We start from the raw sequence: 120,131 nt of genomic DNA, 5'->3' as shown, positions 1-120,131 counted from the left end.
TTGACATGCAAATTTGTTCTTTTTCTTCCAGGTTCAAACACGGGGCATGAATTTAGGCTTGCACTGTTAGTTAGTTGTTACGGTTTGCAGCTTCAATGTTGTTGAAGAAAAAAAAAATCAAAAGTGGGTGGGGGCTTGGTTGGCATTAGAAAGGTCTCAGCTATTCATTGTGCAGAGATAGAAAATCCATCGGCTTCATTCCTTATAAGCAGAAATTCTGTGTTCAAAACAGGATTAAAAACCTTGCATGTTTAAGGGCTTTAATGCTGACAGACGCGAATGAATGTCTGCTTTAAATAGCAAAATCTGTGCCCATCTGGAAATTTTTAAGTTTGGTAATGTTTTTACACATTCATTCAATAGGGTGCTTATTTTTTAGGCTGTAAAAAGGTCTAATTTTGGGAAACATTCATATACATAGTGAATTGTAAATTGCTGATGCTGCTACTCATTGCAATCTGAAGATTTTTATTTATTTTTGGCAGATCCAATGTTTTAAGAGGGTTAAAAAAAAAACAACCTCCCAGCATTTTAAATTGTTTTTTTTTTCCCTAAAAAAATAAATCTCGATCAATGATTTTATTTTGTGCTGCTTTTCAGTCTGCTGGAATCTTTGATGTGGAAGTTATTTCCAAAATTATTTAAAAAAACAAATTTGATTATAGTATATAAATCACTATTTAATAAATTTATATAAACCAATAATTTTCCTTTCTTGAGTGAAATATTCTTATCTCATAAATTATAATAAATATTTAAAGCGTGCCTCACAGTTCACTGTCTTGTTGCTACGTTTATTGAGCTATAATAATGTTAAATCTGATGGTCATTCTTTTCAAGAGACTTCAGGGATTTCCCCAATTATGGAAAAATACAAGGAAGATTTTTTTTTCACTTTGCCCCGTTTTTAGATCTTTGCAACATTTAGTCTTCACTTAAGTTCTTGTTGAGGATTGAAGGAGGGCTGGACCAGTGATAACTTCAACGGGAAAAAAGGACTGAAGTAACACCTTTTTCAACTAATAAACAAGAGCCTTTTAGTAAAAGTGATTTCCCCTATATGCTTTGCAGTGAAAGTTAGAAGGCTCTGTTGGAAATTATAGCTTGGATTTGATCCAGGGGTGAAATGCTCCTGGTTCGGACCGGCTCGGATATTTCTTTCTGGATTTTCAAAATCGAAATTTCAAAATTCTTTCCAGATTTTGATCCCTCTAATCTTCCTAGGACAACTCATGATGTTCAAGGTAGTTTGATGCAAGAACCTTAATACATATAGTCCTCAATTTATAACTGTAGTTGAGCCCAAAATTAGTTGTAAATTATGGTTGTTAATCTGACTATGCCTGATTTTATTATCTTTTTTTGTGGTAGTCATTAAGTGAACCCATTGCAAAAGAGGACATTTGTCTGGAACGTACTTTAAGCATCAGCTCCAGGATGGTGAATGGAATCAAAATATTTGAGGGAGAAAATGAACTTAAGATTACCAGTAGATTTATATCTATTTAATATCTAGGAGTACACTGAGTGGACACTTAACTTTTGGTCTCTATTAGTTAAGGATTCATCGCTCCTGAATTGTTCTTTGTTAACAACTGGTGAAATTGAAACTTCTTAAATATATTTAAATTATCTTTAATGTATACAAATATTGGAATAATTAAAACTGCAATGAATAATTTAGGTTGCTGATAAATCTGGCTGTTTAATAATATCAGTGGAATTATTAATGGGTTTATAGTAAGAAATTAGTAAAACAGATTATCAAGGCACATTGGGGAAAAATGTATTAACTGCTTATTTTGTTGTAGGGAATAGAACAATCAATATATTTTATGTAAAAAGGGATTTCAAAGGGACCACAAATAGGCAAACTGCAGTACCACTACCAAAGAATAATTACAAGTAGTCCTCGATTTACGACTGCAATTGAGCCCCAAATTTCCACTGCTAAGCAACAGTGAGTTTACGCCCCATTTTGTGACCTTTCTTGCCACAGTTGTTAAGTGAATCTGGCTTCCCCACTGACTTTGCTTGTCAGAAGTTTGCAAAAGGTGATCCCGTAACCCCGGGATCCTGCAACCATCGTAAATATACATGGCAGTTGCCAAGCGTCCAAATTTTAATCATGTGACCATGGGGATGCTACAGTGATCATCCGTGTGAAGAACAATCATAAGTCACTTTTTCCCCATGCTGTTGTAACTTTGAATGGTCACTAAATGAATGGTTTTAAATCGAGAACTACCTTTATCAGTGATGGCGAACCTTTTTGGCACCGAGTACCGAAAAGGTCGTGTGGAAATGTTGCGTGTGCAGCTGTGCGCCCATCTGCACCACAGTCTGGAAAACCGAACTTTCGAGTTCTAGCGTGCTTACGCGCCTGATGATCAGCCAGCCGGCACGCATGCACAGGCCGGTTTTCAGCACTGCCGCATGGACGAAGGGATTGCGCTCCGGAAAAATTGAATTTCCGGGTTCTAGCACACATGTGCACCCGACAATCAGCTTTTCAATGGTTTTCAGCGCACAGCTGATCGTCACATGCACACCAGAAACCCGGAAGACAAACAGGCAAGGCCGCGCGTGCCAGGCAACATGACTTCACGTGCCACTTTGGGCATCTGTGCTATAAGTTCACCATCACATATACAAACCTGCCATGATCTAGTGCAGTATTTTTGATGCTACAACAAAAACCAGGGCAATGAAGTTGTTACTCAAGCTCTTAGGATAAAAATCCTGCCGCCCAATACATATGACTAACTGACAAAGTGATCAGTTGTGTACGTTGCTAAGCTGGTAGAGAAGTTGGATGCTTGTTCTCTTTGGATTTTCCATAAGGGTCAGGATAGCTAAGGTTAAGCCGGTCTCTTTCTGTAGCTTTGACGCAGGGGCACCATTGAAAAGCAATCCTGAAGCCAGATCGGAACCTGCCAGGGGCAGAAATATTAATAAAATGCATGTCATCTAACCCAGAGACGAGAGAGTGAAGCCAACAATTATTTTTTTCCTAATTTCTATCACACTTTTTTTTTTTATGTGGTGGAAAATACTTTTTAAAGTATTTTCCACCACAGTTTTATGATTTACTATCTCTCTACTTGACTCTGGCCTGAGCTCTAACCAAATAGGGGTGTCTACACAGGTGGGCTCAGAAAAATCAAGATGGCCGGCCTGGCCATTAAGTCCCATGTCCTTATAAGGTGGTGTATTATGTCCATAAAGAAGGGTTGGCTATTAAGCACATGCTTGGACCACTATTTTGATTTTTTTTTACTGCTATCCTTCCTCTGTGTGTCAGAGATTTTAGATATATCAATGGTGTTTGGGTTCACCTATGAAAAGCAGTAACCTACCTCCACGCACAACAGGCTTAGCACCCTGTGAATCCAGCTGCTGTGGCTATTACACCATGGATTCATGAGTTATTTTTATGTAGGAATTAGCTCACCACCTTTTGTTTATCAAACTGTGGCTTAGTATGTCTGAGCTAACCTGTATCTCAAATTACCCTTGAGCATTTGCCACTTTCTAAAATGTAAAGCTGATGTTTATATATTTTAAAAAAAATAATGTTAAGGAAAAAAAGTTATTCGGTGCGAGTGACAGCACCAGGTTACATTACAGTAATTTGAAGTGAACATTTATCTGTATGTCGTTTTATACTGTGCTGTCCTTGGGTGATAGATCTTTCTACCCACTGAAGCTGTAGTCCCTTAAGATACACAATACTCACCTGTGATTAAGACAGCAATAAATAATTGGGCTGTACATTGCAGAACTCATGGCCAGCAAGAACACAGCCAGATAAACTTGTTGGATGTACTTCCGCCTGTTGACTTCCTTCCAGATGCTTCCCAGGATGAAGTAGAAATGATAAGGGAACCAGCAAACGGCAAATGTTATCACAACTGTGACCATTGCCCTGACAAACTAGGACAAAAGCAACAACAACATAGGGTTGTTTTATGACTGTTTCACTCTTTCTTTCCCACTGTATAATCTAACTACCACAAGGAATTGGTACAAAATATTCTGCATGAGAAATTTTCTGAGCTTGGAACAGTGGCCATGCCATTCCAGAAGTTGAGACAAAATGAGTGTTTTGTTCTTAACCTTTCAAGTATTTGGACATCCCGCAATTGACTTGTTTTTTTTAAATCTTCATCCAAGCCATGGATACTTGGAAAAATGCATCTGCCAAAAAACCCACCAAGATTTCATTCCTGCCTTATTCACTGAGGTGTAAGTTGGAAAATTAAGAGCATGGTAGTGAACAGGTAAGAGAGAAATGCTTCATTCTTGCTTTCATTGTCTGTTTGGGGATGTGAATTATTTTTTTTAAATGTCAGTCATTCTTTGCCTACATTTTTATAGGCAAGTAGCAGTTAACATGGATTTCCGTCAGTTTTGGAGGAAGAAAAGATCCACTTGGTGGTATTACCTTAACCTTTGCTACTGGTTCGCAAATGTGTGCATGCGCAGAGTGTCAAAAACGGGACGTGATGACGTCTGGGCGGATGGGCGGAGCCTCCCGCCGCTGCTACCAGTTCGCCCGAACGAGTTAGAACTGGCAGAATACCACCACTGGATCCACTGTTTCCTATGCAGAATTCTTGAAACTTTCATGGGATACTCTTGGTAGCATCCTCAGGGAATGGACAAGTGAGAAGGTTCACCGTGCTGCAAGAGCTGAGGTGGCACAGTGGTTAGAGTGCAGTACTACAGGCTACTTCTGCTGATCACCGGCTGCCAGCAGTTTGACAGTTCAGGTCTCACTGGCTCAAGGTTGACTCAGCCTTCCATCCTTCCGAGGTGGGTAAAATGAGGACCCAGATTGTTGGGAGCAATAGGCTGACTTTGTAAACCGCTTAGAGAAGACTATGAAGCACTGTGAAGCGGTATATAAGTCTAAGTGCTACTGCTATCATGGTGTTGTGATCAAGCACCCGCTCTTTTCTACATGTGTTGCAATATTGCAGGCGCACCTCGAAGAATTGGAACCTGACCCGGAAGGACACAATTCACATTCTCATGGAGAGACAAACAGTCTGTGGGTGCCACTGGAGACTCAAATCCTTCCAACAAAACATTTCAAGTGGAGCTGTTTCGTTCCAATCTCAGAACAAAGCAGCTATTCATATTTGATAGAGTAGTCAGCCTTTGACCAGTTTTTATGATTGTTTATTGACCTTGGCATGCCTTCGCTACAAACCAATGGCTGGCTAATAGAAATGGGTTCTCTATATGGTTCTATAATTAATATAGTTGACCTTCACCTTTGGAAAGATAAATCTATGGCCTCAGTTCCTCAAGGGATTGAACCTGATGTTATTTGCAATGTTATGAATGAGTGGCTTTCAGACACAGATTATAGACAGAGGATTACAATGAGGATGTGATTGTCCTTTGGTGCAACCTTCATGTGAAGCTCTTACTAATATAATACTGTGGTTGTTGGGAGTGTTTTGCTCTTTTTCTTGTTTTCTTCTATTTTTTAATTGGTTGTTTGTTTACTGTTTATTTTGCAATGGCAAAATAAAACTAATTCTAAAATCTAGGCTACAAAAATCCAGATCATGACTGCATTGCTGAAAAAGAGGAACTAAGAATTCTGGTTTTTTTTCTTGCCACGTTTAGTAGTTACACCAAACTTTCAGATGTTTGTGGTCCAGACACGAGAGGCCAAGTGGTCACTTCACAATTCTCAAGAAAACAAATTTATGTATGCACCTTAATTTTCTCACCTTGGAGTTCATCAAGCATGACAGGTTGAGGTTCTTTTTATCTTCATAGTTAACATTAACCTGAATATTCAATTTTAATTTCTGAGTAGGCTCTTCTGAATCTTTTTATGTTTAGCTAAGCAAAGTAGTTTTGTCTGCGTATCTCAAATTGTTAGTCTGGGGCAGTGGTGGGATTCAAATAATTTAAAAACCAGTTCTCTGCCCTAATGACTGGCTGGGTGGGTGTGGCCATGGCCAGGGGGTGTGACAGGCAGCACTCAGCCTCCTGCACCCCCCTGGGAGCAAAAACGGACCGCGGGGGGGGGGGGGGGAAACGTGTCGCCCACCCATGCCCTGTTTTGGGCCTATTGGGCCTCCCTGCAGCCTCCTGGGAGCAAAAATGGGCCCCGGGGGGGCCTGTGCCACCCCCCCCACGTGCCCCATTTCGGGCCTAGAAGGCCTTCCTGAAGTCTCCTGGGAGCGAAAATGGGCTGCAGGGGGGCATGCTGCACCCCCGGCCCCATTTTGGGTCTAGTAGGCCTCCCTGAAGCCTCCTGGGAGCAAAAACAGTCGGGGGGGGGGAACGTGTCGCCTACCCATGCCCTGTTTTGGGCCTATTAGACCTCCCTGCAGCCTCCTGGGAGCAAAAGTGGGCCGCGGGGGAGCCTGCGCCACCCCCCCCCACGTGCCCCATTTTGGGCCTAGAAGGCATTCCAGAAGCCTCCTGGGAGCGAAAATGGGCTGCAGGGGGGCATGCTGCACCCCCCCGGCCCCATTTTGGGTCCCTGAAGCCTCCTGGGAGCAAAAACGGGCCGTGGGGGGATGCTGCAGCCCCCTCCGTGTCCTGTTTTGGGCCTAGTAGGCCTCCCTGCATTTACCTGGGAGACAAAACGGGGTGCATGGGGACTCCTGGAAGGGGCAGGGAGGGGAGGGGCGGGGTCAGTCAGCAATTTTACTACTGGTTTGCCCGAACTGGTCTGAACTGGCTGAATCCCACCACTGTTCTGGGGTATAAACTCTCTGGGCCCCAAGGCAAACCTCTGATCTGGCTGGCAAAACTCCAGGCTAATTGATGCAGCAATAAGTTAAGAGTTTTATGTATTTCTTGGCGGTCACCTAAAGCTTATCTAGATTTTAACACTCCATGTAATGTCAAGGTCTGTCTTTTCTTTCTTTACTTGTTCCTTCCCAACTGGAAGGAAAGAAGGAGAGAAGGTGGTGCAGAGAATGGCAACATAATGAGGTCAATCTTAAGCTAAGAGGCACGTGGAAACAGATGCTAGGATGATGTACCAATGTTAGTGTCTATGACCAGGTGTTCTGCTCTTCCAGCTTGACCTGAGATGTTTATATATAAGATTCTGAAAATCATAAACTGGTTGTAGAAGGAAGATCAACTTGACAAAGACATCTTGTCAGAGAAGATAACTGCCAGCTGGTTCTTTGCTGATCTTCACTGCTGTCACTCAGCAAAGCTGAACATTTCTCCTTTCATAGCGCATCCAAGGAAACATATTATTTTACAGCTGCTTTAGACCAGACTAGCACTTGGTAAGTGTAAGAATTTACTTAGGGGGTCTCATCTTTGTTATGTGAGAGGGGATCATTCAGAATGCCATGCTTGAGGGCTTCCAAAATGAAGAACGGTTGCAGGAACTGGGTATGTCTAGTTTAATGAAAAGAAGGACTAGAGGAGAAATGATAGCATTCTTCCAATATCTCAGGGGCTGCCCCAAAGAAGAGGGAATCAAGCTATTCTCCAAAGCACCTGAGGGTAGAACAAGAAGCAATGGGTGGAAACTAATCAAGGAGAGAAGCAATTTAGAACTAAGGAGAAATTTCTTGACAGTTAGAACAATTAATCAGTGGAACAACTTGCCTCCAGGAGTTGTGAATTCTTCAACACTGGAAGTTTTTAAGAAGATGTCAGATAACCATTTGTCTGAAGTGGTGTAGGGTTTCCTGCCTAACCAGGGGGTTGGGCTAGAAGACCTCCAAGGTCCCTTCCAACTCTGTTATTCTATTCTAAAATCCTGAAGTTCATGTTGATTATTGTTGCCTTGGATTTAGCAGACCAGCAAGATTGTAACGGATGATCCAAAACAACAGATGAATTAGCTGGTCTCAAATAAACATGCTGACGCTGTCTTAATCCCCAGATTGTGCCTCAACTCAGTTCCAGACTAACAATCTTATGTAGGCACATAAAAGCAGGGAGCCTTTTCTGAAAGCTTACTCACTGTGCTGTATAACCTTTCCTCAAAGACTGAGCTCTAGGCAAAGCTGGTTCTTCCTGTCTGAAGTTCAAGATAACATGCCTAATACTGATTGGCTGGTCCCTCGTAATAACATGAAATTTCCTCCCAGAGATCCTCTTCCTTGGAGCAGCAGTTCATGAGGCTGCTACATGCTGCCAAAATGATTGGAGTTATTGCAAATGGTACATTTTATATGAAATCATTTTGTCAATGGGTGTTGATGCCATGAATACTGGAATTAATATTACTTGATAATGCAACTATAAGCTGTTTATAAAAACTTTGATGTTGTGTTTACTTTAGCCCTGTAAGATTATCCCAGTTCATGCTGTGGCATGTCAGCTACGCAAGAATTCATTCGTTTCCTTTTTAAGGACTCAAAGTGCAAGGTTGGGACTCTCAAGCTGACAAGAAGTGACATCCCCAAATTCTTGCCGCAAACTTTACAAAGTTGCTTTACAACTTACTGAAGACATGATTCATTTATAATCTTCTGGGAATAAATGCGCAATTGTGAGACTTGCAGGGATGTGGTGGCTCAGTGGCTAAGACGCTGAGCTTGTCGATCGAAAGGTCGGCAGTTCAGAGGCTCGAATCCCTAGTGCCGCGTAACAGGGTGAGCTCCCGTTACTTGTCCCAGCTTCTGCCAACCTAGCAGTTCGAAAGCACGTAAAAAATGCAAGTAGAAAAATAGGGACCACCTTTGGTGGGAAGGTAACAGCGTTCCGTGCTCCTTTGGCGTTTACTCATGCCGGCCACATGACCACAGAGACGTCTTCGGACAGCGCTGGCTCTTCGGCTTAGAAACGGAGATGAGCACCGCCCCCTAGAGTTGGGAACGACTAGCACATATGTGTGAGGGGAACCTTTGCCTTTAACTTTATGAGACTTGCAATGGATTTATATTACAATTCCACTTTAAGGTACTTTTTTTGGGGGGGGCGAACAAATTACTAACCTTTTTCTTGGCCACGATCTTATGTTGATAGTACACCATGTTAGTATGATCTCCAGGAACATCATTATGCCACAGAGTTATTCCAATTGCACTGTATGTGAAAAACATCACAGTGAGAGGCAGTACATAAACCAAGAGAATGACAGCTATGTGATACCTAAACAAGAAAAAGAAAGAAGAAGGAAAAGGAGAAAGGCCAAGTATGAATGATCAGGGATAAATATTTTCCTTCCTCTAGTAAGAAAATTCTCTATGATACTGACGGCAGACTACATCTACATGATGAAAGCGATGATGGTGCAATCAAAACTCTGCCTGACTCTTAGGTGTGTCTCATTGTAAATGTCCATTAAGTATGGTAGTAATGAAATTCATTTTTTTTTACTGATTCTGTGGCCATGGCTTGGTGGGCGTGGTGTGGCTTGGTGGGTGTGGCAGGGGAAGAATACTGCAAAATCTCCATTCCCACCCCACTCCAGGGGAAGGATACTGCAAAATCCCCATTCCCTCCCCACTTCTGGGGAAGGATACTGCAAAATCCCCATTCTCTCCTGACTGCTGGGGGAAGGATAATGCAAAATCTTCATTCCCACCCCACTCCAGGGGAAGGATACTGCAAAATCCCCATTCCCTCCCCACTCCTGGGGGAAGGATACTGCAAAATCTCCATTCCCACCCCACTCTGGGGCCAGCCAGAGGTGGTATTTACCGGTTCTCCGAACTACTCAAAATTTCCGCTACTGGTTCTCCAGAACCTGTCAGAACCTGCTGGATTTCACCCCTGCACCATCCCCTTTTTAACCTTCATCGCATAATGATAAACACTGACAAAGGGCAGGGCTTTATATTAAACAGAAGAGTGTTACCATCTTGACTTTTTTTGACCAGCTCTGTGGATGCCCCTGTTCCAAACGGAAACTAGTCAAGCTTTCCTATCAATAATGTATGGGACAATCTTCGATCAAGAGCTCTTCAGAAAAGGAAGCAAAGTGAAAATAGCCTTTGGACACCATCTTGATTCTTCCTTGTGCAAGAAACAGAGAGCAAGATCTGGCACGGAAAGTGATGCTCTGATTACAACATCGGAGAGCGCATGATCACCTTCCTTTAGGGCAGGGGTCAGCAACCTTAAACACTCAAAGAGCCACAAAGGTCCTAACTGGAAGCCCCCCATTCAATTCTGGAGCTGGCCGGAAGTTCAGTTCCCCCACCATAGAGTCTCCTCCTAGTGCGGGGTCCTTTTTCCTCTACCTGTCCTAACTGAAAGCTCTATCAATTGTGGAACTGACCAGCGACAGGGAGCCTTGATGATGTTGGGTGAAGAAGACAAAGGCAGAGATGCTGAGAGTGCCTGAGTTTTATACCCTCTCTGGGCTTTTGAATTTGAGCTTGTATTCTGATTGGTTGTCAGACTCCCATGGGGCCATGCAGGGGCAACTCTGTAGGCTGTCCTGAGTCCCAAGCTTGGTTGAGCCTTGCTGGGTGATGCAATCTCCCCAGGTGCCATGTGGTGAGATCTGTTACTAGATGGGTAGAGGGCTAATCCTATCATGTCCTGAGAGCCATGTCTTAATCCCATCATCCTGGAGCTGAAGCGGGGGTGGGGCAGGGAGCTGCAGGAAGGGTGCTTTGTCTTTAAAAACATCTTTCTCCTTTTCTCATCCAGGGAAACATAATATTCTGCCTTTTTATTATTTCCTAAAATATTTCATTCTTCTAGAAGAGGGGTGGGTGCTAACTTCCTTCATCATGATAGCATTATGTGGGGCATAAGGTAACAAAGAGCAAAGGAAATGGTCAGAACAAGACTTGTTCATAGTAATTGTTGTTTTTCTTCCTTCCGAAAGGAGAGGGAATTGGAAAGTATTTTAAGACTGCACCGTAAAAGAGCTTTTGTTTCTTGTAGCACTGGAGAATACTTTCGGTCTCCTATTTTTTCTTTTCTTTTCATGCATTCTTATCTCTTCCTGTATCTGCCTTAGTTTTGCTCTCTTGGCTCCAGAATCACCAAGATGTAGAAAGTTGTAATGCATCAACCAGCTTTTAGAATGCTTCCACATTTTTAAACCGATAAAATAAGTATTCAGACAAAGCTCGTTTTTGTAACTCACATGCCAGGAATTTCATGCAGCAGTTAACTCACTTCTGTAATACCAGGTGGTATCTTTCTTAATGTGGTTTATGCACTTCACATTCCCATTTCAGCCATATTATAATATTGCAGCCAGTTGACCACTGTTATTAGCTAGTGAATCAGAGGTGGTATTCAGCAGTTCTGACCAGTGGTGGGTTGCTACCGGTTCGCCCTGGTTCGGGCAAACCGGTAGCAGCGGTGGTGGGAGGCTCCATCCGCCCGCCTGGACGTCATCAAATATGCTCTGTGCATGTGCAGAATGGCTCATGCGCAAGCAAACCAGTAGCAAAAGTAAGTGAAACCCACCACTGGTTCTGACCAGTTCTGCAGAACCGGTAGCGGAAATGTTGAGTAGTTCGGAGAACTGGTAAATACCATCTCTGACTGGCCCCGCCCCCATCTGTTCTCTGCCTCCCGAGTCCCAGCTGATCGGGAGGAAATGGGGATGTTGCAGTAACCTTCTCCTGGAGTGGGGTGATAATGGAGATTTTACAGTATCCTTCCCCTGCCATGCCCACCAAGCCACACCCACCAAGCCACGCCCTGCCCACCAAGCTACGCCCACAGAACCAGTAGTAAAAAAATTTGAATCCCACCACTGTAGTGAATTATTTGGGGCTCATTTGGGACACTGTGCATATGTGTTTTGAAAATGACCAAATTTCAGGGCCACAACTGTTGCCTTGTTTTTTTTTTTATCCTGTCCATAAAGACCTATGCCAAAACTCTATAAATTTTCACTGCACATAACTTCAAATGATATGGGTATGACACTGGTAGCAAGTCTTGCTCTCAGCTGTTACATATCCCATGTTTACATAGAAGAAGGATTTTCTTATAGCTGCTGTGAGCATGTGAGCACCAGCAATATTGAAGACAACAAATGTGAGAAGTTCTCAGTAGCAAATGGCAAAATCTATTTGACTTTCTCAGAGCTTCAAAGCTGGTTAAATCTGATGAGAATTTGGATGGAGTTTCAACGTTAGCTACACACTTGGGTTCAATTCTTGATAATTATTGTGCTTGGTCATCATTTTTTAAAATATATTGGGTAGTTTTTTAAAAATGTGTAATGTTGGTTTGTTTGGAGGAAGGGTAGTTTTTGTTTTTGCCTTGCATCATCTAATCGCTTTATTTGAGTTGGGTGGCTCCTATCCAGGAGCCTGGATAGCTCTGCAGACAAGGCACTGTAATTTAACACCAGCTGTCTGCAATTAAAGTAAGATCGAATCCCGCCAGGCTCAAGGTTGACTCAGCCTTCCATCCTTTCTAAGGTAGGTAAATTGAGGACCCGGTTTGTGGGGGCAATAAGCTGACTTTGTATAAAATATACAAAAGTATGAAGGCTATTGCTTAACGCACTGTAAGCCGCCCTGAGTCTCTGGAGAAGGGCGGCATATAAATCAAAATAAAAAAATAAAAATAAAAAAAAAATAAACCTATTCCCCTCTCTCCAAAAATCTCTATGGGCAAATACTTGTCTTGACTTATAAAATTCATCACTTTTTCAAGGAGATTCCAGTAATTATTTTATGTTATCCATCCATTTTTCTTCTCCTTCTTCCACTTTCCCCAATGTTGCCAAGCATAATTATTTTCTTGCAGCTATATATAGGTGACTTTTCAAAAACATCAGGCATACTGTTATACAAAATTTCTTTTCCCCCTTTGTCTTAAAGTGGGGTTCAGAATTTCTAAAGCAGGGGTGTCCAATTGATGTCAACAAAGTCTTAAAGTTGACAAAGTTGGACAACTCTGTTCTAAAGTCTGGTTAGATAAAATTTGAGGCTTTGACTAAATTCCAAGTGCTTCACTTTTTTGGGGGGGGGGGATTCAGGGATGTGTTCCTGGGGGTTCGGCGGGGTTCGGCCGATCCTCTAGCCAAGGATTGCTGGGGTTTGGCGAACCCCCAAATGCCACCCCTGGCTGGCCACGCCCACCCCGCCCCTCCCAGGAGTCTCCACGCAGCCCATTCATCATTCCAGGTAAGTGCAGGGGCTGCGCGGAAGGTCTCGGAGGGCAAAAAAACGGGCCTACCAGAGGTTCTGGAAGTCCAGAAACGGGCCTGTTTCCGGCCTCCGGAGGGCCTCCAGAGGGCCCCGGATTCTGGGGGAAGCAGTTTTCGCCCTCCCGGAGGCTCAAGGAAAGACTCCAGAGCCTGGGGAGGGTGAAAAATGCCCCCCCTGTCGTGGTACAGATTAGGCCACACCTACCATGGCCACGCCCACCCAGTAACGGGGCAGTGAACCCGTTGCTAAAGGATCCGAAGCCCACCCCTGGGGGGATTCCTGATCCTGGAATGTCACAACCCAATGAAGATAAAAACAACTTTTTTTGTCTCTTGAGAAGAATCTGCGGTATTTTTTCATCTCATGATCTATCATCCTTCTTTGTAAGTACAAACATGGTACAGTAGACCTTTAAAAAGGCAACGGGCTTTTTACCTGACCGTTCTGAAAACAGATGTAAGGCAGAGCTATCAATCATTTGGCATTTCGTTAATCCATTTGCTTGGATTAAATTTGTCAAAATACTACATATTTCACACTTCGGTCTATGTGGGAGACTTACGTGAGCTGCTGCCTTTGGCTGTGATTGTGTGGCCAGCTCACAGCACATTTGGCCAATCCGTGATCGGTGATGACTTGCGCATAAAAGAACTGTGGAAAAGCTAGTGCACAAGCCACCAGCCAGATTATTCCTATAATCCCTTTTGTGTTCGCTGCAGAAAGTTTTTGCTTGAAAGGATAAACGATTGCCATATACCTGAAAGAAAGAAACAGGGAAGAATCAGAAGGAATGGATTTTTCCATTGAACAACTACGCTGCGAAGGTTACAGTTGAGACAAAGTCATTGTTTCTACATTAATTCGTAGAAAATGTCAACCTAGCTTCATGTAAATCCGACAGGTTTTCTACTGTTAATCCCTCCTGATTTATCTTAAAAGCAATATGGGCCTTCCCAAACACCTTCCCTAGGCAACAAAGGGATTGTCAATCCTGAAGCTGACCTGACTGAGGCCATTTTGAGGCTTCAGTGTTGCCACACTGGAGCTGGGGGATAGGGAGGGTGGAATAGAGATAGCTGGGGTTTTGTAGCCAAAACAAAATATTTTCTCCTGGGAACCAAGGACATTTTCACAGGTGGCCAGAAAGAGTAGGAATGAAGTTACCAGGCAACTGGGCGGCACCTTGATTGGACCATGTGACTGATTGTTTGGGGAAGGGAAAAAACTTTTAATTAGGTGAAAACTACGGGAACGTTCAGAGTCGGTTTTCACCAGCCTGTGCCAATATATATCTAATAAAACTATTCTTTGTGGAATCTACCAGCCTTGGAGTTCTGTTTGCTATGGGTGTATTACTTGGAACATTGACAGGGATCTCAAAAGTGGGGGGAAAAGGAAGAATGAAGATGACAGAAAAAGAGTGGGAAATCGCCTGCCCAATCAGCAGCTGTTTCAACCCTGCTCACCGTGAGCTTCTTTAAAATGCTTGAAAAAAAGATTGCCATTCCTCTGGTCCCAAAAAAATTGAAAGGGGCCTTTAGTGCATGCAATTAAACCTTTAAGGATCTCTGCCCCACAATTATTTCAAAATATATATCCAGGAATATGCACAATTTGTAAAATGTAAAAAAATGAAACGAAATAAAAATACTGCAAGATGCAAAGCCATGATTTTCCACCTCAGGTTCTGAGGGCCATAATGTATTTTCTCTTTAGTGCTCTATATGCCAATATGTTTCCTTGATTATCTCAACTCGCCTTGTAAAACAAGAAAGTACAGTCCATCTCTTCTGCCCATCTCCCTAGCATATTGCTAACAACTGTAGGAAGAAATAGCCATCTGGTTCAGTTCCAAGCCGGGAGAAAGACACTGGAAACATGGAGACTGATTGGAAAGATGGTTTAATGGTGAACCATCAAGCACATGATTCTGGGCAGCTGACCACATGGAGTTTATTTTATTTATTTATTTATTTATTTTATTTTATTTTATTTTATTTTATTTTATTTTATTTTATTTTATTTTATTTTATTTTATTATTTTATTTTATTTTATTTTATTTTATTTTATTTTATTATTTTATTTTATTTTATTTTATTTTATTTTATTTTATTTTATTTTATTTTATTATTTTATTTTATTTTATTTTATTTTATTTTATTTTATTTTATTTTATTTTATTTTATTTTATTTTATTTTATTTTATTTTATTTATTTATTTATTTATTTATTTATTTATTTATTTATTTATTCATTCATTCATTCATTCATTCATTCATTCATTCATTCATTCATTCTTATTTCTATATCGCCCTTCTCCCGCAGGACTCAGGGTGGTGCACAGCCAAAATAAAACATCATATACAAAATTTAAAAAACAATTTAAAAACAATTAAATAATTTTGGCCCAAATAATTTAAAACAACCCAAATTAAAACCGAATCAATTAAAACTGAAAGGACGGGATCAAGTCAGCCCGGCTAGATGGAATAAGTGTGTTTTTAGGGCCCGACGAAAAGTCTGGAGGTCTGATATCGTGCGTATCTCAGGGGGTAGGTCGTTCCAGAGGGCTGGTGCCACCACAGAGAAGGCTCTCCCCCTGGGAGTCGCCAGCCGGCACTGTCTGGCCGATGGCACCCTGAAAAGGCCCTCTCTGTGCGAGCGAACCGGCTGGTGGGAGGCTATTGGCGGCAGAAGGCAGTCTCGCAAATACCCCGGCCCTAAGCCATGGAGCGCTTTAAAGGTGATCACCAACACCTTGAAGCGCACCCGGAAGACCACAGGAAGCCAGTGCAGCTCGCGCAGGAGAGGTGTCATGTGGGAGCGCCCCGTCGCTCTCATAATCCCCCGCACGGCCGCATTCTGGACCAACTGCAGCCTCCGGGTGCACCCCAAGGGGAGCCCCATGGAGAGAGCATTGCAGTAGTCCAGGTGGGAAGTGACGAGTGCTTGAGTGACCGTGCGTAGGGAGTCCCAATCCAGAAAGGGACGCAACTGGCATATCAGGCGAACCTGATAGAAAGCCCCCCTGGCCACGGCCGTCATATGCTCTTCTAAAGACAGCCGTGCATCCAGGAGGACGCCTAAGTTGCGAGCCCTCTCCGTGGGGGCCAATGATTCGCCCCCAATAGCCAGTGATGGCACCAGCTGGCTATATTGGGACGCCGGAAGCCACAGCCACTCGGTCTTGGAAGGGTTGAGTCGGAGCCTGTTTCTCCCCATCCAGGCCCGCACCGCCTCCAGGCACTGGGACATCACTTCAAGGGCATCATTGGGGTGGCCTGGGGTGGAGATGTACAGTTGAGAGTGGATGACTTTTATACCGTCTCTTGGGCTTTGCACTTGAACTTCCTGTTCCTGTGCAAGAACATGTATTCTATTAGCTGTTGTCAGATTCCCATGGGGCCCTGTAGGGGTCATGTTTGTCTGAGCTAAGATTGGTTGAAGTTTGGACTGATGAAATGAAGGGACTTGTTGTACCATGTGGTGAGCTCTGCTGCTATATGGGTTAATCCAGGGGTGGGTTCTACTTACTTTTACTACCGGTTCGCAACAGGGTGCGCAGAAGCATTTTGATAACATCGGGGTCGGTGGACGGAGCCTCCCGGCGGTTTTACTACCGGTTCTATAGAACCGATGCGAACCGGGGGCAACCCGCCACTGGGTTAATCCTATTATATTCTGGAGGGTCATGTCTTAATCCCATCACGCTGGAGCTGCAGGTCTTTTGTCTTGGAGATAGGCTGGCCCAGTCTTTCTTAATGGGCACCAATATCTGGTGGGGGCAGGGAGCTGCTTTCCATTTTTAAAACATGTTTCTTCTTTTATCATCCAGGGAAATACAATATTCTGTCTTTTGAATATGTCTCAAAATATTTCATTGTTCTAGGAGAGGGGTGGGTGCTAACTTCCTACACAACAATCTTGGATTGTGCAGATATAAATCTCAATGCAAGGTCTTCTGTAATTCTTCCCCACCCTGTTCTTTAAAATGACACATTAGTTTACCCAAGCTCTAATCTCTGTGAGATAGAAGAGAAAAATTAAAGGACAATTTTTACAGGATCACTTTTCCTTCCATTTTTCTAACAGAAATAGGCAACGATGTCATACTTTGACTCTGTTTTGTGTATGTAGTTCTGGAAATGTTATGAGTGACTCTGCTTTTTCCCATAAGAACTGTCCAATCTTATCCCTTGCAGCTGAAAGCTGCATGTTGAAAAGCTTTGTATCCCACACCTGTTTTTAACTGTCATATTGGACAACTAATTTATACTTTGCTTGGTGGGCAATGAACTGCTGTGTACATCTGTGTTATGATTTTAGTGTAGCCATGAGAACATTTCATTTTTGGCAACACTTGGTCTTCCCAATTCATTTTTCTGCATCTGTATAGCTAATCTAGAATCCCTTGAGAAATAAAATTTAGGCTGTTTATCTGCCCTGGGCAATTCATGTACATAGAAAGTATCTGAAGAATATACTGACTTGCCTTTTTGATCAATTTTAAAGACTTTTTACACTTTCATTTAGCCAAATCAAATACTATACAAATTATATGCTCCTACTTAGTATTTCCTTTCCTTTCCTTTCCTTTCCTTTCCTTTCCTTTCCTTTCCTTTCCTTTCCTTTCCTTTCCTTTCTCCCTTCCCTTCCCTTCCCTTCCGTTCCCTTCCCATCCCATCATTTTATCTTTGTGAAAAGATCTCTAGGTTTCATACAGTAGTGCATAAAAGAATGTTTAAGGATGACAAGTATTTTTCCTGGCAATGTTTTTCAGCCCCAAAAAAATACGTGAAAAGCAAAAAACTTAATAGGTGAACTTGGCCCTGATCTTACTACAGGTAGTCCTAAATTTACAACAGTTCATTTAATGAACATTTGAAAAAAGTAACTTATAACCATTTTTCACACTTATGACCGCTGTAGCATCCCCATGGTCACATGATCAAAAATCAGATGCTTGGCAACTGACTCATAATTATGATGGTGTTGTGACCTAGGCTTACTGAGTCATTACAATACACAATTAGTCCCAAACAAATCTATTTTATTGTAACAGCTGAGAATGACATTCATTCCCAGCTGAGTCCCAATTAGTTGCAAAACAAGACCTGAAGAAGTCCTTCGGGATAATCACCAATCTTTATCTTCTCACCCTGCCAAAGGCCTTACTTGGCAAAGCCCCATGGAGTTCAGAAACAAACAAGAGATGCCGACTGGAAACAGAGTTAGCAACATTGCTTTCCTGCAAAAGGCCCAAGTGCCTTTGTTTCTCTTTTAAGCCTTATGGGAGGGGCCAATCATCTCCTGGCCTTACTCCCAAGTTGTCCCTTTTGCTTTCGCTGCTCTTACCTTCTAGCAGCTCTGTGCATGCACGCACTAGAAACAGGCTCCTCCTGTTCCTCTGCCTCACTGCTGTCCGACTCTGGGGGCTCTGGAGTCTGCGCATCACTCCCAGCTGGCCCTGGCCCCATCTATGCCTCTGATGCAGAGTCCTCGTCCAGGCCTTCCCCAGACTCCAGGACTGGCCCATGTCCCTCCCCAGCTTCCTCACTGTCCAACTCCACTGCCAGCTCCGCAGGCTGCTGGCGGACCACAACAGACGGTTGCCATGTCCTGGGGTCATGCGATTCGCTTTTGTGACCTTTTGACAAGCGAAGCCAATGGGGAAGCCAGATTCACTTAACAACCATGTTACTAACTTAACAACTGCAGTGATTCATGTAATAACTGTGGCAAGAAAGATTTTAAAATGGGGCACAAAATTCACTTAACTAATGTCTCACTTAGCAATAAAATTTTTTGGACTGAATTGTGATCGTCAGCCAAGGATTACCTGTATCGACTTGCCACATGCAGAAAACAAATGGCTGCATTTAATTGTAATGAAATCTGACTCAAGTTTATAAACTTATACAAGGAGGATTAACTTAGTTTACCTCTTTTTGTGAAAAAGGTTGCAACAGCTGTTTGAAAAGCCAAAAATCCACAGTGGTGGCTTCTCTGGCCTTCAAAAGTGCCAGGAACTTCCCCACTCAAAAGAGGTTCTTTGGCCTCTTAACTGCAAATTCCTCTCTGACCTACTTGGGAGCACAGCACCTTTTACACACAGTAGCAGTGTGTGTTTCAAGGTAAAGTGATCAATATCAGCAAAGGCCAGTGAAAAAATACTTAAAAGTGACTCATAGGAATACGAAAAGTCGAGGAATTAACAGCACCTCAGAGGGAGACAAGACAAACAGTTAAGAAGGCTATAACAGCGGGAAAGTAAAAACTTAGGTGAGAAAAGGAAATGGGGGAATTAGTGCGTTTGATATCTGTAAATATTAACTGTTTAAATGCTCCTAATAAACGTAGTAGGATTTTGAATAAATTAAGAAAGGCTAAGTATGATATTGTCTGTATGCAGGAGACTCATATAAAAAAAGATCAAAACCATTTGTTAGAATGCCGGGCGTTGGGTAAAACTTATACTTCATTAGCAGGTCAAAAAAAAAGAGGGATAGTGGTATATGTACAACATTATTTGAAATCCCAACAGGTTTTTGCTGACCAGGAAGGCCGGGTTCTCATGCTCGAAATAGAAATTGCCCAGTGGAAGTCTTTATTGGTTTGTATTTATGCCCCTAATGACAAACAGAGGACTTTTTATCAAAACTTATATGTTAAATTGGGGGAACTGGAATATGAACATGTCTGTCTAGTGGGGGATTTCAATGCTGTAATGGATAGAATGCAGGATTATGTCCCGGGAAACATACAAGGAAGGTTAAAGGATATTAAGAGAACATTACCAAAAATATGTAATGATTTAAGGGAGGAATTTGGATTACAGGATATATGGAGGTTGAGACATCCCAATAAAAATCAATATACTTATTTCTCTCCCAGACACTACTCGTGGACCCGAATAGATATGATATGGATGTCTCTTGAGTTGAGGGGGCTGGTCTCGGAAGTGGAAATAGGGCCCAATCAGTGGGCGGATCATAACCCGCTAATGGTAACTTGGAAGATCCCACATTGTAGGAAGAGTAGATGGAGAATGAATATAGGTATCCTGAAAGATGAAGAATTCATGAGTAAATTTAAGAAGGAGTTATATCTTTTTTCCAGGAAAATAAGAAAGAGGATACTTCAATATACAATACATGGGATACGGTTAAGGCAGTGATGAGGGGATGGTTAATCAAATATATGATTGACAAACGTAGGGCGGGTAAGAAACACCGAGACAACCTCTTGAATAAATTACAACGGGTGGAAGAAAGGATGCAAAATGGATTAACCCAGACAACATTGATAGAGGAAAGGGAGTACTGGCAACACCAGATTAAATTATTAGATCAAGAGGAATTAGCAAATAAACTAAAGTGGACTAAACAAATTTTTTTTGAAAGGGCGAATAAAACAGGAAAATGGTTGGCTTACCGGCTTAGAAAGGAGCAGGAACAACGGAGAATAGAAGGGCTGAAAGATGTAATTGGGAATTTCCATTGTACTAAGGAAGGCAAGAGAATGGTAGCTCAGGATTTTTTCACACAGCTTTATCAGAAAGGAGAGGAAAATATCTGTGAAATTCGGAAATATTTGGAAAAGACAGACTTGCCTAAAGTCTCGGAAACAATGAAGGAAATTCTTAATGCGGAATTTACAATGGAGGAAGTAGAAACAGTTATGAAAGCACAGGCAAATGGCAAAACCCCGGGTAGAGATGGCCTTCCAGTTGAATTATACAAAATAGTGTTTGACATGATAGGGAGACACATGACGGATTTATTCAATGCGGTTATGAAACAGGCTCAGGTTCCAGTATCTTGGACTGAGGCTTATATTTCTATTATCCCAAAAGAAGGAACTGATCTATCTCTTATTAAGAACTATAGACCAATATCATTACTAAACTCCGATTATAAGATATTTGCGGGGGTTCTTGCAGCTAGGCTTAGCTGCTTCCTTAACCAATTCATTCACTCAGACCAAAACGGCTTCCTTCCTAATAGATATCTACGAGATAATCTTAGAATTATCATGAATACACTAGAATTTTTCGAAAATCACCCGGATAAACAATTAGCTTTAATTTTTGTTGACGCCCAAAAGGCGTTTGACAGAATCAGTTGGGAATTTATGATTTCTCAATTGGAATAAATGGAGTTTGGTGGGAATTTTATTCGGGCAATTCGAGCTATCTACCGGGAGCAGACTGCAAGAGTTCTCATAGATGGAGAGGAGACGGAGAGAATTCAAATTCGTAGAGGTACAAGACAGGGATGTCCCCTTTTCCCATTGCTATTTGTATTAACTTTAGAGCCCCTGCTTAGAGAAGTGAGAGGAAACACGGAAGTAAGAGGAATGAAGATTAGGCAGGAGGAAGTTAAAGTCCAGGTTTATGCAGACGATCTTGTATTTATCTTGGATCAACCACTGGACTCGGGCCTGAAATTATTATGCTTGATTAGAGAGTATGGGAAGGTAGCGGGGTTAAAGATGAATGAAGAAAAAACTAAAATCCTAGTGAAAAATATGACTCAGATGCAAAGGCAACAGCTGGAGCAGTTAATGGGCTTAAGAATAACAAATAAAATTAAGTATCTGGGTATATGGTTGACCCCCAGATGTTCCTCCATAAAGGAGGATAATTATCTTCCTCTTTACAGCCAGATGCTCAGAGACTTAGAAAGATGGAAAAATCTCCAGCTATCAATTTTGGGAAGGGTGGCAACCATTAAGATGTGCGTGTTACCCAAATGGTTATTTCTATTCCAAACAGCCCCGGTAAGGTTGAATAAAGAGTTTTTTACAAATTTGGATAGGAGTATATCTAAATTTATCTGGCAGGGAAAGAGGCCGCGGATTAGACTTAAAATGTTACAAGAACCCAAAAATAGAGGAAGATTTGGACTCCCAAATTGGGAGCTCTATCACCAAGCAGCGAACTTGATTTGGGTGAAAGAATGGATGGTCCTACAAAAGAGACGACTTTTGACATTTGAGGGAGCCGGTCTTCAACATGGCTGGCACTATTTTCTATGGCCGGGAGCATCCGGCCGTCCTAGACACTTTGATGATCACTATTTACGTAGGACGCTTGGGTACACTTGGGAAAAGGTTAGAAGAAGAGTATATTCAAAAGTTCCATGTTGGATTTCGGCGCAGGAAGCTCAGGTTTACCCGACATTGTATAAAGGGGAGAAAACCTTGACGTATGAAGGTTTCTTGGATGTTCAGGGTAATCCGAAGTCACGAGAATTATTAACTCTTCAAGGATATAAGATAGACTGGTGGTCTTATTCTCAAGTGCACTCCAGGTATAAAAAAGATTTACATAGTGAAGGAATCTACCGTAAAAGACAAGAATTGGATAAGATCTTATTAGAAGGAGGGAAAGGGATATTATCTAAATGTTATGCATATTTATTGTCTCTGCAGATAGGACAGGATGTAGTGAAGGATTGTATGATAGCATGGGGGCGAAATTTTGGATATCCCCTTGACTTCCAGCAATGGGAACAGATTTGGTTGAAAAATATGAAATTAACCATGGCCTCCTCATATAAAGAAAACATATATAAAATGGTCTACCGGTGGCATCTCCCCCCGGCGAGATTAGCTAAAATGTTTCCCGGGACATCTGCCTGCTGTTGGAAGTGCGGTTACAGCAATGGAACTTATTTTCACCAATGGCGGACCAGCCCGCAGGCGGTTAAATATTGGAAAAAAATACGGCAATGGATTTTGGAAATTACACAGATTAATTTGGAATTAAGACCTGAGACTTTCCTATTGGGGGCAAAACCTTTGAATGTTAAATCAGATATATGGTTCTTGTTAACTCATATTATCACTGCAGCAAGATTAGCGTATGCGCAGGAGTGGAAAAATCAATACTTACCGATAGATTTGAAAATAATATATAAAATCAATAAGTGTGCGGAATCAGATAGATTAACTAGATTGATCAATGGTAAAAAAGATTCAGAATTTTATAACAGTTGGAAAGTATGGTACGATTGGGTCCAGAAAAGGTGGGATAGAATAGATATATGATGATGTATATATATATGGTGGCAAATATGTATGTATAAAGGAATGATTTTATACTTATGGACAATGTAATCATATTATACCATGGTGGCAGGATTGTATATTTTATTTGTGTATTAGTGTATAGAATATATTAATAAAAATTATTAAAAAAAAAAAAAAAGTGCCAGGAACTTCCCCACTCAAAAGAGGTTCTTTGGCCTCTTAACTGCAAATTCCTCTCTGACCTACTTGGGAGCACAGCACCTTTTACACACAGTAGCAGTGTGTGTTTCAAGGTAAAGTGATCAATATCAGCAAAGGCCAGTGAAAAAATACTTAAAAGTGACTCATAGATAGCATTATATTCTTATACTAAAATTACTGGGAAAGGCTCAAACACAGAGATGGTATTCAACCGGTTCGGGCGAACTGATAGTGGTGACTGTGGGTGGGCCTGGACGTAATGCCGTCCTATTTAGTCATGCTTTTGCCGCTGGGCACATGAACGGAAGGTGTGCGCACGAGCAAGGCACATGTATAGAAGGCCGGGTGCATGTACAGAAGGCGCGCACGAGCGAAGCAAGCGCATGCATGGGAGGGTGAACTGGTGGCAAGAATATGTGAAACTCACCACTGCTCAAACAGTATAAGAGTTAGAAGTGTGGCAAAGCAGAGGACATCTCTAGATCACTGGTGGGTTTCAAAAAATTTTACTACCAGTTCTGTGGATGTGACTTGGTGGGCATGGCATGGCTTGGTGGCTATGGCAGGGGAAGGATATTGTAAAATCTCCATTCCCACTCCACTCCAGGGGATACTGTAAAATCTCCATTCCCTCCCCACTCCAGGGAAGGTTACTGCAAAATTCCCATTGCCTCCTGATCAGCTGGGACCTGGGAGGCAGAGAATAGATGGAGGCACGGCCAGTCAGAATTTTTACTACCGTTTCTCTGAACTACTCAAAATTTCCGCTACCGGTTCTCCAGAACTGGTCAGAACCTGCTGAAACCCACCTCTGCTCTAGATATACAGTGAGTCATTGTTTAATGTCCATTCATTCAGCAACCGTTTGAAGTTGTAACAGTGCTGAAAAAATGGACATATGACCGGTCCACAAACTTAGGACCTTTACATGCTCCTGAAGTCATGTTCAAACTCAAATTCAGACTTGTCTGCATTTACAACTAGCTGCTTGTCTCTGCCCATCCCCCCACTACCCTGGGGCTTTGCACTGTGGCACAAGCACTATTGCAATCTTGTTTTTAGATCTTTTAAATTGACAACCAGTGCAGCTCATAGAGTACGGGAGTCAAATGAGCATGCTGGAGCATAGCAATAATTGCTTGCACTGCTGCTTTATAGAGCCATTGAAGCTTCTAAGTGGTCTTCAAGCTTCATTCAATGTTGAATGTGTTACAATAGTTGAACCATGAAGGGAACAGGGCATGAATGACTGTCTGAAGGGCCTCTGGGTTCTGGAAAGGTTGCAACCAGGAAAGGCAAAAAAATCCTGAGACATCCCAGAAAGAAGGGGTCTTGGGCTCACCATCTCCCAGTTTGCAAAATATTGACAAGGTCCTTCCAAAATCCAGGGGTTTCTGCATGCTTCTAACTTGAAGAAGTGAAGAGTGGTCTATTGGAAGTCCAATCACTTCCAATTTCCCTGGCTCTCAGGTTTTCCACAGCTTTATAACTTTTAACATATCTAGAGGGTTAATTCAGTGAAGTGGGAAACAAAATATTACTTCATCGTCAAGAAGGATAAACTTACTTCTATCCCCCACTCCTTGTTGAAGATTAACTGAAGTTTACACACCTTTCTCCTCCCATTAGTTTGCTCTGATTATAAATGCCATTGTAGCAGACAAATAATTGGAATGAGTTGACAGGGGTTGTAAATCACTAGCATTTACTTATATTTTGTGAACTTTCTTTGCAAATAGCAAGTTGCCTATGCATGAACGCATTTGCAGCTCAGCAGTGTAGCAGAAGGAAATACCTGTGAAAGGTAAGAAGTTGATTGGTGGGTTTTTTTGAACCACTCAAAATTTAAGTTGGCTTTCATCATCTTGCTGGTTCAAACAAAGCAAGATGCAGTCCAGGGTGGTAATAAGTGGAGCAGAGAGATCATACCCCCAAATTTTCTCTTTTTAATCTATTACAGACAGAGCTGAATAATGTAGGGTATCTGTGCAGGAAAGTGTACTTTTACTTACAACTTCTCTTCCCTTCCGGGCCCAGCAGTTCCCTATCTACCCAGCTCACCACAGCTGGTGAGAACATTTCCCATGATCCTGGGGAACCACCTTTGTTCAGCATTGAAATGTTAATGATTTATTTATTAATCACAATTATATACTGCCCATCTCTTTGTATAAGAAACTTGGAGTGACTTGAGGGTAGTCCAGCCCCATTACTACAAGTTAAGCCTACATAATTTTCAGTGGTGGTATTCAGCTGGTTGTATCCGGTTCGGGAGAACTGCTAGCGGCCACTGCAGGCAGCTCTGCTCACCCGCCCAGATGTCATCATGTCCTGTTTTTTGACACTTTGTGCATGCACGGAAGGTCCTGCGCATGCACGGAGGTGGTGCGTGCGCTCCCATTTGCGGACCGGTAGCGAAGGTAAGTGAACACCATCCCTGATGATTTTCTGTCAACTTAAGGACATTAAAAAAAAAAAACAAACTGAGGAAGATATCTCAGTTTCTTTTCTTTTTTTTATTGAAAAAGTTTTAATAGAAGAAAAAACACAATTTTGTGCTTGTGTAAATTTCACATTTCTAATCCAAATCTTTTCCCAAGTCTCCATCATTACTGGCTCTTGAAAATTTTGTGCCTATTTAATCATGCAGTCTTTAACCAGTTCCGTCTCAGAATCTATTTCCAATAAAGCATTATACAACCTTTTGATATGCATTTGTTTTTGATCTCTAATTTGTTTCACCAAATTTTCCTCATTTTGCACAAAACCAGTTTTTTGGTCTTCCTTCCATCTAGCTTGAAGCTGACCATACTGAAACCATGTGTAAATTATACCTTCTTCTCTCAATGTATCTAAAGATTTCAAATATAATACACCCCTTTCCATAACAAGAAGCTCTTTATAGGTAATCACCTCCTGTTTTTGTTCTATACTTATATTTTCTATTGCATGTCTAGGATTTGCCCATACAGGTATCTTATAATTTAACTTATATTGATATTTTTTCCAAACCCTCAACAAAGCATTTCTAAGTATATGGGCCTTAAATACTTTATCCACTTTCTTATCATATAACAAATAAGCATGCCTTCCATATAGTAAATCATAACCTTCTAGATTCAACATTATTCCCTCAGTTAAATTAAACCAATCACTAATTTGTGATAAGATAAGAATAAAGATGAAAATTATACAAGATACACGTGAAAGGGGTGGTCTTAAAATGCCTAATTTAAGATTATATTATGAAGCAGCGGATATCTCAGTTTCTTATAGAGACCAGAGGCCAGTAGGTTCTGACGGGTTCTGGAGAACCGGTAGTGGAAATTTTGAGCAGTTCGTAGAACTGGCAGCGGAAATTTTGAGTAGTTCAGAGAACCGGCAAATACCACCTCTGGCTGGCCCCAGAGTGGGGTGGGAATGGAGATTTTGCAATATCCTTCCCCCAGGAGTGGGGAGGGAATGGGGATTTTGCAGTATCCTTCCCCTGGAGTGGGTGGGAATGGGGATTTTGCAGTATCCTTCCCTTGGAGTGGGGTAGGAATGGAGATTTTGCAGTATCCTTCCACTGCCACGTCCACCAAGCCATGCCCAAAGAACCCATAGTAAAAAAATGTGGATTTCACCACTGCCTGAGGTAATCCACTAATTTCCTTAGAGCTGACCCATTAAGGCAGAGTTTTGATGTGTGTTTTGTTTTCCACACAAGCAGGAGCATCTTTGGGGAGGATCAAAAAAGTCAGGACGGTGGCTTCCAATTCCTCAGCCCTTTTCATGGTTGTAAGGCATACAGAAAAGGAGCAGGGCTTTGATGTCATAGTCTTGGCTGCCATTTTGATTTCTTGACTGCCCCATTCCCTGTGGACACTCCTGCACATAAGCATATAGCTTATTTTGGTCAGAATATACACAGGAGTGGTGGGTTGCCCCCAGTTCGGACCGGTTTGCAAGAACTGGTAGTAAAACCAGCGGGAAGCTCTGCCCACCGACATGGATGTCACCATACGTGATCTGCGCATGCTTCCGATGCGAACCGATAGTAAAGATAAGTAGAACCCACCTCTGGTACACCGTCTCTATAAAAGCAAGATAGTAGCCAAGGACAAAGCTGGAGAAATATCAAGAGTCTTACATGGTCTTAAAGTGCAAAAAAAGTACTTAAAGTTTGTAGAGTACAAACAAAGACGGAATAAACCTATTGAAAAAGGCTAATAAAGATATCCTTCTGGAAATGTGAAACAACATTTGACTAATGTTTAGTGGAATACCAGAAAAGAGTGAATTGTTACCAGCAGTTGTGAGATAGCTCATAATTCTCTTGATGTCCTAATCAGAACGAATCTGAACAAATTATGTAAAACTGGCAAGCATGTTTTTGTAAGATGGTCACAGAAAGTAGATCTTATACAACAGAATAGCACAAAATATACATAGCAGTAGATAAGGAATGTCTACTTACAATTTAGGATTAGATTAAGTTAGTTTTATGCATGTCTACAAGAAGTAAGTATTTTTCAGTTCCATGGGATTTATGACCAGGTAAATGTGCACCATAATCTAGAACTATAACATGAACTCTTTACTACTGTATCTGCACTCAAAACATCTGAATATGCAAGCTTTTACATATTCTTAATAATATTCGTATTCTTCCATATTCATGTAGTTAGTTTTTCATATTCTAAAAACAACTATTTTCTACAATTACATATCGATATTTATTACAGCTGAACACCCACCGGCAGATTTATAGGTGTTGTTTTTATTAATTCCAATGGTAAACTTTTCACCATCGTTTTTCTTACCTCTCCGCAGAGACAGCAGTCATGGAATAAATGCTGACAAACATTGCAGTAACGGGAACAAAATTATGAAAACGGCAGAATCCCTCGCCAAAATACCAGACGTTATGACAGGCATAAATAAAATTAAAAACTGTGTTTAGGGCACTCATAAGCAGATCGGAAAGAGCCAAGTTCACAATGAAATAGTTGGTGACTGTTCTCATTCGCCGATGGGACAGGATAATCCAAATGACGGTGGCATTGCCCACGATCGATGCTGTGACTATCATTAAGTAGGCAATGGCCCAAAGTGCTATTTGCCATCCAGGCTGGTAAAATGTAGTCAGCTCAGTCAAATTAACATCATTCTCAAAAATCTGATCCTTGGAAGTATTGTTTATGCTTGAGAAGGAAACCATTCTCAGTTCTTTCTTCTGCTCAAAAAAACCAAAATCAAGAAATTGGCTGCAATTGACTCGATTTGAGGATCTCAGTCTTAATCAATAGAATAATGAGTTCATCATAATTTTGTAGACTGAATTTAGAAGCAGTTGATTCATCGCATTCCGGTTTTCAGTTGATGCAAATAAACGAGATGAGATTGCTGCTCTTTTACATTCATTTGCTGCTCTTTTACATTCATATTACCACAATTTGTGACAAAAATAATTTTCTTAAAAATGTTGGTGTAATGTGTATGCATGTGAAAGAGAGAGACAGCGAGAGGAGAGAGAGAGAGAGAGAGAGATTAAAGAAGATACTGATAATGCAGCATGGAGTTGATAGACTTTAGTTTGCTCTCCCTTTGCAATTCAGACCATTACGGAAGCAGCCAAATGGGGATGGGAAATCTACACTAGCATTTCAAAAGGAGGTGGAGAGACAAGAGTATACAAAATTATGCACCAAATCAGATTTCAGAAAACCGGTTCCTTGTTGCTCTCCAAAGTTGTTGCATTAATCTATGTTGACTCTACCTTCCGCTTAAAGTGAGAAGTCTCCCAGATTTTACCCTACAAGGATCAAGACTTTAATTCCTTGGGTAATTTGACTTTTTGACTTCAGTGGGAGTTTCAATAAGCAGAATGTGGCCTGTAGAACACGAGAAATATTGCCAGAAGAGCTTGAGAACAGCCCAAAGCCAAGATACAGAAGACAGGAAAGTGATTTAGAAGTCCGAGGAAAACCCATATTTCAAAAAAAACTGCCTACTAACTTTCAAAACATTTCTAGGCAATCCCAGAAAATGTAACCAGGATGTCATGCAGGATATGTTATCTTAGATTCCTAGAATATATTTTCTGCCACCTCTGTACCAGTGGCAGGTTTCAATTTTTTTTACTACTGGTTTTGTAGGCGTGGCTTGGTGGGTGTGGGATGGCTTGGTGGGCGTGGCTTGGTAGGCGTGGCAGGGGAAGGATACTGTAAAATCTCCAGTCCGTCCCCCCTCCAGGGGAAGGTTACTGCAAAATCCCCGTTCCCTCCCGATCAGCTGGGACTCGGGAGGCAGAGAATAGATGGGGGCGGGGCCAGTCAGAGGTGGTATTTAATGGTTCTCCAAACTAATCAAAATTTCCGCTACCGGTTCTCCAGAACTGGTCAGAACCTGCTGAAACCCATCTCTGCTCTGTACTCAAAGGGCTCTTCAGTGTTATTCCAAAACCAAGAAGCAGCTAAGGAAAAACATGTGGTCTCTCTCCACAATATGTATGGATAATATTTATTTATTTATTTATTTATTTATTTATTTATTACATGTATTTATATGCCGCCATTCTCCCGAAGGACTCAGGGCGGCGAACACAAGTTAAGAAACATGTACAATAAAATCCCATTTTAAACCAAATAACTAATTAATAATAAATAATAAAACCTGGAATCAGAGTCAGCCTATTTGCTTGAACAGCCAAATCTTCAGGTCCCGACGGAAGGAGCGGAGATCAGGAGCCGTCCGGAGCTCGGTAAGTAATTCATTCCAGAGGGTGGGAGCACCCACAGAGAACGCCCTACCCCTGGGCACAACAAGATGACATTGGCTTGCCATCGGAACCCTGAGGAGAGCGGCCCTATGTGAGCGAACAGGACGGTGAGAGGCAGGCAGGAGAAGGTCCTGCAATTATCCCCTTGTGTGGGAATTTGTGACAATATGCTTCTGTCAAATAATCTTATATATTGCATTAAAGTTCAAGCAGGTCTGTTGATAATTACATTCACACATTAAGTGTGGTTGGTTTAAAACTTGGTTAGCTTTTTTGTGGTTTAGCATTCTATATGATTATCAAGTTATTTTGTGGTCCAATGTACTGTGCGAATCCAGAAAAACTGGTTAATTCAATATCCATGTTCTGTAAGCATAAGCAAAGTTTGCATTGCATAGTGATTGTAAAAAAAGCTCTCAACATAGAAACACCACTCCCATTATACTAGCAGATTAATACAACTAAAACAAACAAAAACAAACTGATTACGGTAACTTCTACCAAGATTAAAGGAGGAAGTTGCCTTAGCTTAGGATATAGCATGTTACCTATGATGCTGCATTTAATTTTTCCCTTTATGCTGCTATTATCCCAAATGTTTAGTGTTACAGGCTGGGTTTGATTCATATGAATGAATAGTATTGTTCCATCAATTTCACAGGGAATAAATCTGACAAGGTCTCAATTCAGTCCAGTGAGACGCATAACTCCAATTACTTACAAAGAATACAAGTCTTGTATATATTGTAGAAATGATATAACCTTTTGTCTTGTAAATTACTGTCTGAGGAAAACAAGCTAAAACTACACCCTGTATCCCAAGGTTTCCCAGCTTCAATTTCCTTGAGACCTTGGCCAGTTTTCAAACTCATTTGAACAAGATTTTAGGTTTTAGATTTAGATTTAGATGGTTTTAGAATCAATTCATGTAAACCAATCCATAAACAAATTCGAGAACGCACTTACTTAAATTTGAATCTTTAAAATTTCTGATGAAAATACTTTTAGCAACTTTTGAGATTTCAACTAAAATGAATTTATATTTATATCTTACTTCCTGGATTTAATGGATTCTTAATGATTATTTTAAACAGCTGAACAGTATTTCCAATGGTAATTGCATGCTTTGATGGAAAGTTTCAAAACTCAGCTGTTAGGTTTTATTGCTGGGCTTAAGCACTAAGGGGAGGTCTTCCTTAGGTTTAGCAGAAAGATTCTGCTCTGCTACTAAAGAAAGAAAATACATTTAAAGGTCACATGTAGGAAGTCCAGAAGAATTTCAAGCAAGTTTTTTTATTTTTGCACAATGGAATTATTTATAAATCTTTAGCACAATTTATCAAGTAATACTAAAGTTTTAAGATACAGAGATGACCTGTGAATATAATTAAAAGAAGTGTGTTAGTAAACACAGGGGTTTTGTTAAAAGCTAAGTATAAGATTCAATGAGATGGACCATGTATAAAACCTGAAAGCTACTCAAATATGTTAATATTAGACACTGACACATTTCACAGCTCCTGTAATGCTGGTTATTTATTCTCAATCCCTTCATTCATTAGCTTGCTTGTTGGCAACGGGGCAAGAACAAATTCTGCAGTTGTTGGCCATATCAATGAGCTATTCTCCCTCAAGAAAATAGCTTTTTTGTGTAAGGCCTGAAGTGACACATTTCTCTCTTTTAGCTAGGTTAATATCAATCATGCTAGCTAAATGACATCATAACATTTCACTTTTTTCCTTTGAATTCAGCATGGGGATATAATGAGAATGAGAATGAGAATAATAATAATAATAATAATAATAATAATAATAATAATAATAATGATGATGATGATGATGATGATGATGATGATGATGATGATTTTTGCCCTATAGAAAATTTTATTATGAGAAAAAGATTCTAACTGCAGGTTCTTTAGGCACCAACAATATATTCCACAGTGCTGGTGTAGATAATGCTACAATGCAATAAACCTTTAATGTTGTGAAAACATTTTTCATCCTATCTGCTCTTAAAAAGTTCCCTGCCATAAATCTCAAAAGAAACAGGCCCAAGCCAAGAGCTCCAAATCATTGCCAAACATAATAAAAGTGACCTCCACAGCAACATCCAGATCTTAAAGCACATTTACAGGTAAGTGGAGGTAAGAGCGTGTATTAAGGATTACCTTAATTAATTAATTAATCCATGCATATATTTCTCCACCTTATTGCATCTGCAAATAAGTTGCTTGGCAGCTCTGTTTTGGATATCTTGGTCCATTCTGGGAAAGGAGGGGTCAGGGAATCCCTTGCAAGATCGTTATGAGGCTTATGCTAGACACACTGATGGACAGAGTTGCTGAGATTTGCTTGGAGATGGGACTTCAACAGTGGTGGGTCGCTACTGGTTCACCCCGGATCAGGCGAACCAGTAGTGGCAGTGGCGGGAGGCTCCGCCCACCCACGCATCATGTGCACGTGCCCACAAGCAAACCAGTAGCAATGGATTTTGAAACCCGCCCCTGGACTTCAACTGTGCTGGTCTTCTCAAGATGATTGGGATCCAGTCTTATCCAGTTACCTGGGCAGAGTTTGATCTGCTTCATCCTGAGGAAGTGAATAGGATCCTTAGGAGGTTGAATTCCACCCCTTATTAGATCCCTGTTCTTTCTGGTTTGTCTTGGCTGGATTCAAGTGAAGATGAGGTCTCTTTCCAGGAGGTGGTGGCTCTGCCCCAGTGGTGGAATTCAAATTTTTTTACTACCGGTTCTGTGGGCGTGGCTTGGTGGGCGTGGCAGGGGAAGGATACTGCAAAATCTCCGTTCCCACCCTACTCCAGGGGAAGGATACTGCAAAATCCCCATTCCCTCCCCATTCCTGGGGGAAGGATATTGCAAAATCTCCATTCCCAACCCCACTCTGGGGCCAACCAGAGGTAATATTTGCCGGTTCTCCGAACTACTCAACATTTCCGCTACCGGTTCTTCAGAACCTGTCAGAACCTGCTGAATTTCACCCCTGCTCTGCCCACCTTCAAGGAGGTAGTGGTATTGCCCTCTCCGCAGAGGTCATCACTAGACCCATCTGTACTTGGCAACTTTCGTCCACTCTCCAAATTTCTCTTTTAGCTTGTAACTCCAAAAAAAGACGCGGATTATCTGGTTCTGTGGCAGAGAAGGTACAGGTGGAGTTTAGCCCCGAGACAGTATTGACTGCACATTCTGATGATCTCTGGTGGGCTCAGGATGGGGCTGATACATCTTTCCTAGATATCTCGTGTCTTTCAGTACAATCCATCCTGGTGTCCTTCTGAACTAGTTGAGAGGGTTGGGAGTGGGAGGCACTGTTCTTCAGTGGTTCTGCTCTTCCTTCTGGAGTCAGTCAGTATTGATACTGGGGAGAGATCCAGTCCTAGGTCCCTGCTTTGTGGGTGCTCTGGAGCTCAACTCTCTCCCCTCTCCTATTAAACATCTACATGAAGCTGCTGGGTGAGCACATCTGCGGGCATGGAGTTAATTATCATCAGGATGCTTTTTAATTTATTTCTTCACTTTCTATAGCTGTCCATCTCAGCCGAGTGACTCTGGGTGTCTTACAATTCTAAAACTATAAAACAGTTAAAACACTAAAAACATTAAAACATGTTACACTTCTTGGCCAGATCATCCAAGTAATGCTGCTGAGATGCTTCCACGGTGCCTTGTGGCTATGCAGGGTTGGGAGAAGAACAAATTGGGCTGAATTCTGACATCCGGGGTGGGTTCCACTTACCTTTATTACTGGTTTGCAACAGAAGCTTCTGCGCATGTGCAGATCGTCTGTGATGATGTCGGGGTGGGTGGGTGGAGCCTCCCATTACTACCTGTTCGCAAGAACCGGACCTAACCGAGAGCAACTCGCCACTGTCTGACATGATTGAATGGTTGTGGGTTTAGCAGCCACCATAACTAGTAATTGTCCATTGGTAACCCTGAATTTGACTCAGTGTGCAATCTGGGCTTTCTCTTGGACTCTCAGCCTATTTTCAAGGAGCAGGTGACAGCCATGGCCATGAGAGCATCCTGCGTGCAAGGTATGCTCATTCATGGATTCGGAGGCACTGCTTATGGTCACTTACATCTTACTCACCTCCTGATTGCACTACTACACACATTCTATATGAGTCTGCCCTTGAAGAGCATTCAGAAGCTTTAACTGGTCCAGAAAGCAGCAGCATATGTAGTTTTGGATGTACTCCAGTGTAACACACTGCTACACAAACTGCACTGACTCCTAGTAGGTTTCTGGGTGTTATTCAAGGTACTGGTTATCATCTTAAAACTGTACATGGCATGGGACCCAGTTACTGGAAGAATCATGCATCCCCAGTGGCATTTGCCTGTTTCCCCAAAGTTGGTTCCCCCATATTTGGCCCCAGGTATCATCTCTAAAAATATCATCTGGCAGGTCCCCTGAAGTGTACCTTCTCTATTATGGTGCCTACCTCCTGGAACAGCTTCCCCCTTCAAATGTGGACAACCCTTTCTCAACTGACCTTTTGCAAAGTTGTGAAGATCTGGACCTTCCCAGGCATTGGGGTTGGGAAATTTACAGATTAATACAGATTAACAGAGTTGGAAGGGACCTTGTAGGTCATCTAGTCCAACCCCCTGCCCAAGCAGGAGACCCTACACCATTTCTGACAGATGGCAGCCCAGTCTCTTCTTGAAAGCCTCCAGTGATGAAGCTCCCACAACTTTAATCTAGAGTCTCAACATCTTTTTTATAGTGTGGTGACCAAAACTGGATGCAGTATTCTAGGTGTGGTCTTACTAAGGCTTTATAAAGTGGTATTAGCACCTCAGTTAATCTTGATTGAATCCCTCTCTTAATGCAAATTAGGATTGCATTGGCTTTTTTGGCTGCTACTGCACACAGTTGGCTCATATTTAATTGGTTGTCAACTAAGACTCCAAATTTATTTTTATTTATTTATTTTTATTTATTAGATTTGTGTGCTGCCCATCACATTTTGAGGCAACTCTGGGTGGCTTACAAATTGGTAATCATTAAAATGATAAAACAAAAACTAATAACAAGAATAATAATTTACAATTAAAAATGGAGAGGATGGAGAAGTTTACAATTTACTTTTATTTACAATTAAAAGATGGGGAAAAGTTACCATGGGAAACCTGAAATGAGTGGCTGAGTCTAGTGGTTAGGTATTTTTCTTGAGCCTTGGTCCAGTTTTAGTTGCTTTGTCTGAAATACTGTTTTGGATTTGTTTGCCGCCCAGTTTCTTGGATAGAGGGGCCATATAAATTGGATGAATGAATGAATGAATGAATAAATGCTTGAATAATGGGCGTCCATGTTGGTGACATTCTTGTGACAAAATTTTCACAATGCAACAAGCGGTTCCTTTAGGTGCTAGAGGAAATAATTATGACTTTGAATTATAAAGAAGAGGGAAAACAGATGTAACTTCAAAGTTGGTGTGGAAATAGTCTAATCAGTTTCCTTCAACTACCACAAACGAGAAATTCAAATTCATTTTACCACATTTAAAAGTGTTCCTGTCTGCATCAACCCTGCTCTACTGTGAAATTTCTGTTCTATTATGTGGATGAGGTATTTTAGCTTAGGCCCAGCCAAGCGTTTAATTTTTTAAAACCATCCTATTTAGATTTTTTTCAAAGATGTTTTGTGATTAAAAAAAAAATTGAAGGAAAGCCAGTTTAATTACTTGGAAAGGAAGGAGTGGAGATGTAAATTAAACAAATATCTGGGAAGATGTAGACTCTATAGACCAGAAGACTTCATGCTTTGAGGCTATAAATATATGTGTATAAAAGAGTTTCATGTGTAACTTCCCCATTGAAATGTACAGGTGGAAGCAATAAAAAAGAAACACTTTTTCTGTGTAAACCTTCAAAGTGATATTCATGTTCTGCCACCTTTATTATCTTTACTTTTCATTTTCTTAATGTGGTTCTGCAAAATGAGATTTCTTGTACCCATGCTGTCTGATCGTACTCATGGTAACCGAACTGGTGTCTATGGAAATTCTCAGTCATCCCGGTCATGGTTGTCCCAAAGATGCTTTTTCAAGAAGCAACTGGACTTCCTTGTTTCTCTTCTCATCCAAGAAGCTTCTTTAGCTCTGAAGAGATGAGAAGCGAAAAGTCTTCAAAGAAAAAACAGAAAGTCCAGTTGTCTCTTGAAAAATGACCTTTGGGGCAGGGGTGGGCTTCAAAAATTTTAGCAAGGGGTTCTCTGCCTGGTTGCTGGGTGGGTGTGGCCATGGTGGGCGTGGCCTAGTCAGCCTCCTGCACCATGGTGGTGGGGGGCATTTTTGCCTCCTAGGTCTCCAGAGGCTTTTTACGAGCCTCCAGGAGGGTGAAAACGGCCTCCCCAGGTTCCGGAGGCCCTCTGGAAGCCGGAAACAGGCCTGTTTCCAGCCTTTCCGAACTTCTGGTAGGCCCATTTTTCCCTGAGCCTCCACGTGTGCCCTGTACTTACCTGCATCCAAAATGGGCTGCGGGAGTCTCCTGGGAGGGGTGGGGCGGGGTGGGCGGGGCCAGCCAGGAATGGGATTTGGAGGTTCTCCGAACTGCACAGAACCTTAGCTAGAGGTTCTCCCAAACCCCTGCAAACCCCCAGCAGCCCACCCCTGCTTTGGGGTCCCTTCTAACTCTGTTATTCTTGATATACTAACATTAATTTCTTTGAACTTTTAAGACAGTGTGCTCTTCTACGTGTACCTAAGAGCTCACTCTTAAAAGGTTAGCAGAAGCAAGTGAAGTGACTTTCACTCCATACAGGTGTAGAATCTTGTAGATCTCTTTCCGCCAAGTTTAGTAGAAATAAATGGGTAGCATTTAATGGGAAGATTAGATGACTGACCCAGAAGGACCAAGTCTTCAAAGAAAAACAAGGAAGTCCAGTTGCCTCTTGAAAAAGCACCTTTGGAATAACCAAACTGGTCTTCCCGAGCAGCCATCCTGAACACTGTCACCCAGTTGTGGATCTCAAATAGAGGAGTGGGGGACTTGGAGCAGTTGTGCCCTGGAAAGCTTGGATTAGTGATCACTAAGCTCACTTCCAGAAACTCTGATTCTACAATATGTTGTTGTTAGCTGAGAAGTTGTGTCTGACCCATTGCGACCCCATGGAAAATGTTCCTCCAGGCCTTCCTGTCCTCTACCATCCTCCGGAGTCCATTTAAACTCACGCCGACTGCTTCAGTGACTCCATCCAGCCACTTTATTCCCTGCCATCCCATTCTTCTTTTGCCCTCAATCATTCCCAATGTTGGAAGAAATGTCCTTCTGGGTTCAGTTCCAAGTGGGGAGAAAGACACTGGAAACATGGTAGCTGCTTGGAAAGATGGTTTTAATGGTGGACAGGATCACATGCCTTGAAGATCTTGGGTGAAGAAAAAAAAAGGGCAGAGATGCTGAGAGTGCCTGAGTTTTATACCATCTCTGGGCTTTTGAATTTGAGCTTGTGTTCTGATTGGTTATCAGACGCACATGGAGCCATGCAGGGGTAACTTTGTAGGTTGTGTTTTTGAGTCCCAAGCTTGGTTGAGCCTTGCTGGGTTATGATGTAATGAAAGGGCGTTGGGCAATTCCGATCATGGCTCTGCCTGAAGTAGGTAGATCTTTGTCAGTGGTGGGTTTCAAAAATTACTACCGGTTCTATGGGTGTGGCTTGGTGGGCATGGCATGGCTTGGTGGGCTTGGTGGTTTGGTGGACCTGGCAGGGGAAAGATACTGTAAAATCTCCATTCTCTCCCCACTCCAGGGGAAGGTTACTGCAAAATCTCCATTTCCTCCCAATCAGCTGGGACTTGGGAGGCAGAGAATAGATGGGGGTCAGTCAGCATTTTTACTACTGGTTCTCCGAACTACTCAAAATTTCCGCTACTGGTTCTCTAGAAGTGGTCAGAAGCTGCTGAAACCCACCTCTGATCTTTGTTATGTAGAATAGACTGGCCCAGGCCTTAATGCCCCATTGACAAAGGTGGGAGGGGTGGGGCTGAGTTTCTGCCTCCCTTTTAGGGTAACTATTCTGCCCTTTTAATATCTCCTAAAATATCTCATTTTTCTAGGAGAGGGGTGGCTGCTGACTTCCTACACCAGCATTAGGCTCTTCTCCAGTGACTCCTTCCTTCTCATTAAGTGGCCAATCTACAATATAATGTATTGTATATTGGAGGTGGTGGTGACTCTTTGAGAGCTGTATGCAACGAGATTAGATTAGATTAGATTAGATTAGAGTAGAGTAGAGTAGAGTAGAATAATAGAATAGAATAGAATAGAATAGAATGCATTCAAAGCGACAATAAAGTGATTCTCAAATTCTAAGGATTCCAAACACATTTTTCTAGGAGAGGGGTGGCTGCTGACTTCCTACACCAGCATTAGGCTCTTCTCCAATGACTCCTTCCTTCTCATTAAGTGGCCAATCTACAATATAAGGTAGTGTATATTGGAGGTGGTGGTGACCCTTTGAGAGCTGTATGCAACGAGATTAGATTAGATTAGATTAGATTAGATTAGATTAGATTAGATTAGATTAGATTAGATTAGATTAGATTAGATTAGATTAGATTAGATTAGGGTAGGGTAGGGTAGAGTAGAGTAGAGTAGAGTAGTAAATAGAATAGAATAGAATAGAATAGAATAGAATAGAATAGAATAGAATAGAATAGAATAGAATAGAATAGAATAGAATAGAATTCTTTATTGGCCAAGTGTGATTGGACACACAAGGAATTTGTCTTTGCTGCATACGCTCTCAGTGTACATAAAAAGACAAGATAAATTCGTTAAGAATCATTAAGTTACAATACTTAATAATAGTCCTAGGGTGCAAATAAGCAATCAAATCATACTAGGAAACAATTCCTTTTAACGCATGCCGATAAGTCTGCATTCAAAGCCACAATAAAGTGATTCTCAAATTCTAAGGATTCCAAAGGGCGCTTTGGAAATAGGGATTCACTCGGGACCCAACCAAGCCTAGCCCAGACTTCCCAGTCCCGGCCTTCATCTGAAGCGCTTCCTTTCCGACACGACACGAGACCTGCGGACCTCCGACACTCAGGCCGTCGTTTCCAGCCGCCGCAGCCCAGCTTTCCAGCCCGAGCAGGGCGCGCCCATCCCTCCTCCCGAGAGCTGCTCTGCCGCGCTCGGCCACGCAGGCCCGGCTGGCGCAGGCGAGCCGCCGCCGCCGCCAGCGTCGCCGCCTCTGGGCTGGCTGGCAGGGAGAGCCGCAGGTGGCGGCGGGCGGGCGGCGATGGCGGCGCGGGGAGACTCGGAGCAGGTTCGCTACTGCGCGCGCTTCCCTTACCTCTGCCTCAAGTTCACGCTCGTCATTTACTCCACCGTCTTTTGGGTGAGTTGCGAGAAACGGCGGCTGCCATAGACGCCCCCGGGGAGTTGGGAGCCGGGACCGGCTGGGGAAGGGCGGAAAGCGGACGGAGCCGGAACGGGGGGGGGCATTCGCCTCGCTGCCCCCGAACTGCGCGAGGGATGCTCGGGGAGTGGTGGGGGGAAAAGGCGCCGCTTCCCAAAACCCGGGAGGGCCACACCAAACACACACACACACAGGTGGTTGTTTCGGAGAGGCGGAGACTTTTCCTGAGGGAAACGCCGCGCCTGGCGCGGGTGAAACTAGGCTGGAAGGCTGCGGGAGTTTGTGCCGGCGGAGGAGTCGGTCGGCCGGTCGGAGTTTCCGCGCACTTTGGAGAGCTGGTGCGCGGAGGGGAGGCCGAGCGTGGCTCGGTCTCCGTTGGAAATCCGCGGTCTGAGGCGGCCTCGCCCGGTCGTGGGGGGTGGGGGGTTGAAAGCGCAACAACGTCGTCCCTGCAAATAGAGGAGACGGCCGGCCGTTCAGTTGTGAGGCGCAAAGCGAGTGTGCGGCTCGGCTCGTTTGGGGCACTTCACGAGGAGACTTTTATTTATTTATTTATTATTTATTTATTTTATTAATTAAATTTATATACCGCCCTATTCCTAAGGGACTCAGGGCGGTGAACAGCGAACGATAAAAATACATGTAATACAAACGTTAATAATAAAAAAGCCAATTAAAATATACTAAACATTCTGGTCCTAGATAATTCAAGACATCCCAGTTTAAAATAAAATCAAAAAGCAATATAAAGGGAAACTTTAACGGCATGCTGGCCCTTGTCAGGAGCCCCGTTATTTGTTTTTTTCCCCCCCAAAGGGAATTAATTCCTTTTGGTTTCTTATACTGCTTTGCTTTCGAATTTCTATTTAATTTACTCTCCGTCGTGTGTTCTAAGTACTTTTTAGTTTCATCTTTAGACACACACACACACACACACACACACACCCGCCGCCCCGGTTGTATTTGCATTGTGTTGGTTAATGAAGATGGATTCTGAGTTGAATTTCTCAGCGAAATGTTTCTAAGCAGCACCAAAATGTTGCTGCATTCACTGTCATTTAATTGACTTAAATACTGTAGTTGAAAATAACTACAGTATTTAAGTCAATTAAATGACAGCGCGGCAACGTTTTGGTGCTGATTAGAAACATTTCCCTGAGAAATTCAACTCAGAATCCATCAAATTTAAATCCATCAAATACAGGAACAAGTTATCAATCAGATTTTACTCTCAGGGAGAAACGAGGAGCATAAATGTCCTACTTGGGGCTAAAGGACAACTCATTTTTTTTTTTTAAAAATGTGTTTATTTAAAAAGACCTACAGCCTTTATGTTTTGTATAATAAAATCTTGAGGCGGTATGTCTTTCAGATGGCTAATTTAAAAAGAGGGATTATTGTTTTAAAAAATTAAGTAAATCAAATTAGGCATACTTTTAAAATAATGTTAAAAGAATAAAAGAATAAATTATTAATTTGTAGTGTATATTATGATAAATAATAAAAATATAGTATCTATATCTAATTCTATCTATCTATCTATCTATCTATCTATCTATCTATCTATCTATCTATCTATCTGTATATTCTCTAGCATGCTTCAAGCTAGCATGCTTCAAGATAGGTGGACTTCAACTCCCAGAATCCCCCAGCCCGCATGATTTAAGATGGGTGGGCTTCAACTCCCAGAATCCCCCAGCCCGCATGATTTAAGATGGGTGGGCTTCAACTCCCAGAATCCCCCAGCCCGCATGATTTAAGATGGGTGGGCTTCAACTCCCAGAATCCCCCAGCCTGCATGATTTAAGATGGGTGGGCTTCAACTCCCAGAATCCCCCAGCCTGCATGATTTAAGATGGGTGGGCTTCAACTCCCAGAATCCCCCAGCCCGCATGATTTAAGATGGGTGGGCTTCAACTCCCAGAATCCCCCAGCCTGCATGATTTAAGATGGGTGGGCTTCAACTCCCAGAATCAGCCAGCCAGCAGGCTTTAAAAGGGGTGAACAACTCATATACACATATGTATGTATGTATGTATGTATGTATGTATGTATGTATAAATAAATAAATAAATAAAATATGTCTTTTGGGGAATGTATCTTGAGAAGCAGGTCATAGCAGTGGGCAACAAGGGTCTTTGCTCAATGCCAGTTGCTCCCATTCCTGGATGGAGAGTTTCTGCTTGCTGTCACTCATTAGTAATCCATCATTTGGATAACTGAATTGTGTTCTACATGAAGCTGCCCTTGAAAAGCCTCTGGAAGCTTCAGTTGGTACAGAATGCAGCAAGTGGATGCATCTTTGTCCATCTGTGTAGGACCAGTGCTTAGTGATCTTAGTAAGCTTCCGGGTACAATTCAAAGTGCTGGTTGTCATCTATAAAACTCTACATGGAATAAGACTAGGTCATTTGTGGGACCCGCTCTCTTCAGTGGCATCTGCCTGTCCCACACGGATGGGCAAGTTTGGGGTAACTTCCCTGGAGCAAGGTCATCTGGCAGGACCCAGGAGGTCAGCTTTTTCCTTTACTCCACCCAGTTTCTGAAATGATCTCCCCCCACTTCCCTGATATATGGTTTGCCCTGATCCCATTGGCCTTTAGAAAGGGGAAAAACTATAGTTCTCTCCCAGGAATTGGGGCAAGTTCATTGGGGTTCCCACCTGGAGGGATGTAACAGAAATTTGATATCTGGTTGCTTATTATTATTATTAGTTTTCTTTTGTTTTCTTTCCCAGAGTCACAATCTTTCAAGTTGGGCAACTACATCAATTTCAAAGATATATAAATTGGGAGACAAATGTAAAATGTGGAACAATTAGTCATGTAGATCCTTTGATGTTTACACTACATCATAAAATATATTATTACTTTGTTTGGATTTAGTACTCTTTTTTTCCCCTCTCCTATTTTATTTTCCTTGAGCTGAATATAGATAAATTTTGGTGGGAACGATTCGTGGGCTAGTACTGATTTAAAACGCTTTGCGCATTGCTGATGTCATTGAAACAAACAAGTAAACAAATAGTTATGAATATTCATGAATAAAATCTATTGTTGATAAGACGTGTTATTGTGATTGTAGAAACTCCAGGCTCTTGTGTGATGAGGAATACCGTTCAAATATCATTACTTTCACATTCTTTTTCCTCTGTGTAATGCCATACTTTCCAATATAGTTGCAATTTACAGCTGTTTAGAGGCTTTTTGCATGTTGCACAATTGTAATGAAATTATTGTGAATTGTTGATTAATTAACCATCAAATACAGATAATATTAGCTGTCATGAGTAGATATTATTAAAACATAGCTGACAGTGGATTGATTGTTTTTGGCTCTCTCTATATATATCGTTGTGATTTATGAAGTAGTTAATGAAACTAAGCTACGTCTGCTTCTTATGTTGATCAGTCAACACTGACTCCTGAGGATTACAGAGATTAGTCCATGCATTTTTTTTGACATTTTCAGAAGCAATTCTTGCACATTCTTCCTAGGGCTGAAAGAGTGACTGACCCAGATGAAGGATTAGAACTCACAGTTTTCCCAGCTTGTAAAACTGCAATTTAACACCCCTTTTCTTTTTAGAGCAGTTTTTTCTCAAATGCTTTGCTCTCAGGATGCTTTCCCGTTTTTAAAAATTACGGAGGACTCCAAAAGAGCTTTTATTTGGATAAGTTATGTTTATTGATATTTACTATATTAAAATTAAAAATGGAGCTTTCATAGAAATTTACTGACTCATGAAAAATTACAATATTTTTCATGAAAAAAAATATTTTTAATAAATAAAAAATAATGTGGAGTTACATTGTTATAAATTTTTGCCAAATCTTCAATAACTGGCAAATAATTTTGACTTCATGGACCCCTCAGAGGATTTTGAAAGATTCCTAGGTCTCCTCTGACAACTCTTTAAGAAACACTGATTTAGAGTAAGATCCTAATGCTTGTTTGTAAAAAGTAAACCTATTAATTTTTTTAAAGCCAGGTCTGATGTTGTGTCCATCTCCTGTTTAGTAAACTAATATTAAACTAAATTTTCTGATGAATCAGGGAAATGTTCTTTCTGTAGTCAATCAAGTTTGTGGTAGGAAAAATATTTGTTTATGAATATATCCTCCATTTGAAAATTTAAATATCAGAATTATAAAGCTGGGACTATTGTATATGAACTCATTCCATATTCACATCAATACAGAATTTTAAAAGGCGCTTTAATTGAAAGAAAAACTCCTGACCATATGAAACATAAACATTTTAAATGTATTTTTAAGAAATACACTTCACTATACCTTTTCAAACACTATTCTTGATACTAGCGAAAGTATATTAATTGACAAAGGAAGTGCCTTGAAGGGCTATAAATAGGATTTTATACTGTACTCTAACAATGTTTAGTTGCTTTATGCCTCTTCACAGAATCATGATTTTTTTAAATGATAAAGAATGTTCATTTTCAGGGAGATTACTTATTTTTATACCTAAACAATCATAATAGTTTATTAAACTTGTAGGCTGCCCAATTCTTAACGACAACTGGGTAGAATACAAGAAACATACAAGAAATACATTACTTTTGTTCTTCAAAAAAATAATAATAAGTTGAATAGCTAAAGTAGTCTTAAAAAGGCATGTTGGTTGTGGAAATTCTGGAATTCTAGAATAAATTAATTAGAAAACATTTCAATACCATTGGGAATTGTTATTCATGGTTTACCTAATGAAAATACATCTACTGTTCTGTATTCAACATATGAGCAGCATGAAAAATTATTTGAAGTTTATATATGACTGTACTTTCCTCTCCAAATAAGGAAGTTAAAAGCCTTCATCTCTTCCCTTTACAATACCAGTTTGAATCAGATCCCTTTCTCTATTGAAAACAAAAACAAAATTTATAGCAAGTCCTGAAAGCAGCATATGTGATTAACTCTGAATTAATGTGGAAACATGCCTGATAACACCGTGGCATTATTTCTTGATATCTTGAATTGTTTTAGAGTCTTTAATCTCTTTGAAAGTGAGACATAGACATAAATTCTTCCATCTTTTCTTGAAATATTTTCCTTTAAGTTTTGTTTTCTGTGCTATTAAAGGAAATTTCTTTGCTCTGCATATGTTTTTTATTTATTCATTTAACTTCACAACCTTTATAACCAAGCCACCCAGTTTATAAGAATCTATACAGCAAGTTAAAATGATAAATGCAGCAATGCAATAAATGAAAATGATAAAAACCACAAGAACAACACATCAATAGTAAATCAGCTGTATTATACACTCTGCTTCTCAAAATGAAACTCTTTAAACATATATCGTAAAGATTTTATGCTTTCCATTCCATGCTGTCTTCTTGTTCATTGAGCATTTATAGAAACCTGATTTTTTCATTATTCTATGATTCTCAGTTCCAATAAAGGAGAATATTTGTAGCTCAGGGTTGAAATGAGGGGTTCTAAGTGGTCTCTGAGCTTGGTTGTTTTCTTGAAGATGTTTCATTACCCAAACTAGGTAACATCATCAGTGCTATTAAAGAGTTAGGTTTGCTCACAATTTACATTTCAGTGGCTTGCCCTGTCAGTGTTTGGTGGGTATGGTCTTGGTAGTTCTTTGGTTGGGCTGTTTACTGTTAGGTTCTTTGGCAGGTCCATGATTGGGTTATTGTTTACTTCTTGTTTGTTGGTCTGATGTTAATCTTCATAATAAGATAGAAAGATGTGGACTAGACAGTATTGATGACAAACTGCACTAAAAGTGTAGTCCTCAGTGAAACTACATCTATAGGGACGGAAATATGCGGTGAGGTACCCCAAGGTACTGTCCTAGTCCCAATACTCTTCAACCTCTTCATAAATGATTTAGATGAGGGGACAGAAGGGGAACTCACCAAATTTGCAGGTGACATCAAGCTGGTGGGAATAGCCAACACCTCAGAAGATAGGGTCAAGATCCAGAAGAATCTCAACAGAATAGAACACTGGACCCTATCTAACAAAATGAAATTCAAGGTGAGAAAAAATTAGGTTTTATACTTAGAAAAACCAAATACACGGGTACAGAATAGGTGGTCCCTGACTCAATAGCAGTAACTGGGAGAGGGATCTAGGAGTCCTAGTGGACAACCACTTAAATATGAGCCAGCAGTGTTGCAGCCGCCAAAAAAGCCAATGCAGTCCTATGTTGCATTAACAGAGTGATAGAATCAAGATCATGTGAAGTGTTAGTATCACCTTGGTAAGACCACGATTAGAATATTGTGTCCATTTTTTGGTTACCATGATATAATAAAGATGTTGAGACTCTAGAAAAAGTGCAGAGAAGAGCAACAAAGATGATTACGGGGCTGGAGGCTCAAACATATGAAGAATGGTTGAGAGAATTGGGTATGTCTAGTGAAAAGAAGAACTAAGGGTGATGTGATAGCAGTGTTCCAATATTTAATAAGCCACAAGGATGAGGGGATTAATCTATTCTCCAAAGAACCTGAAGGCAGGAAAAGAAGCACTGGATGGAAACTAATCAAGGAGAGAACCAATTTAGAATTAAGGAGAAATTTCCTGACAATAGGAACAATTAACTAGTGGAACAGCTTGCCTCCAGACATTGTGGGTACTCCATTGCTGGAAATTTTTAAGAAGAGATTGGACATTCATTTGTCTGAAATGGTATAGAGTCTCCTCCTTGAACAGGAGGTTGGACTAGAAGCCCTCCAAAATCCCTTACAATTCTGTTATTCCGTTATTATATTATGTTAATATAATCTGGGTGTTGATTGCTGGTGAGGAAATGTTAAGATGTTTTTGTTCCCTTTTTGGCTTTTTTTTTTTTTTAATTTGATTAAAAATTTAATTTCATTTCTCCGGAAACTCAGGGCGGTTTACAATGCGTTAAGCAATAGCCTTCATACTTTTGTATATTTTATACAAAGTCATCTTATTGCCCCCACAAACTGGGTCCTCATTTCACCTACCTTAGAAAGGATGGAAGGCTGAGTCAACCTTGAGCCTTGGAGAGATTCGAACCAGCAGAAATTGCAGGCAGCTGTGTTAATAACAGGGTGCGTAGACCACTGTACTATCAAGGCTCTTATTTATTGTCTCTTTTGCACAGTATATAGACATTGTTTATGTCTATGTGTCTATTGTTGGCCAAATTGTCAGAGTGCCTGGCTTCTGTTTTTGGACTTTGCTTGGTCTAGAATGGTCAGTTTCCCAGTTGAAACTGTGGTTAAATCTGTACATATGTTTTGAAATTAAGCGGTTTTCATCATATCTTCTGACTACTAGTTGGTATTTATGGATGTGTTATACTAGTCCTCTGTCTGTTTGTCTTATGTAGTGGCTGTTGCAATCTTTACACTGTATGTTGTAGAGGACTCCTGTTTTTACTTCTGGGGCTGCTGGGTCTTACGGTTTACTTAGGATGTTTTGGAGGCTTTTAGTTGGTTCGTGTGCTACACTGATTTTAATAGTCTGTTGGTGGTTTCTGATATGTTTTTGATGTATTACAGTGTTAACCTTTTAACTGCTTTTGTTGGTTGTACTATATTGGATTGATTGATCAGGCACTTTTTGATGAAATTACTTGGGTATCCATTTTGTTAATAGATGTTGTATAGATGATCTGTTTCCTTTTTCTGCTGTTCGGGGTTGCTGCAATATGTTTGTGCTCATCTGAATAGAGTTATCAGTTTTTTGTTAGTTTATTGTACTAATTTTCTTTTGGTTGTGAGTGTATTTATGGACTTAGATGAAGATTTTTTTTAGACAAGGGTTTATGCTCACAGTACAAATACGCTTAAGACCCTTGCAAAAAGCTTACATGCTTTCTTGAAACTCACATTTCATTTTTTCTCTTGAGTAAACATGTATTGGCTTACTTTCTTCCTTACTATATCACATTTCTAACTGGGCAAAGAGTAGTTGGATGAGTGCTTCTTGTATTTAAACTACTTAAGAACATGTTAAGTTACCTGTGTAGTGTTTGTAAGAGGAAGAGGGATAAGACTATTGCATTTTGTTTGTTTAAGAGCCCTCCATTGGTTTCGCTGGTTATTAATGAAATAAACGTTACTGGTTAAACTGGTTCAACCTTCCAGTGACATTTCCAGATTTTACAGACCCATGTAGTACCTTACTGCCTAGGATTGTGTCAGAGTACGTATTTCCAGTATGCAGTTTTAGGCTCAATTGTTTGAAAAACTTAATGTTCTGCCCCAGCTACAGACCCCTAAGAATGCAGCACACACAAAGTCCGTACAAACCTTAGTTTACTAATTAAGGACTACTAATGAGCTTTCTTAGTAGTTGTTCGAACACAAGTACAGTTTAAATCAGTCTTTTCTGAACAAGGGCTGTTAATTTAACTTCATTAACAGCCGACAAGTATCCAAAGAATAATAACTCAATTCTGAGGCACAGTATTTCAGATAACCGTAATCTTACTGTGGTTGGCAGAATGCCCAGAAGCAATTTGCAGGAAAACTGACGAGAGAAACAAGAGCCGAACCAAACGTTTCTGGAATCATGACGCGAAGGAATATGAACGAAGTTGTTTCCTGCAAATTGCATCAGTCGTCGTCCTTCCTTAAATAGGCTAGGGGAGTGGCCAATTAGCCCCAAGCCTTACTCTCGAGGAGACCTCCTCTTGAGGAGCCACTCCTGCCTTTTAACAGCTCTGCACGCTTGTGCATCAAGAAGAGGCTCCTCCTCTTCTTCCTCTTCACTTACGGGAGCCCTAGCTGAATCCCTGCCTCTGGCACCACATCTTCTCCAGCCTCCTCATTGTCTGACTTGAGCGCCAGCTGCACAGGCTGCTGGCGCAGCACCACACCAGCCTCCTCGTTGTCGGAATCAGCTACTAACTACACAGGCCGCTGATGGGCCACAACACTTAAATATTTTCTTTTCTCTCGCACACTTGCACGTGTCTTTTCAATAATCTCATGCATCTTTTGATACAGAATGCAGCAAATGTAACCTCTTTTCCCATCTTTCAGGTCAACAGCAATAACATGGAATTTCCTCTTTGGATTTCCACATTCCTCTTGAATTCTGTTCAATTGTAGAATTCATTGTTGAATTTGAGTTGGGAATCCAATGACTTCAACTTTGAAAAAACCAGTCTGCTCAATAGTTCTGTGATCCAGCTGCCAGTGATTGCTTTGTGATCTAGTCACATTCCTTACAATTTAAATTTTCCTCAGATCCTTTATAATTCACTATTAGATGACCCGTGACCCGCAGAGTTGGCAAATTAATTTAGGAATCATAGTTAATAAGGTAGTGCAGAATGGGTCTAATTTTTAAATCATGAGATATAGTATAGATCAGATGAAATCTCTCTAAGCATTTTTGATCAAAAATAAACGGAAAGAAGTTTACAGTTTTGAGAAAACTATATAGTACACAATATATAAAAATGTGTATCTAATGTATATTACATTTCATTCCTGCATTCCAGTAATCTCTCAACAATAGAGATTCCTCTTCAGTAGGATATCAAATAACAATTAATTAACCATAGGCGGAAGAGTTGCTTTATGCTCTTTCAAGAAACATTACATGCCAACATATTTCCTTTCTTTGGATCTATTCCCACTTATTTTCAGTTGGGTAAGTCTGCTAAGCTTTTCTCCTCCTTACATATGTCAAAATAACATGGAGTCTAGAGTCTACCTAGCACAGCATGGTTCTTCTAGATCGAAACTAAGATAGATTGATACCTGTTTGCATAAGTATATACTAGGGAGCATGAGGTCATAACATGAGTCAGATCCCTTTCAGCTGAGGTGCAACTGTAATGCCCTTCACTGATCAGCCGACTCACTTGGCATGGGTGTCCCAGCTCCGTCTTGCTTAAGTAAGAAGGTGTGTCGAAAACAAGGAAAACTATTTTCAGGTAGTTAAGTGTCCATGCAAAAGTTATGTTGCCACTGTGTAGCCCAGGTGGTCATTAAAGTGGATGCCAGACTACAGGTAGTCCTTGACTTACAACCACCACTGAGTCCAAAATTTCTCTTGCTGTGCAAGGCTGTTGTTAAGTAAGTTTTGCCCCATTTTATGACCTTTCTTGCCAGAGTTGTTAAATGAATCACTGCAGTTGTTAAGTCAGTAACAGGGGTATTAAGTGAATCTGACTTCCCCATTGACTTCGCTTGTCAAAAAGTTGCAATGATGATCACAGGACACAGCAATGATCATAAATACATGCCAGTTGCCAAGCATCCAAATGTTAATCATGGGGATGCTGCACAAGTGTGAAAAATGGTCATAAGTCACTTTTTCAGTGCCACTGTAACTTTGAATGGTCATTAAACCAATGGTTGTAAGTTGAGGACTGCCTGTATCACCAATATCCAAGCCTGGAAACAGGAAATCTGGACTGGGTAAAAAAGGCCACAATGGAGATGATAGGGAATACTTGTTATCATAAACAAGCTCCAAAATGCTTGTTTGAGGTTTGTGTCATGCACAAAGAATCAAGACCACATGTTAAGTTCTAGTTAAGAAGATTTATTGCTCATGTTTATATGCACGAATCTATTCAACTAACAGCCAGCACTAAATTGACACTAGATGAGAGTCAATGGAATTCAAGGGATTTGGATCACTTGTGACAACACAAGGACTCCAGACTGATTCCTCTCTTGATTCCCCCTTCAGGCTCTGCCTCTTCTCTTACGATTTGTTTTTCAAAGCAGAGAATGGAGGGATTTGTTTCTTTTGGCAGAAATCTGCGGGAAATTGATGAGTGCTCCTTATTCCTAGCTGGCCAGGAATGGGGAGATCTGACTGACATTTAGTTCCTTTTGAGTGTTGCAGGCTTGCAAAAAAATAAAAGTACATTAACCTATTCCAATTGCATTCTTTGGATTAGTGATGCTTATCAAATGTCCTGTACTTAGTTGAAATGCACAGAATTTGTAATTTGTAAGCATATGGCATTTCCCCCCCCCCCTTTTTTTTCCTGTTGCAGTTGCTAGGGGCGTTTGTCTTAGCGGTGGGCATTTATGCAGAAGTTGAAAGACAGAAATATAAAACTCTTGAAAGTGCCTTCTTAGCTCCAGCGATCATCCTGATTCTCTTGGGCATCGTGATGTTCCTTGTGTCCTTCCTTGGAGTATTGGCTTCTCTGAGGGACAATATATCCCTTCTTCAAGCTGTAAGTACTTTTATTTAAGTAGAAGTCTATTTTCCTTAACCCTTCCAAAACTCTTTCATTTTCCTGTCTGTAAACAGTTTTAAGAAAACTTGTCTAATAACTTCCTTCAGAAATAGCAGAAAGAAATTTCAATAGGTCATTGTTGGCTCACGTCAGTCTGTCAATAAAGCAGTTTATATGACTCCTGATAGGAATCTGGGGGGAAAAATGCTTTTAAAAAAGAGTTAAGTGGAAGTACAAAAGTAAGAAAATTCATTTAAGAAAATTCAGGCCTTTAAAGGCCTTTATTCTTAATTAATATTTAACCCATATTTAATCAGCCTCTCTCCTGCGTGTCCTGCTTCTTTTCCGCCTGTCTTTTAATTCATATTGCTGTATTTTCATTGTTTATTTTATTGTTTCATTGTTTTGCTATTGTTATGTGTACATTTTTTTTATAATTTTATGTTTTTGCTGTTGTAAGCTGCTCAGAGTAGCCCCACAGCGAGATGAGTGGCAAATAAATTTAATAAATAGATAAATATGCTTGCATAATGTAATGTTAAAAAACAAGTCAAGACCATTCAAAACACTGTATAGTCTAGACTCTAGATATACATCTTTCTTAGAAATTAAGCAAATCTGAGCAAGTCTTTTATTCTTTCATGCTAGAATGTTGTTCGCTTTCTTAACAAAACTAATTATTTTGATGTAAATTATTTGTTTTCTTATTAATAATTTAAATTTAAATGAAATATGTTTGAATTTAATTATGTTATAGTGCCAATTAACTCTTTATGACCAGAACTATTATTAACATTTTGTTAGCCTAGTGGCTGAGATCAGAATTGGAATTGAACAAGTGTAATAGTAACCTTATTATCTAAATTGCATGATGATGATGATTTTAAAAATTCAGAAATCTCTTTTAATAAAGATATAATTTGAAATGGAAATTATAGGATGAGAATTTGTTGTTTCAGGCATAAGGAAAATCCTGATTAGTACTTATGAAACTTTTGACCTGTGGAGACAAATTTGTGGTGACTTTTGCAATCTTATACATATTGTAATCAGACATGTTTGTAATCATGTAGTACAAACTTGTAAAAGTCTGTTGTACATAATTAGACACAGCCAATGTTTAAAAATTAAATTTGTAATAGTTTTGAGAATATGTAATTATGTCAAACATACTTAGCTTTTTTGAGACATTAGAGTTTAGAATCAGTAAAAAAAAATTGAGCAGAGAATTCGATGGAAAAGTTGAAGGAAACTGATGTTGTTCCTCATCTCCAGTTTCCATCAGCCTTAGTGTTTTACACATAAGAGTAATAAAATCTCTGAAAAGGAATTACGGTACATATCATCCTTATTTAAAAAATGTCATATATTTTGCTCATCTATGTTTCGAACATATTGCTACTTCCTGTCGTTTATTTCTTGATAGAGGCTTTTCTCAATTTTTGTTGTTTTGCTGTTTGTTTCCAAATATGTTTTACCTTGAATGAGTGACAGGAAAGGGCTGTTTTCTTTGGACTCCTTCAAAATACAATCGTTTCGTTGCCAGGACATTAAAAAAAAAAAACCCAAGGAAAACCCCATCTTTTCAGGAAATACAAGAACAGAATGTTCTGTGGTGGTTGCTTTTTTTTAAAAAAAATATTCATCAGTCTGGTTTTGAGAGGACTATATTGTTGGTAAATTGAGATAAGGAGGACAAAGGGTTTGGGCTTGATAAATATAGTTTGTACTCTTTGTGTATATATTCAGAGCTGCTGTTCTTCTGCTGTTCAAGACAGGAAAACTGTCAGGACTTGCAAAAACTTTTTATAAATAAGAGGAGGGCCCTTAGAAGAAGCTGTTGAGAATTGCACACAAATAAGAGGAAGAGCAGTGACATTTCCTTGCCAGCAAGAAAAGAAGGTAGTCTTTGACTTACGACCACAGTTGGGACCAGAACTTCTGTCATTAATTGCCATGGTTGTTCAGTGAGTCATCATGTGACGATCCCTATCGCTGTTTTTCACACTTACAACCATTGCAGCATCACCAGTTGCAGTTTAATTTAACTCTTTATTTGTTGAATTGCCCTGCGGTGAGTTGATCTGCAGTGAGTTGCCTGCAGCAAATTATCTCACTTTGCCTGGAGCAGCGTGTCTCTATATGAAATTAAGGAGATTGGGAAAAAGGTATTTTTCGGTGTATAAGACGCACCTTTCCCCCCCCCTAAAAGGGGGTGAAAATTTGGCTGCGTCTTATACACTGAATGTAGCCCCGCCCACTCACTGGCCCCCACCCTATGGCCTCTGCCTCCCAGCAATTTACCTCCTTGCAGCAAGCAGCCAGAAGAAACAGCCCATTTAAGCTTCAGCACAGCCTAATTAGCACAAGTTGATAGTCCGTTGGATTCGCCTCCCGACTCTCAGCTGTTTCAGGCTTTAGGGATTGCCATTGTCTATTGCTGCGTGGGCCTCTGCTGCTTGCTGCAAAGAGGTAAATTGCTGGGAGCAGATTTTTTTTTCTTGTGCTAATCAAGCTATGTTAAAAACGAAAATGAAAGTAAAGCAGGCTGTTTGCTGTTTGCTGCAAAATTGCTCAGAGGCAAATTGCTCAGAGGCAGAGGGAGATTTCTTTTTCTTCTTTTCCTCACCAAAAAAGGAAGGTGCATCTTATAGTCCGGAGCATCTTATACTCCGAAAAATACAGTAACTTTTCTCCTGCTGCCTTCTCAACTGAGTAAATTAGATTCAAAATCTTTCCCAGAGCATGGCTAAGGACTAGGGCTGTTGGCAAGGTTTGGTCAAAAAAGTCAAAATGGTGGCTGCAATGGTGCAATCAAAGCTCTATCTGACCCACACCAACACACATGATGAATATAGAAACCAGGTAGAAATCAGGGCTGTCAAACTCAATTTCATTGAGGGCTGCATCAGGGTTGTCTTTGACCTTGGGGGGCCGGGGTGTGCGTGGCCGGGGTGGGCATGGCCAGCTCAATGTCACTCATGTCGGGAGCGCCTGTGATGGCCCGAGTTCTCTGCCAGTGAAAACGGACTCCCGAGCTCCATTTTCAGCTGCAATGGCCTCCTGCAACCCTCTGCCAGCGAAAACAGCGACCCTCCCAACCTCCGTTTTCACTGGCAGAGACATCACAGTCCTTTGCTGTTTGTAGGGCGGTCCCGCAGGCCTTGAGTTTGACACCTCTGATGTAGAGCTTTAACCATAAAGCCATATCTTTTTTGACCATAGCCTGCAGACATTCTTGGTGAGAACTCAAATACACTTGACTAAACTCATCTCCAATTGTTCTGAAAGTTATTCCTATTAAATATTGAAAAAGTAAACATTCATCATTTCAAAACGAAGGCTTTTGGATTGTACAAGTTTTATGTAATTTTTTTTTTAATCCTTCTTTTGCAGTTCATGTACATTTTGGGCATTTGTTTGCTCATTGAACTAATTGGTGGAGTTACAGCCTTAATTTTCCGAAATAAGGTAAGAAAATGGTTTGCCAAATTAACCAGTTAAAGCCAGGTTAAAAGAGAGTCCGGATTCTGCATGACTAATATATTAACATTATTAATTAAATTGCATGTATGTATATTATTAACAAAAATATTGTGAGAAATGACTGCAGTGATGATCAATTTAGTTTAAATTAAATTAAAATTGTAATGAAAATTTAGTAATTAAAAATGTACTTAATTTAAAAACTAAGTGTCTGAAGTAAGATGATATGTAGGGTAGATTATACTTGGCTCTGAGAAAGCACCTCATAAACTGAATTTTGACAACTTCTATTCTGCAAACCAAGCAATTAATTTTTTTTTCATTTTGTACAATTTATTCTGCAATGTTTATTACTTTGCATTTGACGTTATCCCAGCCAGACTAGTTTTCATTAATTTTTCTGGCTTTCTGACATATTTTTAACTACCTTGATAACCATGAAGTCTAGAAAAATTAATTTCTTTGGAAGTTGGAGCCAGTATTTAATACAATATCCTGTGTGCCTTTGTGCCATAACAGAATGCAAGCATCTGTTTAAACTCATTCGGCATTATAGAATTAGCTTTTTCTCTTGCATAATCTTTAACTCTTTATAATATTCTCACTCTGGAAACTTTAAGCTTTGAAAATTATTCTTATATAATTGATAGTATTTTCATGTATTAAAATAATGATGGATCTGTTGCGTCAGTGAAATATTGATGATTGAGTATCATAAATGTGTCTTTTCTCTAATGTAGTTTTTAAAAGGCTGGCAACTTTCAAATTTAAAATTAACAACTGAAATCTCTGATAACAAGCCCAAAACTGAAATCAGCTTTATATATGCCACTAGGAAGCCTATTAAGATTTACATTGCTTTAAAAAGATTTAGGCAGGTAAACATCTGTATATAGCCCATGGTATTTTATTATACTTCAGGGGCTTTTCTGATGTAATATGTGTGCAATAATATAGAAACAATAGGGATCTATTGGGTATATTGTCATATTGTCATAAGGACATATTGTCATATTACCATGCCCCCTTCTCTGAAGCCCCCCCCCCAGCAGCTAACTCACCACCAGCATTTATGCTTGGTAGGCCCTCCGCCTGCATTCCTCTCCTGGCAATAGTCCGCCAGCGCTCCTGCCCCGCCTCCTTCTCCTGGACGATTCACTGTGGGACGTTTGTCCCTGGGCAATCTGCTGTGCGGGACACTTAAATGCACCTCCCGGTGACCCTTTGAAGCAGCAAAGAGGGGCTGGAAGCAGGACAGCTCCCTCCCACTTAGCCTGACCCTCCTCTGTAGAACTGAGTAATTCCGAACTTCAGCCAGCAACTCCAGCCTCACTGCTGCCTACCACTTCCACTTGGTTCTGCGAGAGATGGAACTGGGTGCAAAGGGGGGAGGTTAGGGGGAGGGAACAAGAATCGGACTGATTACCCCTCCCTTCCTCCCAACACAAAGTCCTTCACACGGGAACAGACTCAGGTAGAAGATAGTTTGGCTGGAAATCCCTGGGAAACCTTTGCAGAATTCTGGGAGTTGAAGTTCACAGGTCATAAAGGGGCTACAGTTGCCCACCCTTGCTCTAGATAAACTAGCAGGATGGAAACTGGCTGCAAGACATGTAGCTGTAAATGAGAAATCATAAGGGAAGTAGGACACTTCCAGGTCTACCCCACAGATTAACTTCAGGATGCGTTATCACCAGTGGTGGGATTCAAGTAATTTAACAACCGGTTCTGTGCCCTAATGATTTATTCCAACAACCAGCTTGCCAAACTGCTCAGAAAGTTAACAACCGGTTCTCCCGAAGTGGTGCGAACTGGCTAAATCCCACCACTGGTTACCACTATTATTGAAAATTTTCACTTTGTAGCATATGATCCCATGAAACACAGTGAAATAGAGGAAAAACAGTGCAGTTGGAATACTTGGAAGAATTAAACCTGTCTAACAGAAGCAGATGAGTTATTTGTTTAGATGTTTATTTAGATCCTGAATATGAAATGAATAACAAAAATTATTGCATAATAATATCATCTGAAAGATCTCAAAGAAGCCATCATTTTGTAGGAGTTTCAGTTTGCTTGTTTATGCCTTTCAGTCAGTGTTGATTCCTGTGAATATGTGGATAGGCCCTTACAGGTTTTTTTGGCAAGGTTTTTTTCAGAAATGGTTTGCCATTACTTGCTTCCCAGGGCTGAGAGAGACTGACTGGTCCTAGGTCACTTGGCCTTGGCCTTGCGGCTAAGGCAGGACTAGAATTCCCAGCCTCCGTTTTTTTAGTCTGGTACCTTTAACTGCTTTACCAAACTAGCTCTTTGTCTAGTACGAATAATTCATGATTTTACTACAGTTTGGTCAAGCTGTGACATAAGAACAGTTTAATAAATAAACTTCTGCTAGAAACAGGGGTGGGTTCTACTTACCTTTACTACCGGTTCGCAATGGGGCTGCGCATGTGATCGCTCTGCTCACATGTGCGCGCGCTCTTCTGCGCAAAAGCTTCTCCACATGCGCAGAAGTATTTTGATGATGTCAGGGTCAGTGGGCGGAGCCTCCTGTCGGTTTTACTACCGATTCTATAGAATCAATGTGAACCGGGGGCAACCCACCACTGGTTAGAAAAATAGAAACTTTACTACTTGTCATATAACACATTAAGCTCCTCTCCCTCAATATCTTTCATTTGTAGCTTCACTAATGAATTACATTAAAGTAGTTTCTAATTGATTCTGTATCAAGGCCAGGCAGCCTTTTGATTGTGCTGTTGTACAGTATTATTGTTTATTTGGTTGTCTACAGAGTGAGCAGGGGTGGGAAGGGGGTCAAAACAGTCATAATGGAAGCTGCAACCATGTGATCAAAGTCATCCTGCCCTTGTTGATGTTTGATCAAAAAAATTTGGTCACAGGGATTGACCATATGGTTATGACTACCATATTAACTTGGTGACACTCTTGGTAACTTGGGAGAGATCAGGAGGCCTTAGGAGAGGCACGTAAACAGAGGTGTTTGGGGAGGGCAAATGATGAAAACAAGGTTGTGCTGTTGCATTTTAAGCTGCACCCCTTTTATTTATTTATTTATTTATTTTATTAAATTTATATGCCGCCCTTCTCCCATAGGACTCAGGGCAGCGCACAGAATAAAAACATGTAACAATAAGAAATCCTAAAAACAGCCAATATAAAATCCCAAACAAAAAATCTTTTGTACCTGCATTGTGATATCATACATAGGAAAGGGATGGAGCTTGGATTATTATGATGAAAAAGTACAATTTTATAGATACCTCCAAGAAGCTCTGTTGTCAACTACTGTACTCAACTTTATATGAATGTATGCTGACTCGTTTTTTTTCCACTTCTTTTTCTTTTTAAAGACAATTGAGTTTTTAAATGAAAATATCGGAAGAGGAATTCAGAATTACTACGATGACTTGGACTTCAAAAACATTATGGATTTTGTTCAAAAGGAGGTTTGTTTTTCAATATCAACTCAATCGTGCCCAAACTGCTATATAGATTCATTAATATTCTAGCAGTTGACGATATTTTCTTCCCCTGCAGCGCCTTAAAAATTGCCAGAATTTCAGGAGAGACATGCTAGATTTTTGTGTTTCTTTAGGAGAGCTTGTGAAATATTGGCGATTGCACACAAAGTCTCAAAAATAATTTCAGTTTAAAAATATATTGTATGATGGTGTACGCAGTCAGAAAAATAAAATTCATTTCATAGTAATATATTTAAAAGCTTTTGTGGAAATCTGCCAGAACTGCAGGCCATTTCTGCTGCTTCCATGAGCAACTTCCATTGAACATAATAAAATTAATGGGTGACATCCATTGGATTACAAACAGAAGCCATCTATCAGCAGAAAGAAAAAGAAAAATTATTTTCTACAGTTCCTTCCAACCATGATAATCTCTATTAGTTTATGTTAGGCTTGACTCACATACACCATATTTCATCTCTGATGTATAACATCAGTTACAAAACTTGGGTGCTTGTGTGGCTTTCTTCATTGCAATATATACCGATAGTTTATATTTAACCATATACATAGCTTTCCCACTGATTTTGATAACTCTAGCCTCTAGCTATATAGAGAAAATTCTTCGTTAGCTTTTCTAGTGTCACTGCTCTAGAAATAGTGGATGGGTGGGGGGTCCTTTCTCAGATAGAGTAAGAAAAGGGATAACTGGAAATTTCCCTTCTCTGTTTCAATGCAATTCTGTAGTAATAATATATTAGATATTAATATGTCTCTAAGAGTGACACATTACCATAATAAACCTGTGACATTATGATAAAACTATGATAAAAGATTATCAAAGAATGGAGATTTATTTATTTAATCATTTGCACCACAGTATTACAATTTATACCATTTTTATTTATTTATTTATTTATTTATTTAATTTGTATACCGCCCTTCTCCCAGAAGGGACTCAGGGCGGTGAACAGCCAAAATTAAAACACATACAAATGCAAAAGTTAAGATAATTAAAAGAATTAAATCATTGGCTACCCAAATTTAAAACCCCAATTCCATAAAATTTAAAATCCCAATTAAAAACCATTTAGGCTAGGCCGGCTTGATGAAATAAAAACGTCTTCAGGGCTTTACGGAAGGTCCGGAGGTCCGGGATCAATCGTATTCCAGGAGGCAGCTCATTCCACAGGGCGGGTGCCCCCACAGAGAAGGCTCGCCCCCTGGGGGCCGCCAGCCGACATTGCCTGACCGACGGCACCCCGATGAGGCCCTCTCTGTGAGAGCGTATTGGCCGGTGGGAGGTTATCGGTAGCAGCAGGCGGTCTCGCAAATACCCTGGCCCTAAGCCATGGAGCGCTTTAAAGATGAGAACCAACACCTTAAAGCGCACCCGGAAGACCACCGGGAGCCAATGCAGCTCGCGCAGGAGAGGTGTTACGTGGGAGCGCCACATCGCTCCCATAATCACCCGCGCGGCCGCATTCTGCACCAGCTGGAGCCTCCGGGTGCTCCTCAGGGGGAGCCCCATGTAGAGAGCGTTACAGTAATCCAGGCGTGACGTAACCAAGGCATGAGTGACTGTGCACAAGGAGTCCCGATCCAGAAAGGGGCGCAACTGGCGTATCAGGCGAACCTGATAAAAAGCCCCCCTGGCCACGGCCGTCATATGCTCTTCTAAAGACAGCCGTGTGTCCAGGAGGACGCCCAAGTTGCGAGCCCCCTCTGTGGGGGTCAGTGACTCGCCCCCAATAGCCAGCGATGGCACCAGCTGGCTATACCGGGACGCCGGCATCCACAGCCACTCGGTCTTGGAAGGGTTGAGCCGAAGCCTGTTCCTCCCCATCCAGACCCGCACGGCCTCCAGACACTGGGACATCACTTCGAGGGCATCATTGGGGTGGTCTGGGGTGGAAATGTACAGCTGAGTGTCATCAGCGTACAGATGGCATCGCACCCCAAAACCACGGATGATCTCACCCAGCGGCTTCACATAAATGTTGAACAGGAGCGGCGAGAGGACCGACCCTTGCGGCACCCCGCAAGCAAGGCGCCTCGAGGTCGACCTCTGCCCCCCTGCCAACACAGACTGCGACCGGTCAGAGAGATAGGAGGAGAACCACCGCAACACGGTGCCTCCCACCCCCAGTCCCTCCAGCCGGCGCAGCATGATACCATGGTCGATGGTATCAAAAGCCGCTGAGAGGTCTAACAGGACCAGAACAGAGGAACAACCCCTGTCCCGAGCCCTCCAGAGATCATCCACCAATGCGACCAATGCCGTCTCCGTGCTGTACCCAGGCCTGAAGCCGGACTGCCACGGATCTAGATAGACGGTTTCATCCAGGAACTGTGGGAGCTGTCGCGCAACCACACTCTCCACAACCTTCGCAACAAAGCGAAGGTTGGAGACCGGACGATAGTTTGCCAAAACGGCTGGGTCCAGAGAAGGCTTCTTGAGGAGGGGCCTCACCACCGCCTCTTTCAAGGCGGGAGGCAAGAAACCCTCTCTCAGAGAAGCATTTATGATCCTCTGGAGCCAGCCTCGTGTTACCTCCCGGGTGGCCAGTACCAGCCAGGAGGGGCACGGGTCCAATAAACATGTGGTTGCGTTTAATCTCCCCAGGATCCTGTCCATGTCCTCAGGAGTCACAGGGTCGAACTCATCCCAGGTAACATTCTCAAGACCAGCCTCAGTCACCCCGCCGGGATCTACCCAGTCAGAGTCCAAGCCTTCCCGAATCTGAGCGATTTTATCGTGCAGATACTGTGCAAAATCCTCAGCCTGCCCTTGCAAGGGGTCCTCCCGTGCTCCCTGATGTAGGAGGGAGCGGGTCACCCTAAACAAGGCGGCTGGGCGGTTATCTGCCGATGCAATAAGAGCGGAAAAGTGGTTACGCTTTGCCGCTTTTATCGCCACTAGATAGGTCTTAATATGAGACCTAACTAGTGTTCGGTCGGATTCGGAGCGACTCGCCCTCCAACCACTCTCTAGGAGTCTTTTCCGGCGCTTCATCTCCCTCAGCTCCTCGGAAAACCAAGGGGCCGGGCAGGTTCGGCGTCGGGTCAGAGGCCGCAAAGGCACGACTCGGTCCAGAGCACCGGCGGCTGTCCTATCCCAGGCAGCCACCAGATCTTCAGCCGAGTCGTGTGCCAGAGTTTCAGGAACTGGCCCAAGCTCCCTCTGGAACCTATCAGGATCCATCAGGCGCCTGGGGCGGAACCACCTGGTCGGTTCCGCCTCCCTGCAGTGGGGTGCAGCGGTCGAAAGGTCCAGTCTCAGGAGAGAATGGTCCGACCATGACAGGGGTTCAATAACTATATCCCCTATATCCAGACCACTCCGCCACTGACCAGAGATAAAAACCAAGTCCAGAGTGTGTCCTCCCGCGTGAGTGGGGCCATGAATTAATTGTGTCAGGTCCATGGCTGTCATGGAAGCCATAAACTCCCGAGCCATCCCAGACGCCCCACCGGTAGATGGCAGGTTGAAATCCCCCATGACCAAAAGTCTGGGGGTATCAACCGCCACCCCGGCAATAACGTTGAGAAGCTCGGGCAGGGCCGCTGTCACGTGGCAGGGAGCCAGGTACGCGATCAGCAGGCCCACCTGCATCCCATGGCCCCACTTCACCAGGAGAGACTCACATCCGGCTATCTGAGGTACAGTGGCCTCCCTCGGATCAAGACCTTCCTTTATAACGACCGCCACCCCCCCACCCCTGCCCTGGGCCCTTGGCTGATGGAATGCGCAGAAACCTGGTGGGCACATCTCTACGAGGGGGACCCCCCCCTCTTGGCCCAACCAGGTCTCTGTAATACCTGCCAGGTCCGCACCCCCCTCCTGTATTAGCTCACAAATGAGGGGGGCCTTATTAACCACGGACCTGGCGTTGCACAACATCAGTCTAAGGCCTGGGCTCTGAGACTCTGGACAGCCGGGGAAACGAGAAGAGTCATGGGGGCCGAGGCATGCCACCGCTTGGAGATAGCGGGTGCGTGCCCCCACCACCTGATGTGGCCCCCTACTCCCGCCATATCTGCCCCTCCCAACCACGGTCCTGATAGAACTGCCCTCCACCCTATCCACACTGAGCTCCTCCACACCCCGCTCCCCGCCTTCCGTTCCATGCCCCTGTAACGGGCCTGACCTATGCCCCTCCCTCCCCACCCCCCGCCCTAAGCCCCTTAAAAGATTACAAAAAGACAATTTTAAAAAACCCCACAATCCCCTCTTTGCGGCATGCCACCTCTCGGGGTTCCAAAGCCCGTCATCGAGGTAGGCCCTTGATAGAGTGGAGGGCCAAGCCTGCGAGAGGGGGGAGTCTCGCAGACCAAAAAGCTCCGCTGCGGAATACATCTTGACCACAGAGGATGGGAGCAACCATATCCTAGGGGTCCATATAGAAGGTCCAGGGGAGAGACATGGAATGGGAGTCTCAAAAACATTTTCAACAGGACCGGTCCACTGTCCCCTCACAACAGAGGACGAAGTCAAGTTCCAGGTCGACCACAGTCCAAGGGGGGGAAGGGGGAAGACCCAACCACCCTCTCACGGAGGTCCGATCAACCATTCGACCCCCTCTTGTGGTGAGATGGCAGCGATGAACCAATGTAGACAGCACAGCATCCGGGGCTCAGGTCCAAAAACCGCCCTCTCACGGCGGTTGGTCCGATGGTCAGGTCCCCTCTGCTGGCAGATGCAAGAATTCAATATCATCCCAGTTCAGCCAGATTATAAACATATCTGATCTGAAATAAGCCCCACTGAATTTAATAGAATGAAAGCCTGGATGGAGCTGAATGTTTTGATCAGTAAGAAGTTTGTTGAAACCTGAAACTCTTTGTGAAGGAAATAGGTTATTAAAATTCTCATGAACTTGTGAATCCCCTATGATCATATAGATACATTGGAACACAAGCTGAATGGAATGAATGTGAGGTGTGGAGGAGCAGTGATATTTATATATTATATTTATATTATATTTATATTAATATTATATTATATTAATTATATTTATTATATTATATTAATTATATTTATTGTGTTATATTGTTTTAAACATAATTAAATTAAATTAAAGTACAATGACATCATTATTCGGAAGAAAAAATACATTGTATTTTACGATTATACTGCTTTCCAGCTCTCACATTTTTTCTGTATTTATGCATTCAAATATGCATTGGGATTTTCAAAAATCTTTTTAAAAATGTAACCATTTAATTTTTTACATTTCTTTATTTTTGACCTTAATACTGTTATTTTTAAAATTCAAACTAACTCACATTCTTTTTCTTTATGATTCAACAAATGTCTTCTTGCATACACAGATATAGGCAACTCACATATAATATACTCTTTAATCACTAATCTTTGAAGTGTACAGTAGTTTGGGATTTGACTGAAATCTAGTCAGATCAAATCTTAAGGCCTTATTCCCCTATAGAATCTTCTCCAAAACTGTTTTCTGAAGATTATTGCTTATCACATACTATATAACCACTGTTAATAGGTATTTTTTTTCCTTGACTGGATCGTGATTTTTAAATGAGGAATATTTACATTCTGCAATGATGCTAAGTATGCTACTTTATAATACCCTTTTCTCTTCAAGTTTAAGTGTTGTGGTGGAGAAGATTTTAAAGACTGGTCAAAAAATCAGTATCATGATTGTTCTGCTCCAGGACCATTAGCCTGTGGAGTCCCATACTCTTGTTGTGTCGCAAATAAGGTAAAAACAATGCATTATTCTCAATGAATTGGGAAGCTCTTTTTAGTTTTTGTCACATTGTGTAAAATCAATAGTTTCCCCCTAAAAGCTAAGCTTGTCAACAAAAAAGAATAATCTGTCTGTGGAAACATTCATAATAAAGGGTGCAGAGAAGAGCAACAAAGACATAAAGGGTTTAGAGGCTAAATCATATGATGAACGATTGAAGGAACTAGGTATGTCTAGTCTAATAAGGAGGACTAAGGGAGATACGATAGCAGTCTTCAAGTACTTGAGGGACTGTCACAGATATGAGAGAGTTGACTTATTCTCCGAAGTACCTGTGGGCAGGACAAGAAGTAATGGGTAGAAGATCAGAGCTAACCTAGAACTAAAGAGAAATTTCCTGACAGTGAGAACAATCAGTGGAACGGTTTACCTCTGGAAATTATGGGTACTCCATTACTGGAGGTTTTCAAGAAGATATTGGACCAGCCAATCTCTGAAATGGCATAAGGTCTCCTGCTTGAGCAGAAAGTTGGACCAGAACACTTTCAAGGTCCTTCCCAACCCTATTGTTCTATAGTCTATGTTCTATCCATCAGTTTGACGTGATTTGTACATGTTTCACAAATGTTGCCAAAAAACCCTGCATGTAATAGTTGCCAGAAATCTAGTTTGACTTGAAGAACTACAACACACAAAGATTGTATAAAATAAACCGAAAGGAAACATAATTCATGGTTATATTAGGAGTATAGACTCTAAGTACAATTTCCCTAACAAGAATTTGAATAAATTGGATAAATCTAAAAACAAATTTTTTTACTAGACTACACATGGATAAATCTAAAAACAAATTAATTTGTTGGTATTAGGCTTTTCTACTGATAAAGAAAACTTTTGCCTTATTAAAAATATTTTTGAAGCAAGTGAAGAGCCAGACTTTTTTCCTTCTAACACATCATTGAGGCATATTATATGATGTAACACTTTTTGTGACAGTCACAAATCCACTATGAAATATGGCTTTTTAAAGGCCATACAATTCTAATAATAAATTCATATCTAGAATATGTATCATTACAGTTCATGAAAGGAAGTAAATCTAGGTTCAATAATGCTAAGTTTATAGTACCGTGTTTCCTCAAAAATAAGACCGGGTCTTATATTATTTTTTGTTCCAAAAGATGCATTAGGGCTTATTTTTTTGTTAAGTCATATTTTGGGGGAAATACGGTACTAATTGTGTCCATCTGGCTGATGATCTTAACTGGGGCTTATTTTGGGGGTAGAGCTTATATTACAAGCATCTTGAAAAATCATACTAGGGTTTATTTTCCAGCTGGGTCTTATTTTCGGGAAAACAAGGTAATTTAGCTCTAGGCAATAGTTTTTGGAGGTAAACTATCTGTAAGACTCTGATACAATTATCAATAAGAAAAATGTATATAGTCTATTATCGGATAATACCAATACCAATGTGAGGGTAATACCCACTGCCTTTATGTATTTTTTTCAAATGCCTTCAGAAGGATAAAAATAGCAGTGTTTTTAGTTATAAAATTAAAACTGTAAACATCCAAAATAATACTCCTCAACATCTTTTCAAAGCTGTCTTGTGTTATACCCATTTATCTGAAAGATGCCACACCACCACTCTAAAAATAAATCAAGCCAAATAAATATTAACTGTTTGACATAGTTACCAAAAGTAGCTTGGCTTTTTCACTGGAAAAATACAAATGTGAGCAGCAGTTATTCATTTATTCTACGGTCATGGAAAAATATAATTAATAAGTGAGGTTGATGCCTTTATTTTTGGGCAAGCTTCATGGAATAGATAAGATCCGGATAATAGGTTTTGCCATTTCAGTGAAAATTTGTTGGGATAGTGTAAACGAAGGCTTTTCAAGCCCAGAAAATCTTGCCAGATCAAAAAAGCTGACTTTTTGCTATCTATAATAGTGTACTTATCAGGCCTAGGGAAGGATGTGGCATGAGTCAAGCCCATTTACAGAGGTGTCAAACTGGCAGTCCGCAGGCTGGATGCATCACACGCAGGCCACAATGATCCTGGATCCGCAAAGGCAAACATGTTGCGATACGTGATCGAGTTTGACACCTGTGCTCTAGCATAAGACATTTGATTTGCATCATTATCCAGGGACACGTATATTTGCCAACGTTCAACTAAGTACAGTAGGGCTATGAAATAGTTGACACAGGATAAAGCTGAGCGTGGCTTGACTCAGTCCAGATCCTTTCCCTCTGTAAATTTGTAAATTTATAGTGACTTGGACAAACACCTTTTTTGGTACAAGTATCATTACTTGGAAGATAGTACTTAGGGTTATTCAGGTACTAAGCAATTGAAATGGGTGGAAATTGTGTGTTTTTTTAAATTGATTCCCTTTAGGGGGTTAGCATTCAGAGTATAATCCCAGTAAATTTGTAACTTTCTTTGCTTAATTCAACTTGAATGCTCTTGTTCAAGACTTAAACATATGGGACAACAAATCTTGAATTTTCAGAGATATTCAAGGAAAGATCCTTGGCTTAATCCTTTCACCAGCTATTTACAAGAGAAATAGTGGTCTAATGAAACCAAGTTTATGAAGGAAAATAGTTGAATGGCCAAGTATGTACAGTAAATCAACGAACTGAAATATACATTCAAACAAGTATTATAGATGTCAAAGTCATGTATAGAAGCTTGAGCATTTAGATATTAATACATTTTATCCCATTTACAATGAATTGTAATAATTTGGATGCAGGGAGGTTCATTTGTGCTCCCAAATACTTCCTCTTGAGATACTATAAACCTAATAAAAATATCAAGAAAGCTAATCAAATTATTTAAAAAGATACTTAAAAACGTGGCAGAACTAGGTAGTGATTTTTCACATTTTAGTGTTTTTCTTAGCTATTTGAACATTAACAGAAAATGTTTTTCATACAACAAGTGAATATTTTGTACTCAAACTGTAATATACACATAATGGGTTTTAATTTTTCTTGTTTCTTTAATTTTTACTTAAGGAAAAGTAAAAAAAAATGTGATTATGTTATAATTTTTATATCAAGTTCTAAAACAAACTAAATCTGTTCATGTTACATTGTAAGTAAATGTGTTTATATGTGTTTTTTCCCCAGACAACGGTCATTAATACCATGTGTGGATATAAAGTGATTAATGAAGAGGTAAGGAAGTGAAATATATATATATATATATATATATATATATATATATATATATATATATATATATATATATATATATATGTTTATGTAAGGTTTATATAAGTTTATGTAAATTATATATATAATTTACCATTTTATAGTCAAAGGCTGAGTGCTGAAGAATTGATGTTTTTCAATTGCGGTGTTGGAGAAGACTGTCAGAGAGTCCCATGGACTGCAAGGAAATCAAATGAGTCGATCCCAAAGGAAATCAATCCTAAAGGTTCTTTGAAAAGACAGATACTGAAGCTGAAGTTCAGATATTCTGGTCACCAAATTAAAAGAGAGAATTCATTGGAAAAGACCTTGATATTGAAAAGATAGAAGGCAAAAGGAGAAGGGGACAGCACAGGACGAGATGATTAAATGGTGTCACTGATGCAGAGAACATGGGTTTAGGCAAACTCAAGGAAACAGTGGAGAGCAGTGGGGCCTGGCATAGTCCATGGGGTTGCGAGAAATCAGACAGGACTTAGTGACTGAAGAACAAAATTTAGCACTTAACAATTTATTGTTTTAAGGAAGGCTAACTCTATGCATTTTTTCTCTATGCATTTTTTCTTTATGCATTTTTAGTAGCCTTCCACTACTTACTTTTGTCTTGTGCTCTTTATTTTGTTTTGGCAAAAACACCCACAAAAAGGACAGTACATAAACTCCAGTGTTCCTTGTGATTAAAAGCTTGATAAAAGTATTGGCTTCATGGAAACAGACACCAAGGAGAACAGGACAAAATGCAAGCCACATCCAGATTTTGAGAGGTAGACCAGGAGAAATCGCTGTAAATTCATCATTCTATTATTTGCAGTGTGGGATAGCATTTAGTTTCAATTGCCACGATATAAATAATATCAGTCAGAAAAGAGGAGTGAATTGCACATCCTTTCTCTTATCCATACTTCATGATTTAAATTAGGACCTTTAAATAAAATGCAGATACAATTTGAACTAATAAAAACATTATTCGTATCAAAACACATAAAACTTTTATCAGATAATGGCCTATGGATTTCTCTAGTCAGGTAGCCATGCATTTAATCTCTCATCAGTGATCATGGTATCTTCTATAAAGATTGGGAGTCAGAGGCATCGTGCTCCTTCTCAGTTCTTGTGGGTGGTGCTAGGAAAGTCAGCACAGTGGGTGCTCAGATGTGGGGTGCCTCAAACTCAAGTCTCTCTCCCCACCCGCTGTTTAACTTCTACATGAAACCACTGAGAAAAATCGTCCATTAGTTTGGGGTGAAGCAATATCAGTATGATGTCACACAGTCTTATAACTAGAGAGACGGTAGAAATCTTGATTTGTCTTCCATAATTTCTATAACATCCATATCAGTGGTGGGTTGCTCCTGGTTCTGTCCGGTTCTTGCGAACCGGTAGTAAAAGCGGCGGGAGGCTCCGCCCACCCGCCTGGACGTCATAATGGATGATCTGCACATGCGCAGAAGCGCGCACATGCACTCCCATTGCAAACCGTTAGTAAAGGTAATTAGAACCCACCCCTGATCCATATGCAATATAAAGTTGTCCAGGTGTGCCCGTTATCTCAAAGTGCCAGATTGAGGAATGCTTTCGAAGTATAAAAAAAATAAATTGGCCTGTGTGGAATTCCTTGGAGAGGAAGTTCTACAAGGAAGATGGTAATCAAAGCCACCGTTGTGACTTTGTTGTTTCCCCAGCACCTCAGTCTAAATGATCAAATAGAATTTGGTCATGGGCACTCAGATATCTCAGCCATGCCAAGCCTTCTCCGGGAAATCTGCTTGACAAGAAGCTATTCTTGCCAATTCACTCCAATAGTGGGTTGTCTGCATAAAACGTGCGAGAGCTGTAGGCAATTAAGAAAGTGGAAAGCCATTTTCTCTCCCTGCATTAACAAGCTTGTAATTCATTACTTTACAGCGCCTGAGTGTTCAACACGTCATATATATCAGAGGATGTATAAATGCTGTATTCATTTGGTTTACAGACAACTATGCCATCATGGCTGGGATTTTGCTGGGTATATTGCTTCCACAGGTAACTCTTTTTATAAGATAGATGGAGCATTGCCCTCCCTCCCTCCTTTCCTTCCTTCCTTCCTCCCTTCCTCCCTCCCACCCACCTACCGTGTCTGGGTCTGGATCAGTGGTAAAATTCAATTTTTTTTACTACCGGTTCTGTCAGTGTGGCTTGGGTGTGGTGTGGCTTGGTGGACGTGACTTGGTGGGCGTGGCAGGGGAAGGATACTGCAAATTCCCCATTCCCACCCCACTCCAGAGGAAGGATACTGCAAAATCCCCATTCCCTCTCCACTCCTGGAGGAAGGATACTGCAAAATCCCCATTCCCTCTCCACTCCTGGAGGAAGGATATTTCAAAATCCCCATTCCCATCCCATTCTGGGGCCAGCCAGAGGTGATCAAAATCCCCATTCCCATCCCATTCTGGGGCCAGCCAGAGGTGGTATTTGCCGGTTCTCCGAACTACTCAAAATTTCCGCTACTGGTTCTCCAGAAACTGTCAGAACCTGCTGAATTTCACCCCTGGTCTAGATTCCACCACCTCCTTTTGCCCAGGTTGCTGGTTGGGCAAGGAATCCTGAACCATAGATTGCAGCAGGGTCCTGCCTGGTCAGGAACCTCTCCTGATCATAGGAGAAAAAGCTAGAACTCACAACTCTTACTCAGCATCATTACTTCTTTGGGCTTTGTGTAATGTTCATGATGCAGTGTCAAAGTTGGGCAAAAATCGTGCATTCTTGCTGTCCTCTGAAGGGCTATTGGATCAGAGCCAATATTCAGGTAGTTCTGACAGGTTCTGACAGGTTCTGGAGAACTGGTAGCAGAAATTTTGAGTAGTTCAGAGAACCGGTAAATACCACTTCTGGTTGGCCCCACACCCATCTATTTGCTGCCTCCCGAGTCCCAGCTGATTGGCTGGGTCTTCTTTTGTTGCCCTGCACAGGAGAACGGAGCTGGAAAGCAGGTTAGTGGGGTGGGGAGGGAATGGGAATTTCACAGTATCCTTCCCCTGCCACGCCCACCAAGCCACACCACGCCCACCAAGCCACGCCCACAGAACCGGTAGTAAAAAAAAATTGAATACCACCACTGAATTGGAAAACAGATAGTCCGTGAACAATTTTGTTTGTTTGTTTGCTTGACAGTTTTTTGGAGTGATGATCACTTTGCTGTACATCACCCGAGTAGAAGACATAATTACTGAACACAAGTTGAATGAGTCCCTGCTTCAAGCAAGGAGGAGACAGAGGGGTGATGATGAGCCAGCTGGAGCTGGGTGCTGTATGTGTTTTCCTGAGTAACACCAGGTTGCCCTTTGACCGAGACTAACAGTTAATGTCCCCTTGCACTGTGCCTTGAATGTAAACTTGAATGTACTGTGATTTGTAAGTAATAGATGACAAACGTCCTGACACTTTCCAGACATCATTAACAGAAGATATCTCCAAGTGTTCCTTATTACAGCGGGATTTGTTCCTATGTTGGAATTTCTTTTCTTTTGTGACATCCCAAAAAACCCTAGCCAGTTTCCTGTTGTATGATAATCCAGGAGAGAAATAATAATTTATTCTAAGGTAATTATTATATGCAAACTGACTTTATACTTAATTGATCTACCTAACAGTATATATAGCAAGGTGAAATTATACTTTTTTCCCCCATTACTGCTAGAATATGGCTAGTCAGCCAGTGCAGGAAATGTTTCACAAATCCAGATTTGTATTGATTACCCACCATAAAATAATTCTGTGTCAGAAACAACACACACACTCTTCTTTTTTTATGGAAGGATAATATATCTGGCTCCTATGTATTATTAATTGGGTGAATTCTTGCTTTTCTAAAAACTCGGGCTTGCTGCAGTGTTGTTTTTAAAATGAACGTAATTTTCAAGCTCCTCGTGCAGATTACATAACCACCACTGCAAATCATAATACTGTAATTTTTCTGGGAATAATCTAATGTGAAGTCTTGTGTGGGAGTCTAGGTAAACACATTTAACTTTCCAATTGTTTCTGTGTTGATTCCTAGCCAATGAAGTATTTTAAGGAACTTGATTTTCATTCTTGTGCAATCATCTTTTTATGCTGCTTCTAACAGATAACTGGGAATTTTAAGGGCCTTTGCTGTGTCTTTTGTACGTTCCTGATCTAATCCACTGTGTGATCAGTTAACTAAAAGCTGCTTATTTTGATGCCAATTTTTAAAATTTGTTTTTAACTGTATGGAGTTTCATATATTTGATATCCTTAATTAATGTATTTGTCTTCTGTTTCTAAACAGAATTCAGGGGTGTACAGATGTGCCACTGAAAAATTATATTGTTTACATGAAAAATAAAAGTTATGGTTTTGTAAAATAAAAATATAATTTTTTCGCTTTGGAGTTGGGGAAACTGAGTGGGTTTCCTGACATAAAATGTTTCAGTTCTTTTTAAAGGCTATAATAGTTCTCCCTCTGCAAAAAGTTAGCCTAGAAATGTTGCATGCAATTGATTAATACCAATAAGACATACATTATTGCAACAGCATTCACTAGTCAACAGTTAGTTAATTAATGAGTAAATAGGTGGATAAAATGAGGACCCAAATTGTTGGGGGCAATATGCTGACTTTGTAAACCGCTTAGAAAGGGCTGTAAAGCACTGTGAAGCGGTATATAAGTCTAAATGCTATTGCTATTGGCTAAAACATGAAAAAATATACTCTCAGCATGGATTTTTACATGTAGATATCGAAGATGAAATAACAGAATAAAAGAACTAATTTGCAACGAAATTGGCAGTCTTGGAGCTCAAACCAACAATGTAATTACCAACCCATGCTACTAATATTCAAAGACATTTCAAAAGAACTAATGTTAACAATGAACTATTGTTCATTGAGCAAGCAAGACAAAAACAAATTCTACCACACAGATTTATCCAATGTAGTATATGCAGTTTTCCCACAAGCATTTTTAATACATTTCCTCTGACAGGTTTTTATGCAATTGTCCATAATAAAACCGTTTGAAATATACACTAATCATCTGTCCCAAGTATACATATTTTTATTCAAAATGTTGGCGATGAGAAAAGTAAACATTTATGCATCTTATGAGTTTGCATTGGTACGGAACATTTTAGGTGACATTTGTGCAGAATTCAGGGGTGAAATCCAGCAGCTTCTGACAGGTTCTGGAGAACCGGTAGCGGAAATTTTGAGCAGTTTGGAGAACCAGCAAATACCACCTCTGGCTGACCCCAGAGTGGGGTGGGAATGGAGATTTTGCAATATCCTTCCCCCAGGAGTGGGGAGGGAATGGAGATTTTGCAGTATCCTTCCCTGGAGTGGGGTGGGAATGGAGATTTTGCAGTATCCTTCCCCTGCAACGCCCACCAAGCCACGCCCATCAAGCCACACCATGCCCACCAAGCCACGCCCACAGAACCAGTAGTAAAAAAATTTGGATTTCACCATTGGCAGGATTTCTTTCATATTCCAGAACAGCTTTGGGGGATGACTACCCTCCCCTTTCCTTTTCCCCCCCCCACGAGCCCTCAAAATTTTGGAGATTTTTCCCATTTTTTTTTAAAGCCTGGGTATGCACCAGGACTTGGGTACAAACAAGTTCTTTTTCTTTTAAGAGATAGTTGTTTTTGATTACATTAAGGCTTCCAAGAGTCAGAGAAAATTGTCCCCTCCCACTCTCCATCATCCCCCAACACACATTTTCAATCTTTTTTTCTTCTGTAAGTTTCTCAAGTTGTGGCAATTCCCTTCTCTTGGTCCCTTACTGTAATCAAGTGTATTAGTCTGAAAACCTAACAATAATAAGACAGAAACCGGGAATGCAGTCATTCCACATTTTGTACTGCAGGTACTTCATCCTTTCCTTACTCACTTCGTAGGGTCTACTTTATGATGTATGGAGGTTAACTCCTAAAACTCTCAAGCCAGCATGCTAGCTAGGGAATTTTAGAAGTTGAAGTTCACACAACTTAAAATTGTCATTGTTCTAGAGAATTCCAGGTAAATTGGGTGGTGTCTTCCAACACCCAGAAATGTTTAGAAACAAGTACTGGTATCTAATTCCTAACAAGTCAAAGCTCTTCAAACAGCCTGTTGTCATTTTGTTTTGGTCTCAAGAAGCCTTTGTCACTTTTTGAACACATTTTAGTTAAGATTGAGAAACAAGGGCATACATTATAGCTCCTAGAATATTTCACCACAAGAGTAACGAGTTAACTATGTAGTTTACAATTAAATTGATGGTACTTCAATTCTGAAAAGAGGGGGAGTTGGGGCAAACGCTAAAAGTGAGTGACGCAAGTGGAAATAAAATTCATTTTGAGCTCAGCAAATCTTTTCCTCTTCCCAATCCCTAGCAAACTGTGGATCCTTTTAATGCTGTATCTGTAGATCATTTAATTCAGGTTAGCCTCTCCAAAATGGAATTGGCATTATCAAGCCAAGCAACAATGAAGAGGACTAAACTCTACACCAAGGATTAAACTCCAACTGGGCTCATGATAAATCAGGCATGATATTGATCATAATTGGGGGGGAGAAATGATCCCAGTTCTAAAATTCAGAGTGGAAAATGTTCTAAAAATAAAAGCAAAGAGAATTCATGGCAGTTGTTTTATAAACATTCATAATACTATACAGAACAGAAATGTCTTCCAATCAAGCTGAAAGCAAGCATGGAACAGACACTGCAGATCTTGAGTCAAATCAAACAACATGCAAATGCATTTATCAGCAATTTGTCAAACCAGGAGTCCTATTGAACAGAGAAGGTGGTAATTGTTTTCTTGTAGTTTTAATAGCATTAGGGCTACTGGTAACAAAAATAACATTAAGAAATAGAATACCAGGAGTTAAACTAACAATTCAAGAACACACATGGAAATTATATGCCAATTATATAGTATTCACAGTTACTCAGCTGGAGGACTGCCTAATACTGTTATTGGAATATATACATAAATATGGGTTTGTATCAGGTTATTAGATCAATGAAGATAAAACTCAAAATATGACATGGAATTTAACAAAGGGACAAAATTCTGCATCTGATAGAGGTTTAACATTATTGCAAAACAGATGAAATACTAAGTACCGTACTTCCTGGACAAAAATAATTTCTTAAAAATAAATCAGATATAGCTTATATGTTCAGAGGTGGAAAAAAATTAAACTGAACTCGGTTAGGAAGAATACAACCATCAAAATGAATAGACTTAACTTTCTTTTCCAAATGATCCCAATACATATTGAAAACAAGTTATAACGTGTTTGGCATAAACAGGAAAGGAACTACACATGGTTCCCAAAAAAACCAAGGATTAAATTCAAGATTTTACAGCATTCAAAAACTGAAGTAGTTTAGTGGCTCCAAACTTGAAATATGATACCAGCTGATTGACATAGATTATATATCCTTATGGTTAACTCTGGAGGATTCAAGATATCTCAGGATTGACACAAACAAACAATTTATAGGAGAGCATGCAATAACATATTGCATGACTTGAATAAATGTAGGAAAAGAATAAGTCTAGATTTTTTCCTTTCTTGCTTTCCTGATATATATATTTTTTTATCAAGAAGAGAACAAAGATATTCACTCAGTGGAAACAACTAATTTGACAAAATTCTATTTTGCAATCTAAACAAAGATTGTATCTCAGATTCTCATTTCACAACCATCTAATTTGCTGGTAGTGCCTTACCAGACATGTGGAAGCCATGTGACTCAGGTCCCCATAATATAACCTCTCCCCCCCATGTCTAAGTCTTCTGGAATGGACTAGGTTGGGTCTTGCCTACTTGCATGGGTTCCTCAGATGCAGGAATGGCCAGAAAGATCTTTTAGAAGCTTGAATTCTGGCCCTTTTTTGCTGTAGACGTCCATCTTGCAGACAGAGCTGCATTAATTCTCGAAGGGTTCCTGGACACTTAGAACCAATTCAACAAGACATTTTTTGGGACAGATTCTTCTGAAACGGGTCAGTCAAAGCTGCAACATTCCAGTCCAAATCTTGGTACAATAACTTGAAGGTGCTGATGGGCCACACCTTTGCTTCAATTCAAGAATGCGCTTGTTGGTACGCCAAGGTTATTCACAGGTTATAGATCAACTACAATTGCTGGCTAAAGTCATCAACCCTACCTACCAGAAGGTTCTGCTGCCACAACAAAAGGAGTAGCCCATTTAGCAGCTCTTAACTCTAGACAACAAATTGATTAGAATTCATTTGGAAGGTTTTTAGGCCATACGCTCAGCTGGAATTTGGACCCTGTCAGGTAAGTTGGCAAACGGTCCAGCAATTTATCAGATTTGTCTGGGTTGACCACCGAGTTTCTCCTGCGAGGAGGAGAAGGAATGTGATCTTCAGTATTTGGCTGGTTTAATAGCCCCTGCTGCCGAGTAGCAGATGGAGTCATTTGCTGGCTTGGCTGAACACGTTCACCTGTGAGTTGCTCCATTGTAGTTTCAAAAGTTTTTCCCACTCTTTCTCAGGCAGGAAAAGTGTGTTTGTCTGGAACAAGCAGTCCCGTTTCAGGTTTCCAACTCACATACAGTTGCTAGATCAGACCAGCAATTTACTCAAGGCCAAGTAGATAACAAGGAAAGGAACATAACATCAAAATCGAAACAGTCTCTGGAATAAAAGCTTGCCTGGGTAGTTTTTCAGAAGAGAAGCCAACATTCAATTTTGAGATTTGGAGCATCAAATCAGGTTTGTCAGCCAGTCCAATGGTCAGTTTCAGGGTTTGAAAGTAGACTTCACAGGAACAACCCCAGAACAGGAGAACGGAGGGTTATTTCCAAGAGAAACAGGGCTCAGGGCTACCTCTTAAATCAGACTGCAATCAGCTAACTTTAATTAAGATAGTTCCTCCCTTGCTTCAGAAGGAGCCTCATTGAGCTTCTGTATTCTGCTCCTCCTCTCTACCGTTATGATTCTGGGTCATAATGCAAACCAGCTTAACATTGAAAATGCCTTGCTGGATGGATAAAAGTCTTTGCAGGGATGCCATTGATTTTCAAAAAGAAGATAGGAAATAGGAAGGTTTTTTTAAAAAATCTTTCCACGTTATCCTACTGTGGATGTTAATTTACAAATTTGGCATTTTGGTCTTCAGTTCCTGAGTTTGTGTGTCAAATCCTTGGTGCCTGAAAAGGGTTTTCCATTTCTCCCCACATATTACCCTGTTTCCCCAAAAATAAGACCTCCCCGGATAATAAGCCCAATTGGACTTTTGAGCACATGCGCCTAAAATAAGTCCTCCCCGAAAATAAGCCCTCCCTGAAAATATTTAATTGCATGTGCAGCCGGTCCCCACCATTTCCTCTGGTTAGGATTAGGGAGACAGAGCTGGAAATCAGGTAAGATGGTAAGAGGAGCCCCGTCTTGCTCCACGCGCCCCAAAATAATAAGACCTCCTCGAAAATAAGGCCAAGCGCTTATTTCGGGGTTCAAAAAATATAAGACAGGGACTTATTTTCGGAGAAACACGGTATCTGTACAAGTTGATAATTCCAGACTTTATTCACCCATCACGAAAGAGGAAACAGAGAGTAGCTGGCAAGCAAGATATGATTTGAAGATTTGCAAATAACAGGGATACAAATAATATTAACAGAGGCATACAATCAAGATCAAGTGAGGTACTAATACCACTCTATAAAGTCTTAGTAAGACCACACCTAGAATACTGCATCCAGTTTTGGTCACCACACTATAAAAAAAAAGATGTTGAGATTCTAGAAAGAGTGCAGAGAACAGCAACCAAGATGATTAGGAGACTGGAGGCTAAAACAGACAATGAACGGTTGCAGGAACTGGGCATGGCTAGTCTAGTGAAGAGAAGGACCAAAGGAGACATGATAGCAGTGTTCCAATATTTGAGGGGTTGTCACAGAGAGGAGGGGGTCAAGCTATTTTCCAAAGCGCCCGAAGGCCAGACAAGGAATAATGGATGGAAACTGAACAAGGAGAGATATTCAACCTGGAAATAAGGAGAAATTTTCTGACAGTGAGAACAATCAACCCATGGAACAGAAGTTGCCTTCAGAAGTTGTGGGAGCTTCATCACTGGAGGCTTTTAAGAAAAGACTGGACTGCCATTTGACAGAAATGGTGTAGGTTCTCCTGCTTGGACAGGAGGTTGGACTAAGTGTCCTACATGGTGCCTTCCAACTCTGTTATTCTATAAGATTTGTATAGAGTACTTGTCTAAAGAATCCAGGCTGTTAAATATAAATAAATAGATATTTAATATCTGTTAAATATTTTGTTCAGAAAATATGCAGAACTCTGATTCTTAGGATTTATGGCTAGGAAAAATAATAATAATAATAAAAAAAAGGTTTAAAACCCCCATCCTGATCACACTCAAGATAATGCCCAAAACTGGACCTAGAGTAGATTAGATTCCCTTGGTGCATATAAAGGAGAATTTGGTAGTAGGATCAGAAGCTCTTCTTTATGGGAGCCTTTCCCAAGTGGGAAACTTTCTGATGTGTTGGACTAGACTTCCCATCTTCCCCAGCCAGCTTAGCTTGGTCACCCAATTGAGCAAACTCAGTGGACTCAGTGAAAGATTGCAATCCTTTCCCATTGAAGTTTTCAAGAAAAATATGGATCAGTATCTTCAGATGTGACTAGCTAATAACATCACTTTTTTTTTGGAGTAGTACCATAAAATTATATATCAATGAAAAGATAATTGAATCAAGACTGTAATGCAATAACTTTTAGGAAGGATTTGCTATTAGAATAGCAGTTACAGTATAAAGAAGAAAAGTGAAACAAGTAGAAAAAATGAGATATACAAAAATTATTACCATAGAAAAAAACGAGATATACAAAAATCGCCATAGAAAAACAAGATATATAAAAATTATCACCATGTCAGTTAATACTTAGTTGGGTATCCTTTAGCATGAATTACGGCCTTATAAAGTCTTCCCATGGAGTGAACCAAGTCTTTTAGTTCTGCAGCTGTTATAATGTGAAACCAAGATGGAATGATTGCTTCCATTAACTGGGTTTTATTGCTGGGTCGCTTCTGACTAACAAGTTTCTTTAGTCGGCTCCATAGATTTTCAATTGGCTTAAGATCTGGGCTATTCCCAGGCCATTCCAGCAGTGGAATAGGATTATCTTGAAACTCCACCTCAAAAAAAGTGGTGTTATTAGCCTGTTAGGAAATGGCTATTGTCTAACTAGTTGGTCAGGCAATATATAAACTATCAATACATGTTTGTCAAAAGGTATTATATTGCTTTAAGACTGTATTGCATCATCCTGTATCCTGATTGGCTAAACTCTGTAGCCAATGTACTTAAGGGGAAGCCTGAATCATGGCTTGTGGACACTACACCATTTTATCTGCTTGTTTGCTGTTACTTTTCTACCTGTTCTCTCTGTATGATCACTGTTTGATCATTGCTACTTGTTGTTTTCTACTATTTATTGAATGTTTTAATACTGAACTTGTTCCTGTTTGAAACTCAAGAAGAACTGTTTTATTGTGTAATGACAACAACTGGTAAGAAGACTTTGTACTTGGAATATCCCTGATATCGCCTTATCTGTGTATGACTTGGATTGATATTGGACTTTGCTTTACTTTTTTCTAAAAAGTAAAAGACTACCACAACTCAGTGTGTCAGTATATTAACTGTGGTTATTCACTCTCAGCCGCTTTCATGTGCATACTCAAGGGGTACTCTGCTCAATAACCCATAACATCGGTTATGAGCCAAGAATATCCTTAACATAGCCATCAAAAGGTTTCCACAATTTTGGCCACTATTGTAGTACCTAGATCTAGAGGAGAGAAAAGTACTGTGGGCCCAAGGAACAAAAACCAAAAGTGATGACATTTCTATAAACATTAGACATTAGTCTAGTCTGGAGATGTGATAGGTAGCAACAGAAGGAGTAGAAAGGACTCATATGGGGCATCCTCAAACTACCTTTGATTACATCAGGGGTGAAATCCAGCAGGTTCTGACAGGTTCTGAAGAGCTGGTAGCAGAAATTTTGAGTAGTTCAGAAAACCGGCAAATACCTCCTCTGGCTGGCCCCAGAGTGGGGTGGGAATGCAGATTTTGCAATATCCTTCCCCCAGGAGTGGGGAGGGAATGGGGATTTTGCAGTATCCTTCTCCTGCCATGCACACCAAGCCACGTCCACAAAGCCACACACCACACCATGCACACCAAGCCACGACCACAGAACCGGTAGTAAAAAAAAATGGATTTCACAACTGGATTACATGTATTGCTCCTAGGGGGTCAATGCGCTGAGGAGATGCAATGCGAACAATCCATATATTTTATGGCTTTATGCATATGGGATATGGAGAGAAGAGAAGATTTGTATGTACGTATATTAAGAAAATGTGATAAGTTACTAAAATTGTTTATATTTATGATGACAGGGGAAATCACTTTATCTATTTAATATTTTTTTTTTAAAATTTGATTTATATGCCGCCCTTCTCCGGAGACTCAGGGCGGCTTACAGTGCATTAAGCAATAGCCTTCATACTTTTGTATATTTATACAAAGTCAGTTTATTGCCCCCACAATCCTCATTTCACCTACCTTAGAAAGGATGGAAGGCTGAGTCAACCTTGAGCTTATTGTATTCTTATTTTTATTTCTTTTCTGCATCTTCTATTTTTTATATTTTTAAAACTTGCATTAGTTTTTACCCTTGTAAGTGTGAATAACATTAGCACTCTATCGATCTATTTATCAATCTTATTTAATAAACAAGCAGGTATCATCCTGATTCTAAAAATTAGAGCTCTGAGTTGTGGCTGTATGCTCAGGCCTCGTTTCTTTGGATGCTGTACAGTAAGGGTATGTAACCCCAGACAGCATGGGATGGGGAATTCTGGAAATCGAACTCCACAAGTCTTAAAGTTGCTGTACAGAAAGGATATTTCACTGCCTTTGTCTTTCTGAGGCCTTGCGAAAATGTTTATTGCATTTTACAAGTTGATATGCCACCAGAGGGCAGTAGAGGTCATATCAGAGCAGACCACAGCGTAATGACTCATATTAACAGCGTTATCTTGAAGTGAAAATTAATTACTGAGTTTTTAATTCATTTTAAATTTTTGTATTTATGTATTTTATCTCGTGGCTGTTCACTGCCCTGAGTCCTTCGGGAGAAGGGCGGTATAGAAATTTAATAAAATAAAATAAATAAATAAATAATATAGAAGGGGAAACTGCACCTAGCTCAGTAATTGGTTCATTGTAGGGTTATTTTGTTCATCTGTATGGTTTTTGAAAATGCAGTTGCACGTAATTGCAAACTTCAGCAATTCTCATCCTTGAGCAGTGAAACTAGCATGTACAAGGACACAGGATGAAACAAAGTATAATCTGTAACATTTGCTGCTTGTATTGTTCATGCACACTTGCATATTCTCACGATAACCAATGATGTAATTACTAACCAATTATTGTGCCTTGGAGATTTGTTAACCAATAATAAAGTAACACACATAGTAGGTGAGAACTGAGAAACTTAGAAACTATATAAACTATGTCTGATGCTCAATAAAGTTGCTGTTGATTCTGCTATCCGTGGATGTTTTCCTTTCACTCATCTCACACGTCTCCAGCCTCCGGGAAACAAATGCAACAGTTCATTTCAGTGGCGGGTTTCACATATTCTTATCACTAGTTCACCCTGCACGCTCACATTTGCTTCGTGCGTGTGTGCATCTTCTGCGCATGCTCCCAGCCTTCCGTGAATGCACTTTGCTCGCATGTGTGCCTTCCGTGCATGCGCCTGGCAGTGGTGGGTTGCCCCTGGTTCGGACCGGTTCTATAGAACCGGTAATAAAACCAGTGGGAGGCTCTGCCCACTGACCTGGACATCATCAGAAGTGATCTGCGGATGTGCAGAAGAGCGCGTGTGTGAGCAAAGCGAGCATGTGCGTGCGGGCATGATACAAACCGGTAGTAAAGATAAGTAGAACCCTCCCCTGGTGCCCGGCCTTGAAAATGTTGCTAAATAGGACGGCATTATGCTGGGGTGGGTGGATTTGGCCTATCCACAGTCACCACTACCAGTTCCCCTGAACTGGTCCGAACTAGCTGAATACCACCTCTGGTTCATTCCTAGAAACTTCTAAAATATTTAAACATTTCATGTAGGAGACTTTTCATTTTGGTCTGATTTGGACAGTCAGGGAAACAAGTGGCAGATCCACCACCATGAAAACTGTATCTGGACTTGCCCTTGGATGCATCACTTCCTCATGTGCTGCTAGACCCGAGTATCTGCTATACAAAAGCACAGAACACCCATTCTTAGAAGTCTTAATTGTTCTTCTGAACAGGAAGTCATCACTTTGAGATCAAAGCCATTTCCAAAAGGGCTGTCAAATTTCTATGGCCAAAAAGTTGCCATAGCTTGCAAAAGTCACCTGGTACTCCCTTTAATAATTATTTCATGCTTTCCCACACAATGTTGATAGTTGTTTAATACCTTAGATTCAATCTTCCCATCCTGCTTACAATCTTTTTGGACTGTTGCCTTCTGGCAGAAGATACAGAACAATTAAAACTCGGATCACACGTTTTCTGAATAGTTTTTATCCCAGAACTATAATTGCACTGAACAATGAACTAAAGGGCCACCATCAGGGTTGCGTTATGTCAGAGGACATGACGAATGAGGCGCGTTAGATGGTGGCGCTGCAGCCAGCAGGAAAAAGGCTCATTCCCATTGGCTAGGACGCTGATAACTCTAGTATAAAAGAGCTGTCCAATCGTGAGGAAGCGCTTGCTCTCACTGGTGTTAGCTGAAGGAGCGAGTCATGGATAGTGATTACTGTTACCTTGCCTGCCTGTTCCAAGAATTGAACAATCAGTTTGGGTGGTTTAGGGGTGGGAAATTTGTGGTGAGTGGGAGTGTGTTTGGGGATTGTTATGTGTGTTGGGCCTGGTCTTTGGGTGTTAAGTGAATTTCATTGTATGGGTATACTGTGTATACACATACAGTGACAATAAAGTTATTATATGCTGTTGTATTATTATGGGTTTTTTTTAAAAAAAATAATTGTCTTCATATCCATGGATCTAACTTTGTATCCAGTTATCCAACTTTCTGGTAAAGCCATGATGACATTTTGTGGGCCACGGCATTAATTACATAAGGTGTAATTTGCATAATTTGCACAATGATGTTGCAACACGCATAGCAACACTGGCTCTTCCCTCTGCAGAATAAATGTACTGTACCCAACATACCGAAACACATTGTGGAAAGTTAGCACCCACCCCTTCTCCTAAAAGAATGAAATATTTTGAGGAATATTTTAAAAAGGCAGATTATTATATTTCCGCAAAGGAGAAATGGAGAAACATACTCTTGGAGACAGAAAGCAGCCTCCAAGTCTTTCTTAATAGCTCCCAGCAGATAGTGAGGGCAGATTTTAGAAAAGCAGAGTTGGTAATCCATTCAAGATAAGATATTTTGAAACAAAGGCAGAATGTTAGGATTAGAAGCAGCTCCTCACCAGTGGTGGGTTTCAAATTTTTTTTACTACTGGTTCTGTGGGTGTGACTTGGTGGGCATGGCATGGCTTGGTGGGTGTGGCAGGGGAAGGATACTGCAAAATCCCCATTTCCTCCCAATCAGCTGGGACTCGGGAGGCAGAGAATAAATGGGGGCAGGGCCAGTCAGAATTTTTACTACCGGTTCTCCAAAATACTCAGAATTTCCACTACCGGTTCTCCAGAACTGGTCAGAACCTGCTGAAACCCACCTCTGCCCCTCACTCAAGATCCAACACAGGAAAAAGTCATTAAGCCACAATAGGAATTCCCAACACCCTTTCAGAACAGAAGCCCCTTCACTGCATCACCCTCAGAAACATCAACCAAACTTAACTCAGACAAACAACTAGGACTTGTACTTTGCTTATAGAGCCAGCTATTTCCCCTGCATAACCCCATGGAAGTCTGACAACAGCCAATAGAATACATGTTCTTGCACAGGAACAGTGCAAAGCCCAAGAAAAGGTAAAGGTAAAGGTTCCCCTTGCACATATGTGCTAGTTGTTCCCGACTCTAGGGGGCAGTGCTCATCTCCGTTTCAAAGCCAAACAGCCAGTACTGTCCGAAGACATCTCCGTGGTCATGTGGCCGGCATGACTAAACGCCAAAGGCGCACAGAATACTATTACCTTCCCACCAAAAGTGGTCCCTATTTTTCTACTTGCATTTTTTACATGCTTTCAAACTGCTAGGTTGGCAGAAGCTGGGACAAGTAACGGGAGCTCACCCCGGTACGCGGCACTAGGGATTGAAACTGCTGAACTGCCGACCTTTCGATCGACAAGCTCAGCATCTTAGCCACTGAGCCACCACGTCCCTCAAGAGAAGGTATAATGCCCCCCCCTCAACTCCATGTGGTCAGCTGCACCAGAACCACAAATCCACATGGTTCTGCTTCATCAATAAGTGGACCCTCTTTCTAATCAGCCTCCAGACTCCATTTTGTCTCCAGTGCCTTTTTCCCGGCTTGGAACTGAACCAGATGGATATTTCTTCCCACAACATCATGTGTGTGGGAGGGAGAGGGTTTTATGTTTGGCCCCACAATTTAAGTTCCTGAAAGAAGGAATCTATTTTCTTGCGTTCAGGAGCATCCTCTGTGGGTGTCTGTTTTAGGAGAGTTAAAAGATGGCAGCCAGAGTTGTTGTTCAGTTGACTTCCCCACAAGTGTGTTGCATATCTTAAAAGAGGCAGGTCTTTGGTCATAAGAGTGTTGGTTGCCATCTTGACATTTTCGATCACCCTGAAATATCCCTCTGCTTCTCTTCATCTCCTTCAAGGGCTCAATAAGCAGAGAATAAAAGCCATTAGCTGCCCCTGACCTGAATGCTATTGTGTTCAGAAATCTTCCAAGCCAAATGGACATCTGGGAATCCATTTGCAATCAGGTATGAGTCTTCTGCCTTGAGCAGGTGGCTGGACTAGAAGACCTCTGAGGTCCCTCCCTTCCAGCCTTATGGTTCTGTGAGAGAAACTGGCAGAGGGGATTTCCCACTCTTCTGGATTAATCACATTAAAATGTTCATTAGAATAGAATATAGAATAGAATAGAATTTTTTATTGGCCAAGTGTGATTGGACACACAAGGAATTTGTCTTGGTGCATATGCTTTCAGTGTACATAAAAGAAAAGATACGTTCATCAAGAATCATAAGGTACAACACTTAATGATAGTCATAGGGTACAAATAAGCAATCAGGAAACAATATCAGTATAAATCGTAAGGATACAGGTAACAAAATTGCAGTCATACAGTCATAAGTGGAAGGAGATGGGTGGTGGGAACGATGAGAAGATTAATAGTAGTGCAGACTTACTGAATAGTTTGACAGTGTTGAGGGAATTATTTGTTTAGCTGAGTGATGGCATTTGGGAAAAAACTGTTCTTATGTTTGGTTGTTCTGATGTGCAGTGCTCTATAGCGTCGTTTTGAGGGTAGGAGTTGAAACAGTTTATGCGAGGGGTCTGTAAATATTTTCCCAGCCCTCTTTTTGACTCTGTCAGATGTAAATGCCTTATTCTCTAATGTGTAAATAGTATATGAACGGGGTATCAGGGGTTAACTTATTCTCCACTTCTTAATGTATTCATAATTCACCACTCCCACATATAGCTCCACCCATTGTATATATAAGGAGCTACATGCACCCTTTTCCTCGCTTCTATCTGTGAATATTCAGTGAATATAGAATGCCTATTGTAAATAAAAGGAAATATATTTAAACCTTTAACTCTTACTAATCTTATTGAGTCTGATCCTGAAAATATTGCAACAAGCTGGTAGCAGAGGATGGTTAATTGACTCAATAAAAACTTAAAAATGTCTAAGAAAGATAGGCCCAACACCAGGGCCTACAGCAAAGAAATGGAAACAGAACAAGAAATAATCAACGAATCCACAAACGCAATTTCGAGAGAATCCGAAGAATACACCACTGAAGACGAAGAAATAATAGATGAAAATGATGACCAGGAGGAAATCGAGATAGAGAATAACGAACTCAGGTCAGAGATATTAAAATTATTAAAGAGCCAGAAGAATGATGAAAGCCTCATCGCGAACCTCCAAGATATGCTGAAGAACAGCGGAGCAGCGAGAGAGAAAAACATCACTAATGAAAAGTCTAAAGACCCAAAAATAGTGAGTGATATGACTGCAGAGAAAATCATTGCGAAGAAGAAAAACGGTGATCCCGCGCGAAATTTTGAACGGCAGCCATTTTGGTTTCAACAGGCCTCCAAGATGAGCGAAGCAAAGCCAATCAAAAAGCTCAATTCAAAATTTCTGGCGCGAAAAACATTACCAAACAACGAAAATGAAAAAGAAGATTCAAACACCTCAGAAGAATCAGAATCAGAAAGTGAAGGTGATTCAACAAACTACCAAATAAAATCAGCAATGAAAACGCTTTTTGCCGCATTTGGGCCAAAACTAAAAATTACTAAAAAGCTAACGAAGAAGCGAGCGAGCAAGCCAATGCCTCAAGACCTGCCCGCTCCCATCCTGACTACGAGAGCGCTGACGCCCGAACCCAGAGAGCCCTGCCGATACCGCCCTACGCCACAGACCGAAGCAAGCACCAACGCCCTCAAAAGAAGAGGAAGAACAGCCGCCGTCGTCAGGACTCCCAAAATCGAACCAGAGACCGATTCGTCCGAGGAGGAGCAGAACGAGCGAGCCGCAATGGGGAGAACCTTCCACGACGACTCCAAAGAAGAAATGGACAACGCGCATGCGCAAGACTACGCAGACGGCCCGGGAAGACATGAACTGACGAGAAGACCGCGCAGACTCATTGCGAGCATCCCCACGCCGTTTTGCAATTTTCTGCATTTACGAGACCACGGACTACCTCAGGTTGTAAGTAATGGACCCAATAATGTCGGAAATTTACCCAGTGACTTCCCGAAGCTAAGGGTTGATGGCATTAACTTGCAAGAATGGTATCAACAGCTCCAGGTTGTCTTTATGAAGGAAAGCTTACTATTTTTTATCACTAGTCCCCCAAAAAGACCTTGGACTCTAAAAATAGATTGTTTACACCATAGAGCATTTTTCTTAATAATATCTAGTGTGTCTCCTGCAATGTATCACAGCATTAAGCCAAATCTGACTGTTTCAGAAATTATTCAATGCATGTTTAATTTGTTTCACAGTGATAGTGTAGCTACCACCACAAGGATGTCTAAAGACTTCTTTTCATCTAGGATAAAACCAGGGGTTTCCATAAGTGAGCATTTAATATCTTTAAACAAAATAAGAGCTGAGCTGCATTTGAGGGGGGAGGTGATTTCAGACCAAACAATGAAAAGTGTTATTATCAACTCACTTGATCCATCATGGGACAATTTTATGTCACATTTAGACACAATCAATCTAGGATACTTATCCATAGAAAGTCTATCCAATAAATTGATAGCAGAAGACAATTCAAGAAGAAATCGTTCTAACAATCACACAGAACACAAACCATATAGGAAAGTAGCTTTCCAAGAAAAATATAATGAAACATTTAAATGTCACAATTGTGGATCCAGGGAACACAATAGAAGAGATTGCCCCAAGATTTCAAAGGAAAGACATAGGTCAGAATATAGGAACAAATACAATTATAGACAGTCTTCCATAGATAGACATAGATATAGAAGCCCACCAAATTACAAAGAGAATAGAGGGGGCAGAGATAATTCAAAGGATAGAAAATCTGGCTCACTGAATGGGTTAAATAAACAAGACAACACTAACATACAGCAAAATGAGAACAATAATTGGCTTATTGATTCTGGAGCAACTAATCACACCACTAATAACAAAAATATATTGTCTTCATTTACAGAAGATAAATTTGTAATAAAGGTAGCTAACCAAGAAAAGGTTCAAGTATTAGGTAGAGGGAATGTAACCCTGCCTGGTCTAGGAAAAATAGAGGGGGTATTGCTAATACCTGAAATACCTCATAACATACTAAGTGCCATAAAACTAAGTAGAGATTCTGACATTAACATTGTTTTTTCAAAAGGAAAAGCGACTTTAGAGAAGAATAAAATAAATATAGGCACTGTGATGATTAAAGGAGGCCTACCTTATCTGATAACAAAGGAAAAATGGCTGCATAACATTGATTCAAATATGGGAGATTGTACTGAAGTAGATGATGAAAATATTAGCAACAGTGATAATGATGAATGTAAAATATCTCATGATCACATAGATGCACACAATGAAAAAAAACCAAAAATAGGTAAGCCAATTCATGATGAGTGTGCTCACATCTTACATAGGAAGTTAGGACATGCCAGTTTTCCTGTAGTACAAAAAATGACTGAACACGCAGAAGGTGTTAAAATAAAAAATTGTGAAAACTATTTGGAATGCTCAGTATGTAAATCTACAAAACTAAAAACTAGTCCCAGGCCAAGAAAATCTACTAGATCAACTAACAAAATTTTTGATTTAGTACACATGGACTTAGTTGGTCCATTAACTCCATCAATCACTTATAGAAAACGTTACTTCTTGACAATAGTAGACGATTATAGCCGCTATGGATTTGTTTATACATTAAAACACAAAGATGAAACCTTTCAAAAATTTAAAGAATTTTACAAACGCATAGAAACACAACACAATATCAAAATAAAACAAATCATGACAGATAGGGGATGTGAATTCATGTCTAAAGAATTCTCCCAATGGTTAAAAGACAAAGGAATGTTACATTACACATCTAGTCCATTTTCTGCGTTCCAGAACGGGATTGCAGAGAGGAAGAATTCAACATTACAAACCATGATTAGATGCACATTGGAAGATGCTGGCTTAAGCAAACAATTCTGGTCAGAAGCCTTACATTATTCAAATTACACACAAAATAGAACCTGGTCCAGCATTGTAAATAAGACACCATATGAAGTGATGTATAATAGGAAACCAAAATTAGCACACATGCACATATTCGGAGTCACTGCAGACGTACACATACCTAAGCAATTAAGAAGAAAGGGAGAAAACGTATCCAGAAGACTCAGATTTATGGGATATGAGACTGGCACTAAAGGGTACAGATTCATTGATAATAATAACAAATTTATAGTATCCAGAACAGCTGTGTTCCATGAACAGGCCAACTGGTCTAAATTACATCTTAATGAAATATTTCCAAATAAATACAAAGATACAAAATCTCATGAGAAAGGGACCATAGAAAAGCAAAATATCAACAAATATAAAAACAAAACCAAAACTTGGACAAATAGCCAACACAAAATAAAGACAGACACACTAACAAAAAAGGAAGCAAGATATTTGCATGATAACGATAGTAAACCTGAAAAAACTATTAGAAACACCAGAAATCAGATGCCAAATAAATACAAGGATTATATAATGCACATGGATGGTGAGCCAACAACACCTAATACATATGAGGAAGTGTTAAAACTCCCTCGTGAAGAAAAAGAGAAATGGGAATTAGCGATGAAAAAGGAGATGGAAAGTTTACAAGGATTAAATGTATTTACACCTGCAATTGCACCTAAAGATAAAACAATTATTGGTACCAGGTGGATATATAAAATTAAGAACTTAGAGGGAGGCAATACTCTATACAAAGCCAGACTAGTTGCACAAGGTTATGCACAGAAATATCCGGAGGACTATACTGACACGTATTCCCCCACAGTAAGAACAGAGAGTGTCAAAACAGCTCTAGTGGTAGCATCAGCACTCAATCTTGATGTATTTCAATATGACATACAGACTGCGTATCTACACGCAAAACTAGATAAGGAAATATACGTAAGAGCACCTCACAGTCAATACACAAACAAAAATGAGATTTGGTTGTTAAACAAGAGTTTATACGGGTTAAAACAATCTGGTAAACGATGGTATGATTGTTTAGTAAAAGTACTTAAAACCATGGACTTCAACGCTACTACTGCTGATAACTGTTTCTTTGTCAAAAAGGGTGATGATTACATTGAATTTGTATTGATTTATGTGGATGACATTTTATACATAGGAAAACATAAAGAGAGAAGAGAAACTTTTGTAACTAAGCTAAATGAACATTTCTCGTTAAAATCCCTAGGCAAAGTAAACAAATATCTTGGTGTTCAAATTAATAAGACTAGAAGGGGATTCAAACTTACTCAGAGAGATAAGATCATAGAACTTTTAAATAAATGCAATTTAAACAATGCCAAACCTTGTGATACTCCTATGCAAACTGATTTTCTAAGAAATACTGATGAATCTTCCCCCGAATTCAAGGATAACACATTTTATAGATCAATCATAGGTTCACTTCTTTATATATCTAATTGGACAAGACCAGATATCGCCTTACCACTCAATTTATTATCCAGACATGTCAGCAAACCAACAATGTATCACTGGGAAGCTGTTAAAAGAATTTTAAGATATCTGAAAAGTACACTAGACTTTTGTTTAATGTTAGAACCTAATGACAATAAAGAACCAAAGCTTACATGTTACGCAGATGCGGATTGGGCTGGAGACACCTCATGTAGAAAAAGTACATCTGGTTATATATTCCTCTTAAATGACTGTCCAGTTTACTGGTACACTGGTAAACAGGAACTAGTGGCCACTTCAACTACAGAAGCGGAATATGTTTGTTTATCCAAAGCTGCAAATAACCTTGTATGGTTTAATGATTTAATTTCAGATGTTTGGAAAAAACCTGCTTTGCCTTTTGTTATGCATGAAGACAATAAAGCAGCCATTGAAATATCTAGATCTGATGCTATTGGACAAAGGTCCAGACACATAGATATAAAATTTAAACATGTGAGACAATTATCTCAGGATGGATTTATCAGAGCAGTGCATTGTGATACTTCAGAACAATTAGCTGACATATTGACAAAGCCTTTACCTTCTAAGCAACATAAATATTTAACTTCTAAGTTGTATGTTTTGTATTGTCCTGAATCTGAATGTAATTGGTGTTGCATAACGAATCGGCATTTAGAGGGGGATTTGTCAGATGTAAATGCCTTATTCTCTAATGTGTAAATAGTATATGAACGGGGTATCAGGGGTTAACTTATTCTCCACTTCTTAATGTATTCATAATTCACCACTCCCACATATAGCTCCACCCATTGTATATATAAGGAGCTACATGCACCCTTTTCCTCGCTTCTATCTGTGAATATTCAGTGAATATAGAATGCCTATTGTAAATAAAAGGAAATATATTTAAACCTTTAACTCTTACTAATCTTATTGAGTCTGATCCTGAAAATATTGCAACAGACTCGTGCAGTATACTGGTCCTCAGTGGAAGGCAGGTTGGTAGCCATTGTTTTTTCTGCAGTTCTAACTATCCTCTGAAGTCTGGGTCTGTCTTGTTGGGTTGCAGAACCAAATCAGACAGTTATAGAGGTGCAGATGACAGACTTAATAACTCCTCTGTGGAACTGTATCAGCATCTCCTTGGGCAGTTTGAGCTTTCTGAGTTGGCGCAGAAAGAACATTCTTTGTTGTGTTTTTTTGGTGACGTTTTTGATGTTAGCTGTCCATTTTAGATCTTGCGATATGGTAGAACGTAGAAATGTGAAGGTCTCTACTGTTGATACTGTGTTGTCTAGTAGCAAGGGAAGGTAGAAGTTATCCAAATCTGGTCAGCAGAGGGCGCTGTTTGCTCACAGTTAACCAACTTCAGGTGCACCTGTTCCATCAGTTTCATTCCCAAGACTCCACCTGCTGCCCTTCCAGAATCTCTTGGCTGCTTCTGCTCTTTAATAGAAACAACAACAACAACAACAACTGAGCAACCTGGCTTGGGGAAAGGATGTTGTAACGTGTTTAGAACCTCCACATTTTCACACAGAGAGAGGATTCATGCAACTCACTTAACAATAATTTATTTATTTATTTATTATTTTATTTCAAATTTATATACCGCACCTTCTCCCGAGGGACTCAGGGCGGTGTACAGCCAGCTAAAAACATACAATACAAACATTAAAAACAATTAAAAGGATATATATTAATTTGGCCCCAATTTAAAATGACAAACCAGTTAAAAATGTTTTTTAAAAATGTTATGTTAAGTCAGCCCGGCTTGCTGGAAAAAGAAAGTTTTAAGGGCACGGCGGAAGACACCGAGGTCTTGAATTCTCCTTATCTCTGGGGGCAGCTGTTTCCAGAGGGTAGGTGCCCTCACAGAGTAGGCCCTCCCCCTGTGGGTCACCAGAGCCACTAGAGCAGGGGTGTCAAACTCGATTTCACTGAGGGCCACATCAGGGTTGTGTTTGACCTCGCGGGGGGGAAGGGCGTGGCCAGGGTGAGCGTGGCCAGCTCGACGTCACCCTGTCGGGGGTGACTATGGTGGCCCGAGTGTTCTGCCAGAGAAAACGGGCTCCCAATCTCTGTTTTCGGCTGGGATGGCCTCCTGCAACCCTCTGCCAGCAAAAACAGAGCTCGAGAGGGCCGCACGTGGTTTGGGTGAACCAGTAGCAGCAGCGGTGTCGGGAGGCTCCGCCCACCCCCGGACGCTTCTGCGCATGCGGAGAAGCGTGGGCATGTGTGTGAGCATACCCATGAGTGAAACAGTAGCAATGGGTTTTGAAACCTGCCCCTGATGCAGGGGTAACTTTGTAGGTTGTCTTTTGAGCCCCAGGCCTGGTTGAATCTTGCTGGGTGATGTAATCTCCCCAGGTGCCATGGGGTGAGTTCTGTTGTTAGATGGGTAGAGAGGGCTAATCCTACCTTTGTTGGATCTTGAGTGAGGGTATTTGCTTATGAATAGAGCTAGCTATCTCTTTATCTCTTAAGTGCTGACATCTGCTGTGGGCTATTGAGGAAGGTGGGGGCTATTCATACCTAAAAAAACATGTTTCTCCATTTCTCATCCAGGGAAATATAATATGCTGCCTTTTTAATATTTCCTAGAATATTTCATTCTTCTAGGAGAGGGGTGGGTGCTAAACTCCTACAAGGTGACCACCCTCAGCTCAATGGAGGTGCAGAGTTCAGTGGCTTGATGATGTGCATCTAGAACTGGAGCCCCATTAAAGCTCCCTAGGACCTCCAAAGGCTTCTCCTTTGCGTGCCTTCAAATGTCCATGTGAGGGCTCTTCTGCTGGCACAAAATAGAGAACTCTTAGCCCAACCTCAGAAGACTGATGGTGGGGTGGAGTAGGTGATGAGCACACAAACTCAAGAAATGGCTAATAGGACAACTTCGCACTGTGCCACATGGCCATATGTATAACACCAAAGTCGCCTCCATTAGCCATGTGGTGGATTCTGGTTTGTGGAAGGTTGCTTTATGAAGTCCCGGAAAGGAAAACTACCTCTCTCTCTTTGTTGCTGTGTTTGGAAGAGGAAAGATTCATGTGAAGTCCCAAAGGTGCTTTTTCAAGAGGCAACTGGACTTTCTGGGTTTTCTTTGAGAACTTCACTTCTCATCTAAGAAGCTTCTTCAGCTCTTGATTGAAGCTGAAGAAACTTCTTGGATGAGAATTGAAATGTCTTCAAAGAAAAACAAGAAAGTCCAGTTGCCTCTTGAAAAAGCACCTTTGGGACAACCATGACCTGGATGACTGAGAATCTCCACAGACATTCATGTGATGTGATTTTCTCTTCATGTAAGTCCAGAAGGCCAGCTCTTTCACACATGACCCAGTGGAACCAGCGGCATGCACTGGATAGGTAAAAATCAGCAAGTTGGCAGACAGTTGCCAGGTGACCTCGCTGCTTTTGAATGTGTGTCAATGTTGCCTGTGCCTCCAAGAGAGGAGAGCTTGTGGTGTTGTGCTTTGTGTCAGCCTGCCGATTTTGATCCAAAAGAATGGCCTCAACAATCCTAACCCTACAACCCTAACCCTAACCCTTAACCCTAACCCTAACTCTAACCCTAACCCTAACCCTAACCCTAACCCCACCCCACCCCCACCCCCACCCCCACCCTAACCCTATCCCTAACCCTATCCCAACTCTAAACCTACAACCCTAACCCTAACCCTAACCCTCACCCTTACCCTCACCCTCACCCTCACCCTAACCCTAACCCTAACCGATTTTGATCCACAAGCATGGCCTCAACAGCCTTAACCCTACAACCCCAACCCTCACCCTAACCCTAACCCTCACCCTCACCCTAACCCTAACCCTAACCCTAACCCTAACCCTAACCCTAACCCTAACCCTAACCCTAACCCTAACCATGTTGCTAGTTTGGTTATCCTGGTTAGGCCCATATATAAGAGACTGTAGACTTTCTTGTAATAGTAATATTTATTTCTTTTCTTCCTCAGGAACACAATTAGATAAGCACTAATCTGGGAGGAGCAAGAACTTATATACAGAGAAGGCGGGGCTAATGGTAAGTACTAACCAATGGTAAGTGACACAATGACATCACACAATGACATATAAACAAGCACACATATTTACAGATATCAGGTTAGGTATTTTCATCTGTAACAAATCCCCCTCTAAAATACCTAACTAATGGTGGGTTATTAAGATTATATATGCACATCAAGTTTGGAAGTCAAATACATATGTTGTTTGGTTGGCAATGGCTTAGTGAGGATATCAGCAATTTGTTCACTAGTATTGCAATGGATAGCTTTAATAAATCCTATACTTGACAGTTGTCTTACATGTTTATATTTTATATCGATATGTCGAGATCGTTGACCTATTGCTTCGGAAGCTGATATATCAATTGCTGCCTTATTGTCCTCATTGATAATAATTGGATAAACAGGTTCATCCCACACATTGGTTAACAAGTCATCGAACCAAGTTAGATTGTTGACCGCTTTGGATAAACAAACATATTCGGCTTCCGCTGTGGAAGTGGCAATTAAATTCTGTTTGCCTGTGTACCAGTGCACCGCACAGCCATTTATAAGAAAAACATATCCAGAAGTACTTTTTCTGGTTTTTGAATCAGTAGCCCAATCAGCATCAGCGTAGCAGGTCAAAGTTGGTTTTTCAGAAATGAATGGTTCTAAGAATAAGCACATATCAATGCTAGACTTTAGATATTTTAGAATCCTCTTAATTCCTTCCCAGTGGTATGAGTTAGGATTGCTTACATGTCTTGACAACAAATTTACAGCAAGGGTGATATCAGGCCTGGTCCAATTAGATATGTATAATAAGGACCCAATAATTGATTGATATAACGTGTTATCCTTGAATGGTTCGTACTCATTATACACATTCCTATAAAAATCAGTTGACATAGGAGTATCACAAATTTTTGAATTAATTAAGTTACATTTTTGTATGAGTTCCATAATCTTGTCTTTCTGAGATAATTTGAACCCCTTATCTGTTTTGTCAATTTGGACTCCTAGATACTTATTTACCTTTCCTAATATTTTTAAGTTGAAAATTTTGCCTAGTTGTTCAGCGAAATTATCACATTTAATTTTGTCGTGTCCAAAATACAATATATCATCAACATAAATCAAAACATATTCAATAGAATCATTATTTTTTTTTGTGAAAAAACAAAAATCAGATGAAGTAGCTACAAAACCCATATTTTTAAGTATCTTTGATAAGCACTCATACCACCGCTTACCGGACTGTTTTAGTCCATAAAGGCTCTTGTTTAATAGCCAAATTTCTCCCTTTTTTGTATCCTTTCCTGGGGGTGCTTTCACATAAATTTCTTTATCTAGATCAGCGTGCAGATAGGCTGTCTGCACGTCAAATTGATATACTTCCAGATTTAAGATAGAAGCTAACACTAGTGCTGTTTTCACGCTTTCTGATCTAACGGTTGGGGAGTAAGTGTCTTCATAGTCATCCGGAAATCTTTGGGCAAAGCCTTGAGCCACCAACCTGGCTTTGTATAGGAATTTACCATCCTCTAGCTCCTTGATTTTATAGATCCACCTAGTGCCAATAGGGGATTTCTCAGTGGGCAGGTCTGTTGGTGTATATACATTTAGTTCTCTCAAACTGTCCATCTCTTTTTTCATTGCTTCCTCCCACTTACTTTTTTCTTCTAGGGGTAGCTTAAGTATGTCATCATATGTGTTAGGAGTCAGGTGTTTAGCTTGGATAGACAGTACGTAATCATCTAATCTTTTAGGAATTATGCCCCTATTGGATCTAATGGGCCTATTCTGGGGATGTTCATCGCTATGCATATACTTAGCTTCTTTTTCGGTTAATTGATCTACTTTCAAAGTGGGGTGTCCTTTTTTCCATTCATCATTAACTATTACTGGGCATTTGATTCTGTTAGTAGATGTGGATTTGGGGTTCGTATCTGATGTGTGATGTTTTGCGTGCGTGTGTGTAATATTTTTTGATTCTGGGTAAATTTCATTGAGATGTAATTTTGACCAGTTCATGTGTTCATGAAACACGGCAGATCTGGATACAATGAAGTGATTATTTTTATCAATGAAGCGATATCCCTTGGTTCCTGATTCGTACCCCATAAATATCAGTCTTTTGGATACTTTCTCTCCTTTGCGCCTTAACTGTGAGGGCACATATACATCAGCAGATACACCAAATACGTGTAAATGCCCAATTTTTGGTTTCCTTCCATACATGAGTTCGTATGGGGTCTTATTGATTGTACTGGACCATAAGCGATTTATAGTGTAATTGGAATAATTAAGGGCTTCAGCCCAGAATGACTGGTTTAAACCAGCATCATATAACACACATTTAACCATGGTTTGTAGCAAACCATTCTTCCTTTCAGAGACTCCATTTTGGAATGGGGAAAATGGACAAGATTTAAAGTGCAATATTCCTTGTGATTTTAGCCAAATTGAAAATTCGTTGGATAGGAATTCCGACTCCCTGTCAGTCATTATTTGTTTGATTTTGGTATTGTGTTGTGTTTCTACCATTTTAAAGAACTCCTTAAATTTTTTGAAAACCTCACTTTTGTGGTTAAGGGTGTATACAAAACCAAATCTACTATAGTCATCGACTATGGTCAGGAAGTATCTTTTTTTGTATTTAATTGAAGGTTTTAATGGGGCTACTACATCCATATGAATTAGTTGAAAGGTTGATTGTGTGGTGCGAGTGGCTTTTTTGGGTTTTGTCTTGTTTTTAATTTTGGAAGAATTGCACACAGAGCATTCTAAGTAATTTTTACAGTTCTTTATCTTTAAATCTTCGGAACACTCTAACATTTTTCGTATGACTGGAAAGCTCGCGTGTCCTAGCTTTCTGTGGAGTAAGTGACTACAATTATCGTGAATAGGTTTTCCATTGTTTAAATTTTCAGACATATTAGTATCAGCGTTTGATGCATTCTTATCATTATTTTCATCATGGCTATCTGAATTTGGTTTTTCGTTTCTTAATTGATAGTTTGCATAGACTAGTTCATTATCTTGTGGCAGTAGGTATGTTAGTCCATCATTTGTAAATAGTTTACCTATGTTTCATGAATACCTTTCCACCTCTGAAAGTGGTTTCTATTGCATTGTCTATGCTTAACTTTAGGGTTGCCAATATGTTATTTGGAATTTCGGGCACAAATAGTACCCCCTCTATTTTTCCTATACCTTTTATATGCGTGTCTCCTATTCCTCTCACTAGGACTCTATTTTGGTTTGCTACTTTAATATAATATTTCTTTTCAGTGAAGTTACTTAATATTTCTCTATTATGAGTTGTATGGCATGTGGCTCCTGAATCTATGAGCCAGGTGTTGAGTGAATCAGATATCAAAGTGTTATTATTTCTTATTCCATATAGTGATCCTTTCTTATTTTCTCTAGGGTTATTTCTGTATGTTTGTCTTTCTCTAGAGTGTGGTGATTCTCTTCTCTTATACCTGTAATCTGGGGAGGTTCTGTCTAAAAAGTGTATTCTTCTATCCTTGTGTTTATATGAGTCACTGTATCCTATATTCTTGGGGCAGTCTCTACTCTGATGTCTTTCAGATCCACATGTGAGACATTCATGTGGGTATCTGTCTCTGGCCCTGAAATCAGTCCTTCTTTGATTTCTACCTTCTCTTTGTTGTGTATATCGCTCTCTTCTAAGTCTATCTTCAGTAATAAGCTTATTGGTAAGGTTTTCTAAAGTAATTTGCTCTATACTTAGGTTATCTATTAGTGTAATGTAGTTATCCCAGCTGTGATCTAGTGAGTTAATTATAATGCTTTTCATGGTGTTGTCAGAAATGGTTTCTCCCCTTTGAATAAGGTCTGCTCTTACAGCGTTTAAATTCAAGATATGCTCACTCATGGATGTATCATGTTTTAGTTTGGCAGAATAGAATTCCCTAGAGATTTTTGTGGTAGTGGCTACATTTTTGCTATAGAACAGTCTGAATAATTTTTGATATACTTCAAATACAGTTAAATTATGCTCTATACTGGGGAGTATACTTGGGGAAATAGAAACAATTAACATATAGTATGCTTTGTGGTGGAGGCAGTCTATTTCATAGGTCCAAGGCTTATTTGGTGGGTTATCAATAAAAAATAAAACATTTTCTTTCATATATACAATCTGTAAACACTGATCCCATTCCATTAAGTTGCTTCCATCTAATTTCAATTTTATAAAGTCTGGAGGTATTGTCCCTGAGTGTAGTGAGGTGTTATTCATGTTTAGTAGCTGTCCATGATTTAAGACCTTAGCATACTCACAATAAGGCCTGGGTATGGTAGATGTATGTCTGTATTTACTTATCTCTATGTTGCGCTGACTTGTATTTATGTTTCCTTCTTCTTTCTTTGCAGGCTCGTTCTGGGCATGCTCAGTCCTCATTTTTCTCCAGCAGTCGATGAGGGAGGTTCCTGTGTCTGCAGCTCCTGGGGTGAAGTCCCAGACGGCCTTCTGTTGCTCTGCTTTGTTTCCGGAGGGCCTCTGGTGACTGAAGAATGCCTGGGGTGCTGCTCTGCTCATCGGGGAGTCTTCTCTGAGGTCGTCAGTAAGTGGAGCTTGAGGCGGGCCGCCATTGCCAATGGAGCCGGGTTGTTCAGGGAGCTGCTCTTCAGTAGGTAAGTATGATTGCCAGCTTGTCTTTCTTCGGGTGGCTAGGCCTTTCTTTAGACAGTCTATTTCTTTTTGGCCTTTGGTAGATGGTAGTTTAGAATTTTCTATTTCATTTTCTGGTTGTTTGTTTGGTATTGTTAGTTTAGTCCCGAGTGCTGCAGTTAGCACCTGTATAGCATTGTCTATTTCTACTTCAGTAGGTTGAGCTTTGTTTTGTTTAAATAATTGTTTTTTATTTGTTTTTGGACTCGGGTAATCATCTTCTTGGTAGGTTTTGTTTTTTATTTCGTAGTTTGAGGTTTGGAATTCTTTTAGTAATTGGTCAGGCATTTTAGAGGTATTAGGTGGGTAAGATGGCTGCCATGAAAAAGGCGGGAAGCTGTCGCCATCTTTGGTGTCATTTTTGAAGTCAGGGGTTGAATTTCTTACCTTGCAGTTTTCTTGTTTGTTATTTTCGTTATCTGCTGCTGTTCCGTGGTCGTTTATTATGCTGCGGATTTTCACAAGCAGATTTGATTCAGCTGTAGTTGTTTCTATTAATTCTAGTATTTTTCTTTTTACCTCATCTTCTTTGTTTGGTGTTAGCAGTTCATTTTCTTGTAATTTCGTTTGTTTCTTAATATTTTCAAGTGGTGTATATTTGTCAGGAGTTAGTTGAGCTGCCATTCTTTTCGTTATGTATCTGGTGGCAGGTCTTCTTTTGTCGTTATGTGAGTCTTGCATCTTTATGTTCGGTTGGGCCTACCAAACCATCCTCTTGCTACCAATTTGTTGCTAGTTTGGTTATCCTGGTTAGGCCCATATATAAGAGACTGTAGACTTTCTTGTAATAGTAATATTTATTTCTTTTCTTCCTCAGGAACACAATTAGATAAGCACTAATCTGGGAGGAGCAAGAACTTATATACAGAGAAGGCGGGGCTAATGGTAAGTACTAACCAATGGTAAGTGACACAATGACATCACACAATGACATATAAACAAGCACACATATTTACAGATATCAGGTTAGGTATTTTCATCTGTAACAAACCCTCACCCTCACCCTCACCCTCACCCTAACCCTAACCCCAACCCTAACCGATTTTGATCCACAAGCATGGCCTCAACAGCCTTAACCCTACAACCCCAACCCTCACCCTAACCCTCACCCTAACCCTAACCCTAACCCTAACCCTAACCCTAACCCTAACCCTCACCCTCACCCTTACCCTCACCCTCACCCTAACCCTAACCCCAACCCTAACCGATTTTGATCCACAAGCATGGCCTCAACAGCCTTAACCCTACAACCCCAACCCTCACCCTAACCCTAACCCTCACCCTAACCCCACCCCACCCCACCCCCACCCCCACCCTAGCCCTAACCCTAACCCTAGCTAAATTATATTCCCAGCAGAGCATCAGGTTGGGGAACTAATATTAGGCAGTTTCCTATCTTCCATCTAGATCCTAATTGTGATTTGAATTAAAAATGTCCAATTTTGAGGCAATGTTTCCTGTTAAGCAAACTTGGTACATCATCCTTCACTTTTCTTTGTTTTTTCACTCCTAAAAGTAAATTCTTCTTTGAGATGATCTTCTTTCCTAGATTATCCTAGGTCCATCTGGCAATGCAATATGGAAGTGATTTGCTATTCCTTACTTCCAACAACTTTTTTTTTTTTAAATTCCCAGTCCTTATTTATTTATCAAATTTCTACAGCTGCCCCATCTCACAAAAAGTGAGTCTGGGTGGCATGCAACAAAAAATGAAAACAATAAATGCATGAAAATATTCACTGTTAACATTTAAAACAAATTATTTTAAAAAATAAAATTTCCCTGTGATCTCCCATCCAAAATACTAGCAAATTCCCGCCCTGCTTTTACAGATCAGCAACATTAATTAGGAATTGGCCCAGGTTCTTTAGACAAATACTCTATGCAAATCTTACAGAATAACAGAGTTGGAAGGGACCCTGGAGGTCTTCTAGTCCAACCCCCTACTCAAGCAGGAGACCTTGTACCATTTCAAAATGGTGGTTGTCCAGTCTATTCTTAAAAACCTCCAGTGATGGAGCACCCACAACTTCTGAAGGAAAGCCGTCCCACTGGTTTATTGTTCTCACTGTTAAGAAGTTTCTCCTTAAGTCCAGATTCGCTTCTCAGATTCATCTACCAGATTCAAGGTGCTGGTAATCACCTATAAAGCCCTACATAGCTTAGGCCCGGGTACCTGGCGAACCATCTGCGGCCAGTGACAGCTCCCCATCGCCCGGTGCGCTCACAAGGGTGGGCCTCCTTGGGGTCCCGTCGGCCAGACAGTGTCGGCTGGCAACTCCCAGGGAACGGGCCTTCTCTGTGGGCGCGCCTACTCTGTGGAATCAGCTCCCCCTGGAGCTCCGGATGGTCCCTGACCTTCACTCTTTCCACCGTGATCTCAAAACATGGCTATTTGGCCTGGCCGGATTGGACTGAAGCGGTTTTTTTAAAGGGGATTTTATTGGTTTTTATATTTTTATTTGAATATTGAATTTTGTGTGTTTTTTATCGTTGTGAGCTGCCCTGAGTCCTTTGGGAGAGAGGGCGGCATACAAGTTTAATAAAATAAATAAAATAAAATAAATTAGTTTCCATCTGTTGTTTCTTGCCTTGCCTTCTGGTGCTTTGGAAAAGAGGTTGCTCTTCTTTGTGGCAGCACCTCAAATACTGGAACACTGATATCATGTCACCCCTAGTCCTTCCTTCAGTCGACCTGCATTGCTTCTACTGACCAAATAGAATGCATGATGGCCATATGAGCCACTCAGCACAATTTAGATACACCCAAAGAGTTGGGGAACATGGGTGAAATGTAAAATTTGTTACTACCAGTTCTGTGGGTGTGGCTTGGTGTGGGTGGGGGGTTAATGGGCGTGGCGTGGCCAACCTTTTGAGTGGGCATGGCCAACCTTTTTTTTTTTTACTTTTAAAACCATTTTTTCTACAACCTCTTCGGCTGACTTGCCTGATCGGCAGAGGCTTTTTTTTCCCTTTTAAAAACATTTTTTCTATAACCTCTTCGAAAAAATGCTTTTAAAAGCCTCTGATGATCCCAGCTGAGCCACGCGATCATCAGAGGCTTTTTTTTTTTACTTTTAAAAGCATTTTTTCGGCTAAAGAAGTTGTAGAAAAAATGCTTTTAAAAATAAAAAAAAAAAGCCTCTGATGATTGCGTGGCTCAGCTGGGCAATGGTGGGGGGGGGCATGGAGGCAGGGATTTTTGCTACCGGTTCTCCGAACCACCCGCCTCCATCACTACCAGATCGGGCGATCCAGTCCGAACCGGAAGCATTTCACCCCTGGTGTATAAATAATCCATAATTTAGATTTCACAGGGATCGCTAGTCTGATATGCTCCAGTGCCTTCTAAATGTTTAAGTATAAGTATAAATTTATTGTCATTGTACGTATATACACAGTATACCCATACAACGAAATTCACTTAACACCCAAAGACCAGGCCCAACACACATAACAATCCCCAAACACCCCCACCCACCCACCACAAATTCCCCACTCCTAAACCACCCAAACATCCACCCAACAGACCAAGTAATGCTGTCCAACAGCTCAGTGATGGTGGCCCTTTAGTTCATTGTTGAGTGAAATTATAGCTCTGGGATAAAAACTATTCAGAAAACGTGTGGTCCAAGTTTTAATTGTTCTGTATCTTCTGCCAGAAGGCAACAGTCCAAAAAGATTGTAAGCAGGATGGGAAGAGTCTCTGAGAATGTTATGCAACTTCCCCAAACAGCGAGATTCGAAGATATCGTCCAGGGCTGGTAGCTGGAACTCGATGATATTCTGGGCAGTTTTAAGGATTTTCTGTAGAGCATTTTTGTCCGCTACAGAGCTGCTCCCATACCATGCAAAAATGCCGTATGTCAGGACACTCTCAATGGTGCTGCGATAGTAGGACAGAAATAGATGCTGAGATAGATTTATCTTCCTGAGCATTCTCAGGAAGTACAGCCTCTTCTGTGCCTTCTTCACAAGCATGTTAACATTCATAATCCATGAGAGGTCCTTCGAGATATAAATGCCCAGAAATTTAAAACTACCAACCCTCTCCACCTCCTCACCATTTATGTACAATGGTAAATGTACATCTCTCTTCCTCCTTAAGTCAATGAATGAATGCTCTAGTCTATGAAATTCTGCTCTTTTCCTGAGAGATCATTTCCATGGCTTATACTTCAGCTAGCTAATTTCCACATCTCACTAAAGAAATTTAGTATATTACAGATGAAGGACAAGCCAACATTTTGTCAGCTGCTGTATATCCCTAAGGATTTGGGGGCTGATGATCCAAATCCTTACGATCATTGACAGCAGACAAATGCAGAAGTTTGCAAAGCCCCCAATATGAAGCATCTCAACCGGGTTTTTACTGTTCAAGTTGTCGGAGCAACAGATGAGGAGAGTGGCACAGCATCAAGCCATAATTACTCTTGGGTGTTGACGGGAATCAGTGAAAAGAAGGTGCAGGAGAGTTGTGAAGAGGTCATTTTAGTGCTCTTTCATTTCTTTCCCCGAGAAGGAAGTTAGAAAAGCAGAGTTGCAAAGCGGCATTGAAAGTGGGGCAGGGACAGATAATGTGCAGGGATCCCCGAGCGTGAACCACAGTGTCTTAATTATCAGTCAACAATTGCTCCTTTCAGGGTGGAACATATGGTAGATGGTTTGCTTAAGAAAGAAAACAAAAATACTTTAGAAACTTAAATGATGTTGGAAAAATAGTAGACATTGCTTTAAAGGGCTTGACGGTTTGAGGGGGGGTATGTGAGGCGGGAGGGGGGCAGAGAAGGAGATGCTGTGCTTTAGGTTATGTTTCCGAAAAGAGTCAGCTGGATTTTTGGTTTTCTTTACTAGTCTTGCTCCCAGCACAGCAGGAAAAAAATACCTTTCTTTCTTTCTTTCTTTCTTTCTTTCTTTCTTTCTTTCTTTTTCTTACTTTCTTTCTTTCTTTCTTTCTTTCTTTCTTTCTTTCTTTCTTTCTTTCTTTCTTCCTTCCTTCCTTCCTTCCTTCCTTCCTTCCTCCCTCCCTCCTTCACTCCTTCTTTCCCTCCCTCCTTTCTTTCTTCTTTCTTTCTTCCTCTGTTCCTTCCTTCCTTCCTTCCTTCCTCCCTCCCTCCTTCCTCCTCCCTCCCTCCCTCCCTCAGTCCTCCCCTACTTCCTTCCTTCCTTCTTTCCCTCTCTCCCTCCTTTCTTTCTTTCTTTCTTTCTTTCTTTCTTTCTTTCTTTCTTTCTTTCTTTCTTCTTTCTTTTTTCTTCCTTCCTTCCTTCCTTGCTTGCTTCTTCCCTCCCTTCCTCCTTCCTCCCTCCCTTCCTCCTTCCTTCCCTCCCTCCCTCCTTTCTTTCTTCCTCCCTCCTTCACTCCTTCCTTCCTTCCCTCCCGCCTTTCTTTATTTCTTCCTTCCTTCCTCCCTCCCTCCCTCCCTCCCTCCCTCCCTCCTTTCTTTCTTTCTTTCTTCCTCCCTCCAATCCAGCAGGTTCTGACAGGTTCTGGAGAACCGGTAGTGGAAATTTTGAGCAGTTAGGAGAACCGGTAGCAGAAAATTTGAGTTGTTTGAGAGAACCGGCAAATACCACCTCTGGCTGGCCCCAGAATGGGGTGGGAATGGAGATTTTGCAATATCCTTCCTCCAAGAGTGGGGAGGGAATGGGGATTTTGCAGTATCCTTCCCCTGCGATGCCCACCAAGCCACACCCACCTAGTCATACCACGTCCACCAAGTCACGCCCACAGAACCGGTAGTAAAAAAATTTGAATTTCACCACTGCCCTGTTTATATATTTACAAATCAACTTGATTCATTTAAAAACCAGTTCAAGATGTAAAAAACAAGGCAAAATTCCTGTAGCAAAACTTGTATTTACTGGGGAAGAAAAAGAGGAATATTATGCATGGTGGGAAAAAAAACCTCTACTTTTCTGATAAAAACAAACTCTCCAACTTTTGTATGACAATTTTCCACTAAAACAATTTTCCATAGTTTTTCATACTGGAAATGGAGCCTCTTGATTTTTCCAATAGTTGCTATGTCCAGTCTCGGAATGGGACAACTCGCCACAACTCAGTGTGGCCAACTCACCTTGGACAACACGCCACGGCTAATTTCCACGACCAACTCACTGCAGGACAATTTAATAATTCTATTATTATTTTGAATTCTATTCAAAAATAAATCCATTATTTTAATTTTTGCCATTTGCATTTCATTTTGTCCCTCCTTTTGTATCCTTTCTTCAATGATTCTGCAGTATTCCACTATTTCTTTGACATTAATGTAACTCATGTCCTGCGGTGAGTTCTGCGCTGAGTTGTCTTATGCTGAGTTGGCTGTGGCAAGTTGGCTGCTGTGAGTTGACCATTCTGAATCATCATAGACCTGTCCAGTCTTGCCTGAACCATTATGAATTGAACAGTAATCTGATTTTGAGTAAACAGTAAACATATCCTGCTACCAGTGGTGAAATCCCATTTTTTTAAAACTACCGGTTCTGTGGGCGTGGCATGGTGTGGCTTGGTGGGCGTGGCCAGGGAAGGATACTGCAAAATCCCCATTCCCTCCCCACTCCAGGGGAAGGATACTGCAAAATCTCCATTCCCTCCCCACTCTGGGGCCAGACAGAAGTGGCATTTCCTGGTTCTCTGAACTACTCAAAATTTCCACTACTGGTTCTCCAGAACCTGTCAGAACCTGCTGGATTTCACCCCGTCTGCTACCAATTAATTTTTTTCTATATCCATGCTATTAATCTCTCTCACTTATGACCAAAATCTTTCTATAACAAAAGGTTTCTACAACCTCATAGGGCCACCGTATACATTTTGCTCTGCCATATACCCAGAGGTGGTATTCAGTCGGTTCAGGCGAACCGGTAGCGAAGATCATGGGTGGACCCGCCCCCCCCGCTCCGGCTCTATGCCGTCCTATTTAGGCATGGTTTTGAGGCTGGGTTCATACACAGAAGGCACGTGTGCGAGCAAAGTGCATGCACGGAAGGCCTAATGCATGCGTGGAAAGTGTGTGTTTGTGTGAAGTGAGCGCACACGCACGGGGTGAATGGGTAGCTTTTTTTTACTACCGGTTTGCCTGAACTGGTAGTTTTTATCACTACCAGTTTGCTCAAACCGGAGCACACCGGTAGCAAATTACCCCTGCTCTTGCTGTTACTACTGTTGAGCCAGGTACCACCTATTCTATACTTCTGCATTTGGTTTTTCTTGCCTAAATGTAAAACATTACCTTTTTCTACATTGAATTTCATTTTGTTAAATGGGCCCAGTTCTCAGCTCTTTCTCCCGAACAATACGGAAGCAGCAAGAAAACACAACAGGACACATCCAAATGGTTTAGCGATGTTAGTTTAATGCCATTGTGAGCTCCAGGAAAACGCTGAGCTCCAAACCTTTCAAAGTTGGTGCTACGAACATTTGCTTCGTAGCGCCTTTTATCACACCGCTCTGCTCCACCCTCGTTAGTCTCGTTAGCGAATGCTGGTCAGCTGGGGAGCGCGTCCTCAAGCAGCACCCCTCCCTTTTGCCAGCATCGAAGCCTTCATTGACATTGTCGGCGCCGCGGCGGTCCGTTGCCACGCCTCCAGTATATATTCACTCCTTGACCGTCTGCAGAGGGTCCCCCCCCGGTTTCTATCCCAGACGCCCCACAGCCCCGTCCGCCTATACCCTGTGCCACCATCACCATCGCTGCTTTTCCCCTCGTGCCAGTTCGGTCTGCATTCTCCACCGTTCCTCCTTTTTCCTGTTCCGCATCCTCCACCGTTTCTCCTCCTTCCCAACCCTGTATTGTCAAGCAGTATATCGGGCTCGACACCAGTGTTCAAGTCTGTCAAAAACCTTCTATATTTTGAGCCTATCTTCTAGAGTATTGGCTACTCCCATCAGGTTGGTGTCGCCTGCAAATTTGATGAGTTCCCCTTCTGTCCCGTTGTCTAAGTGATCAATATCTGATGAAGATATTGAAGAGCATTGGGTCTAAGAGAGAGCCTTGGGGGACCCCACTGCTGCCTTCCCATGTGCATGCAGTTCCATTAAGGACTACACATTGCGTAGGGTTGGTCAGCCAGTGTCAAAGGAAAATAGTGGTGGGTTCCTCCCAGTTCGGCCCAGTTCTGCCGAGCCGGTAGCAGTGACGATATATGTCACCAAACTGGTTCTGCACCCCCTGCCCCCTGCCCCCTGTGTTATTCTTACCCTTTATTTGGCCCCACCCCCAATATATTGCTGCCTCCTGAGTCCCAGCCGATGGCTAGAGGGAAAAAAACTGTTTAAACTCTTGCTGTGGGGCTTCAAAGGGCCGCCTTACAGCTGATCAGTGTTAAAAGAAAACAAATGAGTAGACCAATGCCTGCAAAAATACATGAGTAGATCAGTGCCTGCAAAAATAAATGGGTAGATCGGTACAGCTCTGCAAGCAGTTAAAAGCCTGGTAGACCAGTACCTCTGCTAAATCCTAAATAATTGTCACATGACCATCAAGCCACACCCACAAAATAAGCCACGCCCACAGAACCGGTAGTAAAAAAATTTAGAACCCACCCCTGAAGCAAACAGATATCAAAAGGTGGAATCAAAAGTCCACTACCTTTGGAGGTGGGTCACACAAGGTATTTCTCCACAAGGTAACCCTAGAAGTAAACAAGGGCAGTTGTTCATTCACACTTGTGACTTCCTAGGGATGTTCAATCAGTTGGTGATCGTAACATAAAGATGAAATCTCCAGAATCATCTAGGGGAGAGTTGGGCAGCTATATAAATGTGTTTAAGAAATACATTTAATAAATTGCAAGGTTCATCCCCTTCTTCAAAAAAAGGAGCGAGCTGGCAACCACAGGCCACAAGCCTTCTGGACAGCCACTTTTACCTAAGACCTTTATGTTGGAAGTTTGGGATGAAACAAGAACATATTTTGGAAGGCCAGTCAAGTGGATTAATGGAAGGGAGAATTGCAATCATCATTAGTTGTTTCTGAAGCATTTTGAAGACAGAGATTCATTGCATGCCGCTTTGGGGACAGGACATCACAGATCTGTGGGGCTTTGATCAGGTGATCATGGACGCCATCTTGGTTATTCCACCCCCCCTCTTCCCATCCCTAGAAGATGGTATGGATTTACAATGATTGCACTGTCCCAGGGTCATGAGATCTTCATTTGAGATCTTACCAGTGTCTTACCAAAAGCAAAGTCAATGGGAGAATCCAGATTTGCTCAATCCCGATACATTTAACAACTGCATTTTTTTTTTGCTTAATAACCAAGGCAAAAAATAAAGGGTATGGCTCACTTAACAACCGTCTTGCTTACCAATAGAAATTCTGGTCCTAACTGTGGTTATAAGTCGAGGACCACCTATACTGAAAAAAGCTATTTGTATATACAGTAGTGGCCAAAATTGTGGAAACCTTTTGGGGAAAGTGTATTTTCTAAAACTAGCTAATAACACCACTTTTTTTTTTTGGAGCAGTACCATAAAATTATATAGCAATGGAAAGATAATTTAATCAATAATGTGATGCAATAACCTTTATGAAGGATTTGCTATTAGAATAGTAGTTACAGTATAAAGAAGAAAAGTGGAAACACATAGAAAAAACAAGATATACAAAAATTATCACTATAGAAAAAATGAGATATATAAAAATTATCACCATGTCAGTTAATACTTAGTTGGGTAACCTTTAGCATGAATTACAGCCTTACAACATCTTCCCATGGAGTGAACCAAGTCTTTTAGTTCTGCAGCTGTTATAATGTGAAACCAAGATTGAATGATGGCTTCTATTAACTGGGTTTTATTGCTGGGTCGCTTCTTACTAACGAGTTTCTTTAGTCGGCTCCATAGATTTTCAATTGGGTTAAAGTCGGGAATATTCCCAGGCCATTCCAGCAGTGGAATAGGATTATCTTGAAACTCCAAAAAAAGGTGGTGTTATTAGCCATCAAACCTCAAAAATACACTTTTCCCAAAAGGTTTCCACAATTTTGGCCACTACTGTACATCAGGCAAAACTGTATCAACGGAGCATGTCTTGCAGATATTACAGACTGAACTGAGACCAACAGTACCTTTGCTGTTTTTTAAACCTTGGAATCAAATAGGGCAATTTTATGAAGTTATAGCGACAGAGATCCCAAAATAACCTGCTCCTCTTCCAAATTTTGTTTGATTACAAGGTCAGTGGTAGAAGACAGGGTGATTAAACTAGGTGCTTGTCTTTTTGGCCAGGAATTTTATGTAATTCTGGTCTGTGACAGTCATAAAATGGATTTCTGTCAATCTCTCTCCCACCATCCATCCGGCTATACTTTGAACATTTGTTAAAAAAAAAAAAATCTAAGGTATCAGCCAAGTAGCGAGTAATACTTGCAGTGTTGGAATTCAATTTTTTAAACAACTGGTTCTGTGGGCGTGGCTTAGTTGGGTGTGTGGCTTGGTGGTCATGTGACTGGGTGGGTGTGCCTAGCTGGTTATGTGAACGGGTGGGCGTGGCTACGTGGCTATGTGTATAGGGACTACTCAGAGGGCTGAAAAAAGTCATTTCTGACTGGTCCTCGCACTTTTGACTGGTCCTCACACTTATGACCATCCTCACATTTATGCCCATTGCAGCATTCTTAACAACCGTGTCACTCATTTCACAACTACTTCTCTTCACCACGGTGACAAGATAGGGTGCAAAACGTAAAATGTGAGGACAGTCATAAGCGTAGGCGCTTTTTGGGAGCAGGTGATGGGTACAATGTGAACATTCAAAGGATTTCCCGCTTTAAAGCTGAATACCTTACAACTCTAGTAAGAAAGTCCCCTCCCCCAACTCCATTTTGTATTTAGAACTTTCATTGTTATCTAAATACAAAAAAGAATATTTGAGGTTAATGGAAATACAGGAAAGGTTCAGAGTTTGGGCAGGAAAAACTAAAACTCCTTCCCTTGTTTCCCCCCCTAGATTACAATTGAGGGAGAGAAAGTCTTGATAAAAGGGCCAGACCAACTAAGAGGTGTTAGAAATGTTAGTAAGGGGGCTATAGAAGTGTTCTATAGGGACATGGTGGCTCAGTGGCTAAGACACTGAGCTTGTCAATCGAAAGGTCGGAAGTTCAGCGGTTCAAATCCCTAGTGTTAACGTGTAACAGGGTAAGCTCCCGTTACTTGTTCCAGCTTCTGCAAACCTAGCAGTTCGAAACCACGTTAAAACTGCAAGTAGAAAAATAGGGACCACCTTTGGTGGGAAGGGAACAGCGTTCTGTGCGCCTTTGGCATTTAGTCATACTGGCCACATGACCACAGAGACGTCTTCGGACAATGCTGGCTTTGGAATGGAGATGAGCATCGCCCCCTAGAGTTGGGAACAACTAGCACATATATGCGAGGGGAACCTTTACCTTTACCTAACTGTTCTATGCTCTGAGTATCTTTTATTTGGAGAATTCTTGGAAATAAAGATCTGCCAGTAAAAGTTTGTTAATTTCTTGGTGTTGATATTATTGCTGTTGTTTCTCCACCTCCTGAGAACATTACTGAGGTAACTTTGTGTCGGTCAAAAAACCTGCAAGATCTCAGCATAGCAGTGGATAGAAAGACTCTGTGGAAGATCTTGAATTTTGAGTTGAATAAACACTAGACTATAGGAGGGGTAGAAGTAGGAAAACACTCAAAGGGGCATGTTCGTGGTGGTGTGGGTTTTGGAGAAGGCTTTGATTGACACACTGCTTAAATTAAATCACAGTTACATTGCTTTACTTAAACCATACTGTGTCCAGTTTTGGTCACCACGATAGGAAAAAGATGTTGGAATTGTAGAAAGAGTGCAGAGAAGAGCAACAAAAACAATCCAGAGGACTGGAGGCTAAACCAGAGGTGGGTTTCAACAGATTCTGACCAGTTCTGGAGAACTGGTAGCAGAAATTTTGAGTAGTTTGGAGAACCGGTAGTAAAAATTCTGACTTGCCCCACCCCCATCTATTCTCTGCCTCCCAAGTCCCAGCTGATCGGGAGGAAATGGGGATTTTATAGTAACCTTCCCCTGGATTGGGGAAGGAATGGAGATTTTACAGTATCCATCCCCTGCCACACCCACCAAGCCACTCCCACCAAGCCATGCCACTCCCACCAAGTGACACCCACAGAACCAGTAGTAAAAAATTTTGAAACCCACCACCGACTAAAACATATGACGAACAGTTGTAGGAACTGGGTATGTCTAGTCTAACGAAGAGAAGGTCTAGAGGTGACAAGATAGCAAACATCCAAATATTTGAGGGGCTGTCACAGAGAAGGTGGGGGGTGTTAATCTATTCTCCAAAGCACCAGATGGCAGAAGACGACATAATGGATAGAAGTTTATCAAAGAGAGATCCAGCCTAGAACTAAGGAGAAATGTCCTGACAGTGAAAACAGCTTGCCTCCTGAAGTTATGGGTGCTCCATCACTGGAAGCTTTTAAGAAGAGCTTGTCCAGAATGGCTTAGGGTTTGGACTAGAAGACCTCCAAGATGTCTTCCAACTCTTTTATTCTGTAGTTTGTATATTCATAGACTGTCCCTAACCAGCTTGGTTCTTAGTTTTAAATCCCTTTTTAATTCAATTTCATTTATTTTAGATTTTAAATCCTAAAGGCAGAATGGTAAAATCTTTCTCTCTTTCCCTCAGACCACTTGGAATTGAATGGCCCCGTAAAACAACACAGCTCCTCATATTGTTGTTTCCATATGATTTCTGGTAGGAAATTGAAGCAAGAGTATTTTTTAAAAACCGTGAATACATACAGTAGTAGCCAAAATTGTGGAACCCTTTTGGGAAAAGTGTATTTTTGAGGTTCGATGGCTAATAACACCACTTTTTTTTTTTTTTTTTGAGTTTCAAGATAATCCTATTCCACTGCTGGAATGGCCTGGGAATAGCCCAGATCTTAACCCAATTGAAAATTTATGGAGCCGACTAAAGAAACTTGTTAGTCAGAAGCGACCTAGCAATTAAAACCCAGTTAATAGAAGCAATCGTTCAATCTTGGTTTCACATTATAACAGCTGCAGAACTAAAAGACTTGGTTCACTCCATGGGAAGACGTTGTAAGGCCATCATTCATGCTAAGGTTATTCAACTAAGTATTAACTGACATGGTGATAACTTTTGTAAATCTTGTTTTTTCTATGGTGATAATTTTTGTATAATCCTGTTTTTTCTATGTCTTTCACTTTTCTTCTTTCTACTGTAACTGCTATTCTAATAGCAAATCCTTCCTAAAAGTTATTGCATTACATTCTTGATTCAATTATCTTTCAATTGATATATAATATTTATGGTACTACTCAAAAAAAAAAAAAGTGGTGTTATTAGCTAGTTTTAGAAAATACACTTTTCCCAAAAGGTTTCTACAATTTTGGCCACTACTGTACACATGCCATTTAAGCTGTTAGAATAAATTATTCCAGACTTCCAATCTGCCCTCTTTTGTCACCTGTGATGCAGTTGGAGCTGACCCAAAGTCTTTGGCCTTGTCTTAAAGTTGGTGGAAGGAAGGTTTAGTCCCAGAAGACAGTGAGAAAACTTCACTTGCGTGGTAGTTGATTGTCTGTTGCTCCCTAATCCCCAGGCCGTGTCTCTGTTGCCCAGGAAGACCTTTCTCTGTGTAGACAGAACTTTTTTTCTCTTGCACTCTCTATGGACTGTATGCACAAAGGACATTGTGAAAAAGGGTAGAAGATTTACTGTGCCAGAACACAACTGGCAGAGTTTTTATAGCTGTCCTTGCCTGCTTTTTTCCTATTCACTGAATTAAATGGCTGATTATTCCAAAGCATTTTCAAGTTGGTTGGGTAATTAATTATTTCCCTGTTTAAAACGCCATCGATCTTTCTAATACCCTGGGTGGGTTATGTGTGAGTGCATTCCAGCTAGGAGATGGGCAGTAGTAATAAAAAAAAAAAAAAAAGGACCCGGGTACGAAGGAAAGGACATATTTTAAACTTGTTCTTTCCAAGTCAAACCTTATTGTTTCACCTTGAGGCAATGAAGGCGAAAATGGGACCTTTGCATATCTTAAATCCCTGAATACATTACACTGATGGTCCTAACGAATGGTCCCCAATTCGCTCTTGAATTATTCTTTAGGATGAACCACTGCTGATTTTATTTATTTATTTATTTATTTATTTATTTATTTATTTATTTATTTATTTATTTATTTATTTATTTATTTATTTATTTATTTATTTATTTATTTATTTATTTATTTATTTATTGGTTCGATTTATATGCCGCCCTTCTCCGGAGACTCAGGGCGGCTTACAATGCGCTAAGCAAGAGCCTTCATACTTTTGTATATACCTGCTTAGTAAGGCTTTCGCCCCCCTCCCAAGCGGTGTTCTTTTTTATACAAAGTCAGCTTATTGCCCCCACAATCCGGGTCCTCATTTTACCTACCTCGAAAGGATGGAAGGCTGAGTCAACCTTGAGCCTGGTGAGATTTGAACTTGAAGTAATTGCAGGCAGCTGGTGCTACTTAACAGCACTTTAGTCTGCTGCGCCACCAAGGCTCATGTGTAATTTTCTACTTTAGCCTAGTCCATTTGTATGACCTCATTTGATAGGAGCATTCTCTTCCCTGAGTTTATTCCTCATGGGAAGGGTATCTTTGGCATCATCTGGTTTTTCTACAAAGGAATCAATGAAACAGAAGACAGCCGTGAATCTGATTCTACCATTTATGGCAGGAGTGTCAAACTTAATTTCATTGAGGGCCGCATCAGGGTTGTGTTTGACCTCGGGGGCCGGAGTGGGCGTGGCTGGGGTAGTCGTGGCCAGCTTGATGTCACTCGTGTCAGGGGCGTCTGTGGTGGCCCAATTGCTCTGCCAGCAAAAACAGGCTCCCAAGCTTTGTTTTTAGCCGTGCCGGCTCCTGCTGCCCTCTGCCAGTGAAAACGGAGCTCGCGGGGGCAGCGTAGCTTTTGGGGAGTTCATCATAACTTGGAATGATTGCTGTGCAACTAATTGTAAATTGAGGACAACCAGTATTGATTAGGGTTGTGCAATGCTGCCAATTAGAAGACCTCAGAGCTTGTATAGGCAGTCATGTTGTACCCACCCTTTCCCCCAAACATGAGATTATGCTGGAGCTGCAATGTGGAATTGGGCAATACTGGGGGAAGATGTAGCTGCTTTAAGGAGTTGCAGAGAGGTGTTAGATTTGGGCCCCAGGCTCTCTGAAATACTTTTTGGAAATTAAATCTAAAGCATTGCACAACAGGGTGTCTGTAGAGTATAATTTCAAAAAAAAGTCAAGATGATGGCTGTCACATTGTGATCAAGGCAATGCTCATTAAAAAGGGGGTGGATCTTTGATTGTGGCTGCTATCTTGACTGTTGTGACCACACCTTGTGGACCAGTAGTGAGTTGCCCCCAGTTCAGACCGGTTCGCAAGAACCGGTAGTAAAACCGGTGGGAGGCGCCGCCGACTGACCCGGATGTCATCATAAGTGGTCTGTGCGCGCAGTCGCAATGCAAACCAGTAGTAAAGGTAAGTAGAACCCACCCCTGTTGTGGACCTTCCTGCTGCACAGCTATACTCTTCACACAGTCCAGTAGGATGAATTCTCAACAGGTTTGAGATATTCCTTCATGCTACCAATGAAGTGTGGAGATGTATCTTCAAACATTCTCCTATGGTATTATTAATCACTGCGTGATATTTCTGTACAAGATCATTTGCTAATATCATATTAATAAGTAATATTACTTACCATATTTTTTGGAGTATAAGAGGCATCTTTCCCCCCCAAAAAAGAGGGTGAAAATCTGGGTGCGTCTTATACTCTGAATGTAGCCCCGTCCAGCTTCTCAAACGGAGGTTTCAGAGGCTGAAAAAAGCATCAGAAACGAAGCTTCAGAAAAGAAGCCTCCAAACAGAGCTTCAGAAGCTTTTTTCTGAAGCTGTTTCAGAGGCTTTCAGAGGCAGAAAAAAAAGTTTTTTTCTGAAACAAAGTTTCAGAAGTTCCAGAGGCAAAAAAAAAAAAGCAAGGCACAGAGCTCACAACCAAGGAACCTGTTGCTGAAATCCACATCTGGGAACAGCTGATTGGGGGTATTCCGGGAGGCCGATCCACCTGCCAATCAGCTTTTTTCTTATTTTCCTCCCCAAAAACTAAGGTGCGTCTTATACTCCGGTGCGTCTTACACTCCGAAAAACACGGTACTTTTCTGATACCTTACCAACAATGCCAACATTTGTTCTCTGTTCAAGGCACGAGGTTAACAAGCTGTATTGAACTGTAGTGTGTTTGTCGCTAACTAGGTTAAGGATTATCTGGACAAGTCTGATATTGAGTGCTTTCTAACCAAAGGTATTGGATACCTGAATCGACAACTCAGACACTGATCAAATTGACATGAGAAATGTCTAATTCCTCTCTAAAGCAGAGATTTCTAAGTAACTGTCCCTTCAGGTGTACTTTGAATTACTTTAGGATCTGAGGATTCTTCAGAACAGTCACAGAAATATGAAACTATTGTGGATAAGTCCAGGGGTGGGTTCTAAAATTTTTTACTACCGGTTCTGTGGGTGTGGCTTATTTTGTGGGCATGGTTTGATGGTCATGTGACAATTATTTAGGATTTAGTAGAGGTACTGGTCTACCAGGCTTTTAACTACTTGTAGAGCTGTACCAGTCTACCCATTTGTTCTTGGAGCATCCTGGTCTACCCATTTGTTTTTCGAGCGTCCTGGTCTACCCATTTGTTTTTGGAGCACATTGGTCTACCACCACACTACCTTTTAACACTGATCAGCTGTAGGGCGGTCCTTTGAAGCCCTGCGGCAAGACTTTAAACAGACTTTTACCTTCTAGCCGATCAGCTGGGACTCGGGAGGCAGCGAAATATTGGAGGCGGGGCCAAATAAAAGGTAAGAATAACAAGGGGGGAGGGGGGAGGGCCCAGCTCCCAAACAAAGAGAACCAGTTTGGTGACATCGTATCGTCACCGCTACCGGCTCGGCCGAACCGGGCTGAACCGGGAGGAACCCACCACTGGATAAGTCTCTATATTATTGCTTCTCATGTGCAGTTGTTACCGCATCACTCTTTCTTTATATTCATGCAGTTGTTTCATTTTCTCATGTTGATCTACAATATTTTAGATTTCATACTTGACATTTGAACCAATAGTTTCTAAGAACTTTAGAATACAATACGATAAGATCAATCAGCATTTGATCAGCATTTAAAAATAGCATTTTGTTTTAATAAGATTGAACCGATTTTTCGACGAGTGACAGCTCATTATCAGAATCAGACCAATAAACAAATAATACAAAAATAAATTAGGAAGCATGGTTTTGTAATAAGTATAAGATTATATTTCCCCATAAATCTGATATCTCAGCAAGTTTAAAATGTGTGGATTCCCCAACTAGCTGGCTAGGAAGTCCTAGGACAGCGATGGCGAACCTTTTAGACACTGAGTGCCCAAATTGTGCATGCACATGCCCAAACTGAAAGGTGCGTGCATGCATGCACAAGCACATGCATGCATGGACATGTGCAGACATGCCCATGCGTGCGCATATGCAGCAGAGACTCAAAGACCAGATGGCCGGTGGGAGGTGAGGCATCCCAACACTGGCAGCGCGGCAAGAGATAAGATCTTTTTCTTTCGTGAGCTTCTGTTTCGTCGTTTGCAGGGAAACAGAAGCTCATGAAAAAAACGCCATGGAGATCTGACCTGGGGCGACGGCACGCGTGCCCATAGAGAAGGCTCTGCGTGCCACCTTTGGCATGTGTGTCATAGGTTCGCCATCACGGTCCTAGGAGATGAAGTTGACAAATCTTAAACTTGCTGAGGTTGAGAAACACTGCTCTACACAAGGGGTGGGCAAATGTGGCTCTTTTACACCCTGTGGACTTCAACTTCCAGAATTCCAGAGACAACCAAGCTGGCTCAGGAATTCTGGGAGTTGAAGTCCACAGTTGTAAAAGAGCCACATTTGCCCACCCCTGCTCTACACCAATGGTCAATGAAGTTTTTAGCTTGCCATCAGTGGTGAAATCCAATTTTTTTTACTACCGGTTCTGTGGGCGTGGCTTGGTGGGTGTGGCAGGGGAAGGATACTGCAAAATCTCCATTCCCACACCACTCCAGGGGAAGGATACTGCAAAATCCCCATTCTCACCTCACTCTGGGGCCAGCCAGAGGTGGTATTTGCCGGTTCTCCGAATTGCTCAAAATTTCTGCTACCAGTTCCCGAACTGCTCAAAATTTCTGCTACTGGTTCACCGAACTGCTCAAAATTTCCGCTACTGGTTCTCCAGAACCTGTCAGAACATGCTGGATTTCACCCCTACTTGCAATCTTATGTCCAACAAGCCTGGAATTAACTACAGTTGAAAAATGCAGTGTGGCTTCTATTATGTATAGAAATTGGCTTGTGCCTCCCACCGACCTGTGCGCTCCCACAGAGAGGGCCTCCTCAGGGTGCCATCCGCCAAACAATGTAGACTGGTGGCCCCCAGGGGGAGGGCCTTCTCTGTGGGGGCACCTGCCCTCTGGAACCAACTGCCCCCAGAGATACGAAGAATTCAAGACCTTGGTGCCTTCTGCCGTGCCCTGAAGACCTTTCTTTTTCAGCAAGCCGGGCTGGCTTAACACTTTTTTAAAAAATGTTTTTAATAGCTTTGTTATTGTTCTTTTAATTTTGGGGCCAAACATATATATTTCTTTTTAAATTGGTTTTAATGTTTGTATTTATGTTTTTACTTTGGCTGTACACTGCCCTGAGTCCTTCGGGAGAAGGGTGGTATATAAATTTGAAAAATAAATAAATAAATAAATTGTGTTTATAGTACACATTCCCCTTTCCCTGAGGACCTCACCAGGTACCAGCCCCCAGCTAAGCTTGAATGATTTGGAAAAATAAATAGAAATGACTTTGGCTGGTAGTTGGCTGGAAATCCCTTAGCTATAAGAGTATATGTGGGAAAGTCAATTAAAAAAAAATCTTTGAAGAAGGGAATGGCAAACTGTGTGCCTAGGAAGGGCAAGGAGCCCTTCCTACAGAGCCGAGGTGGCGCAGTGCTGTACTGCAGCTACTTCAGCTGCCTGCTAGTTCAGCAGATCAGCGGATCAAATCTCACCGGCTCAAGGTTGACTCAGCCTTCCATCCTTCCGAGGTAGGTAAAATGAGGACCCAGATTGTTGGGGGCAATATGCTATTTAGTATACTGTCGATTGTTGTAAGCCGCCCAGAGTTCTCGGAGAGTGGGCGGCATAGAAATATGACTAATAAAATAAAAAATAAAATAAAAAGGGCAAGGGGAGAATTATGACACAGACCCTAGATATCACCACCCAAATGACATGGCTTACCAGCCAACATCATGATGGAAACATGTACAGTGACATCTTGATACTCATCATTAATTGGTTCTGGGAGGTGCAATGGTACCAAAAACAATGAGTACCAAATAGTTTTTCCCTATAAGAAATAATGTATAAGTAATAAGTCACAAGGCAGCCAATACCAACAAGTTCTAGCTTGTGCGTTGAGTACCAAACAAACAATGAGTACTGGGACAAAATGTTTGCGTCAAAATGCATTGAGTAACAAATTCGATGAGTTTCAAAGCAGTTGAGTACCAAGGTATCACTATAAGTGTGTCATTGTGTAATGACATCGTGGAAAACCTGGAAAAGCCTGAATGTATATTTTAATGTCCTCCGTTTAACTATTTCTTAGCTTTAACCAAGATGCAGAGATGGCCTTGAAGACAATATGCAGCAGTTATTAGGAGAACTTTCTCCAGAAAACAGGAAGGTATGAGAAAGAAACTCAAGATTGCCTTGTTTTGACGGACCTGAAGCAAGAGATATAACCAAGATAAAGGCCGGATAAAAGAAACCCAAGTCTTATGAGAAAACATCTCAGATAAGGCTTTCTAGTTCTTATAGCACTAGCACTTAGACTTATATACCGCTTCACAGTGCTTTACAGCCTGTTTAAGCTGTTTACAGAGTCATCTTATTGCCCCCAACAATTTGGGTCCTCATTTTACCCACCTCGGAAGGATGGAAGGCTGAGTCAACCTTGAGCCTGGTGAGATTTGAACTGCCAAATTTCAGGCAGCCGGCAGTCAGCAGAAGGAGCCTGCAGTACTGCACTCTAACCACTGTGCCACCGTGGCTCCATTATAAAGATAAAGAGAGGGAGGTGGGAAACACATTCAGACTTGCATGAGTCTATTACCACAACTTATACAGGTAGTCCTCGAACTTACAACAGTTCACTTAGTGACCATTCAAAGTAATAACAGCACTGAACAAAATGACTTGTGACCAATTTTCCACACTTACAACCATTGCAGCATTCCCAGGGTCATGTGATGAAGATTCGGATACTTGGCAACTGACTCATATTTATGACCATTGCAGTGTCCTGGAGTCATATGATCACCTCTTCTGAAACACTGACAAAGTCAATGGAGAAGCCAGATTCACAGAACAACCGTGTTACTAATTTTAACTGCTGCGATTCACTTAACGACTGGGGCAATAAAGGTCATAAAATGGGGCAAAATCCACTTAACAACTGTCTTGCTTAGCAACAGAAATTTTGGGGTCTCTTGTGTTCCTAAGTCAAGGACTACCTGTACTAAGTTTAATATTAGCATGCAGGATTTTGCTAATCATGGCTGCCTAGTCTGGGCCGTCCTGAAGGATCTACATTTCATTCCCAATACAAAAGCCACTCTTCAGTTCTGAATGAAGGATGGAGGAATGGAAGGATTTATATTCCTTGCAGTCATCTGGTCATTAATACTCTCTCTGAGAGTCATTGAGGCCAGTTTCAATTAGTCATGTCTAACTAACTTGATCATTTTCTGTCATTCAGTTTGAGATATCTTGTTCTTTTTTTTAAGACATTGGATTCAATGGGGGAAACTTCCCCTGAAGGCAATTGAGATCAGCTGTGGGTTTCCCATTATGTTACTACTGGTTCGCCCCACATGCACACACTCGCTTTGTGCTCACACCTGCCTTCTGCACACACATCCGGCCTTCCGACCATGTGCCCGGCCTTCCGTGCATGCACTTTGCTCACGCATGCGCCTTCCGCACACGCACCCGGCCTTCTGACCATGTGCCCGGCCTTCCGTGCATGCACTTTGCTCATGCATGTGCCTTCCGTGCACGTCCCCGGCCTCAAAAACGTGTCTAAATAGGATGGCATAGAGCAGGGGGTGGGTGGGTGGGCGGGGGGGCCCACCCATGATTTCCGCTACCAGTTCGAGCGAACTGGCCCAAACCGGCTGAATACCACCTCTGATTGAGATGCTTCAATCAACCCAGAAGATTGTCTTCTTGTTCAATGGCTCATGCCAGTTCAGCGGAATTACCTCTTAGCAACTACGTGAATGTAATTTGTGTGTAAACCACATCTCTATGTTGATTGTCCCTAACCTGGTCCGTCGGGATTTCCAAAACTTCACCCATCACCACTGCTTACCTCCTGATTATTTAGATCTACCACTGTACTTGCTCAAGTAATACGTAATTATTTTAATATTAGTAGGTACCATTTGAAGCTATTTTTGCAAGCTACTTAATCTTAAATATTAGGAGTGGTGTGGTGGTCTAGATATGGAGCTCTTGCCTCACAATCAGGAGGCTGTGATTTCGATTCTAGGTAGAGGCTGATATTTCTCTCTCTGGGCACACTGAGAATATATCTTCTGAACAAAACTCTGCATTGGCGATAGGAAGGGCAGCTGGCCATTAAAAAACTCTGCTAGCTCCATTCAGTTGCCCAGATTCCAACCGGCAAGGGGTTATGGGGCCATTAAAAGAAGATGATGATTTAATATATTTTTAGGTGAATTATAACAAATTTGATAATGTCTTATAGATTTTAGATGTATAGATTGAGGCATAGTTTCTAGCTTTATAGATTCAATCATGCTTCTGGTTGCTGAGGGTCTTTTCCCACCAACGCTCCTCATACTTCATAAAGGTTCATCTTAGAAGGTTCAACCTTGATATGGAAACACAATTACAGAATAACAGAGTTGGAAAGGACCCTGCAGGTCTTCTAGTCAAATTCCCTGCTCAAGCTGGAGAACTTATACCATTCTGGACAAATGGTGGTTCAATCTTTTCTCTAAAACCTCCAGTGATGGAGCACCTACAACTTCTGGAGGCCAGCCATGCTACTGATTAATTGTTCTCACTGTCAGGAAATTTATCCTTCATTTTAGGTTGGAAGTCTCTGGGGTAAGTTTCTATCCATTACTTCATGTCCTTCCCTCAGCTGCTTTGCTTCTCTGTGACAGGACCTCAAATACTTGAAGACTGCTATAATATCACCCCTACTCCTTCTCTTTGTTAGTCTACTCTAGATATACACAGTTCCCACAACCATTCATCCAGAGG

At 41.0% G+C, this 120,131-nt stretch overlaps 2 protein-coding genes across 3 annotated transcripts; one reads left to right on the top strand and one right to left on the bottom strand.

Moving 5' to 3' along the window:
* Positions 1-1,490: 1,490 nt before the first annotated feature.
* Positions 1,491-40,017, bottom strand: TACR2 (tachykinin receptor 2). Of its 2 annotated transcripts, none has more exons than XM_087871792.1 (5): positions 39,416-40,017; positions 13,651-13,845; positions 8,946-9,102; positions 3,740-3,936; positions 1,491-2,933 (listed from the first exon to the last, which is right to left on the bottom strand). In XM_087871792.1, the coding sequence occupies exons 1-5, from the start codon at positions 39,439-39,441 to the stop codon at positions 2,795-2,797; spliced, it is 714 nt and encodes a 237-aa protein (XP_087727918.1). In that variant the 5' UTR covers positions 39,442-40,017; the 3' UTR covers positions 1,491-2,794. The 2 variants fall into 2 exon arrangements, with proteins under 2 accessions (XP_087727918.1, XP_087727919.1); XM_087871793.1 differs by having other exon boundaries at positions 8,946-9,036; positions 39,416-39,560.
* TSPAN15 (tetraspanin 15) lies at positions 39,219-70,948 on the top strand. Its single transcript, XM_060682241.2, has 8 exons — positions 39,219-39,460; positions 50,462-50,647; positions 54,047-54,121; positions 57,511-57,606; positions 63,240-63,356; positions 66,495-66,542; positions 68,484-68,600; positions 69,729-70,948. Exons 1-8 carry the CDS (start codon positions 39,362-39,364, stop codon positions 69,882-69,884), a joined length of 894 nt encoding a protein of 297 aa, XP_060538224.2. The 5' UTR covers positions 39,219-39,361; the 3' UTR covers positions 69,885-70,948.
* The last annotated feature ends 49,183 nt before the right edge of the window (positions 70,949-120,131 follow it).

The sequence above is a fragment of the Pantherophis guttatus genome, chromosome 6, assembly GCF_059756535.1.
Source record: "Pantherophis guttatus breed Tessera chromosome 6, ASM5975653v1, whole genome shotgun sequence".
In the NCBI taxonomy this organism is placed as follows: domain Eukaryota; kingdom Metazoa; phylum Chordata; class Lepidosauria; order Squamata; family Colubridae; genus Pantherophis; species Pantherophis guttatus.
Note: the sequence above shows the minus strand (reverse complement) of the source record. Positions and strands in the feature narration are given on the sequence as shown.

Excerpts from the sequence above, each read along its gene's own strand:
- TSPAN15 (XM_060682241.2), top strand. The coding sequence starts at position 39,362 with ATGGCGGCGCGGGGAGACTCGGAGCAGGTTCGCTACTGCGCGCGCTTC. Across the intron at positions 39,461-50,461 it reads TTTACTCCACCGTCTTTTGG|TTGCTAGGGGCGTTTGTCTT; the intron begins GTGAGTTGCGAG and ends TTCCTGTTGCAG. Across the intron at positions 66,543-68,483 it reads ATAAAGTGATTAATGAAGAG|CGCCTGAGTGTTCAACACGT; the intron begins GTAAGGAAGTGA and ends ATTACTTTACAG.
- TACR2 (XM_087871792.1), bottom strand. The coding sequence starts at position 39,441 with ATGACGAGCGTGAACTTGAGGCAGAG. Across the intron at positions 13,846-39,415 it reads AGCGTGAACTTGAGGCAGAG|GTATATGGCAATCGTTTATC; the intron begins GTAAGGGAAGCG and ends TCTTTCTTTCAG. Across the intron at positions 2,934-3,739 it reads TATTGCTGTCTTAATCACAG|GTTCCGATCTGGCTTCAGGA; the intron begins GTGAGTATTGTG and ends TGCCCCTGGCAG.